General features: G+C 41.1%; 2 protein-coding genes across 2 annotated transcripts; both read left to right on the top strand.

The window, feature by feature from the left end:
- Positions 1-41082: 41082 nt before the first annotated feature.
- Positions 41083-54424, top strand: IDO1 (indoleamine 2,3-dioxygenase 1). Its single transcript, XM_055567022.1, has 10 exons — positions 41083-41277; positions 45835-45930; positions 46046-46165; positions 46632-46750; positions 47468-47482; positions 50038-50137; positions 50678-50795; positions 52025-52076; positions 52529-52677; positions 53681-54424. Exons 1-10 carry the CDS (start codon positions 41179-41181, stop codon positions 54031-54033), a joined length of 1221 nt encoding a protein of 406 aa, XP_055422997.1. The 5' UTR covers positions 41083-41178; the 3' UTR covers positions 54034-54424.
- A 2555-nt stretch (positions 54425-56979) lies between these two features.
- IDO2 (indoleamine 2,3-dioxygenase 2) lies at positions 56980-129362 on the top strand. The gene is given in 10 exon segments (XM_055570037.1): positions 56980-56996; positions 62066-62210; positions 86403-86498; positions 93281-93400; positions 96734-96867; positions 100025-100124; positions 101540-101657; positions 118169-118220; positions 125895-126043; positions 128655-129362. Coding segments are annotated over 10 exon segments (1287 nt in total). The 3' UTR covers positions 129011-129362.
- Positions 129363-144179: the final 14817 nt, after the last annotated feature.

Raw genomic sequence — 144179 nt, 5'->3', positions numbered from 1 at the left:
TGGATTCATGCTCTACTGATGCTGTCCTGAGGTTCTCAATACTTTTGAATGAGAGACCTCACATTTGCATTTTACCTTAGTGCCTGGCAAATTACTAGCCAAGTTTGGGGCTATGCTACTTATTTTGGGCAGAGTGATGTTGACTGGCTTGATGTCAACACAGGCTTAAAAAAGCTCTCCTGCTTTTCTACTTTCCATCTTGCTTACCTGTCATCCCCATGAGAATATGCTTGAGCTTAGCTTGCTGGAAGGTTAAAGACATATGGATCACAGCCACAGTGCATTATTTATCCCTACATCATCCAATATTCAGCTGAATCCTATACCACTGAACAAGCCTGGTCACAGTTAGCAGAGTTGTCATGGCTACTGGCACATAAAAGTGTGAGCAATAGATACTTAACTGTTTTATTGTATGTGGTTTCCATTTTGTGGTTGTTTGTCATCCCTTATGGCAGAAAGTGAAGAAGAACTAAAGAGCCTCTTGATGAAAATGAAAGGGGAGAGTGAAAAAGTTGGCTTAAAGCTCAACATTCAGAAAACTAAGATTGAACTGAACTGAACTGTCATGGAACATTTTGCCTAATTACACTTGTTGAGATTTATTCATATTGAGCTGTGCAAAAGAAGTTTGTTTTTTAAAATGCAAATGTAGTCATCAAATTTCTTTATCTCATAAATTATTTATCCTCCCTTATTTACAGCAAGAACAGCTCTCTTGTAGACATCCCTGGCAATGACTTCCCAGGTCCCAGTGAAACTGATGGATTATGATTATAAATAGGAAAATTCTCAACTGCTATATACTAGCAGTTTTTTTCTTCAAAACACTTATAACCAATTTTTACTCAAGATGATAATTTAAAACCATTTATGTTTTGTACATTCTCAACAAAATGAGTATCTTCACTCATTTTTGTTAATTAGTGGATAACAAATGCTATTTTATTGTTGTTTTAATGTGCACTTCTCTGGTTATTAATAACACATACTATCTTTCCCAGTGTTTGCTGACCATTCTCATTAACTAGCTTATGCTAAGCTTCTGGGGGTGAAATTGGTTTTCATTTATTTTCTATGTCTTTATATTTCTCTTTTTCTGTTTCTTGTTCCATGATCAATCTGTGGGAAATTTTGTTTTCTGTAGATATTAACACTTTATTGCTTCTATATGTTGCAAATATGCCACATAGACTATTGATTGTTTTCTTCCTTTGTTTTTGGGATTCATTGCTATACAACAAAATTTTCAGGTAATCATTTTGTTCATATTTTCTCTCATAGATTCTCACCTTCCTCTTTTGTGTCTCTCAGATCCTGAAGTGATAGCATAACATCCTATAATATTTTTTATAATTCTTTTTCCATTTAAGATGTAAATACACTGCTTTCAGTTTCTTCAACAACAGCATTGTGTAAGGTGAGTGCAGAGAAAAAGAGAGCGAACCAGACAGCCAGGCAAGAAAAGGGAAATTTATTAGAGGGAAAAGAGAGGGTGACTGGTTCTTAAGGAGAACCAGCGTCCTCCCTTTCTGACGGAGTCCTTCTTATACCCCACCAATGAAAAATTCTCTGAAGGGATGGTCATGCAGCCAGAGGTCTGGAATCTGGTGGTCTTGCATCTTTGAGATGATGGGCACCAATGAGATAACAGGATGCCATTTGGCCAATTTGGCCAGTGTCTCAGATCATGTGATTTTATTGTTTGCGAGGTTGACATAACGAGCCATCTTATCAATGAGACCCCCATGTGGGCCCTATCACATTGCATTTTCCAGCTTTTTTCAAAGCTTCTGTTTTACTTTTTTCTTTTTATTGCAGCTTTATGCTGACTCAGGTATTGTTTAGTTAGAATAGTTTCAGATTATTTTCTTCAGATGAGATATGCAAATGGCTGAATTGCCTATCTGCAGATGTCTTCTGTTCTCATAATCGAATAGCATTTTGTCAATGTGTTGAATTCGTGTCATATTTCTTTTATATAATTTTTTGAAATTTGATGCAGTCCGTATTAATTTTGTCCATGTGTGGGTGAGTGCAAGTTTGTGTGTGTGTATTACAATAATACCCCTTGATATAGCCCAAGTGCCTTAATTTTTTTCATTTTAATTTCAGCCCCTACACATTTTTTTCTTCTGTGGGGAATCTATGTTTTCATCCTGAGTCTTACTTCTCTGTGCTCCATATCATGATTTATTCTATCAATTTGATCAAATATTTATTTTTGATGTGCATTTTACCAGTAATTTCCCTCTTTATTGAGGTGTGTGTGTATGCTCACTTGTGTGACTCTTTGCGCCCCCAAGGACTATATAGCCCTCCAGGCAAGAATACTGGAGTAGGTTGCCATTTCCTTGTGTTGGAGATCTTCCCGAACCAGGGACTAAACCTGCATTTATTGCGTCTGTGCATTGGCTGGCGGATTCTTTACCCTCCCCTTTATTGACTAGACCTGTAATTCTTTTTCCAGTAAGCAGATTCTTTTAGATACACTTACTGGGTTATTGAGTATTAACTGTCATGTGTTTCAGTTTCAGGATATCTTTTTTTTTTTTCCCTTGGGATGATCTCCCTTGAAAACTTATTAATTTTTCTTCAAATTAAGATCTTTGTCCATTAGTGCTACTTCATTAGAAACTAAAATTTAAATTTTGCCTTCTTCTTTGTTGTTTATTTTTCTTTCATTGGATGTTGTCTTTCTTTCAGTGCTCATTTGTATTTTCCTTATGTCACTGATTAAGGCAGACTGGTGTGTTGTTTCATAAAGAAATGAAACGTATGTTTTTGAAAAAGAGCCCAGGATGAATAAACTTACAAACTAAGTTTTTATCCTTTTAATAATTCTTGTCAAATATCTGTTAAACATTTTGCCTCTAATTTCTTTCTTCTGGGAAGTACTTCAGATTCCCACTTCCACCACCTCCATTTGAACACAGTTATTAAAATTTAGCTGCACCCTTGTTCTGGAATTCATGTTCTAGATGCTTGCATCTAAACCAGGCCATTCAGAGTTTTTGTGTGGAATATAAACTGACAAATATCAATTTTTTTCTTGAGAAGCTCTCTAGTTTTGGTATTTGAATTAAAGAAAAGGAAAAGTTTTCAAGAAAGAAAATAAACAAGTTGTAGGATATTGGATATAGCTCCCTGTGCTATACAGTAGGTCCTTTGTGTTTATCTGTTTTATGATAGGAGATATCTGTTTATCCCAAACTCCTAATTTATCCTTCCCTCCTTTTCTGTGAGTTTGTTTCTGTTTTGTAAATGAGTTCGTTTCTATCACATTTTTAGATTCCACATAAAAGTAATATTATAGAATATTTGTCTTTTCTCTGTCCCACTTAATTTGCTTTTATATATTTGCTTATATATATTTCAGGTTCTTTTATTGGTATATGTGTGTGTATATATCTATATATCTATATATATACTGATATATAGGAGAAGTCAATGGCACCCCACTCCGGTACTCTTGCCTGGAAAATCCCAGGGACGGAGGAGCCTGGTAGGCTGCAGTCCATGGGGTTGCGAAGAGTCGAACACGACTGAGCGACTTCACTTTCACTTTTCACTTTCATGCATGGGAGAAGGAAATGGCAACCCACTCCAGTGTTCTTGCCTGGAGAACCCCAGGGATGGGGGAGCCTGGTGGGCTGCCGTCTATGGGGTCGCACAGAGTCGACAGCAGCAGCAGCAGCACTGATATATAAAGATATACACAGTATGTATCATTTCTGTATATATATGTGTGTGTGTGTGTGTGTGTGTGTGTGTGCCTGTGTGTGTGTGTGTATATATATATATGAATCATTTTTCCATGAAACTTACACAACATACAAATCAGCTATACATCACTGAACAATATTTTAGAAAACGAATGAGAGAAAGTAAAGGAGATATGAAAAGCAAAGTTTTGGTGAAAAAAGCACTCTATTAACACTCTAGTTTGTGTCTGTTCTGGCCTTCAGAGGCTTCTTGATGTTTGGAATTCTTGCGAAATCTATGGTTCTTGGACACTTTAGTCAGTAGAAATTGGTAAGTGGCCAGACAAGGAATTCAGGCAAGGCTTTGTTGAGACTGGCGCTGCAGCAGGAGGGAGTGAAAACAAGTAACAGGTTCCCTTGCTCACTCTCTGAGGAGGGCGGGCTGGTTCCTTAAGTGGGGTGAAAATAGGGGTGATTGGTGGGTCCAAGGCCACTCTGCTCACCACACAACAGGCCAATGAATCTGAGAAATGAGGGGTTGAGGCAAAGAAGAGACTTTATTCAGGGAGCCAGCTGATCGAGAAGATGGCACGCTGCTGCTGCTGCTCCTGCTAAAGAAGTGGTATGGACCTAACAGAAGCAGAAAAGATATTAAGAAGAGGTGGCAAGAATACACAGAAGAACTGTACAAAAAAATCTTCATGACCAAGATAATCACGATGGTGTGATCACTCACCTAGAGCCAGACATCCTGGAATGAGAAGTCATGTGGGCCTTAGAAAGCATCACTACAAACAAAGCTGGTGGAGGTGATGGAATTCCAGTTGAGCTATTTCAAATCCTGAAAGATGATGCTGTGAAAGTGCTGCACTCAATATGCCAGCACATTTGGAAAACTCAGCAGTGGCCACAGGATTGGAAAAGGTCAGTTTTCATTCCAATCCCAAAGAAAGGCAATGCCAAAGAATGCTCAAACTACTGCACAACTGTACTCCTCTCACACGCTAGTAAGGTAATGCTCAAAATTCTCCAAGCCAGGCTTCAGCAATACATGAACCATGAACTTCCTGATGTTCAAGCTGGTTTTAGAAAAGGCAGAGGAGCCAGAGATCAAATTGCCAACATCTGCTGAATCATCGAAAAAGCAAGAGAGTTCCAGAAAAACATCTATTTCTGCTTTATTGACTGTGCCAAAGCCTTTGACTGTGTGGATCACAATAAACTGTGGAAGGGATTAGTGGTGGGGAAAACTGGGTCTTGCTCTGGTGAGCAGGGCCATGCTCACTAAAACGGTAATCCAATTATCCACTGATGAGTGGAGTTTTTTGACCAGAGGTGACCCAACCCTTGGGTGTATGGGCTCTATGATCAGGTTAATAGTGACCTCCAAGAGGGCTTATGCCAAGGGCCCCTTCCAGGATTGCTGCTGCCAGGGCCTGTGTCTCCACAGTGAGTCACTTCTGACCCACACGTCCACTCTGTGTGTGTGTGTGTGTGTGTGTGTGTGTGTGTGTTGTGTGTGCTGGTGTTGGAGACATTCCAACTCTAGCAGGTAGGTCTGGTTCAGTCTTCTGTAGGGTCACTGAACTCCTTTCCCCTGGGTTTTGGTGCACACAGACATTTTTTGGGCCCTCCAAAAGTGAAGTCTCTGCCTCCCCCAGTCCTGTGAAAGCCCTATAATCAAATCCCACTGGCCTTCAAAGTCAGATTCCCTGTGGATTCCCAGTCTCTTTGCCAAATCCCCAGGCTGGGAAGCTTGACATGAGGCTAAGAACCTTCACAATAGTGGGAGAACATCTTTGGTATTATTATTCTCCAAATCATGGGTTGCCCACCTACCAGGTATGGGATTTGATTTTATCATGTTTGTGCTCCTCCTACCATCTTGTTGTGGTTTCTTCTTTGTCTTTAGATATAGATTATCTTTTTTGGTGGAATCTGGTGACCTCCTGTTGATAGTTGTTTAAGAGCTACTTGGATTTTGGTGCTCTTGCAGGAGGAGATGAGTGCATGTCTTTCTACTCCACCATCTTGAACAGGAAGGCCCTCTAAATTTATAATTTTAGTTTTCTTTGTTGTTGTTGTTCCCCTTTCTCTTGTTGTTTTAGGTGAAAGGTTGGGTTGCTTTTTTGAGATTTTTCTTCTTTCTTAAGGTAAGATTTTATTGTGATGAACTTCCTTCTTAGAACTGCTTTTGCTGAAGTTTTGGACCATTGTGCTTTTGTTTCCATTTGTCTCTAGGTATTTTCTAATTTCCACTTTGAGTTCTCCAGTGATCTATTGGTTGTTTAGCAGCATATTGTTTAGCCATTATGTGTTTGTGTTTTTTTTATAGTTTTTTTTCTTGTAGTTTATTTCTATTCTCATAGCCTTGTGATAAAAAAAAATGCTGGATGTGATTTTGATTTTCTTAAATATGCTGGACTCATCTTGTGGCCCAGCATATGGTCAATCCTGGAGAATATTTCATGTTCACTTGAGAAGAATGTGTATTCTTCTCTTTTTGGATGGAATGCTCTGTAACTATCCATTATGTCCAACTTCACCAGAACTTTTAAGTAAATTCATAACTTTAAATACTTGGCAGTGGTTTAGTCACTAAGTCGTGTCTGATTCTTTGCTACCACATGGGCTATAGCCCATCAGGCTCCTCTGTCCATGGGGTTTTCCAGGCAAGACTACTGAAGTGGGTTGCCATTTCCTTTTCTAGGGGATCTTCCTCACCCAGGGGATCTTCTCAACCCAGGGATCAAACCTGGGTCTCCTGCATTGCAGGAGGATTTTTTTTTTTTTTTTTTTTTTTTTTTACCAACTGAGCCACCAAGGAAGTCTTTTAAAATACTTATAAATACAATAATAATGGAAATTACAGTTACAAAACTACTATTTAAATTATCATATTTTGTTTTTCTACTTTAGAAACAGTTATTTGGTTTTCTTTGTCTCCCAGATAGCTGAAAGAGGACTTATATGTAGGAAAAGCACAGATCCATGTGATTTTGAAGGATATTGCAATGGAATTTCTGAGTCTTGTGTACCCGATGTGAAATCTGCTGATCTTGAATTTTGCGGTAATAAGACTACCTATTGCTTTGGTGGGAGATGCCGAGACACAGATATACAGTGTGCAGAGTTGTTTGGAAGATGTAATATTTGTACTTTTTTTCTATGGTTTATTTTTAAACTATATCTTTAGGTTAGTAACCTACCCTGTCACCATAATAATGATTATTGTTTAAATGTAAATTTGGAGATAAATTACAAATAAAATAAACTTTGACCTATATCAAGGTGTAAAATAGATCTAGTAAGTATGAAACAAAAGAATAGGATAATAGTAAAATTTCAGGTGATTGGTGGAAATGGAGTAGACTATTAGAATTACAGATAAGGGAGCAAATGAGTGCTTAACTTGTTAGTAATTTCTGTAGGGTAATAATAGTTTTCGATTCTCAAGGAGGTAGTTTTTAGTAACCGTTTCTCCTTCATACATAACCAGCGCAGTGCAGTGCAGTGCTCAGCCACTCAGTCATGTATGACTTTTTGCAGCCTTATAGACTGTAACCCACCCAGTTCCTCTGTCCATGAAATTTCCAAGGCAAGAATACTTGAGTGGATTGCCATTTCATCTCCAGGGGATCTTCCTGACCCAGGGATCAAACAAACATCACCTGTGTCTCCTGCACTGGGTGGATTCATTACCACTGTGCACCTGGGAATCCCATATAGCCAGCAGATGGCACCAAAAATTTATAGTAGATGATACTGCCTGGGCTTTTTTGACTAGATGTCTCCATATAAATTCACACTTTTAGTTTTTTTTTTTTAATTTTATTTTATTTTTAAACTTTACATAACTGTATTAGTTTTGCCAAATATCAAAATGAATCCACCACAGGTATACATGTGTTCCCCATCCTGAACCCTCCTCCCTCCTCCCTCCCCATTCCATCCCTCTGGGTCGTCCCAGTGCACCAGCCCCAAGCATCCAGTATCGTGCATCGAACCTGGACTGGCAACTCGTTTCATACATGCTATTTTACATGTTTCAATGCCATTCTCCCAAATCTTCCCACCCTCTCCCTCTCTCACAGAGTCCATAAGACTGTTCTATACATCAGTGTCTCTTTTGCTGTCTCGTACACAGGTTTATTGGTACCATCTTTCTAAATTCCATATATATATGAGTTAGTATACTGTATTGGTGTTTTTCTTTCTGGCTTACTTCACTCTGTATAATAGGCACACTTTTAGTTTTTAATGTTGTTCTTTTCAAGATGAATAACTGAAACTTATATTTTCAGTTGCAAAGGGGACTTCTTTTCCATGTTTCCAAGAAGTGAATAAGTATAAAGATCGGTTAAGAAACTGTAATGGAGGGTTTTGTAGTTTTAGGTATGTATTTAGAAAAAAATAATATATTTTCTAAATGTAATATGTGTGTATGTGTGTATACTGCAAGGAATCACTTAATACAACAGAGAAATGAATATGGTATATAAGTATAAATTTATATGTTACACTTTGTAAGTTGATGTATGTTTCTGAACATCCTTGGTGTTATGCTTTGACTAACATTGTGACTTATTCTCATATTTTGAATTGATATTTAAGTAATATATTGTGTCACTAAGTGACATATGGGTAATATTTTCTGTCCTATGTTACAGGAATATCAATTGTGGAAAGTTGGTTTGTCACTGGACACGTGCAGAAGTAGTGCCATTTAAATTTTTTGATACTCAGTATACTTACTTTCAAGGTCTTGCATGTGTATCTGCAAATTTAAGAAGCAAGCCAAGAGCATCGTTTGAATGAGATTATACATATGTAGTAACTGGCACTATGTGTGGTGAAAATAAGGTAAATAAAAAGTTTTCTTAATTCTGTATACATTATGTGAGTGTCCTAGTGTCTATGTGGGTGTTTGTGCGTGTGTGAGAGAGTGATAAAATGCACTTAAGATTTTTTTTTAATTTTATTTTATTTTTAAACTTTACATAACTGTATTAGTTTTGCCAAATATCAAAATGAATCCGCCACAGGTATACATGTGTTCCCCATCCTGAACCCTCCTCCCTCCTCCCTCCCCATTCCATCCCTCTGGGTCGTCCCAGTGCACCAGCCCCAAGCATCCAGTTCCGTGCATCGAACCTGGACTGGCAACTCATTTCATACATGATGTTTTACATGTTTCAATGCCATTCTCCCAAATCTTCCCACCCTCTCCCTCTCCCACAGAGTCCATAAGACTGTTCTATACATCAGTGTCTCTTTTGCTGTCTCGTACACAGGGTTATTGTTACCATCTTTCTAAATTCCATATATATGCGTTAGTATACTGTATTGGTGTTTTTCTTTCTGGCTTACTTCACTCTGTATAATAGGCTCCAGTTTCATCCACCTCATTAGAACTGCTTCAAATGTATTCTTTTTAATGGCTGAGTAGTACTCCATTGTGTATATGTACCACAGCTTTCTTATCCATTCATCTGCTGATGGACATCTAGGTTGCTTCCATGTCCTGGCTATTATAAACAGTGCTGCGATGAACATTGGGGTACTCGTGTCTCTTTCCCTTCTGGTTTCCTCAGTGTGTATGCCCAGCAGTGGGATTGCTGGATCATAAGGCAGGTCTATTTCCAGTTTTAAATTTATAATGGTTACCAATTTTGCTTACTGCATCATGATCTTAAGTCTTAAAGGTCAAAATTTCTATTGATCAAAGGAACACTTGCTTTACTTTTCATCATTTCTGTTATCAGTTTTACCATGAATAGTTAAAACTATTTCCTCAAACTTTAATATCTTCCTTAATGTGTTTGGTAGATGGGCGGGTCATGGTGGAGAGATCTGACAGAATGTGGTCCACTGGAGAAGGGAATGGCAAACCACTTCAGTATTCTTGCCTTGAGAACCCCATGAACAGTATGAAAAGGCAAAATGATAGTATACTGAAAGACAGAGGATGAGATGGCTGGATGGCATCACTGACTCGATGGATGTGAGTCTGAGTGAACTCTGGGAGTTGGTAATGGACAGGGAGGTCTGGCATGCTGCGATTCATGGGGTCGCAAAGAGTCAGACACGACTGAGCGACAGAACTGAACTGAGGCCAGGATCTTGTCTGCAGTAGTTTGTGTAAAAAAAGGAAGGAAAAGAATGAAATAATACACCACAAAATCAGGTTCACAAGAGATTGAGTGAGACTTGCCTGTGAGTGTTTTGGAGGCTCTGGTGGAAGCATGGGTCTACAGTGGCCTGCTGTGAGGTCATGGGCACTGGCAGCAGCAATCTTGGGAGGCTTGGCATACTAGTATGAGTCTTCTTAGAGGAGATTGCCATTCGCCCTACCATAGAGCCTATTGTATACCAGAGACTGAAGAATCTAGGACTGGTGTGTCTCAGGCCAAACTAAAGGGAAGAGGTACAGCCCCACACATCAGTAGAAAATTGGATTAAAAATTTACTGAGCATAGCCCTGCCCATCAAAGTAAGACCCAGTTTTATGCACAGCCAGTCCCTTTCATCACAAGCCTCTTATCCTTATCCATCAAACAACAGACAGAATGAAAATCACAATCACAGAAAACTAACCCAAATGAACAAATGGATCATAGCCTGGTGCAACTCAGTAAAACTATGAGCTATGCCCTGTAGGGCCACCCAAGATGGATGGGTGATGGTGGAGAGTTCTTACAAAACATGGTCCACTGGAGAAGGGAACAGCAAATCACTTTAGCATTCTTGCCTTGAGAACCCCCATGAACAGTATGAAAAGGTAAAAGATATAACATTGAAAGATGAACCCTGCAGGTCAGTAGGTGTCCAATATGATACTGGAGAAGAGTGGAGAAATAGCTCCAGAAAAGAATAAAGAAGCTGAGTCAAAGCAGAAATGATGCCCAGTTGTGGATGTGTCTTCTGGTGAAAGTAAAGTTCAGTGCTATAAAGAACAATATTGCATAGCAATATGGAATGTTAGAACCATGAATCAAGGTAAATTGAAAGTGGTCAAAGAGATGATGGTGAGTGAACATTGACATTTTAGAAATCAGTGAACTAAAATGGATGGGAATGGATGAATTTAATTCAGATGACCATTAGACCTACTACTGTGGGCAAGAATCCCTTAAAAGAAATAGAGTAGCTCTTATAGTCAACAAAACAGTCCAAAATGCAGTACTTGGATGCAGTCTCAAAAGCAACAGAATGATCTCAGTTCATTTCCAAGGCAAATCATTCAACATCACAGTAATCCAAGTCTATGCCCCAACCACTAATGCCAAAGAGACTGAAGTTGAACTTCATAGGTTCTGTGAAGACCTGTAAGACCTTCTAGAACTAAAACCAAAAAAAAAAAAGATGTCCTTTTCATCATACGGCAGTGGAATGCAAAAGTAGGAAGTCAAGAGATACCTGGAATAACTGGCAAATTTGGCCTTGGAGTACAAAATGTAGCAGGGCAAAGGCTAAGAGTGTTGTGAAGAGAACGCACTGGTCATAGCAAACATTCTCTTCCAGCAACACAAGAGACAACTCTACACATGGACATCACCAAATGGTCAATGGTCAATGGAAATCAGATTGATTGTGTTCTTTGCAGCCGAAGATGGATAAACTCTATACAGTCAGCAAGAAAAAAAAAAAAAAAAAAAAAAAAAGACCAGGAGGTCACTGTGGCTCAGATCATGAGCTCTTTATTCCAAATTCAGACTTAAATAGAAAATTGCTATGCTAGCATTCTCTGACCTCACGTAACACTAATATTCAGCAAGTGTCTGGTGGAAAAATGAGCCTTGGTTTCTTACACCAGCCCTCTTTGACCACTAAAAGCTTTACAGTTGATCTGTTTGTCCTGCATAATTCTTTGCATTGGAAAGTCTGGTCTATAACTCATGTCCAAGTGGACAATGTCCCCATGGAGGGAAAAGGAAAAAGAAAGGGGTAGTAGAGGGAAAGGAAGGGAAGGAGACACAAAGACTTTGACTTTTCCTGCTTGGTTTGAAGGTGCTTTAACCTGCTAGTGACTTTTGATCCCACATCATTTTTAATAAAAGTCCTAATTGGCAGTTCTTGCTCTATGTTACCGGAGTTTGTCACACGTTATTGAGAAGTAGATTCTTGTCTCATGTGCAGAAAGAATTCAGAGAGAGGAAAGGGAGGTAAGGAAAGGAAATGAGGGTTTATTTAAGTAATAATATGCTCTCAAGGCAAACCTAGACAGTGTATTAAAAAGCAGAGACATCCTTTGGCCAACATAGGTCCATATAGTCAAAGCTATGGTTTTTTCAGTAGTCATGTAAGGATGTGAGAATTGGGCCATAAAGAGGGTTAAGTGCCCAAGAATTGATGATTTTGAACTGTGGTGCTGGAGAAGACTCATGAGAGTCCCTTGGACTGCAAGGGGATCAAACCAGTCAACCCTAAAGGAAATCAACCATGAATATTTATTGGAAGGACTGACACTCAAGCTGAAGCTTCAGTACTTTGGCCACCTGATGCAAAGAGCCAACTTATTGGAAAAGACCTTGATGCTGGGAAAGATTGAGGGCAGGAGGAACAGAGAGAGACGGAGGACGAGTTGGTTGGAAAGCATCACTAACTAAATGGACTTGAGTTTGAGCAAACTCCAGGAGATGATGAATGACAGGGAGCCCTGGCATGCCTCCATAGGATTGCAGAGAGTCCATAGGATTGCAGAGAATTGGACAAAACTTAGTGACTGAACAAGAACAACAACAACAACACTCTCAAGGGGAGAGTGGGCAAACTATGATGACTAGCTGCCCTGAGTTTTTTAGCTAGCCAGTTATGTAGGGCTTAGAAATGAAGTAGTGGAATATTCACTGGGGAGAGAAGGGTTTAGAGTTGTATTCCCTGATTTTCATTGCATTTCCACCTTCCCTAGGAGAGGAAGAATTTGGGGGTTTATTTAACTTTGATTGGAAGTGTCCTGAAGCCTGTGCGTGATGATAATGTTTTATCTGTGAGCCTAATTTTATTGTCATGAGGGCTTAATGGCATCAGGTTGCATTTAGATGTCAGAGATTCCTGCTTTTCCCCATGTTCTTTGTCTGCTTCCAGGATATTATCGCCTTAAAGGTGTGATTTTTTGTCTGTCTAGAGGTGTCTGCTTTACTTTTGTTTGCCCAGGGATCCCTGTTGTTTTGGCCTGTGTCCTCCTTCTCTGTTCATATCTAGCTACCTGTGTGATCTAAAGATTTTAGTGGTCAAACATGACAATCTTTATTTTGGAGCTGACTTTTAGACCATAGTACTTCCAATAGTTGAATTGGATTATGCCTATTTTAGAGAACAGATCATTGGAGAGGCCCGAATTCTGTAGGCATCATTAATTCAATTACTTTATGAAAGAAAATACTCTTCTAAATTGTCTCCCTTGAGATAGAAGGGTTGTGTTGACTGTTCTGTAACTGAAAGAAAGGGAGTGGCTGCTGCTGCTGCTAAGTCACTTCAGTCGTGTCTGACTCTGTGAGACCCCATAGACAGCAGCCAACCAGGCTCCTCTGTCCCTGGGATTCTCCAGACAAGAGTACTGGAGTGGGTTGCCATTTCCTTCTCTAATGCATGAAAGTGAAAAGTGAAAATGAAGTCGCTCAGTTGTGTCCGACTCTTCGCGACCCCATGGACTGCAGTATACCAGGCTCCTTTGTCCATGGGATTTTCCAGGCAAGAGTACTGGAGTGGGTTGCCATTGCCTTCTCCAGAAAGGGAGTGGAGAGTACTGAATATGAGAGGTAACTACTTTCATGAAAAAGTTGGCTTTAAGCTCAACATTCAGAAAACGAAGATCATGGCATCTGGTCAATCACTTCATGGCAAATAGATAGGGAAACAGTGGAAACAGTGGCTGACTTTATTTTTCTGGGCTCCAAAATCACTGCAGATGGTGATTGCCACCATGCAATTATAAGACGCTTACTCCGTGGAAGGAAAGTTATGACCAACCTAGACAGCATATTAAAAAGCAGAGACATTACTTTGCCAACAAAGGTCCATCTAGTCAAGGCTATGGTTTTTCCAGTGGTCATGTATGGATGTGAGAGTTGGACTGTGAAGAAAGCTGAGCACTGAAGAATTGATGCTTTTGAACTGTGGTGTTGGAGAAGACTCTTGAGAGTCCCTTGGACTGCAAGGAGATCCAACCAGTCCATCCTAAATGAGATCAGTCCTGGGTGTTCATTGGAAGGACTGATGTTGAAGCTGAAACTCCAATATTTTGGCCACCTGATGTGAAGAGCTGACTTATTGGAAAAGACCCTGATGCTGGGAAAGATTGGGGGCAGGAAGAGAGGGGGACGACAGAGGATGAGATGGTTGGATGGCATCACCAGCTCAATGGACATGGGTTTGGGTGGACTCCGGGAGTTGATAATGGACAGGGAGCCTGGCATGCTGCAGCTCATGGGGTCTCAAAGAGTCAGACACGACTGAGCAACTGAACTGAACTGAACTAGTTTCTTAGTTTTGTGGAGAGACTTCCTTGGATAATTCCACATTTATCTGCACTTTCTAGTCTCACCCTTTCAGCTCTTCCTGTTTTTCCTTCATACTCTGAGGCTGCATCTCCTCTGGAGCATTGCGCATGGGTGCATGTTAAGTCACTTCAGTCGTGTCTGACTCTTTGTGTCTCCATAGACCGTAGCCCTCCAGGTTCCTCTGTCCATGGGATTTTCCAGGCAGGAATGCTGGAGTGGTGCTGGGGTCCAGCCCCGGTGGATCCAGGGAAAATCGAAGGAGAGACGGTGTTGGCGAATACACTGGCTTTAATTAAATATTAATTAGAGATATAAAGAGCAATAGAATAAGGATAGCTCAGTGGGAAAATTCAGTGGAGAAAAGAGGCTGAATAACTTGGTTTACGTGAAAAGCTAATAAAATTCCAAGGCAAGGAATTTACATCACCTACATAGGCCGCAGGCATCCTCCCGTTCTCCCGAAGGAGAGGAGACACTAAGGCCTCCCTGGTCAGATCTTAGAAGCCCAGGCATAATTAGTAGGCTTGACGAGCCTCCACGCCCCAGATGGGAATTCAGCCAGAAGATGAGAGAAAGAACGGCATGGGGAGACCAGTCTTTCTAGGAACTGATCCCATTTTTTATTTTTCCAGGGTCTGTTTTTATACACTGAGATGTTATACAAAAGTCACGCGGGGTCAGCAGTCCTGACTTTTATTAAAGTCAGGTGCTTCATACAAATGTATACAGAGGTCTTAGGGGCGTTACATCATCTTCTGGCCAGGGGGCCTGCTGACAATTTATGACCCTCTCCTTGTGACAGCGGTCAGTCAACCAGAACACTTATTTCTCCAGGGGTGATTATTCTTAAAACAGACGCCACCTTCCCAAGGTATCAGATAAAGTTACATTCCTATAGGGCGAGGGTGTAGTGGGTTTTAATTAAGGAAAGAATTTGCTTAGCCTAAGGTCTAGCGTGATTAATATCAAAGATTTATACTTATTTCTTCTATATATTCATTAATGTGTATAAGGACAGGGGATGTGGAGACTTAGCAGCAAACATTGGCTCAACAAATGAAAAACCCTTCACCAATACAATTTCTAATCAGCCCACTATACTATTCTAATAGTTTTCTAACTTCTCTAAAGAACCTGTTTTTAGAAGGTTTAAAGCATCTCGTGCCTCTCATGGTTGGGAGGCTGTGAACAATCACATGTGGCCGGACAAGCCTGTCAGGCAGGCTAGAGAACCTTCAGAGGAGTTTGTAGGTTGAAACACTCCTGTCATGCCCAGGAATTATTATTAACTGGAGCTCTAAGTTAACTCCTTCTCTGAAAGAGGTGGTGGGGGACAGCCCCCCGTAAAGTCAGAAGTGTAGGTGAGAGCACAAAGCAGTAAAGTAGGCAGTCTCTGGTTTTGGGGGTAGAGGCTCGAGAATTTCCAGGGGGACTCCTGAGGCTCGATCCCACCTTTGCGTATGTCAAGCCTCCTTCCTCATGACATTTGCCATGGGCGGAGTTCCTCACGCTGGCTCCCGGCAGAGTGGGTTGCCGTTTCTTCCTCCGCGGGATCTTCTTAACCCAGGGACCAAACCCACATGCCTATGTCTCCTGCACTGCAGGTGGATTCTTTACCACAAGTACCCCTTGGGAAGCTGATCAACTAGGCTCTCTCCTTTGCCACTCTGTTCCTGTGGTTGCTTCCTCACTTCATTTCATCCAACAATGACCTTCATTTTATTTCAGAATCCCAGGAAGTCTTTTAATCTCTTATCTTCTACTTGTTTTCTTTCTGACTTTACTCTTATTTATTGGAAAAGTGGAGGCTGTTTCGGGTGCCCGTCTGAGAGTTTGAGTTGGAATCACACTCTGTGTATTTTAAAAATTCATCAAGGATATACTTTTTTTTATTTGTTATTCCACAGTGTTCAATTGTTCACAGAAACGTTAAAAAATAAAGGCTTCTTTACCACATGCTCATGAAATGTGGGTCCTTTGTAAAAATCAATCAATCCTCCAATTAAAATAAATAAATTTAAATTTAAAAAAAAGAAAAGAATAAAAAGAGATTTTATTTCTTATCTATCAACAAGAAGAGTACGTCTTCCTTGTCAATTGTAATAAAAACTATAAATGTTATACTTCTAAATTTAACACTATATATATATTAATACTATACATCCTATATTGTTCACTATATACTAAGTGAACACTATATTACATGAATATAGGCATTATTCCAGCAATGCAAGTTGTGCAATATTGGTTGCGATAGAAGGCATCCTTGAATTCTTTATTTATAAGGCAGAACAGGAGTTTATCAAACTGACTGTAGTTCCTGTAAGTAGAACATCTTATTCATTTTCAACTGAAAAATAAAAAAATGTCTGAGGTGTGCAGTTGTCCAAAAATAGACAAGCTAAGCAATGACTAAATAAATAAAATTAGCTGTCTTTTCCTTATCCATTCTTAAACATGGAACTGTATGTAAATATGCTTACATAATCCAAGCTTTTCTTCTCAGGGAATATTTTTTTAGTTATACCAAGGATTTTTTTTTTTTTTAAACATGATGTAGTTTCTTCTGGGACACTATTAGTGTCTCTTTTTTTTTTTTTTAAGAGAAAAAGCGTATGTATTGGTTAATATTCAAAACACCATCCCAACCACTGACCAAAGCTAAGTATTTTCATAGTGTCCTTTGCTTTTCCTGTCCTTGCAAAAGAGCCAGCTACAAATTTATCTGTTTATTTGAAAGAAATTATATCAGGAACATGATTCTTAACATGTCTTGACTTGTTTTTTTCCTACAAATAATCCAGGGAAGTAGGACTGATTTATTATTTCCTCAGTACTAGAATGAAAATTGTATTGTGTACAGGTAATGCTGGTTTATCCAACATTTTATTATCCTTGCTGGCTTCTTCAGAGCACTTTCAGTTTATGAACAAGCTGATATTTGTTCTTTCTTTAATTAGCAATGGTGACAGAAAATGTTGATATTTCTATACTACTGATCAAATAGTGTTCTATCAGATACTTCAGAAAATCTATCAGATAGTCTTAGTTGATTCTCCCAAAGATGTTCAAATTAAATTGAAATTTAGATAAACATATATTAGCATAGAGTCTACAGAAAAATCAGGGTAAATCCATAAATAATTAAAATAATATCTTATATTTAGTGAGCACTTACTATGTACCAGACACCACATTTGTTCCTTTATGAGCAACAAGCAATTTCATCTTCATAACCTATGTATTCATTTGCTCAGTTGTGTCCAACTCTTTGCAGCCCCATGAATGGTAGCCCACCAGGTTCCTCTGCCCATAGAATTTTCCCATGGGAGGCAAGAATACTGGAGTGGGGTCCTATTTCCTACTCTAAAGGATCTTTCTGACCCAGGTATCAAATCCAACCCTCTTGTATCTCCTATATTTGCAGGCAGAGCCTTTACAACCAGCACAATTGCAAATTCAAAAATGGAAAAACTGAGGTATAGGGGGATTAAATAACTTTCTCAAGGTTACCTTTGCTAATGAAAAAGATAAGAGATATACTCATTAAAACTGGGAAAAAAATGTAACCGTGACAAGAACACTGGTTTTGAGCATGTATCATTGGGCTCTCTGAGTCAAGTAGTTCTTACACTGAATATTGGCTCTGTCAGTCACTGGAGGTATGACCTTAAAAGTGTACATTTAATTCTCATCAATTTTAAAATGAGGATAAAAATATCTCCTTCAAATGTATATATGTGTATATATTATAAAATATATCAGTGCATTTCAGTCGCTCAGTCAAAAATTGAGTCATGTCCTACTCTTTGTGACCCCATGGACTACAGCATGCTAGGCTTCCCTATCCATCACCAACTCCTGGAGCTTACTCAAACTCATGTCCATTGAGTCAGTGATGCCATCCAACCATCTCATACTCTGTCATCCCCTTCTCCTCCCACCTTCAATCTTTCTCAGCATCAGCATCTTTTCAAATGAGTCATGTCTTCACATCAGGTGGCCAAAGTATTGGAGCTTCAGCTTCAGCATCAGTCCTGCCAATGAATATTCAGGGCTGATTTCCTTTAGGATGGACTGGTCTGATCTCCATGCAGTCCAAGGGACTCTCATGAGTCTTCTCCAACATCACAGTTCAAAAGCGTCAATTTTTCAGCACTCAGCCTTCTTTATGCACCAACTCTGGCATCCTTACATGAATATTGGAAAACCACAGCTTTGACTACACAGACCTTTGTCAGCAAAGTGGTGTCTCTGCTTTCTAATATGCTATACAGGTTTTTCATGGCATTCCTTCCAAGGAGTAAGTGCATTTGAATTTCATGGCTGAAGTCACCATCCACAGTGATTTTGGAGCTCAAGAAAATAAAGTCTGTCACTGCTTCCACTTTTCCCCCTTCTTTTTGCCATGGAGTGATGGGAGCAGATGCTATATTCTTAGTTTTTTGAATTTGGGGTTTCAAGTCAGCTTTTTTACTCTCCTCTTTCACCCTCATCAAGAGATGTTTTTTTTAGTTCCTCTTACTTTATGCCATTAGAGTGGTATCATTGGCATATCTGAGGTCGTTGATATTTCTGCCCATGATGTTGATTCCAGCTTGTGATTCATCCCACCTGGCACATCCCCAAGGGAAAAAAAAAATGCAACAAGGCAAAATGACTGTTTGAAGAGGCCTTACAAATAACTGAGAAAAGAAGAGAAGCCAAAGGCAAAGGAGAAAGGGAAACATATACTGATCTGTATACAGAGTTACAAGAATATCAAGGAGAGATTTAAAAAAAAGCCCTCTTAAGTGAACAATGCAAAGAAGTAGAGGAAAACAACAGAATGGGAAAGACTAGAGATCTCTTCAAAGGGAATATTTCATGCAAAGATGGATACAAAAAGGACAGAAACAGTAAGGACCTAGCAGAAGCCAAAGAGATTAAGAAGAGGTGGCAAGAATACACAGAAGAACTGTACAAAAAAGATCTGAATGACCTGGATAACTACAGCGGTGTGGTCACTCAACTAGATCCAGACATCCTGGAGTGTGAAGTCAAGTAGGCCTTGGGAAGTGTAACTATGAACAAAGCTAGTGGAGGTGATGGAATTCCAGCTGAGCTATTTCAAATCCTGAAAGATGATGCTGTTAAATTGCTGCACTCAATATGCCAGAAAATTTGGAAAACTCAGCAGTGGCCACAGGACTGGAAAAGGTCAGTTTTCATTCCAATCCCAAAGAAAGGCAGTGCTAAAGAATGTTCAAACTACCTTACATTGTGATCATTTCACATGCTAGCAAGGTGCTCAAAATCCTCCAACTAGGCTTCAATAGTATGTGAACCAAGAACTTCCAGATGTTCAAGTTGGATTTTAAAAAGGCAGAGGAACCAGAGATCAAATTGTCAACTTCCTCTGGATTATAGAAAAAGCAAGGGAATTCCAGAAAAACATCTAATTCTGCTTTATTGACTATGCTAAAGCCTTTGATGGTGTAGATCACAAACTGGAAATTTGTTCAAGAAATGGGAACAACAGACCACCTTACCTGACTCCTTGAGAAACCTATATGTAGGTCAAGAAGCAACAGTTAGTACTGGACATGGAACAATAGACTGATTCAAAATTAGGAAAGAAGTACTTCAGGGCTGTATATTGTCACCCTGTTTATTCAATTTCTATGCAGAGTGATAGTGAAGTTGCTCAGTCGTGTCCGACTCTTTGCGACCCCATGGACAGTAGCCAACCAAGCTCCTCCATCCATGGGATTTTCCAGGTAAGAATACTGGAGTGGGTTGCCATTTCCTTCTCCAGGGGATCTTCCTGACCCAGGAATCGAACCCAGGTTTCCCACATTGTAGGCAGACGCTTTACCGTCTGGGCCACCAGGGAAGGCCAGAGTATCTCATGAAAAATGCTGGACTGGATGGAGCACAAGGTGGAATCAAGATTGACAGGAGAAATATCAATAATCTAAGATATGCAGATGACACTTCCCTAATGACAGAAATCAAGGAGGAACTAAAGAGCCTCTTGATGAAGGTGAAAGAGGAGAGTGAATAAGCTGACTTAAAATTCAACATTAAAAAAATAAATAAGATCATGGCATCTGGTCCCATCCCTTCATAGAAAATAGATGGGGAAAATAAATAGGGACAGAATAGGAACAGACTTTTTCCCCCTTGGGCTCCAAAATCACTGTGGACAGGGACGGCAGCCATGAAATTAAAGTAGCTTGCCCTTTGGAAGAAAAGCTATGACAAACCTAGACAGCATATTAAGAATCAGAGACATTACTTTGCCAACAAATGTCCGTATAGTCAAAGCTTTGGTTTTTCCAGTAGTCATGTATGGATGTGAGAGTTGGACCATAAAGAAAGCTGAGCGCAAAAGAATTGATGGTTTTGTATTGTGCTGTAGAAGACTCTTGAGAGTCCCTTGGACAGAAAGGAGGGCAAACCAGTCAACCTTAAAGGAAATCAACCCTGAATATACATCGGAAGGGCTGATGCTGAAGCTGAAGCTCCAATACTTTGGCCACCTGATGTGAAGAGCTGTCTCATTAGAAAAGACCCTGATGCTGGCAAAGATTGAGGGTAGGAGGAGAAGGGAGACAGAGGGTGAGATGGTTGGATGGCATCACCGACTGAATGGATATGAGTTTGAGCAAACTCTCGGAGTTGGTGATGGACAGGGAAGTTTGGCATGCTGCAGTCCTTAGGGTTGCAAGTCAGAGATGTTTGAGCAACTGTAGAACAATAATTCTGCATATAAGTTAGCTAAACAGGGTGACAATATACAGCTTTGTCTTACTCCTTTCCCAATTTGGAACCACTCAGTTGTTGCATGTCCTCTTCTAACTGTAACTTCTTGCTTGCATACAGGTTTCTCAGGGGACAGATAAGGTGGTCTGGTACTCTGATCTCCTTTAGAATTTTTTACAGTTTGTTGTGATCCACACAAAGACTTTATCATAGTAAATGAAGCCGAAGTAGATGTTTTTCTGGAACTCCCTTGCTTTCTCCATGATCCAGTTAATGGTTGCAATTATATCTCTGGTTCCTCTGCCTCTTCAAAACCCAGGTTGTACATCTGAAAGCTCTCTGTTCATGTGCTGCTGAAGCCTAGTTTTAAGGATTTTGAGCATAACTTTAATAGCATGTGGGCTTCCCAAGTGGCACAGTTGGTTAAGAATCTGCTTGCAGTGCTGGAGATGTAAAAGTTGAGGGTTCAATTTCTGGGTCATGAAGATTTCCTGGAGAAGGAAATGGCAACCCACTCTAGTATTCTTGCTTGGAAACTTTCTCGGACAGGGAAGCCTGGCAGGCTTCAGTCCACGTGGTCACAGAGAGTCGAACATGGCTGAGTACACATGCACGCAACTTATTAGCATTTGAAATGAGCACAGTTGTTTGGTAGTCTGAACATTCTTTGGCATTGCCTTTCTTTGGGATAGGAAAGAGAAGTGACCTTTTCCAGTCCTGTGGCCACTGCTGAGTTTTCCAATTTGGCTGATATATTGAGTGCAGCACTTTAGCAGCAGCATCTTTTAGGATTTGAAATAGTTCCCAGGTAGAATTTTATCACCTCCACTAGCTTTTTCATAGTAATGCTTCCTAAGTCCCACTTAACTTCACACTCTAGATTGTTCAGCTCTGGGTTAGTGACCACACCACAGTGGCTATCTGGGTCATTAAGACCTCTCTTTCATAGTTTTTTGTATATTCTTGTAACTTCTTAATCTCTTCTGCGTCTATTAGGTCCTTACAACTTCTGTCCTTTATCGTGCCCATGCTTCAGTGAAATGTTCCCTTGATATCTCCACTTTTCTTGAAGAGATCTCTAGTCCTTCTCATTCTAAGGCTTTCTTATCTCATGTGCTATTCTCTGCATTCTGTTGAGTATATCTTTGTTGTTTCCCTTGCCCTTCACTTCTCTTCTTTCCTCAGCTATTTGTAAAGCCTCCGTAGACAACCACTTTGCCTCCTGTGATGAAAAGGACTTTTTTTTTTTTTTTGGTATTAGTTCTAGAAGGTCTTCATGGACTGGTCTACTTCAGCTTCTTCAGCATCAGTGGCTGGGGCATAGACTTGAATTACTGTGATGTTGAATGGTTTGCTTTGGAAGTGAAATGAGATCTTTCTGTTGTTTTTGAGATTGCACCCAAGTACTGCATTTTGGTCTCTTTTGTTGACTATGAGGGCCACTCCATTTCTTCTAAGGGATTCTTGCCCACAGGGATAAATACCATGGCCATCTGAATTGAATTTGCCCATTCTTGTCCACTTTAGTTCACTGATTCGTAAGATGTTGATTTTTCACTCTTTCCATCTCATGCTTGATCATGTCCATGTCATGGAACTAACATTCCAGACTGTATGCAGTATTGTTCCTTACAGCATTGGACTTTACTTTCACCACCAGACACATTCAGTACTGAGTGTCATTTCTGCTTTGGCCCAGTCACTTCATTCTTTCTGAAGCTATTAGTAATTGCCTTCCACTCTTCTGCAGTAGCATATTGACAACTTCTGACCTGGGGGCTCACTTTCCAGTGTCATATCTTTTCACCTTTTTGTACTGTTCATGACGTCCTCTGGCAAGAATACTAGAGTGGGTTGCCGTTTCCTCTTCCAGTGGAGCACAATTTGTCAGAACTCTTCACTGTGACCCACCCATCTTGGGTGGCCCTGCACAGCATGGCTCATAGTTTCATTGAGTTATGGAAACCCTTTCACCACAACAAGGCTGTGATCCATGAAGGGATATTTAGGGATTACACATATATATCTATAAGCATTGCTTATAATGGAGTGGTTGTGTACTGATAAATATTTGGACACTCACATAACATATTTACATTACACATATTACTTTTAATCTAGTATTTTATGGGAGCAGAGCTTCCTGTTCATTCTGATCTGCATCTGTGAACAGCTTCAATGTGTTTCCCTGCTTGTCTCTTCCATACTGTATTTGAAAAGTTTTCTATTGATAGACTTTCAGATAATGTTAAATTTTTACTTACATGAACCAAGAAACTTCCAGATATTCAAGCTGGATTTAGAAAATGCAGAGAAACCAGATATCAAATTGCCAACATCCACTAGATCAGAGAATAAGACAGGAATTCCAGAAAAGCATCTACTTCTGCTTCATTGACAATGCTAAAGGCTTTGACAGTGTTCTTAAAGAGATGGGAATACCAGACCACCTTACCTGCCTCCTGAGAAACTTGTATGCAGGTCAACAAGAAACAGTTAGAACTGGACATGGAACATATATGTATATATATGTGTATATGTGTATGATATATACATATATATATGTATGTGTCTCATATGTGTGTATATGTATATATATATACATATATGTGTATATATATGTATGTCTCATTTACACATGTTTTACATGGGTCAAAGAAAGTCATGTACAAGGAAACAGAGAGGAAAAGAGCAATGCTTTTTGTGATGAAGGAAATAATTACTACTTTCTCTATTTCTATCTACAGAGGAAGAGAACTTCCAACAGTCCTCTGTGCATTTCTGATAGGGTCCTTCATACACATGTTCAAAACAAACTCCTTCTTCACCCCCTTCCACTTCAGCACTCCAAAACCAAACTGGTTGTCACCTGCTATACAGTATGTCAGTAGTAAAACGTATCAGTATCCATTGTGTCAGAATGCTTATGTCTTTCATTGCTGCTGTTCGGACACTAAGTCGTGTCCGACACTTTGCCACTTCATGGACTGCAGCATGCGAGGTTTCCCTGTCCTTCACTGTCTCCCAAAATGGTGCTCGCCTTTTTTATGGTCCAACTCTCACATCTGTACATGACTACCAAAGAAACCATAACGTTGACTATATGGACCTTTGTCGGCAAAGAGATGTTTTTGCTTTTTAATACACTGGGTAGGTTTTTCATACAGCATTGCCTTTTAATGTGGCTATCACCAAATGATTCAGGAAAAAAATTAAAACAAAAAAAACTTGGGTTTAGAAACTGTGGAGTACAGGCATAGACTGTGACATTATAAGCTATCTTATTATACTAGTTTATTAAAATACCTGTAGACATGACTGAGCGACTTCACTTTCACTTTCATGCATTGGAGAAGGAGATGGCAATCCATTCCAGTGTTCTTGCCTGGAGAATCCCAGGGACAGGGGAGGGTGGTGGGCTGCCGTCTCTGGGGTCGCACAGAGTTCGACACGACTGAAGCGACTTAGCAGCAGCAGCAGCAGTGTAGTAAAATTAAACAGCTTTTATTAACAATTAAAATATAGCATTTCAATTTTCCTGTGTTTCTTTTAGAACTGTGACTAAGCAATATTGTCAAAAGCCATACCGTGGAGAAAAGATATACCAAGAAACTCACCATTAACCGACCTGATTCAAGAAGGAAAAATCTGCTTTTCTCCCCTTTTGTGATGGATTAAAACTTCAGTCTCACAAAGCAAAAATAAATCCTGTGAGTGCAAGTATGTAGGCTTGTGTCTAATGATTCTGTTTTCAAACCCAATTTCATATGCCCGATGCACAATGAGACCAAGCAAACCAAAACGTCCGAAGAGTTTGGATCAGTGAAAGGTTTATTGCAGGCTAATGCAAGGAGGAGGGTGGCTCCTGACCCTGAAAACTCTGAACTACTCAAAAGCTTTCAGCAAAGCACTTTTAAAGGCAAGGTGAGAGAGGTTGATTGTTGAAAACTTTTTGGCGTTGGAATCTTTTATTTTTGCAGCTACCCACCTAGGTCAGGTGAGGATTTTCCTGTAAATCTCCACCAAGACAAATGTTGTTGTTTGTTCTGCAAATTTTTATCCATATATGAATGGACTCTTAAAGGTCGGAACCTTGAGAATTAACTGTCCTGTGTATTTCAGGCTACAGGCAACAGAACATGAAGTTTAAAGTAAAAGCAACAGGTCTAACCCGTAGTCAGATGTGTTCTTCCCTATTACAATTTTACATACAAATTCTAGAATGAATTAGAAAATTAAAAAGATAACTGGGCACTGAAAAATGGATTAGTATGTGTAATAATGGTGAAAAAGCTGAAATGTGTTGAGCAAGGTGATGCTCCCAAGTCTCCATTACTTACTAGCTCTGTACCAAAATAAACCTAAATTCTTTAGTTTCCTTAATTGTAAAATAGAACTATATCTAGTTCATAAGTATATTATGAGACTTTGAGGTAATTTAAAGAGCATTTAGCCATAATGCAAAGAACATGTTTTTCACATTTTATTTTTAGCAGTACCAATAAGGTACAGGTATATTTTGTAGTTGAAAAAGATTTCTGCCTCAAATAATGGCACACGGTGCTACCATCACATGATGTGCAGGATGTGGAAGGCAAAGTACACTTTAAAAATATTATGTATTTTAATTGGAGGATAATTACAATATTGTGATGGTTTTTGCCATACATCAACATGAATCAGCCATAGGTATACATGTGCCCCCCACCTCATCCTGCACCTTCTTTCTACCTTCCTCCCCACCCTATCCCTCTGGGACGTCCCAGAGCACCAGCTTTGGGCACCCTGATTCATGCATCGAACTTGCCCTGGTCATCTATTTTACATATGATAATGTACATGTTTCAGTGCTATTCTCTCACATCATCCCACTCTCGCCTTCTCCCAATGAGTACAAAAATCTGTTCTATATGTCTGTGTCTCTTTTGCTGCCCTTCATGTAGGATCATTGGTACCATCTTTCTAAATTCCATATATTTGCATTAATGTATAGTATCTGTCTTTCTCTTTCTTACTTCATTCTGTATAACAGACTCCAGATTCATCCATCCACCTCATTAGAAACTATCCATTTTTGTTTGCAAACAATAGGATAAATGAAAGGATGGATGCTAAAAGAAATGCGTTATTGGTTTGTTTCCTGTAGAGTTCGTAGCAAATATAGTTATAAAGTCTATCATGGAGTTTAACATACAAAAGCAATCAGGATAGTACAACACATTAATGGAATGAAGGAAAAGAATCACATGATCATCTCGATGCAAAAAAGGCATTTGACAAAATGTGACACACTTCCATGACACAATTATACTGCCTTATTTCCAAAAATACAATTTCCTTGGTTAAAAGGATTAATTGTTGTTGTCATGCTGTTGCAACTATCATGTAGCTACTAATAAAAGAGAAATAGATTCTTGAAAATATGTACCAATCACTAAATCACACCAATAACCTGAGGTCCATCTGTTATCTTCATTTCCAGTTCAGAGGAGTGTTCTATGTGCAGATATGAGGCAACTTGTACACTCAATTGTTGGTTATTTTTTATTAAGGTGAAATTCATGTAGAATAGGATTAATCATTTCTAAGTAACAAATTCTGTGGCACCTAGGACATTCACATTGTTGTACAACTGCTACTTCTATGAAGTTCCAAAACATTTCCATCATTCCAAAACAAAATGCCAAACCTATTAAACAATCTCATCCCATTCTGTCCTCCTACTATTAACCGCCCCTGGCAAACACTAATCTGCCTTCTGTTTCTATGAATAAAGTTATTATAGATAAATAATAAAAATAATTAAAAATATATTTTGTGTCTGGTTTCTTTCACTTAGCATAATGTTTTAGAGGTTTGCCTACTTCAGAGCATGTATCAGAATTTTCATTTCTTTTTATGACTGATTAATGCTCCCCTTATACCACATATATATGCCATAATTAGTTTTTTGGTTTGTACTCTGGTAGGCATTCGAATGGTTTCCATCGTCTAGCTATTGTGAACAGTGCTGCTGTGAATATGGGTTCATATGTATATGTTTGAGTGCGCCCTAGTTTGCCGTGCTCAGTCGCTGAGTCGTGTCCAACTCTCTGTGACTCCATGGGCTGTAGCCTACCAGGATTCTCTGTCCTTGGGATTTTCCAGGCAAGAATACTAGAGTGAGTTGCCATTTCATCCTCCAGGACATCTTCCTGACCCAGGGATCAAACCCACGTGTGAAGCCATATGTCTGAGTGCCTGTTTTTGATTCTTTTGAGGTTATACTTGGAATTGTTGGGTTGCATGGTAATTCCATATTTAACTTTTTGAGAAACACCCAAACACTTTTCCACTTTTCCACTATGGCTGAACCATTTTATATCCCCAATGGTACTGTGTGAGGGTCTCAAGCTAGCCAACACATGCTTCTTTTTTTCTTTTATTATAGCTATTCTGGTGGATGTGGATTGGTACCTCATATGGTTCTGATTGGGCTTCCCTGCAAGAATTCGTCTGCAATGCAAGAGACCCCAGTTCGATTCCTGGGTTGGGAAGATCCCCTGGAGAAGGCATAGACTACCCATTCCAGTATTCTTGGGCTTCCCTGGTGATTTAGATGGTAAAGAATCTGACTGCAATGCGGGAGACTTGAGTTTGATGCCTTGGAGGAGGACAAGGCTACCCACTCCAGTATTCTTGCTGGGAGAATCTCCATGGACAGAGGTACCTGGCCAGCTACAGTCCATGGGATTGCAAAGAGTCGGACATAACTGAGCAACTAAGCACAGAATATAGTTCTGATTAGCATTTCCCTAATGAGTAAATGCTGAGCACATATTCATGTGCATAGTTAGGCATTTTTATATCTTCTCTAGAAAATTATCTATTCATTCCTTTCAGCATTTTTAGTAGGGTTGTTTCATTGTTACAGGTTTTTTAAATACCCTGTATACTATATAAATATTGTATATATATATATATTTTCTACCATTCTATGGATATCTTTTCATATTCTTGATGACAAAGATGTTTATATAAAAGCAAGAACCTCATGGACCAAAAAAAAAAAAAAAAAAAATGAAGACAAAGGACCAAAATTTGAAAGCTTGAAAATTGATAGATGATTTGGTAAATACAAAAATTTGGATCAGGAGCCTGTAGAAGCAGTCAGAAAACTTGGAGAACCATGAAATGTTCAAGGATTTGCCACATTGATTACATTGGTAATAGAAGTAAATGTGGATCTAATAGAAGTTTGTTTAAAACCCTGTTTCTTCCCCTGGTACTTATCAAACTGAGAATACCCCTTCTTTGTTCTAAACGAACACTTGGAGAACCATTCTCTGGAAAGGGAAAATGAAAATTCTCAGGACTCAGGACTTAGGGACCCATGCAGTATCATATCTGAAACACAGAAATTAAGTTTTAAAATGTCTTATTCCCCAGTACTACATCCAATTCTACTTTTCAAGCCAGGTACAAGAATGCTCTTCTGAAAACCTTAGAGCCCAAGAGAAAATATGTTGAGATGGTGACATCTGAGGTCATCTAATGAAAGAATACAGAAAAATAACTCCACAGTGAAGCACTAAATTAGGAAGCTTCAACCATGTGCACTTAAAATGAACGTTTGTAATGCCTCATTTTAAGTGATTGAAATGATTTTATTTCTATACAGTACCAATGAACAACCTGAAAATGAAGTTAAGAAAACAATTCCAATCTAAAAATGAAATTAAGGAAACATTTCCAATTATAAAATACTTTAGGATGAGTTTAACAAAATATATACACCGAATAATATATACACTGAAATATACAAAATACATACATTGAAAACTAGATAATATTTCTTTTTAACATAAAAATGTATACATTCTATTGAGGAAAACACAACTAAAGGTTACCAAAAAAAATGACAAATTGGAGGAACTAACAGCTCTTACAAACTCAAGAACAGGCAAGAACAGTAATGGGGATTGGTCAAAGAAATAATATAAATAATGTAATGACTCATTTTTAATCACAAGCAGATAATTAGGAATGATAAGACATCTGAGCAAAGCACTGACTATGACAAGAAGAGATGAAGATAAAAAAATAAACTTAAGTGAAAGACAAATCTGCAGAGCTGAAGAAAGAAAGGAGGGAACAAAATTACCCATCGGTCTTCAAAGAAACAAAGTATTGCACCTGGTGATATGATCAGGCTCCCCTTTTTTTTAAGTTCTGTAAATACACTTTAGATTTTTGCTCTGTGGTTACCTTGAGGCTTACATAAAGTACCTCATAGAAGAGGCAGTCCATTTTATGCTGAGAGCAACATATCTTTGTTCACTCATAAAAACGCCACCATTGTACTCCTTTCCTTTTATATTTTCAATGTCACTATTTACTTCTTTTTATGCTGTAAGTTTATAAACTCTAGTAGCTATATCTATTTTAAATACTTTTTTCTTTAACCCTTATGCTACAGTTAAGTGGCTGACACACCATTTTAATAAAGAATAACAATTTTTAATTCTGTTTTTTTTACCTTTACCAGAGTGTTGTCTATTTGGCATATTTTTGTTGTTGTTTTTCCTGAGTAGCATCTTTTTGTTTAAGCTTGAAGAACTTCTTTTAGCATTTCTTACAAGATCAGCCTAATGGTGATGAACTTTGTCAGGTTTTTTTTGTCTGGAAAAACCTTTATTTATTCATATCTGAGGGATAAATCTGCTGAATACATTAGCTGGCAAATTTCATGTTTCAACCCTTTGAATAAGTCATTCCACTCTCTCCTGGTCTATAGTTTCTACTGAGACATCTGCTTATAGCCTGATTGGGGTTTCATTTTAAGTTACTTAATTTTTTTCTGCATTTCAGATTATTTATTTTTGACGGTTTCATACAATGAATCTTACAGAAGGTCTTTTTGCGTTGATCTGCCCTGTTGTCTGTACTTTCTATTGCCTTCTTCATCTTATTTCTTGAATTTTTCAGCTTGATTGTTTCTGTTTTGTCCTTTTTAATAATTTTAATTTTTGGTAAATAACTCTTTCTGTTCAATAATTTTATTCCTAAATTCAATGAACTGTCTTTCTGGATTTTCTTGCAACTTATTGAATTTCTTCATGACAGCTATTTTTGATTCTTTAGCAGTTAGCTCAGCAATCCCCAATCTTTTGAGCATCAGGGACCAGTTTTCTGGAAGAAAACCACTCACCTCCTGCTGTGAGGCTGAGTTCCTAACAGGCCAGGAACAGTACTGGTCCATCCATGGCCAGGGATTTGGTCCCCCTGAGTTATATCACAATATTCCATGTCTTTGAATTCAGTTTCTGGAGAATTATTATTTTGTATTAGTGATACCATATTTCTTTGACTTTTCCTGTTGTTTGATGATTTGAGCTTGTGTTTTCTCACTTGATGTAGCCTGACACCCTCCTTAATTAAAAATTTCTGTTCACTTTTGCTATCAGATGGCTCAGTGGGAAAGAAATGCCAGGAGACACAGGTTCTATCCCTGGATCAGGAAGATCCCCTGGAGAAGAAAATAGCAACTGCATTCCAGTATTCTTTCTGGGATGATCCCATGGACAGATGAGCCTGGTGGGCTACAGTCCATGGGGTCGCAAAGAGTTGAATACACATGAACACATTGTTTCTTACAGTTCAACAGAATGACATTTAGAACTCTTTTCTTATTCCAGGAGGTGGCACTAAAACTCAAGTTTTTAGCTTCTCCTGCAGGAGCTGGCTTTTGGGGATGTGTTGGAGTGTACATGAGGAGCTGGTATCAGAGTGGGAGGTTTGGGCTAGAACCTCAGATTCTGGAGATGCTCATGGCTTAGTGGAAAGAACTTCACCTGGAGATACTTTGTGGGTGTGCTCCCTGCTGAAATCCCATAGCAGATGGCAGGAAAGCTATTTCTTCAATGCCCACTGATATTCCTGTCTGCCCTCTCCTCTTCCTTCTCTCCCACCAGTCACAGAGGTCCCCAATCACAAATCTGGATGCTGCTAGAGAGAAACAGGTCCCTCCAGCTGCAGTTCACATTACTGAGAAGCAGAGTGCTACTGCTACTGCTAAGTCACTTCAGTCGTGTCCAACTCTGTGTGACCCCATAGACGGCAGCCCACCAGGCTCCCCCGTCCCTGGGATTCTCCAGGCAAGAACACTGGAGTGGGTTGCCATTTCCTTCTCCAATGCAGGAAAGTGAAAAGTGAAAGTGAAGTCGCTCAGTCGTGTCGGACTCTTAGCGACCCCACAAACTACAGCCTACCAGGCTCCTCTGTCCATGGGATTTTCCAGGCAAGAGTACTGGAGTGGGTGCAGAGTGGTCCCTCACTATTTTCATCTTACACCTCCTCTGCCAAAAGAGGCACCTCTGATGCTCCCCAAAACCCACACTTTGGGCATCAGTCTGGAGCAGAGACACACTAGAAGAGCTCCTCCAGTTTATTGGCCTTAATACTCATTTCTGTCCCACTCTGATAGTGTTCCATACCCCACTGTCCAGTCAAGGTAGACAAAAAAATAGAAATCCAGATAAAGAGATATTGCACTCCCATGCAGCATTATTCACAATAACTTAGAGGTGGAAATAAACTAAATGTCCATCAGTGGATGAATTGATATGGAAAATGTACAATAAGCACACAATTTCATTCTTTTGCTTGCAGATATCCAGTTTTCAAAACACCATTTGTTGAAGAGGCTTTACTTTCTTCATTGTGTGTCTTGACACCCTTGTCAAAATCAGTCGATATGTGTGGATTCATTTCTAGACTGTGTATTCCATTCTATTGATCTACAAGTCTGTCTTTATGTTAGGATCATACTGTTTTAATTATTACAGCTTTGTAATATGTTTTAAAATCAGGACCTCTGAGGCTTCCAGCATTGTTTTTCTTTCTCAAGACCATTTCTGGATATTCCTTTGTGGTTCCATAAAATTGTTAGCATTGTTTTTTTCTCTAAAAACTGCTATTGAAAATCTTATAGTAATTGCTAAGGACCTGTAGATTGATTTGGGTATTATAGAAATTTTAGCAACACTTAAGTCTTCTAATCCATGAAAGCAAGACAGCATTCCATTTGTGTCTTCTAAAAATCTTTTCAGTAATATTTATAGTTTTTAATATATAAGACTTTCACTTTCCTAGTTAAGTTCATTTCTATGTATTTTATTCTTAAATTTCATATTTAGATTGTTCTCTATCAATATATAGAAGTTAAACTGATCTTTGTATATTGATTTTGTATTCTGAAACTTTGGTCAATTCATTTATTGTGACAGATTTTTGTGAAACCTGTAGGGTTTTCTATGCATCAGATCATGTCATCAGTGAACAAAAATAATTTTGCTTTCTTATATTCTATTTGGATGCCTTTTTAAAAAATTAATTTATTTATTTTAATTGGAGGCTAATTACTTTACAATATTGTAGTGGTTTTTGCCATAAACTGACATGAATCAGCCATGGGTGTACATGTAACCCCCCTCCTGAACCCCCCTCCCACCTCCCTCCCCATCCCATCCCTCAGGGTCATCCCAGTGCACCAGCCCTGAGCACCCTGTCTCATGCATTGAACCTGGACTGGCAATCTATTTCACATATGGTAATATACATGTTTCAATGCTATTCTCTCAAATCATCCCACTTTCGCCTTCTCCCACAGAGTCCAAAAGTCTGTTCTTTATCTCTGTGTCTCTTTTGCTGTCTCACATATAGGGTCATCATTACCATCTTTCTAAATTCCATTTATATGCATTAATACACTGTATTGGTGTTTTTCTTTCTGACTTACTTCACTCTGTATAATCAGCATCAGTTTCATCCACCTCACTAGAACTGATTCAAATGCATTCTTTTTAATGGCTGAGTAATATTCCATTGTGTATATGTACTACAGCTTTCTTATCCGTTTGTCTTCTGATGGACTTCTAGGTTGCTTCCATGTCCTGGCTATTGTAAACAGTGCTGCGATGACCATTGGGGTACACGTGTCTCTTTCAATTCTGATTTCCTTGGTGTGTATGCCCAGCAGTGGGATTGCTGGGCTATATGGCAGTTCTATTTCCAGTTTTTTAGGGAACCTCCACATTGTTCTCCATAGTGGCTGTACTAGTTTGAATTCCCATCAACAGTGTAAGAGGGTACCCTTTTCTCCACACACTTTCCAGCATTTATTGTTTGTAGACTTTTTTGCTGGCAGCCATTCTGACTGGCATGAGATGGTACCTCATTGTTGTTTTGATTTGTATTTCTCTGATAATGAGTGATGTTGATCATCTTTTCATGTGTTTGTTAGCCATCTGTATGTCTTCTTTGGAGAAATGTCTGTTTAGTTCTTTGGCCCATTTTTTTGATTGGGTCATTTATTTTTCTGAAATTGAGCTGCAGGAGATGCTTATATATTTTTGAGATTAATTCTTCATTAGTTGCTTTGTTTGCTATTATTTTCTCCCATTCTGAAGGCTGTCTTTTCACCTTGCTTATAGTTTTCTTCATTATACAAAAGCTTTTAAGTTTAATTAGGTCCCATTTGTTTATTTTGGCTTTTATTTCCATTACTTTGGGAGGTAGGTCATAGAGGATCCTGCTGTGATTAATGTCAGAGCACTTTGCCTATGTTTTCCTCTAGGAGTTTTATAGTTTCTGGTCTTACATTTAGATCTCTAACCCATTTTGAGTTTATTTTTGTGTATGGTGCTAGAAATTGTTCTAGTTTCATTGTTTTGCAAGTGGTCGAGAAGTTTTCCCAGCACCACTTGTTAAAAGATAGCCTTTTCTCCATTGTATACTCTTGCCTCCTTTGTTAAAGATAAGGTGTCCGTAGGTGTGTGGATTTATCTCTGGGCTTTCTGTTTTATTCCATTGATCTATATTCCTGTCTTTGTCCCAGTACCATACTGGCTTGTTGACTGTAGCTTTGTAGTATAGTCTGAAGTCAGGAAGGCTGATTCCTCCAGTTCCATTCTTCTTTCTCAAGATTGCTTTGGCTAGTCAAGGTTTTTTTGTATTTCCATACAAATTTTGAAATTATTTGTTCTAGTTCTCTGAAACATACCATTGGTAACTTGATAAGGATTGCATTGAATCTATAGATTGCTTTGGGTAGTATATTCATTTTCACTATATTGATTATTTTGATTCACAAACTTGGTATATTTCTCCATCTATTTGTGTCATCTTTGATTTCTTTCATCACTGTTTTATATATATATATATATATGTGTGTGTGTATATATATATATATATATATATGTATCTTTTGTTTCTTTAGGTTGATTTGTGTCTAGGTATTTTATTCTTTTCATTGCAAAGGTGAATGGAATTGTTTCCTTAATTTCTCTTTCTGTTTTCTCATTGTTAGTGTATAGGAATGTAAGGGATTTCTGTGTGTTAAATTTATGTCCTGCAACTTTACTATATTCGTTGATTATCCTTAGTAATTTTATGAAAATGCAAAATGATAGGACACTGAAGGATGAACTCCCCAGGTGGGAAGGTGCCCAATATGCTACAGGAGTTCAGTGGAGAAATAACTCCAGAAAGAATGAAGGGATGGAGAAAAAACAAACAAACAAAAAAAACACCCCATTGTGATTGTGATTGGTGATAGAAGAAAGGTCTGATGCTGTAAAGAGCAATACTGCATAGGAACCTGGATGTTAGGTCCATGAATCAAGGCAAATTGGAAGTGGTCAAAGGGGAGATAGCAAGAGGGAACATTAACATTCTAGGAATCAGCAAACTAAAATGGACAGGAATGCTTGAATTTAACTCAGATGACCATTATATCTACTACTGTGGGCAAGAATCCCTTAGAGGAAATGGAGTAGCCATCATAGTCAACAAAAGATTCCAAAATGCAGTACTTGGATGCACTCTCAAAAATGAAAGAATGGTCTCTGTTCATTTCCAAGGCAAACCATTTGATATCACAGTAATCTAACTCTGTGCCCTGATCAGTAACGCTGAAGAAGCTGAAGTTGGATGGTTCTCTGAAGACCTACAAGACCTTTCAGAACTAACATCCAAAAAAGATGTCCTTTTCATTATAGGGGACTGGAATGCAAATGTAGGAAGTCAAGAAACACCTGGAGTAAAAGGCAGATTTGGCCTTGGAGTAGAGAATGAAGCAGGGCAAAGGCCAAAGAGTTTTGCCAAAGAATGCACTGGTCATAGCAAACATCTCTTCCAACAACACAAGAGAAGACTCTACACATGGACATCACCAGATGGCCAACACCAAAAAGAGAATGATTATATTCTTTACAAACAAAGAAGGAGAAGATCTATACAGTCAACAAAAACAAGACTGGGAGCTGACTGTGGCTCAGATCATGAACTTTTTATTGCCAAATTCAGATTGAAATTGAAGAAAGTATGGGAAACCACAAGACCATTCAGGTATGACCTAAATCAAATCCCTTACAATTATACAGTGGAAGTGACAGATAGATTTAAAGGACTAGATCTGATAGAAAGAGTTCTTGATGAACTATGGACGGAGGTTTGTGACATTGTATATGAGACATGGATCCAGACCATCCACAAGAAAAAGAAATGCATAAAAGCAAAATGGCTGTCTGAGGAGGCCTTACAAATAGCTGTGAAAAGAAGAGAAGCGAAAAGCAAAGAAGGAAAGGAAAGATACCCATTTGAATGCACAGTTCCAAAGAATAGCAAGGAGAGATAAAAAAAAAAAAGCCTTCCTCAGTGATCAGTACAAAGGCACAGAGGAAAACAATATAATGGAAAAGACTAGAGATCTCTTCAACAAAATTAGAGATACCAAGGGAACATTTCTTGCAAAAATGGGCTCAATAAAGGACAGAAATTGTATGGACCTAACAGAAGCAGCAGATATTAAGAAGAGGTGGCAATAATACACAGAAGAACTGTACAAAAAGATGATCATGACCCAGATAATCAAGATGGTGTGATCACTCATCTAGAGCCAGACATCCTGGAATGTGAAGTCAAGTTGGCCTTAGGAAACCTCCCTACAAACAAAGTTAGTGAAGGTGATGGAATTCTAGTTGAGCTATTTCAAATCCTAAAAGATGATGCTATTAAAGTGCTGCACTCAATATGCCAGTAAATTTGGAAAACTCAGCAGTGGCCACAGGACTGGAAAAGGTCCGTTTTCATTTTATTCCAGTCCCAAAGAAAGGCAATGCCAAAGAATGCTCAAACTACCACACAATTGCACTCATCTCACATGCTAGCAAAGTAATGCTCAAAATTCTCCAAGCCAGACTTCAGCAATACGTGAACCGGGAACTTCTAGATGTTCAAGCTGGTTTTAGAAAAGGCAGAGGAACCAAAGATCAAATTGCCAACATCTGCTCGATCATTGAAAAAGCAAGAGAGTTCCATAAAAACATCTACTTCTGCTTTATCGACTATGCCAAAGCCTTTGACTGTGTGGATCACAATAAACTGTGGAAAATTCTGAAAGAGATGGGAATACCAGACCACCTGAGCTGCCTCTTGAGAAACCTATATGCTGGTCAGGATGCAACAGTTAGAACTGGTCACGGAACAACAGACTGGTTCCAAATAGGAAAAGGAGTACATCAAGGCTGTATATTGTCACCCTGCTTATTTAACTTCTATGCAGTGTACACCATGAGAAACACTGGGCTGGAAGAAGCACAAGCTGGAATCAAGATTGCTGGGGAAAATATCAATAACCTCAGATATGCAGATGACACCACCCTTATGGCAGAAAGTGAAGAGGAACTCAAAAGCCTCTTGATGAAAGTGAAAGTGGAGAGTGAAAAAGTTGGCTTAAAGCTCAACATTCAGAAAACGAAGATCATGGCATCCGGTCCCACCACTTCATGGGAAATAGATGGGGAAACAGTGGAAGCAGTGTCAGACTTTATTTTTCTGGGCTCCAAAATCACTACAGATGGTGACTGCAGCCATGAAATTAAAAGACACTTACTCCTTGGATGGAAAGTTATGACCAACCTAGATAGCATATTCAAAAGCAGAGACATTACTTTGCCAACAAAGGTTCGTCTAGTCAAGGCTATGGTTTTTCCTGTGGTCATGTATGGATGTGAGAGTTGGACTGTGAAGAAGGCTGAGCACTGCAGAATTGATGCTTTTGAACTGTGGTGTTGGAGAAGACTCTTGAGAGTCCCTTGGACTGCAAGGAGATCCAACCAGTCCATTCTGAAGGAGATCAGCCCTGGGATTTCTTTGGAAGGAATGATGCTAAAGCTGAAACTCCAGTACTTTGGCCACCTCATGCGAAGAGTTGACTCATTGGAAAAGACTCTGATGCTGGGAGGGATTGGGGGCAGGAGGAGAAGGGGACGACAGAGGATGAGATGGCTGGATGGCATCACTGACTCGATGGACGTGAATCTGAGTTAACTCTGGGAGTTGGTGATGGACAGGGAGGCCTGGCGTGCTGCGATTCATGGGGTCGCAAAGAGTCAGACACAACTGAGCAACTGATCTGATCTTGCATGAAATGTTCCCCTGGTTTCTCTAATTTTCTTGACAACATCTCTAGTCTTTCCCATTCTATTGCTTTCCTCTGTTTCTTTGCATTGATCACTGAGGAAGGCTTTCTTACCTCTCCTTGCTACATCACTTCATGGCAAATAGATGGGGAAACAGTAGGAAACAGTGACTGACTTTATTTTTGGGGGGCTCCAAAATCACTTCAAATGGTGACTGCAGCCATGAAATTAAAAGATGCATACTCCTTGGAAGGTAAGTTATGACCAACCTAGACAGCATTTTTAAAAATAGAGACATTACTATGCTAACAAAGGTCCGTCTAGTCAAAGCTATGGTTTTTCCAGTAGTCATGTATCAATATGAGAGTTGGACTGTAAAGAAAGCTAAGTGCCAATGAACTGATACTTTTGAACTGTGGTTTTGGGGAAGAATCTTGAGAGCTTCCCTGGTGGCTCAGATGGTGAAGCGTCTGCCTGCAATGCAAGAGACCCAGGTTCGATCCCTGGGTCAGTCAGATCCCCTGGAGAAGGAAATGGCAACCCACTCCAGTACTCTTGCCTGGAAAATTCCATGGACGGAGGAGCCTGGTAGGCTATAGTCCATGGGGTCGCAGAGTCAGATACAACTGAGCGACCTCACTTCACTTCACTTCACTTGAGACTCCCTTAAGGATTCTCTGCAAGGAGATCCAATCAGTCCATCCTAAAGGAGATCAGTCCTGAGTGTCCATTGGAAGGACTAATGCTAAAGCTGAAACTCTAATACTTTGGCCACCTCATGCGAAGAGTTGATTCATTGGAAAAAAAACTCTGATGATGGGAGGGATTGGGGGCAGGAGGAGAAGGGGACGACAGAGGATGAGATGCAAGGATGGCATCACCGACTCAATGGACATGAGTTTGAGTGAATTCCTGAAGTTAGTGATGGACAGGGAGGCCTGGCGTGCTGCGATTTTGGGGGTCACAAAGAGTGGGACACAACTGAGCGACTGAACTGAACTGGGAGAAATATCAACAATCTTAGATATGCAAATAATACCACTTTAATGGCAGAAAGTGAAGAGCTAAAGAGCCTCCTGATGAGAGTGGAAGGAGAGAGTGAAAAAGCTGGCCTAACTCAACATTCAAAAAACTAAGATCATGGTGTCTGGTACCATCACTCCATGGCAAACAGATGGGGAAATAATGACAAACTTTGTTTTCTTGGGCTCCAAAATCACTGTGGATGGTCACTGCAGCCATGAAATTAAAAGACAGTTGCTCTTTCAACGAAAAGCTATGACAAACCTAGACAGCATATTCAAAAGCAGAAACATCATTTTTCAACAAAGGTCCATATAATCAAAGCTATGGTTTTTCCAGTAGTCATGTACGGATGTAAGAGTTGGGCCATGAAGAAGGCTGAGAGCCAAAGAATTGAAAAAAGTCAACTTGTGGTGAATCCATGAATATGATAGGCTAGCATCATATTTTTTTGTTTGTAATCGTTTTCCCTTGGATCTGATTTCAGCAGTCTTAGTCTCATGAACCGTTCATTTTTATTTTTATTTTCTACTGAAGTATAGTTGGCTTACAATGTTGTGTTAATTTCTGTTGTACAGCAGCATTCTTGTTTAAAAAAATATTCTTTTCTGTTGTGGTTTATCAAAGGAAATTGATTGTAGTTCCCTGTGCTTTACAGTAAAACGCTGTCCCTTAACCATTATCCCTATTAAAGCTTACATGTGCTAACCCTAATCTCCACTCCATCCCTCCCCCAACTACCTCCCCCCTCTACTTTGGCAATCATAAGTCTGTTCTCTATGTCTGTGAGTCTGTTTCTGTTTCATAGATAGGTTCATTTGTGTCATATTTTAGATTACACATATAAGTGATATCATATTTGTCATTATCTTTCTAAATTCACTTAGTGTGATCATCTCTAGATGCATGTATGTTGCTGCAAATGGCATTATTTTGCTCTTTATTTTGACTGAGTGGTATTCCATTGTACCATGTCTTCTTTATCCATTCATCTGTCAATGAACAGTTACGTTGCTGTTTCCATGTCTTGGCTATTGTGAACAGCACTGCCATGAACATAAGGGTACACGTATCTTTTTGAATTAGAGTTTTGTCTGGAAATATGCCCAGAAGTGGGATTGCTGGATTATATGGCAACTCTATTTTTAGTTTTCTGAGTAACCTGCATACTCTTTTGCATATTAACTGTCCCAATTTACATTCCTACCAGCAGTGTAGGAGGACGAATTTTAAAGAAGCATAGCCATTTGTGTTCTCTTGGCTGTGTAATTTTAGTTTCAATTTCCTTTACCTTTACAATAAAGGAAACCTATTCTTGCAAAACTACATCTTTATCAAAAGCCATCATGTAATTAGGAAGAATGGTGTTTATCAAAAGCCATCACGTGATTAGGAAGAATACTGTGAGAACCATTCTAGAATGGAGTCATTCCAATGCAATGTATTGTTAAAATCTGTTGTAAGTACTGAAATCTGGATGACAACATTGCATTGTCTGTTAATGTACTGAACACTCACTTCTTTTTTCTCCTTTTGACCATCATAATGAACAGGATGGCTTCTTCTCTTGCTTCAGCTTTGTGTATAAGATCAAACGATCTTATACGTAAGTGACCACAGACCTCCAGACACCCTGAAAACTTTTACCAAATGCAACCTTAATTTGTGTTTTGAAAGAACTATTTTCAAGATAGATTTTTATAATTTATTTCAACTTTAAGCATATTCTAGAGTCTCCAAATGTGGACTATTGCCTTACTAGTCCCTTAGAGATCGTATACAGTAGAGATGCAAGAAAATCTTCCACAGTTGGGGAGGGAGAGGGTGGAAAAAAATTGAGATAGTAGCATTGAAATATTAACATATACACTACCAGGGTAAAATAGATAGCTAGTGGGAAGTAGATGTATAGCACAGGGAGCTCAAGCCAGTGTTCTGTGATGATCTAGAGGGATGGGATGGGGGGTGGGTTGGGAAGGAGGCTCAAGAGGGAGGGGTTATATGTATACATATAGCTGATTCACATTGTTGTATGGCAGAAACCAGCACCACGCTGTAAAGCAACTATCTTCCAATTAAAAATTTTTTTAAAAAGAACAGTAGTGAGAACACTTATAGAATCTGGGTAAGAAAAATGGGACTAGAGGGGTGAAGAGATGCTATGCTTCTAAACTCTTCATGTGCTTGCATTTTTCCTTTTTTCTTTTTTCTATTTCAGAGGCACTAACTCTGGGTACCAAAAATTTTTTTCATGGCTGCTGAAACAAGACACTAATATTTTCAAAGAACCCTGGGAGTTTAAAAGAAAGCCATTGACTACAATCACTAAAAGATGGCTTAGGTCATTAGGCTTGGTTAAATTCATTATTTTAAATCAAAGTTTCAATAGTCCCCATAAAATAAAAATGTTCTTTCTGGCCACCTATTTTCATGTTTTTTTGTTATTTCACTCAGGCCCTTTCCAATTCCCCTTAGGCAGTAAGCAAATGATGTTCCCAGAAATGTTTGATATGAAATATACACTTTCAGTTTCTTCATGTAATAAACAGTCATGCTTCTGTAGTTTTACTTTTTATCAAACTACAAATAAATAAAATGGAAAATGAAACTATTCCAAAAGTGGAAGTCATTTCTTACCGCCTGTGTGGTGAGTTGTGGTTGTTGGCTATGGCAACCTCTCTAATAAATAGATGCTCTGAAGCTACTCTAGCCAGAGGAGGAACAGAGTAGACTGCAAGAATGGCAGCTGACATGTCATCTCCTGTGGAAAATCCATGGACCATCTTTAAGGAATACCACATTGATGAAGACGTGGGCTTTGCTCTGCCACATCCACTGGTAAGGGAGGACACTGGAAATTGGGCAAAATTATTTTCTTGTCTTGACTTACCTGGACAGGTTAGCTTCTACTGAATAAATGTGGTTCAGTAATTTCTACTGAACAAATAGATATAGAGGTACCAAAATTGGAGGCAGAGTTTAAATAAAGGGATCTCAGTTAACTTTCTTAAAATTTTCTTCCTAGAAACTTAGCCTTAGAGGCACTTCTTACTCATCTTACACAGGTACAGAGAGTGATGAGATAAGGTAACTATAGAGGTATTTTAGTTTAAGACAATCACATTTCAGGGGGTATTTTGAAGAAAATTTTTAAAAAGTAATAAATGACCCATGAGTCAAAGGGACCCCCTTTCTCAGCTGATAAACCTCAGATTGCACAAAGCATGTGTTCCTGCTTTGATGTTTTTGAGGTGAGGAATCAAGCAACTTTGTGTTGTATTAATATTGTTTGGTATTTACTAAGCCTGAGTTTCAGGCTTAGAGAGAGTTAGACCTGCTAGACCTGCATGCTTTTTTCACAGGTTTTGCTATAAAGGGCAAGGCATTAGAATAAAAGTGTGTCTTAAGACTACAGTTTCCTAAGTTATCTTCCCAAGAATGCTATGAAAAGCATCTTATCTTTAATATCTTAATCATCACACACTTTTATCTCATTTTTAGCAATTTACAAATATTAACTTACTCCATCTTTACAACCATCCTGAAAGGTATGTATGTTATTAATCTTATTTTCCTGATGAGAAAGTAAGCCATGCAGAATTTAAGTAATCAGCCAAACTCACACAGCTAGTAATAACAGGGATAGGAAGTGAGTCTAATCAGTCTGGTTCCAGAATCCATGGTCTGAAAACCATTATCTATTATGCTACAGTGCCTAACTCAAGAGAAGGGGAGAACACAAGACATTATTTTTGTTTTTGGTTATTGTTTGTTTTCCTACTCTTGCTTTTAATGAAATTCATGAGATTCCAGGAGAGGATTTCTAGGAGCCAGTAACACGTTGTGACGATGCTGTATACCAGGAGGTATCTGTTTACTTGTGACTGGAACAGAATCCAGACTCTAGAGACAACCTTTAAGTGTGACAAGTACATATTTTAGTCAGAATCTAACTATACTTAGAAATCACATCTAGTAAATACCTTGGTTAATATAGGAAAATCTAAAGCAAATTCTTTGTCGCAATCTAATTTTCCTCTTCACATGATTAAGTTAAGTGAAGAAAATGAAGCAGATGTTTTAATTTTATTGCTAAAAGCAACTGGCTTACTTTATATTTTCAAATCAATAATATTCAGACTTACTCTCTCTTCACAAAAGTGCACAAGTGCCAAGACTGGATGTTTTGAGGAAATATTTATCAATGGTACAAAAAAAAAAATCTTTTTCAGAAACTACAAAGTGTCATATCAAATTTATTCTCTATTTCCCTATAAAGTTGGTTCTCTTATAAAAGAAAATAATCACAATAATTATGTGAATGAGTAAGTGAAAATTGTTCAGTTGTGTCTGACTCTTTTCTACCCCATGGACTGCAGCCCGCCAGGCTCCTCTGTCCATGGAATTCTACAGGCAAGAATACTGGAGTGGGTTGCCATTCCCTTCTCCAGGGAATCTTCCCTACCCAGGCATTGAACCTGGGTCTCCTACATTGCAGGCAGATTCTTTATCATCTGAGCCACCAAGGAAGCCACAAGTAATTATGTAGACCTCTAAAACAGATTTCAAGGGGTAAACCCCAAAACTAAAGCAAAATAAAACTCTTCCTGAGCTATTTAAAAAACAATGTTGCTACTTGAGATGCCTATGAAATTAGATTTAGTATCCTGAAACAGGATGAAAACAAAATTAGAGGAGATCTTTCCTGGAAATTAGAGGTTCAAAAATGTCCATTTCATCTCATAATCTATCACCTTCCAATTGTAAAGCAAAATAATTTGTCTTCTGATTTCATGTAGATGCAAAATGCATTCTCTCATCTAGCAGGAGTTGAATGGCCCTCTGTGTTACCCTTTATTAATTTATAATATATCATTTAGACATCCTTTGAACCAGAAGGAATATTATTGATTAAATTTTACATTTATTGAAAGTTCTGTCCAATAAGACACTAATCTGGACACATAATAAAGTACTTCTGTTATTTGGGGAAAGTAGCCCCAATAAAAATTTCGGACATGCTACACATGACACACATGAAACACAGAATAAAGAAAATATGTATGTATTACTAAAATCATCAGAGCACAGTAGTTTTGTGATTAGGGAGAAAAAATTCAGAGCAAATACAAGAAAAGTGATTATCTAGTGAATATACTGCCTGGATCTTTCATTCCTAAAAATTTTCCCTGACTAAGTAAGTCTAGCCAATTCCCTGCAGCCCCTGAACAGGTTTGAAGTTTTTGTTACATTTGTCTTCATATTTTATAGCTTCCTTATAATATTAACTTGGTTTTGAAACTTAAAGCCTCACTCACCTTGGTTTCAGGTAAACTCAATTTATGCTCTCTCCCCTTAATTCAGTATCGATGCCCCCAAGAGCACATCTGGAAGGAGCTTAATGAAGAAGGCCTGGGGAGTTTTCAGGACTCTGAATCTCATTTCAGGCTGTGACCTAGTATTTTTGTTTCTATATTTTCCCTTAAGACACGATTAGAAACAACACCCAGGGAGGCACTTATTAAAAACAAAACCCAATTGAGTAAAATTTAAAACGTCATTGGCTTCCTTCAGTGATTCATGAAATGGGCATCATGCCAACTAGCAGGAAGAAAAGTACTCTGAGGAGCTGTACAAAAATGAAAGACTTTTATAGGCAGAAGAGAGCAGAAACAAGGAAGTCATTATCTCCGCAGAGAGTGAATTGGTTGTATCGAGGTCACATTCTTTAGAGAAAAGCAGGGTTCTATGAGCAGATCAGTTCATTACTGCTGGCCAGGGGATTCCAGATTGACTGGTTTAGGATTCCACTCTGGGAGAGGCAGAAATTGTAATTAAGTATGTCTCCATTTAGTGACATGGGACTTAAGTTACTCCATTCCGGGTTATTGGGTCTTTTCTTTTTAAACTTTTTATTTTGTACTGGAGTATAGCCAATTAACATTCTTATAATAGTTTCAGTCGGTCAGCTCAGTTGCTCAGTCTTTGTGATTCCATGGATGGCAGCACGCCAGGCTTCCCTGTCCATCACCAGCTCCCGGAGCTTGCTCAAACTCATGTCCATCATGTCTGTGATACCATCTAACCATCTCATCCTCTGTCGTCCGCTTCTCCAGCATTCAATTTTTCCCAGCATCGGGGTCATTCTTCAGCATCAGATGGCCAAATTATTGGAGTTTCACCTTCAGCATAGTCCTTCCAATGAATATTCAGGACTGATTTCCTTTAGTTTCAGGCAGACAGCAAAGGGATTTAGCCATACCTACACATTTATCCATTCTCCCCCAAACTCCCCTCCCATCCAGGCTGCCACATAACACTGAGCAGTCTTATTTATAACACTCTTTTATTTGGATTTCATTTTTATGTACTTGACCAAAAATTTGCCTGTTGTACCAAAGGAAACAATCAACATGTATACATATATATATATCATATATACATATATACATGCACATATATACAACATATATACAGCATCTCTTGCATATCTAGTACTGTGGTAAGAAATACAGAATTAAAAATATGATAAAATCCTTGCCTTCAGATAGTGAGATGTAAAAAGAGAAAACATCTTTTAGAAGTTGGAAATCCTTATGTTTGAATTATAATGAACTATGTGCACAAAACAAGCCATAAATCTTCCTGAGCCTTGCTTGTCTTATTTATGACATGGAGATAACTTTGGGGGCCATTATAATAATTAAACAAGAAATAATTAAATGAAAAATTGAAGCAAAACTGCCTCATTACTGACATTTAATAAATCTCATTTTCCTTCTATTCAAAAACAAAAACAAAAAAAATTTAACATCTAGCTGAGAAGGTAAAAATATAGCAGACAGCAATAAATTACTTAGGGCTTCCCTGGGGGCTCAGCAATAAAGAATCTGCCTGCCAATGCAGAAGACTTAGGTTTGATCCCTGGGTTGGGAAGATCCCCTGGAGAAGGAAATGGCAACCCACTCCAGTATTCCTGCCAGGGAAATCCCGTGGACAGGGAAACCTGGCAGACTAAGTCCATGGGGTCTTAAAGAGTTGGACACATCTAAGTGACTACACAACAATAACAAATCAGTTAATGTGAAAGGGTATAATTCATAAGATTCCTCATCGGAGGCATACCTATAGAATGGAATAGTCAGGAAGATTTCAGTGAAATGTGTCAAGGGATCTTTGCAAAGGAGGCAGATGAGAGGAAGAAGAGGAGCACAGAGAAGGTCCTGCACTCTTCGTGTGCAGGTGACAATGCGTGGCCTGGTGGCCCTAGACAGGTTGAGTGTGTGTTGGCATTGCATGGCATCGGTACAGAGGCAACATGGACCATCAGTGGAGGCACCACTGTTGGATAAGACCTTCCACTGGTGAATCAAAGCCCTGTTTCTTCTTTTTAAGGAGGACCTACCTCATCCTTATGATGCCTGGATCTCTATTGCTAGAAATCTGCCTGAACTTATCAAGAACAACCAACTACGTGTGGAAGTTGAGAAGGTTTGGAAAAAAATATTACATGTTTTCTATTTCAGCTTCTTAAAAGCATTAACTTGGTTTTGTGGCACTCACATCACACATTCTGAGTTGAGTCCATCTCTCCATTTATTCTCAGTTAGCAATGCTCAACATTGATGGCCTCCGAGGCCACAGGGCACAGCGCCTGGCACACTTGGTTCTGGGATACATCACGATGGCGTATGTGTGGGGTCGAGGCGATGGAGACATCCGAAAGGTCTGGAGATTTTCATATATTCTTTTATGCTAACACAACAGACTGACATCCAGTTGACATTTAATGTAAACGAACTCTAAGGGTATTGTCGAGGCATTTGTGAAGCTTGAGGATCTTGTGCTGAGGAGTTGCCTAACAAATATTTGGGGGAATGGATGGATGCTTGAGCGAATGGTTGCAAATGATTCACAGGCCATTAGAAAGTCAAGAATACAGCCCTGATTTCCTCTGGCCCTTTAGGTGGGCTTTGTTCTCTCTATGCCCAGATTACGTCCACATCATCACAAATCTCAAATGTAAGGGTTTAATAAGTACTGGGCTTAAGTTATGAAATGAGGAAGAGGCAATGACATTGGTTTGGTTTCACAGGGCCCTTATGTAGAACAGTTAATCTTTTGACACCCAGAAAGCAGAAGCGAAGGTGAGACATTTCAAAGGTTAATACTAAAAGTCGTGTTTTCATTAGGTCTTGCCAAGTAATATCGCTGTTCCTTACTGCACACTGTCTGAGAAGCTGGGACTGCCTCCTATTCTACTTTATGCAGATTGTGTCTTGGCAAACTGGAAGAAAAAGGATCCCAATGGGTATGTAAACAGTGATTATAACAGGAATTAAAGGTGTTCACAGTATTTTAATCAAAAGGGAAATGGTCATTTGTTTAATCTTTGGCAGCATGGCTTTCTTCTCTGTTGTTAAGATGTAAAAGATACGTGCATGTGAGAGAGAGAGGTGTGTTGTCAACATACAATGAAATGTACGTATCTTAAGTGTTCAGTTTGATCAGTTTGACTGGCTTCTTTCGAGATTCGACGTTTCAATTTTAACTATTGAGTGGAATCAAAACATCTTTGGCAGTAGAGGTGGCAACGTCTGGGCTTTCAAAAGAGTCTGCTTAGAATCCTGGCCTTTCCTAAGCACTGAGTAACGGATCTGCTACAATGAAGGGTCGGAGGCTCTAGGTGTGTATCCGAAGAGGCGTGTTCTAGATGTGGGAGTACCGCCAAATGACATGATTTGATCTTGAAAATTTCTTATTAGTAACAAGGTTTCCAACTGGTTTTGACAATCCACGTGTGTTCCTTGCATATTTAATTGTTTCTTTCACTTATAAAGTCCTAAATTAAATGTTTGTTACACCTACTTGACAAATATTGAAAAAACACACTTTTACATTTTTATGTATTTTTTTACCTTTGCTAGATCAGTAGTATTAAAGGAAATAACTCAAAACCATTTAATTTTTACATTGGTTTCCTTTCCATCTTCCAATTGATCCACGGCTTCACGGCTGCTCTCCTAAGGCCTATGACTTATGAGTAAGTACTCCATCTTTTTCATTTGAAGAATTACTGTTACTCAAAGTAAATAAGGATGTATCACTACCCTCCAAGTGTATTCTTTTAAAAGACCAATTGATTTTAGGCAAAAAATACAAAAATCTTACTTGTATATACAGATGATACCTGACTTAAGGATGGTTCAACTTAGGATTTTTTGACCTGAGGATGGTGCAAAAGTGATATACGTTCACTAGAAACTCAGTTTGAATTTTGAATTTTGGTCTTTCCCTAAGTAGATGTACAGTACATACTCTCCTGCGATCCTGGGCAGGGCAGTGCAGCTCCCAGGGAGCCCCACTGTCAAGAGGGTAAACCACTGATACACTTACAACCATCATGTACCCAAACAACCATTCTGTTTTTCACTTTCAGTATTCAATAAATCACAAGAGATATTCCACACTTCACTATAAACTAGACTTTGTGTTAGATGATTTTGCCCAAATCTAGGCTAATGCAAATGTTCTAAGCACATTTACGGTAGGCTATGCTAAACTCTGGGGCACCCAGGCGGGCCAGTGGTAAAGAATCCAATCTGCCTGCCAATGCAGGGGACACAGGAGAAGTGGGCTCGAGTCCTGAGTCGGGAAGATCCTCTGGAGGAGGAAATGGCAATCCACTCCAGTATTCTTGTCTGGAAAACCCCATGGGCAGAGGAGCCTGGTGGGCTACAGTCCTTGGGATCACAATGACTGTGACCCCAAGGTCACAGTGAGTGAGACAGACACAACTTGAGTCAGACACAACTCAGCAGGACCACAAGGCTAATATTTGATAGGCTAATATCTGATATTTGGTAGGTTAGGTATATTGAATGAATTTTCAACTTATCTTCAACTGAAGATGGATTTATTGAGATATAACACCATTGTAAGTTTAAGAAGATCTGTAGATAAATATAATTAACATACATACATATATACAAAATGCACATACATCTGTGTATCCATGACCCTATGATCTCAGTGGCCAGAAGTAATAAAACTATTCTTTTTGACCCAATTCTTACTATTTTTGGCCTAGGTACTTAACAGAGGCTAAGAGCTAGGGAAGCTAAAGTAAATACAGGAATAAGCTTACCCTCATGAAACTGGGTTAATTTGGAGGAAAGAAGATTTATGTAAATTGCTATATGATCAAGAGAAGAATTAAGGAATTAAAGGACAATGAGTTCAAGTGAAACAAAAGGCACAAGGAAAGAATCCTACAGCAAAGAATTTAAGCTGGATTTGGAAGAGTGACTAGGCATAGGTTAGAAGAAGGAAAACCTGGGACTTCCCTGGTGGTCCAGTGGTTAAGATTCTGTACTTCCAGTGCATGGCATGTTCCCTATCCCTGGTTGGGGAACTAAGATCCCATGTGTCATGTGGCCAGAAAAAGTAAAGGAAGAAGAAGGAAAAGCTGAGCATGTTCACAGTGGAGGAAACAGCAAGAATGAGGGCTTTGAAATGACAAAAATCTTGGTGCATTTTCAGAATTGAAGGAAGGCTAGTGTCACTGTTACATCATAAATAAGGAAGGTAACAGTATAGGAAGGGGATGAAGAAATAAACTATAGAAATATTACATAGGACTTTGGGCTCCGATAAGGGGTTAAAACAGTGTCTTTAAAGGGGAAGCTATGGAAGGTTTTTATTTTTATTTTATTTTTTTTGTTTTTTTTTATTTAATTTTATTTTTAAACTTTACAATATTGTATTGGTTTTGCCAAATATGGCATTGAAATACGTATAATATCATATATGGAACGAGTCGCCAGTCCAGGTTTGATGCACGGTACTGGATGCTTGGGGCTGGTGCACTGGGATGACCCAGGGGGAACACATGTATGGAAGGTTTTTAAATGGGAGAATGATATCGCCAGCCCCATTGAGGCTGAAACCGATGAAATATCTTATTCAATGAGCCCCAGGAAATTAGGTGCGAAAATGGTTTGAGACCATACATTTAACTGCCATGAAACTCAGAGGTGTACTGATGCTGAGACCATATTTGCATCAACACAAAATTTCAGTGCAAAAGAAAATAAGGTGTAATAAATTATTTGAATTTCCCAATCAATTCCTTTGTAAGGCAGGATATATCACTGAGAAATTGAGTCAGGCTCACAGATAAAGTTATGGATATTATGTTTCTTTTATTCAAAAATCTACTTTTGTAAATCATATCTCACAGATATCTCTATAAACCTTGAGTTTATAAATCTATGAAAAATTGATGGGATAATAGAAAAAGAAATGCTCTTGAAGTTTCTAGTTTCAAGTTCTAGAATGGAATTTCAAGTTCCAGCTAACATTAATATTAATATTAATTTTCCTAACATTAATATTCCTAACTACATAATGGATATAGTAAACCTGCCATACTTATCTCACAAGATTATTTTGAAAATGGAGGGTAAATAAAAGTCTTGAAAATGAATAAGAATCCAACAAATAGATCAATATTGTTACTAAATTTTTTTTCTTCTTTTTAGCTTTTCTTTCTTTTATTTTTACTAAATTCTTGACTTTCTGGATTAATTTTCTTAGGAACATGGACATTCTGTTCTCATTTCCTGGTGGGGACTGCGGCAAAGGCTTCTTTCTGGTTTCTCTGTTGGTGGAAATAGCAGCTGCCTCTGCACTCAAAGTATGTCAGTCCAGAAAAATGTGAATTTTGATTCACTTAAGCAGAACAAGTACTTAACAGCAGAATGCTATTATGCATAAACTAACTTGATCCGGACTGAATAGAGGATTTTATGACTGAATTGGAGATAAGGGATCACCTGGTACAAATAAATACTTTATTTTTTTTGTCTCTTCTAAAATATAAAATGTAAGAGCCATATAAGTAGAATCAAATTTGAAGCCCTAAAATAAGAGAGAAATACTTTCAACACAACTTGCCATTGGAAATTTGTCTCACAGTGACAAAAAGCTAATGATTTTTTGCCTTAGAGATAGAAATACACAAAACTATATAAACTTATCTCTAAGTGATAAATTAATAAAGACAAACCCAAGTTTAATTAAACATATAGAAATTAGTCAAACAATCCAAGGGTATCCAATCTAAGAAAGAAATGGAAATACCAAATTTAATTTGGGCATTAAGATTTAGAAGAACTTTATTCTATGCCAATATTTATTTATGAAATCTGAAGTGTTTGTCTTCATTTTTTTAAAGGTGATCCCCAGTATATTTGATGCAGTACAACGTAAAGACTCAGATACTTTGCAGAAAGCACTGCTTGAAATATCTTCCAGCCTGCAAGAAGCCCTGGAAGCGTTTTCCCAAATTCATAGCAAGTATCGTGTGCCTTGCAAATGCTAGACCATGCTCAGATGTTTCTGGTTATCTAGATGTAGACTTGCAGAGAAATGGAAGCAAAACCAACTCTCATATAGTGGGTGTGTTTGTGCTTTCTTTTATCTCAAGGAATTATTATATGTACTTTCCATATAATGGTGGGTTTTATTATGTTCAGAGAATCTAAATTTTGAGAGAGAAGATAAATGACCCAAGATGATATAAGTAGTAAATAGGGAAGACAGAATTCCACTAAAATTAATGGAAAAACTTGCCAAAGGTGCAGGATATGTTAAGTTCTGAAAAACTTAGCTTCTGCTTGATAAGAACTCTCTATGAATTCTGCTTTTACGGAAGTTAACTAGAAAGCCATCTAAAACAGCCATGGGGCTCGAAAGTTATCATAAAATTAACAGCTAAAAACAATAACAAAAAGAGTACATAAACAAGAATTTGCAAAAGGAAATGTCCCTTACTGGATGTGCCTAACAAATATGTGACTGTGTATCACTGGGCTTTGGCAAGAAGATTGGCCTTCAAACCAAAGACATTAGCAGGCTTTAGGGAGGGACACCCAGAGATGTGGTCCCTAGGGCTCCTGGAGGTTTTATTTTTATTTTTTGTGTTTAGATTTGGGGTTTCTTTATGTAAGTAATTTATCAGTTATGCCCCAGGAGAAACATGTTGCTGTTGTTTAGTCTCTAAATCGTGTCCGACTCTTTTACGATCCCTTGGACTATAGCCCACCAGGCTTCTCTGTCCATGGGATTCTCCAGGCAAGAACACCAGGGTGAGTTGCCATTCCCTTTTCCAGGGAATCTTCTTGACCCAGGGATCCAACCCGCATCTCCTTCACTGGCAGGTGGATTCTTTTCCGCTGAGCCACAAGGGAAGCCCAGTAAACATATGAAGCATCCTTAAGTAAATGTTGGCAGTTTAATTGGTCTCCTGAGGATAAGCGGTAAATGGGCCCGGGCTCTTTGTCACAAAATGTGTGTTGCTCCCATAGTAGATCCCATTCAGTGTACACAGGTGATGATAGAGGACAGGTGAGTGAAGCTTGACCTCAGGAAATTTTTCTGCACAGACTGACATGGCACCTTTCTTGTGTCCTATACTGAAATCCAGGATCAGTTGTTTATAACACCTTGATTTTTCCCAATATATCTGATGCTACTTAATTAGCTGTATCTCATCTTTTTTGTTTTGTTTTTCTTTTTTTAGAATATGTGGACCCAAACCTATTTTTCAATGTTCTTCGAATATACTTGTCTGGGTATGTAGCCTTATGCTTGGTTCTGTTTTCACTTAGACAATTAACAAAAAGAAGACAACAAATTTCCACGGATGGTCCCCACTATCAATCCAGTTTAAGAAACAATTTATATCCTAAACTACATGTTGCAAGAAACAGTAGGCTATTCTCTTGGTTACTACTTAGGCAGGCACACACTGGAGTATGGACAAGAAAGCTAGTCATTTTAAAGAGAGTGAAATAACCTTTGGTAGTGAAAGATAAGATTAGACTTATAGAATCCTTATGCTGAATTTGCTCAGAACCATATTAATTATTACTCTCTTGCTTGAACATGAGTAGAAGTGGGAGTATGGGAGAAGTATCATGAAGCCTAGCTCATTTCACCTTCCACTCATCCTCTGTTGCAAGATTTTACATACAAAAAATTGGCAATTGATAAAATACTGATTATTCTTCCCTTCCTGATTTAGTTGGAAAGGCAACCGCTTGCTGCCAGAGGGTCTGCTGTATGAAGGCGTCTGGGACACCCCAAAGAAGTTTGCCGGAGGCAGCGCAGCCCAAAGCAGCATCTTTCAGTGCTTTGATGTTCTCCTGGGCATTCAGCACACTGTTGGTGGAGGTGAGCGACAAATGGCAAATGACCAGCATCGCTTAGACTAATGGTATAGTTTCTAAAAAGTACCTTCCCATCAGCATCTTAACTGAGCTTATCAGACACTTTTATAAGAATCAGTAGAGACTTTACTACAATCATCTTATTACACCATGAAGAAGCAGAAACTGAAAGAGGCTCATAAACAGACTCCCTGGTAATCAACTAAAAAGCAGGGAAACCAGAACTCAGACCAAGTTCAACACCATCTTGATCTTGATATTTGAACATGTTTATGAGGTCTGATTGAGTGGTGAAGCCAATATCGCATGTCCTGAACATGTAAGGTCAGATTTAGGAGAATCTGCGAATTCTGAGAATCTGAGAATCTGCGAAAGAGAAAGTCTGCGAATGAGATGAGACCACAAGCAGAAGCTGGAGAGTGGAGAGGCTTGGCACTGTTCTAGTTCCCCGACCTACCACCCAGGGAGCCCAGGGCCAACACGTGCACCAAAGTTTAAAGATGAGCCACGTTCATTATATTCCTTCTAGGGGATTAAGGGAGCAGAGGAAGAGGCTCCAGGAAGAACTTCTTTCTGCTTTTCTTTCTTTCCTAAACTTCTATTTTCCTAAATTTCTAAGGGTAAAGCTTTGGGTTGCATGACAGTAAGTTTTTTTTTTTTTTTTTTTTTTTCTGAGCTCATTCTCTTATTTTAAAATGATCCCTTTAATTCTCTTGGACTCAGCATCATGGTCTATCAAGTATAGTACATCTACCTGTCCTTAGAAGGATCAAATACACTAGGAACATGAGAAAGGAAGCAAAACAAAAATATAATGAATGAGTTTAGCTCATATGGTTTTTAGAATTAAGTGTATTTTGCAGTAATTACCATTACTAGTAGCAAGATTAGTAGGATGCTGACTTGATGATTATAAATTCATGGCCACCCACTCTGGCCCCACTTGGCCCTCCCTCCCTGGACAGGAGACTGCTTCAGATTCCTTACTAACTCATCTTTGTCTTCAGTCCCTTCAGACTCTGCTGCTGAATTTCTCCAGGAGATGAGAACATACATGCCACCAGCTCACCAGAGCTTTCTCCTCTCATTAAAGTCAAAGCCCTCGGTCCGTGAGTTTGTTCTTTCAGAAGGCAATGCTACCCTGCAGGAAATTTACAATAAGTGCGTGCAAGCTATGGTCTTCTTGAGAAACTACCATTTGCAAATAGTAGCTAAATACATCGTGATTCCTGCAAGCCAGCAACCCCAGGTGGAAGGAAACTCGGAAGAAGAAAATAGAGGAACTGGAGGCACCAATATCATGGAGTTTCTGAAGACTGTAAGAAGTAAAACTCAGAACTGCCTGCTGAAGGAAGAATAATTGTAATCCAAGAAAGTAAATTTTTGGTGTATTTTGTTTATTTTGACATGTTAATTATCACTGTCCATTATATCAGAAATAGCATTGACATTCATCATTTGAGGAGAGGAAAATGAAACTTATGTCCATACAAAAGGCTGTACAGGGATGTTTATTGCAGCTTTATCATAATCACCCAAACTTGGAAACGGAAGATGTCCTTCCATGGCTGAATGGATGAACAAATCGAAGTACATCCTGACAATAGAATATTATTCAAGGCTGAAAAGAAATGAGTGCTGTGTGACAACCTAGAGGGGTGGGATGGGGTGGGAGGAGGATTTGAGAGGCAGGGACATATGTATACCTATGGCTGAATCATGATGATTTATTGCAGAAACTTACACAATTTTTTAAAGCAATCATCCTCCAATTAAAAATAAAATTTAAAAATTTTATAAAAAAGAAATGAGTGTGGTGTATTTCTTCCCAGTTCAGTAAAAAGTGTTGAAAATGAACTTATTTACAAAATACCAACAGACATAGACTTTGAAAGCAAATTCTGGTTACCAAAGTGGAAAGGTGGTGTGTGGGGGGCGGGGGTGGTGGTGGTGGTAAATTAAGAGTTTGGGATTAACATATACACACTACTGCTGCTGCTGCTGCTGCTAAGTCGCTTCAGTCGTGTCCGACTCTGTGCGACCCCATAGACAGCAGCCCACCAGGCTCCCCCGTCCCTGGGATTCTCCAGGCAAGAACACTGGAGTGGGTTGCCATTTCCTTCTCCAATGCATGAAAGTGAAAAGTGAAAGTGAAGTCGCTCAGTCGTGCCCAACTCTTAGCGACCCCATGGACTGCAGCCTACCAGGCTCCTCCATCCATGGGATTTTCCAGGCAAGAGTACTGGAGTGGGGTGCCATTGCCTTCTCCGTGAAGTCGCTCAGTCGTGTCCAAATCTTAGCAACCCCATGAACTGCAGCCTACCAGGCTCCTCTGTCCATGGGATTTTCCAGGCAAGAGTACTGAAGTGCGTTGCCATTGCCTTCTCCCATCATATACACACTACTATATATAAAATAGAAAATCAACCTCAAACTATTGTAGAGCACAGGAAAATCAACTCAATATTCTGTAATAACCTATTGGGGGAAAGAATATGAAAAAGAATAGGTATTACGTATAAGTGAATCATTTTGCTCTACTCCTGAAACTAACTATGGTTGATTGTAAATCAACCATACACCAATATAAAATTAAAAATATTTTTAAAAAGAAAAAAAAATAAATGAGTGATCAAGCGATGAAACGACATGGAGAAACACAACATGCATATGACTAAGTAAAAGAGGTCACTCTGAAAAGGCTACAGACTGTGAGATTCCTGCTATAAGACATTCTGGAGAAAGGTAAAAACCATGGAGGCAGGAAAAGGATCAGGGATGGCCAGAGGTTAGGACAGAGGGAGTGATGACCAGGAGGAACACAGAGGATGTTTAGTTCAGTGAAACTACTAGAAAAATGCAGGAAGAGAAAGAAGAGTGTTTAAGAATAGCAGCATAGCAAGGTCTACTTAGAAAGCCCACACAGCTCAATATGACTGAAGCATAAAAGAAGAAAAATGGTGATGGGTTGATTAAGCTAAATTATGACTGGCTTCCAGGGCCATGCAACAAAAGAATTTCAGTTTATTGTGAAAACAAAATGAATACTTTTAAGCAGAGAAATGACTATTATATTTTTATATTTGAATTCTATTTAAGTGAAGCATTGCCCACTATAAAGGAAAGTGAAAGTCACTCAGCCGTGTCCAACTTATTGCAACCCCATGGACTATATAGGCCATGGAATTCTCCAGGCCAGAATACTGGAGTGGATATCCTTTCCCTTCCCCAGGATATCTTCCCAACTCAGGGATCAAATCCAGGTTTCCTGAATTGCAGGCAGATTCTTTACCATCTGAGCCACAAGGGAAGCCCATTGTAAAGAAATAAGTATTTAAAAGACTCTGGTAGTAGTTGGGGAAAAAATTGTAGGGGTAGGATAAAATGGGGAGTGATCATAAAGGCATGGTGATGAGTTTGGAGCTTGTAAAATTCATCCAAGCCTGCAATGATGGTAAAGTATTCTGGGGTTAGATTTGGGGCAAAGTTTAAAGATTAGAATATATAATATTTCAGTAGTAAATGGCTATTGAAAATGATGGCAGTGGAATTGGAGATAAGGGAAACATAAGAAATATTACGGCAGTAGGAGGAGCAAGACCAGAGTTCTATTGGATAAGATGGAGAGACAACTTTCAGGTCTCCAACTGGTGAGCTAGAGCCATCTTCATGGACCTTCAGCCCATGTTGTCAGATAGGGTCTTGTCTGCAGAAGGGTCCACTCTTGGCTTCATGCTCAACTGTTTCTCTTTTGAAATTCTGAATAATTTTGAACAAGAGTCCTTATGTTTTTATTCTTCTCTGGGCCCCACAAATAATACCACCAGTTCTGAAAGATACCATTCACCAAGACATGGAATAGGAGGGAAAGATGAGCCTAGTTCTTATCATCAGAGAATAAGTAATAAGTAAGCCTTGAATTGGAGAAGGCAATGGCACCCCACTCCAGTACTCTTGCCTGGAAAATCCCATGGACGGAGGAGCCTGGAGGGCTGCAGTCCATGGGGTCGCTAGGAGTTGGACACGACCAAGTGACTTCACTTTCTCTTTTCCCTTTCATGCATTGGAGAAGGAAATGGCAACCCACTCCAGTGTTCTTGCTTGGAGAATCCCAGGGATGGGGGAGCCTGGTGGGCTGCCATCTATGGGGTCGCACAGAATCGGACACGACTGGAGCGACTTAGCAGCAGCAGCAGCAGCGAGCCTTGAATTTATCTCTTGGCAGTAGGTTCTCTGCTCAAGCCCTTGAACCTTGATGCAGGTTTTCTAAGTGTTTTCCCGGGTCTTCATGAAAAGTATACGGCACATGTTGGATGCATTAAGGTATTTCTTAGGAAGCTTCTACAGCAGTCCAGTAAAGATGTCTAGTAGGTGACAGGAGAGATACAACTAGAAATGAAATGTTGGTAGTCCTCAGCTGGAGATGATGGTTGAAGTCTGAAGAGAGATGACCACCCAAGGAGAGGGAAATCAGGACCTGAGCTAGGGAGATCACCAGTGGTAAACTAACTAGAACAACAAGAGAGAAAAACCCAAAAAGGGAAGCCATGCCTTCATGGTTAAAGGCAACGATTTTGGCTCCAGATGGCTCCAACCCTGACACAAACACTTACAAAGAAGTATGACCTTTAGGCTCTTACTTAACTTTCCCATGCTGCGGTTTCCTCAACTGAATGATGGGAATATTAGTGACTGACTTACAGGGCTGTTTGGGAAGGTTAAATCAGATACTCTATGGACGATGCTTACCTTAGGACTTGGAACAGACAAAAACAATCGCTGAGTGTTAACTGTCAGTTTTTTTCTTTTTAGTTTTAAATACAGTCCAACCAGAAGGGATATTTTTCATTCAGTTCAGTTCAGTCGCTCAGTCGTGTCCAACTCTTTGCGATCCCATGGACTACAGCATGCAAGTCTACCCTGTCCATCACCAAGTTCTGGAGCCTACTCAAACTCATGTCCATTGCATCAGTGAGGCCATCCAACCATCTCATTCTGTGTCATCTCCTTCTCCTCCTGCTTTCAATCTTTCTCAGCATCAAGGTCTTTTCCAATGAATCAGTACTTTGCATCAGGTGGCCAAAGTATTGGAGTTTCAGCATCAGTCTTTCCAGTGAATATTCAGGACTGATTTCCTTTAGGATAGACTGGTTTGATCTCCTTGCAGACCAAGGGACTCTTAAGAGTATTCTCTAACACCACAGTTCAAAAGCATCAATTCTTCAGTGCTCAGCTTTCTTTATAGTCCAACTCTCACATCCATACATGACTACTGGAAAAACCATAACTTTGACTAGATGGACCTTTGTTGGTAAAGTAATGCTTCTGCTTTTTAATATGCTATCTAGGTTGGTCATAGCTTTTTTCCCAAGGAGCAAGCATTTCATAAGAAAGTTCAAAAGGAGAAGAGAGCTTTAAAAAAATTAGTAAAGCAAAATGCCATATGCTTGAATATGTTATTGTTAATTGTTAATCAGAAAGGACTAGGAAGTTCCATTGAATTTATGAACAAAGAAGTAATTAATGAGCTGTACAGAATAACCTCAGTGTACTGTTGTTTGGGCTGATGGAGTTTGATAACTCAGGTTTTAGACTTAATCAACTTGAAACTAAAACTAAGTATAACTGAAATTGTACCAGAAAACAAGTAAATGATATCCTAAATACTTCCATTGTGAATGCTCTTCTTCTTTTTCTGAACATTTCTTGGTGCATTTCCAAAAGACCCTAATACCCAGTTTAAGAAAAGGGGTAACTTTGTTGTATACTGAAATTATAATAATTCACCCAAAAGCTGATTCTAGAACCCAGGACTCTGAAATGGCAAGCCTTACTATTGGGAAAGGAAGTTCTTAAACACAGTTTCCTCTTGGTAAATAAGAAACATATCAAACAAATCTTCATGAGGTCACTGTGTTCCCTGTTTCAGAGTACACCTCTGGTCTGGGACTTCAGTGGAGTTACAGAACAGCACAAACTTCTACTTGGCATCAAGACACCAAATCCAAAAATGAGATGCCAGGAGAGATAATTCATTTCATAAACATTTATTGAACTCTAGACACCGGGCTTGCTGCTAAAGGAAAATACAAAGTTGGGTTAAATATGGCTTGGTCAAGGAACTTACAATCTGATAGAAAAGATTAGATAAATACAGTGTTTGGATGTTAGTAGCTGTCAAACCAGGTTTGCCATGATGCTTGAAACATGATGTAAAACAGGTTCAAGGTGATAGTAGAATTTTGCACAGCTAGAGGGTATTTAGAGGTCAGGTGAAGGACATCCTTGAACGCCAGGCCAAGGGCATTTGAACTTTGACTTACAATGAGGAGTTCTTAATGATTTTGCGGCAGAACCTGAGATGTTCAGTGACCCACAGGTTCCATGGGCCTAGACCTTGGAAGTAAGAAAGGTCAAGATTGACCATGCAGACTGGAGTACATGCACATAGAACTGATGGTTAAGATCAGGTGGAAATTCGTAAGAATACTGAGGTGGGGAAGTACTTACAGTAATACTGCAAATATCTATACACTTTGGTCTGAAGTGGGAAAAGAAGTCAGCAACTAAAAAAGAAAAGATCCAGTCAGGAAGAGAGGGGAAAAAGCTACAAAAAATATCATATGAAAAATGGATTTCTAGAAAGGGGGGAGAACATGAAGAAAATAGCATTTACTGTTACCCATCTGATAAGTGCTTCAGTTAATGTTCCTCATTTACCCACTGAGATTAACACTACTATTTCCTGCAGATGTAGAAACAGAAGCTTAGAATTCTAAGCCACTTGTTAGAATAGCCACACAAGCTAATAAGAGATGAGATAGAAATTCCCACTCAGGGAGTCCTGGCGATTGGGCAGAGTGAAAAATTCTGGGCTGAGAGGCAGCAAGTCCAAATTCTAGACCAATTCTGATGGCAGCCCCATCAGAATGACATATGCTAAGTCACTTCCCTCCCACCAACCTCAGGATTTCTTATGTTTCCTGAGAGTTTGAATTAGATTATGTAGTCTATAATGTTCTTTTCACTTTGGGCATTTTGATGCCAAGCTTTAATAACGTTACAATAAATTCTTATGAGAATACAGAGAGAATGGATGAAAAATAGCTAGACCAGCATAAAAAACAAACAAAAACCTGTTCCTTCTTTTTAATCTGAGATTGAACGAAAGAACAAGAAGATGATTCAACATATACAATTTGATAAATTGCATTTAGGAGGCATAAGAAACTGATCTTCAAAACTGGATGGATATTGGTCTAAGAGGAAGTAAGTGAGTGAGTGAAGTCGCTCAGTCGTGTCCTTCTCTTTGTGACCCCATGGACTGTAGCCTACCAGGCTCCTCTGTCCATGGGATTTTCCAGGCAATAGTCCTGGAGTGGATTGCTATTTCCTTCTCCAGGGGATCTTCCCAACCCAGGGATCGAACCCAGGTCTCCCTCATTGTAGACAGACACTTTACTGTCTGAGCCACCAGGGAAGTAGATAGTTTTAAAGGAAAGGAAAGTGAAGTCGCTCAGTGGTGTCCAACTGTTGGCGACTCTGTAGCCTACCAGGCTCCTCCATCCGTGGGATTTTCCAGGCAAGAGTACTGGAGTGGGTTGCCATTCCCTTCTCCAGAGTTTCTTCCTGACCCAGGGATAGAACCTGGGTCTTCCACATTGTGGGCAGATGCTTTTACCATCTGAGCCACCAGGGAAGTCAAATAGTTTCTAAAAATTACTTAATTTATTTATTCATCTAATTTTTTTTTTTTTTTTTTTAGCTGTGCTGGGTCTTCGTTTCTGCTTGCGGGCTTTCTCTAATTGCTGCCAGCAGGAGCTACTTTTTGCTGTGGTGCGCAGGCTTCTCATTGCAGACACTTCTCTTATTGCAGAGCTGTAAGGTATGCGGCGGAGAAGCAATGGTACCCCACTCCAGTATTCTTGCCTGGAAAATCCCATGGACGGAGGAGCCTGGTGGGCTGCAGTACATGAGGTCGCTAGGAGTCGGACACGACTGAGCGACTTCACTTTGACTTTTCACTTTAATGCATTGGAGAAGGAAATGACAACCCACTCCAGCGTTCTTGCCTGGAGAATCCCAGGGACGGGGGAGCCTGGTGGGCTGCTGTCTATGGGGTCTCACAGAGTGGGACACGACTGAAGCGACTTAGCAGCAGCAGCAAGGTATGCAGGCTTCAGTAATTGCAGCACTCAGGCTCAGTAGTTGTGGTTCATGGGCTTAACAGCTCTGAGGCACATGGGATCTTCTGGGAATTGTTACATGAATTATCAGAGCACTTCCTACTCTCAGCTTTTGGACTTATCATAGAGAAACGGAGGGAGGAGAAGATGTGTAAGGACAAGTCAGCCTCCAAATAAGTTTGTTGATAACCTGGCCACCTAAGTTCAGGGTCCAACTGGACCAAAATGTAGAATCTTTGGAATTTTCACAGTGCAAATCTATCATCTGGAACTTATTACTGGGCTCCTTGTTTCAGTGAATTCAAACCATCATGGCACCTTTTACAGACAGCCTTGCAGCCTGATCAAGTGAACAGAGAAATAGCTTGGAGATAAAGATAGCTCAGCTTTAGTCCATAATTAGTGGAGAGGCAATGGACAGGGTTATTTACATGTGTGTACTTCAGTTTACTAATCTGTAAAGTAGATCTGGTAGTACCTGGTTCATAGGTAAAGTCACCCATTTTAGAGGTGGATTTTCAAAATATGTTTAATAAACATAGAGGGTTAAACAGATGATACATTAGGTTTTTCTTGAATTTGTTAATATCTGCTACCTTGTTTATCAAACTTCATGAAATATATATTCTCTGAGTGTCATTGAAGTTTTTAAAAAAATTAAACAGTATTTCTTAATGTCACTCAAAGTAATTATAATCTTGGAATATGCTGTTCAAACTACACACAGAACCCTTCAGAGGTTCTGATATGCCCACAGAGTCCTTGTCCCCCTCTACTCATGGCAATCACTGACATGTCTGTCTGAAAGTAACTAACTTCTGGTTTTAATAGTTTATGCCCAAGACCCAGTTGTTAAAGATCATCATGGACCAGGTTCTGTCAGAGTGTTTGGGATCAATAAAAACTCTTGTTTATTTCCCTTTTTTCTAAAGAAGAGCAGATTTGTCTCTGGGTTTAAAATCAATCTTCTTGTATTCACATGTATGAAAAGAATTTGTGTGTGTGTGATGTGATTTTGTTTGCCTTGTTTGTTTTAACCAGCAGTCTTTAACTGTTTACTCAGCTTTGTGTCAGAGAAAGTCCATGGTAGTGTGGAATTTAACCTCAGAACAAGGTTCTCCCCTGTTCCTGAGACAACCGGACAACTAACTGCGAGGAAGAGATGCTATTCTGAAGCTCCCTTTGTCTTTGACATATTTGGAGCAGTTGTCTCTTCAGCAGCAGTCTCGGCACAGATACTTCAAACAACATTATGGAGCCTCAAAGTCAGGATTTGAAGACAGCACCATTCTTGACTTTAGGAAGATTTCACGTTTCTGAAGATTATGGCTTTCTTCTCCCAAGTCCTCTGGTAAGGCTAGGGTCTTAGAGCAAATCAGTGTAGTTTTCTTGAGATGCTGATTTGTGTGTTTGTTTGTTTAATGATGTAGTCATTAAGAGAAATGCAACATAAATGCCAAGTCTGTGATGTGGGATGGATAATACAAATAAGTGCAGGTTGCTCAGTCATGTCCAACTCTGTACAGTCCATGGAATTCTCTAAGCCAGAATACTGGAATGGGTAGCCTCTCCCTTCTCTAGGGGATCTTCCCAACCCAGGGATCAAACCCAGGTCTCCCGCACTGCAGGTGGATTCTTTACCAGCTGAGCTACCAGGGAAGCCCAACAATAGTGGAGTGGGTAGCCTATCCCTTCTCAGTGGGTCTTCCTGACTCAGGGATTGAACCAGGGTCTCCTGCATTGCAGGCAGATTCTTTACCAACAGTACAAATAAGGCACAGGGTGATTACCAGCAAAGGCAAGTGAGACCTACAGCAGCGAGAGAGCAAGTGAAATGTTTTAATGTCATGTTTTTGTTTGTTTGCTTGTTTTTCAAATAGATTTCCAGTCATTCCAGTGATTTGAGAGCAACTGTGCAGTTATCAAAAAGAGAGAGAGAATTAGATAAAGATCAATTATATGATCCCTGGGTCTGGAAGATCCCCTGGAGAAGGGAATGGCTATCCCTCCAGTATCCTTGCCTGGAGAGTCCCGTGGACAGAGGAGCCTCATGGGCTACCCCAGTTAATGGGGTCACACAGAGTCAGACATGACCGAGTGACTAAGCACTAAGGCAAGAAATTCAGTTTACCTTGCCTGGCTGCTTCTGCTGCTGCTAAGTCACTTCAGTCGTGTCCGACTCTGTGCGACCCCATAGACTGCAGCCCACCAGGCTCCCCCGTCCCTGGGATTCTCCAGGCAAGAACACTGGAGTGGGTTGCCATTTCCTTCTCCAATGCATGAAAGTGAAAAGTGAAAGTGAAGTTGCTCAGTCGTGTCCTACTCTTAGTGACCCCATGGACTGCAGCCTACCAGGCTCCTCCGCCCACGGGATTTTCCAGGCAAGTGTACTAGAGTAGGGTGCCATTGCCTTCTCTGATCTTGCCTGGCTAGTGGTAGAGAAAAGAGAACACAGTGGACCTCAGGTGTCCTTGAGGATAGCAGGAGGGATTAGATATTCACAGATATTGCTGTGAAGAGGAAAAAACCTTTGAGAACAAACTGAAACTATTTCTTATTTGTTCTTAATGCAGTTCCTTTTCAACACTGTTTAAATCTTTGAATGTGGTTGAGATCGAAAACGTTAAAACTGCAAGAGTTCTTAGAAACTGAAGACCAGAAGTGGTTTGCCCAAAGTCGTATTACTGGAAAAAGCAGAAGTACTCAGGACTCTTGATTTCTTTTTTTCTACTATGTTATAAATAGGGCCAAGACTACTCAGCTAAAAATCTAGAGATCCAATGTTACAATCACTGCAATCATTTATTAGATCCAGTTTTTCCTTCTACGGACCTAATTGGTGATTTAATCATGATTAATGATTGACCTAGAATTTAATGAACTTTTATGGAATTCCTACTTCTGAGTGTGATAGAGGAATACAGATGAAGATAGGATCTATTTGCTGATCCCCAGTGCTACTCTGTAGAGCTGTTAGTTTTGAAATCAAGCCACAGATCTGCAAGAAACTTGAGCAGTAACAGTAATGACGCCAGGGTGTTAGATGACAGTTGCGGCCCCGAACACTGGACTGTGTTCCCGACCCTGCCACTAGGCTGACCAAGAATGTCCATTTGCTAGAGGCCAAAGGGGATTCCAAGAAGCAGGATTTTCTATGCTAAGCCAGGAAAGTCCTGAACAAACCAGATACTTGAGTCATCCAAAGTTTTACTTACTAACTCTTGTGACCTACAATGAATCATCAGCATTGCCTGACCCTCAGTTTTCACAGGCACTGGAAGAGATCTAGCCCCACTCCCACTGGACTGCTATGGAGCATGGAAGCACGTTCATAAATCCAATGGACTGCTAGAAGCCAATTTGCCTGACCCTCAGTCCAGAGCTTATTCAAAATTTCTTTATGTGTATATAACTTGATTCAGGCACATTCAGATCATCTCTAGTTCACAAGAAAGAGCCAATCTACAGGCCAACACTCTCTTATTGGGATTAAATATATACACTGAACTGAGAAAAATAATATTAAAATTATTGTGTTGGCTGAAAAGCTTTTTCGGGTTTTTTGATAACATTTTATGTGGGAACATTGGGTGGGGCCACCATGATGTGTTCCCATTCTTTGCAGTTTCCTTTCTTATAAATAAGAAAACCAGATGAGAAAAAATAACAACATCAAGTGGTTGTGACTTTCTGAGAAAATACAAGACCCCATCTGCCCTGTGGTCTGGTTGAAGCATACTCCTTTGAAGAAATTTCCATTCTGGAACTCAGATAGAAATTTCCTGGCAAACTGGACCTGTTCTCAAAGTCATTTGTCCGAGTTTTAAAGATTGCAAGTCTTTGTTTCAGTTTTAGTTCTCTCTCCTAAACACCTCCCTTTCTGGGAAGAGGTATGGGAAGAGTGTTGACACCAGAATCTGTCTCACATTATTCAGCTGATCAGAAGAGAATCCCTCACTCATCCCTCACTCACCACCAAATAAATAGCCGTGGTGTCACAACAGATCACAAATCGAGAAATATCAGCCTGGTTTTGCTAAGGGCTTTGTTTGCTTTTAGGAAAGTGATCGGGTGGCTATTCCATTATGTAAATCAGACCAAATATGCCCTTCCGGCAAGCTTGGTTGTTTACCATAAATACTTAGAGCATGTGAGTATAATTATGTACCACAGGTAGTAAAGATCATTATGTTCCAATGATTGTAATAGCATTTTTAGGTAAAGCTAATAAATACAGGAAATGGTTCTGATTTTTATCAATAACAAAGAAGAAAAGAAAGCACAGTCAAACTAATGAATAAGCAATCATTCTGGCTCTGCGGGAAAGGGCTGACTTGGTTTAACATACTCTACCCTACTGTTTGTATAAACTCTCAAACATCTGTAGGGTCTAACATTTCAGTAAGGAAAATGTGTCTCTTTTAGTCCCATAGGAAAGCCACAAAAATTGCTTGCCAGTCATGTAATCTGTGCGTGCATGTGTTTGGGTGGGTGGGTGGGGAGAAATTTTTCTTTAAAGAATTTGAGCAAATCAGCTGGGCAGGAAAGGAGGGACCAAGATAGATGATAGTAGATTAGATTGGGGCAAGACCAAGGGAACTCAAATGTTAGGCTCAGGAATTTGGATTTCACACATCTGGTAAATGTCTTCTGCAATGGCGTATGAATGTACTCCTAGCAGAAGGTTAAGTGCAGGCAATATTCTGACAGTGATTCCTGGATTGTGTACTAAAATTAGCTGGGGAGCCTAAATAAATACTGATGCCAGAACCCTAACCAGTAGTTAAATCGGAACCTCTAGGCTAACTAGCTCAGTACTTGTAAGTAACAGAATCTATAAAAGACAGTGGAGGTTCATATGAGCAATGAGAGTTTTTGAAGGTTGTTTTTGGAAAGAAATGTGTTCCTAACTATGAGAAACGGTGAGAAGGGCTTGCGTGCATACTAAGTCACTTCAGTCGTGTCTGAGTCTTTGCGACCCCATGGACTGTAGCCCACCAGGCTCCTCTGTCCATGGGATTCTCCAGGCAAGAGTACTGGAGTGGGTTGTCATGCCCTTCTCCAGGGGATCTTCTGGACCCAGGGACCAAACCTAGGTCTTTTAAGAAAAATAAGTATACCTATACTCTCCTGTAAAATTTCAAAGCACTTGTGAGAAGCAGTGGACTCCAGCTGTTTAGAAGGAAGAGTAGAAAAATTATTAACACAGAAGACTATAGTTTTCAAATGAAAAGTAGAGGTAGGAAGAAATCTAATATTTCCTTGAGAAAAAACTACCATTATTTACTAGTATCTGAGCTATATGCCTCACCATGTCAAATGAGATTTGAGGCAACGATGGCTATATTTAGTTTAGTTTAATCGCTCAGTCATGTCCAACTCTTTGCAACACTATGGACTGCAGCATGCCAGGCTTTCCTGTCCATCACCAACTCCCAAAGCTTGCTCAAACACATATCCATGCTTTATTTTATTTATTAAATATTATATTACATATATATACATGGTTTATTACTTACTACATAGCCATATAAATGGTTATATTACCAATAGATATATTATTATTATTATCTACTATATTGCAGAGATACACACAAAGAGATCAGATTTCAGAACCCTGAGTGTAGATTAATACAGAAAGGTGAGTTTGGGGGTGGGGAGGGTTGGACAGGATGTGGATTTCCGTGCCAAAGTTAAGAAACCAAGAGAAATGTGAGGCAAGCCAATGGGGAAGTGGTTGGACAATGGGGATAAAAATGGAGAAAAAGAGGCCAAGATGGTCCTAGAAACTGGAATCCGAAACAATGAATCCACTCAGAGTTTTTCACCCTCAGGGTATCGAAGCTGTAGAAAAGCTTAAGACAACACGGGGAGAGCTGAGCTGAGAAAGGATGAAAAAATCATGCACCATGGAAATTACATATCTGCTATTCTCAGTCAAAATGAGGCTCTGGAAGTGAATTAATTTCCTAGGGCTGATGTCAAAACTACCAAAAATATGTTGGTGGCTTAAAGCAAGAGAAATGTACTTTCTTAGACTTCTGGAGGGAAGAAGTCTGAAATTAGGGTGTTGGCAGCACACTCCTGCCCCAGCAAAGTCTCTCGGGGAGAATCCTTCTTGGCCTCTTCCATCTTCTTGTGGTTCCTAGTGTCCTTGCTCCCAGCAGAAGGACTCCACTCTCTGCTCCATCTTCACATGGCCTTCTTCTCTGCTCTGCAATCTTCCTCCCTCTCTCTCTGTCTTCTCTTATAAAGACACATGTCATCACATCCAGGCTTCCCAGGTAGCGTTAGTGGTAAAGAACCTGCCTGCCAATGCAGGAGACATAAGAGACGTGGGTTTGATCCCCTGGGTTGGGAAGATCCCCTGGAGAAGGGCATGGCAGTCTGCCCACTCCAGTATTCTCACCTGGAGAATCTCATGGATAGAGGAGCCTGCCGGGCTACCATCCACATTGTCGCAAAAGACTCAGACACGACTGAAGCGACTTAGCACACATCATCACATCCATGCTAATCCAAGGTGTTCTTATCTTGTGGTGACTAACTAAATGATATCAGCAGAAACCCATGTCCAATTAAGGTCACATTCACAGTTTCCAAGCAGACATGTCTTTTGGGGAGAAAAGGGTTGGCACAAGCCATTAGGCTCACTATAGGAAGTGAGGCAGAAAGATGAACAGTTAGAGAAATGGAGATCCTGGGAGATGGAAACCAAAGCCTTGTTAATTTTTTTTTTAATAATTATTGATCAATTGATTTTTGGGGGGCTGCAGTGGGTCTTCACTGCTGTGAGAGCTTTTCTTTAGCTGTGGCAAGTGGGTTTCTCCTTGCGGTGGCCTCGCTACCTGAACACAGGCTCTAGGGTGCTCAGGCTTCATACTTGCAGTCCACAGCATCTGGAGCACAGGCTCAACAGTTGTGCACAGGCTTAGCTGTGTCACAGCATATGGGATCTTCCCAGACCAAGGATTGAACCCATGTCTCCTGCATTGGCAGGTGGATTCTTTACCACTGAGCCACCAGGGAAGCCCCAAACATTTGTTTTGCCCTGAGACCGCCAGAGCTGACCAGACAGGAGGGTAAAGGGCAATAAAACGTGACGGTGCAAAGCACAAAATGATCAAGGAAGTACAAGGGGACTGTTAAATATTGACTGGTTTTGTCAGCATATTATTAACTTGTGTTCACCACTCTATGATCTCAATGTTCTGAAAAAACTGAAGAGTATTCACATGCTCTGCTGAAAATTGTAGCTTTAAGATCAGAGAAAAGCTGGAATATGAGAAAACACCTCATGAGCAAAGGGTAGACAGCTAAGCTAGCCCACATGAGCTCAAAGTCCAGCCTTGTTTTTCAAATGTGAGCACAGTAATTACATGACCACAGTTATATGGGAAAGCAGTCTCCATGTCAGCAAATTTGGAAAACTCACCAGTGGGTACAGAACTGGAAAAGGTCAGTTTTCATTCCAATCCCAAAGAAAGGCAATGTCAAAGAATGCTCAGACTACCGCACAATTGCTTTCATCTCACACGCTAGTAAATGCTCAAAATTCTTCAAGCCAGGCCTTAGCAATACGTGAACCGTGAACTTACAGATGTTCAAGCTGGTTTTAGAAAAGGCAGAGGAACCAAAAATCAAATTGCCAACATCTGCTGGATCATCGAAAAAGCAAGAGAGTTCCAGAAAAACATCTATTTCTGCTTTATTGACTACGCCAAAGCCTTTGATGTGTGGATCACAATAAACTGTGGAAAATTCTGAAAGAGATGGGAATACCAGACCACCTGACCTGCCTCTTGAGAAACGTGTATGCAGGTCAGGAAGCAACAGACTGGTTGGAACAACAGACTGGACATGGAACAACAGACTGGTTCCAAATAGGGAACAGAGTACGTCAAGGTTGTATATTGTCACCCTGCTCATTTAACTTATATGCAGAGTATATCATGAGAAATGTCAAGCTGGATGAAGCACAAGCTGAAATCAAGATTTCCGGGAGAAATATCAATAACCTCAGATATGCAGATGACACCAGTCTTATGGCAGAAAGTGAAGAAGAACTAAAGAGTCTCTTGATGAAAGTGAAAGAGGAGAGTGAAAAAGTTGGCTTAAAACTCAACATTCATAAAACTAAGGTCATGGCATCCAGCCCCATCACTTCAGGGCAAATAGATGGGGAAACCTTGGAAACAGTGGTTGACTTTATTTTGGGGGAGCTCCAAAATCATTGCAGATGGTGATTGCAGCCATGAAATTAAAAGACGCTTACTCCTTGGCAGGAAAGTTATGGCCAACCTAGATAGCATATTAAAAAGCAGAGACATTACTTTGTCAACAAAGGTCTGTCTAGTCAAGGCTATGGTTTTTACAGTAGTCATGTATGTATGTGAGAGTTGGACTATAAAGAAAGCTGAGCACTAAAGAATTGATGCTTTTGAACTGTGGTGTTGGAAAAGACTCTTGAGATTCCCTTGGAGTGCAGGGAGATCCAACAAATCCATTCTAAAGGAAATAAGTCCTGGGTGTTCATTGGATGGACTGATATTGAAGCTGAAACTCCAATACTTTGGCCACCTGATGAGAAGACCTGATTCATTTGACAAGACCCTGATGTTGGGAAAGATTGAAGGCAGGAGGAGAAGGGGACAACAGAGGATGAAATGGTTGGATGGCGTCACCAACTCAGTGAACATGAGTTTGGGTAAACTCTGGGAGTTGGTGATGGACAGGGAGGCCTGGCGTGCTGCAGTTCATGGGGTCGCAAAGAGTCAGACATGACTGAGCAACTGAAATGAACTGAACTGTCCTGTATAAATATTGTATTGGAATATAATTGCATTGCAATGTTGTGTTAGTTTCTGCAGTACAAAAATGCAAATTATACATATATATATGTGTGTGTATATATATATGTGTGTGTGTGTGTGTATACATATATGTCCATTCTTTTAGAGCTTCCCTCACATGCCCCCATCTCAGCCCTCTAGGTCATCATAGAACACCGGGTTGGGCACCCTGTGCTATACAGCAGCTTCCACTAGCTATCTATTTTATGCATAGCAGTATATATATGTCAGTCTTACTTTCTCAATTTGTCCCATCCTCTCATTCCCCTGCTGTGTCCATAAGTCCATTCTCTGCATCTGTATCTCTATTCCTTCCCTGCAAATAAGTTCATCAGTACGATTTTTCTAGATTCCATCAGATCAGATCAGATCAGTCGCTCAGTTGTGTCCAACTCTTTGCGACCCCATGAATCACAGCATGCCAGGCCTCCCTGTCCATCACCAACTCCTGGAGTTCACTGAGACTCACGTCCATCAAGTCAGTGATGCCATCCAGCCATCTCATCCTCTGTCGTCCCCTTCTCCTCCTGCCCCCAATCCCTCCCAGCATCAGAATCTTTTCCAATGAGTCAACTCTTCACATGAGGTGGCCAAAGTACTGGAGTTTCAGATTTAGCATCATTCCTTCCAAAGAAATCCCAGGGCTGATCTCCTTCAGAATGGACTGGTTGGATCTCCTTGCAGTCCAAGGGACTCTCAAGAGTCTTCTCCAACACCACAGTTCAAAAGCATCAATTCTTTGGCGCTCAGCCTCCTTCACAGTCCAACTCTCACATCCATACATGACCACAGGAAAAACTATAGCCTTGACTAGACAGAACTTTGTTGGCAAAGTAATGTCTCTGCTTTTGAATATGCTATCTAGGTTGGTCATAACTTTCCTTCCAAGGAGTAAGCGGCTTTTAGTTTCATGCCTGCAGTCACCATCTGGAGTGATTTTGGAGCCCCCAAAAATAAAGTCTGACACTGTTTCCACTCTTTCCCCATCTATTTCCCATGAAGTGATGGGACGGGATGCCATGATCTTCGTTTTCTGAATCTTGAGCTTTAAGCCAACTTTTTCACTCTCCTCTTTCACTTTCATCAAGAGGCTTTTGAGTTCCTCTTCACTTTCTGCCATAAGGGTGGTGTCATCTGCACATCTGAGGTTATTGATATTTCTCCTGGCAATCTTGATTCTAGCTTGTGTTTCTTCCAGTCCAGCGTTTCTCATGATGTACTCTGCATATAAGTTAAATATGCAGGGTGACAATATACAGCCTTGACGAACTCCTTTTCCTATTTGGAACCAGTCTGTTGTTCCATGTCCAGTTCTAACTGTTGATTCCTGACCTGCATACAAATTTCTCAAGAGGCAGATCAGGTGGTCTGGTATTCCCATCTCTTTCAGAATTTTCCACAGTTTATTGTAATCCACACAGTCAAAGGCTTTGGCATAGTCAATAAAGCAGAAATAGATGTTTTTCTGGAACTCTCTTGCTTTTTCAATGATCCAGCGGATGTTGGCAATTTGATCTCTGGTTCCTCTGCCTTTTCTAAGGCAGGAAGTTCACGGTTCACATATTGCTGAAGCCTGGCTTGGAGAATTTTGAGCATTACTTTACTAGCGTGTGAGATGAGTGCAATTGTTTGGTAGTTTGAGCATTCTTTGGCATTGTCTTTCTTTGAGATTGGAATGAAAACTGACCTTTTCAGTCCTGTGGCCACTGCTGAGTTTTCCAAATTTGCTGGCATATTGAGTACAGCACTTTCACAGCATCATCTTTCAGGAGTTGGAATAGCTCCACTGGAATTCCATCACCTCCACTAGCTTTGTTTGTAGTGATGCTTTCTAAGGCCCACTTGACTTCACATTCCAGGATGTCTGGCTCTAGGTCAGTGATCACACCATCGTGATTATCTAGGTCGTGAAGATCTTTTTTGTACAGTTCTTCTGTGTATTCTTGCCATCTCTTCTTAATTCTTCTAGATTCCATACATACGTATTAATATACTATATTTGTTTTCCTGACTTACTTAACTTTGTATAATAGATTCTATATTCTTGCATGTCTGTTCATCTGACTCATATTTGTTTCTTTTTATGGCTTAGTAATATTCCATTGTATATATGTACCACAACTTCTTTATCCATCATCTGTCAATGGATATCTAGGCTGGTTCCATGTCCTGGCTATTGTAAATACTGCTGCAATGAACATTGGGATACATATGTCTTTTTGAATTATGATTTTCTCAGGGTATATGTTGAGTAATGGGATTGCTAGATCATACAGTTGTTTTATTCCTAGTTTTTTAAGGAACCTCCATATTGTTCTGCATTTTGGCAGTATCAATTTACATTCCCACTAACAGTGCAAGAGGGCTCCCTTTTCTTCACATGCTCTCCAGCATTTATCGTTTGCAGATTTTTTGATGATGGCCATTCTGAACAGTGTGAGGTGATACATCATTGTAGTTGTTCGCATTTCTCATAATAAGCAATGTATATCTTTTCATGTTTTTGTTGGCCAACTGTATGTCTTCTTTGGAAAAATGTATGTTTAGGTCTTCCACTCATTTTTTAATTGAATTTTTTTTTGTTTTTCCAATATTGACCTGTATAAATCTAAAAGGATAATCTAGAATTATGTTTCTGAAACTGTGGGTTGTGGAGTGGGGAGATGGAAGAGGAGTAAAGATATGCTCCTATGGATGCATAAATGCTGAGATGTTTAATATTATGTTTTTAATCTTTGACTAGATATAGAAAGAAATGTTTTATATCATGGAGATAATGTGCAATGAAAAAACATTTTCCATAAAAAAGATTTTAGTTTCCTTCTTTTTTCCAACTCAGGTTTCTGAATCTTCGGGAAATTATTCTCTGGGATTCATGAAAATTATTCCTTAAAGGCAATTTTATATATTCCTTTAGTTGAGAAACAGTACATGATTAATATTACAAATTCTGGTTCACAGCACTGACAAAACTATAATAGCCACATTGATTTGAAGTTGAAGTCTAGATAAATCTCTTACTAGTTTTAAAACTAGCAAGTCATATTTGCTCTCTTTTTACCTACTTTACTTGTGTGAGGATAACATGTCATGTATGAGGAGGATCAAATTAAGAAAACCCCTCATTATGCTGACACTCTGTGATTTCAGTCTGAAACTAAAGACTAAGCCAGGCCCAGGTCCAGGTCCTATTAACAACAGAATAATTTATAACTATATAATATAGATTTTCTAAATCATGACCAATTTGAGAAGGAATATGTTATGACATTTCATACCATAATTATGTCAATATTTATCAAATTATGTCCTAATTTGATTTTATAGTATATAATTACCATAATTGTCTCCCAACTGCTTTTAATCACAACTTCCTGCTGCTGCTAAGTCGCTTCAGTCGTGTCCGACTCTGTGCGACCCCATAGACGGCAGCCCACCAGGCTCCTCTGTCCCTGGGATTCTCCAGGCAAGAACACTGGAGTGGGTTGCCATTTCCTTCTTCAATGCATGACAGTGAAAAGTGAAAGTGAAGTCGCTCAGTCATGTCCGACTCTTCATGACCCCATGGACTGCAGCCTACCAGGCTCTTCCATCCATGGGATTTTCCAGGCAAGAGTACTGGAGTGGGGTGCCATTGCCTTCTCTGTAATCACAACTTAAGACCCCATTATTGATTTAAAAAATTTTTTCAATTATATATAATATCAGGTTAATGTGTACTATAAATTGACCATCCTCTGCTTGAAATCTTACTTCAAACTCCTTTTATTGAATATTTATTTTATTATTAATCTTTAGAAATTAGGAGACTACTAATATTCAGTGGCACATCATTAGTGACAAAATTTTTTATGAAAAAAATCTAAATGTGACTATTTTGTTACCAGCTTAATAAATTCATATCAAGTTCACATTGGAAGATTCTTAAAAGTAGGAAATTGATTATTCATAACTCTACCATAAAATCAATATACCTTAGGTATCTGGGGATAATTTATCTAAGGGTGTGTATGTTTGGCTATGTATTTGTCTGTGTATATATGTGTGTCTATGTGTTTGCAAAGCTGCAAAGTTGTAATTCTATTGCATATCCAAACCTACATTGTGTGTTTTTAACTCAATGCTATAAAATAAAACTGCCTGAAATTAATCAGTCTTAACAATATAATTTTAATGGTTTCATTAAATCCTATTTGCACGATAAAACATTCCAATTTAATGGCATTAGACATTTTGGTTAATTTTCCCTCTATAAATACAACCAATATATGAAACTTCTGATGGTTTAATTCAAACCAACCAAGTCAGTCCCACAAAAATTGCTTATCTTGTTCCTAAAATTAACTTGTAATCGCGAGCTAATTTTGAGGATGTTTGCTTAGGATGCTTCCCCATTCTTCATTCTAACCTCTGGGCATTCACTCTCTCTAGTGTCAGATTAATGTACCTCCCCTGATTCGCTATTTCTTCAATTTTTTTGCTGGAATTTTTTTTATCGTTTCAGTCCACTGCATATTTTTGCACTACTTTTAATGTTTCAGAACACTTAGTTTACAGATGTGAATTAATGTGAACTCTCTGCTCCCAGCCTATAAAACAATTTTGATAGAGGATGAGACCAGAACAAAAGATGTAGTTCCCCTAGGTGGATGAATCAATTTGTCACCAATGAAAATTTTTAATGCTTGTCCAATCTTCATCATAGAAACTCCTGCACTCTTATTCTAAATGGAGACAGGTGGGCAGAGATGGTGAACTCCTCTCTGTAGCAGCTGCTTCCCAAAGCTACAGAACCTTAGTCCAAACTCTGTTTACATCCTCCAGAAAAAAAGACAAAAAGAAACAGTTAAAAAAAAAAGAAAAAGAAAATTTATTATTGCCAAGTTCCACCTTGGAGGGCATTTTAACATCCATTTACTGTTACTTTGGGGGCATCCCTGGTAGTTCAGATGGTAAAGAATCCACCTGCAGCGTGCGAGACCTAGATTTAATCCCTGGATTGGGAAGATCCCCTGGAGAAGGGAATGGCAACCCACTCCAGTATTCTTGCCTAGAGAATCCCCATGGACAGAAGAGCCTTGGTGGGCTACAGTCCATGGGGTCGCAAAGAGTCGGACACGACTGAGCGACTAAGCACAGCACCTTGTTACTTTGGCATGCTCTCAAACAACTTATCAAAATATTCTTTCTAAACCTTTTCTATACTTTTTCTTGGCTTTTCTGATTTTATGTATCGTAACAACTTTCCAGGGGCCTCCCTGGCAGCTCAGTGATAAAGAATCCACCTGCAATGCAAGAGACGTGGGTTCGGTCCCTGGGTGGGGAAGATCCCGTGGAAGAGGAAACGATAACTCACTCTAGTCTTCTTGCCTGGGAAATCTCACAGACAAAGGAACTTGACAGGCTCCAGTTCATGGGGTTGCAAAAGAGTTGGATACGTCTTAGCAACTAAAAGACAAAAACAACTTTCCAATGTCAAAATATGCTCAAAGTAATGCCAAACATGGGTTGGTCTTTTATACTAATGAATTCAGTTTGATAACATTTTATTTAAGAATTACCTTTTTGTATTCATACACCACGGTAGTGTTACAGTTTCAGGGGTTAGTTCTGAGGGTCTGTTATCTTCACAAATTGCATTAAGTGCTTTCTCATCTTCATCTGTGCTCTGGAACAGATAATATATCATCATTCTTAAGAAAGGACAGATTTTAGGTGATACATTTTTAATTATATTTTTCATTTCCTCTATGCTTATTGGCCTAGAAGCTTATTTCACCTAGAAGATTTCACACTTCTAGGTGAAAAAAGAACAAACAAAAAACGACCTTTTACAGTTTTTCAATTGGGGTTTCAATTCAGATTTTCAAAGTATAAGCAAAATTAATTGATATCATTCTTCTATATTTCATTAAGAATGGAATTTTTTAGTTCCTATAATAACCCCTTTATAATATATAGTTATTAACTATTAGTCAGTGTTCACTTTGTACTAGACCTGTGTTAACCTTAACTACATATTTTGTAGTTGAGTCTTGCAGTAATCTTTATTATTCTCTAATGACTCCTATGAATGAATTCATCCCCGTCTCTGAAATCTATCTCTTGGCTGCCCACCTTTCTCTTTTCCACCCTAGTGCAATCCACCACCATTTCTTCCTGGACTGTTGCTTTGTAACCTGTCTTTATTTCCCCTCTTGCCCAACTATAATACACTCCCTGCATGGCAATCGGAGTGACCCTTAAAAAAAAAAAAAAAATCAAACCACGTAACTCCTCTCTTTAGAACAAAATCCTATACTTTGGTGTATCCTTAGGGACTGCTCATGCTGCCTACCCATCTCTTCAAAGTCATCTAATATTTCTGTCTCCTCTTTATTGGCAGCTATGTCACACCAGCCTCTTTCCATTTTTCCAGTCTTTTATTTCCCTAAAAATCATCTCTTTCAAATTCTACTCAGTCCAATAGATCACATTCTAATTTTTATGATACTAACATTATCATCCAACTTTTCCTTATTGACATTTGACTGGTTTAATTTCACTTAAACTTTTGATTTTTTCTTTTTTTAGCTTTCTGTACTATTTTCTTAACCAGAAGCTGATTTCATGAACCAGTATAATACAGTTTAGTGTTTCTATAAAATACATGACTTCTATAAAATCTGTTCTTTTTTAGATTATAAATGTATTGAGAAGAACTATCCAAAGCAGAGCAAAAGGAGGGCTGAGTTTTAGTCAATATCGCCTGGAGCCCTGTCTAACTAGCAGTTTCACTTTAGGATTACTTAATTACCTTCCTTAAGAACTATGCTCCTTTTTTGACATGCTACTTACTATTGAGTAGGACTGAATCTCTGAAACTATGTGTTAACTTGCAAATTTTTGTTCAAAAGAGCTGCAAGTGATTTCTGTTGAGTAGAAAATATAACCCTAAAGTTTGTGATGTTTGTGCCACATAAGACATTAACCCATTACCATGTCTTTTAATATAGCAATTAATTTTTTAGCGTTCGTTTTTTAAAAATTCTAAACACTTCAGTCTATCGAGTGCTTTTGAAGGAACTTGTGTGTTTACTCTCAGGAGGTGCTGGAAAGTACACTGAACTTTGAGTCAGAAGTGGTTTGGCCTGACTACCAACGAGATGTGTAACCTTGAGAAAGTTTCTTAATTTCTCTGGCTTGAACTTCCTCTATTTTGAAAGAGCACTGATGAGATAATCTATCCTAACTCACAACACAAGTGTAGATAGATTAGAGAAGTAAGCATCAACAGTTAAACTAGAAATATTCTAAAAAGAAGTAATATTGGGACAAGAAATCTTTCTAAGTATAACCAAAAACCCAATGCATAAATGAAAATGCTGGCTCATTTGACTACCCTGATACGAATGGCAGTTTCACACCTGCACCCAAAATGCAATGACAAAGCATAAGACAAGATATTCAAACTTATCAAAAATCACAGAAATGTAAACAATACAATGATAACGTACAAAATTTCTGGAAAACCACACAAACTTCTGAGGGTCATTTCTGCTAGATGAGAGGATGAGAACAAGAGTAATTTTACTTTCCACCTTCCAAATTCTGTGCTTTTTGACTGTCTTGCCATCAACATTGACTACATTATTTTAATCATCATTTTTGAGAAAGGAATATTTTTGGATGTTTATTTTATTATTGAATATTAAAATAACTATAGAATTTTAGTGCAAAGAATCCAATGTATGTATCTTTAAAAATAACAACAAAAAAGTTTGGTAATGCTCAACCTTGTTAGAATCATAAATAAACTGGCACTCCCATTATATGTTACATATTATATAAATGCAACTATCAATTCATGTAACTTTTCTGTAAGAAAACCAAGAAGTAGCTCTCAACCATTCCACAAGCAAAAATCTTTCACTCAATAAATCCATATTTATAAATTTATCCTGTTAATGAGATAATACCTAAAAATGCATGTATAAGAATGACTATTTCAGATTTGTTAATGATAGCCAAAAATTGTAAGCAATTACCAATATTCATTCATAGCACATTAGGATTGTCTGCAGGTGTTGAAACAGATGTGATAGAGAAGTATTAGCTAACACCGAAAGGGATGCTGTGTAGAGAAATACTCATCAGCTCGTCCTGCCCCGACACTGTAACTTAAAAAAGAATCTGGCAGTCAGAAAGCAATGAACATAATTCAATATTTTATTCAGCTCCTAGAGGAAAAGCCCACAGGAAGGGTGGGTACTTAAAAAAAAAGAGTTATTTGTTTATTTAAGTTTTATTTTTGGTTGCTCTGGGTCTTCATTGCTGTGCGTGGGCTTCCTCTAGTTGCGGGGAGTGGGGAACTATCCTTCCTCGCAGGGTGCTGACTTCCTATCATGGTGGCTTCTATTGTTGCGGAACACAGACTCTAGGCACCCAGGCTTCAGCAGTCACAGGGCACCAGCTCAGATGCTCCTCAGCATGTGGAATATTCCCGGATCAGCAATCAAACCCGTGCCCCCTGTATTAACAGGTGGATTCTCAACCACTAGACCACCAAGGAAACCCTGGTGGGTACATTTTTAATGGATTGTGAACTAGCTTTAACATCCTTTCTCCCTTTGCTTTTGAGGTCCCCATGTCAGTGTTTTTCAAACTATTGGTTACATTAGTTTCACCTACAGGGCTTGCTAAAACACAGAAGCTGGGCCCCAGCCCTGAGTTTTGGGTTCAACATGTCTGGGGAGAAGCCCTCCAAATTTGCATATCTAACAAGTTTTCACATCATCCCAATGCTGCCGGATGGGGACTGCACTTGGAGAACCCAGAGGTTCTCAAAGCTCACTGTTTTCTTATATTTGCGGTGTGATACCTGAGTCCAAACACTTGAACTGTTTAAAGAATGGAGTGGATGAAAAAGAGGAAGAAGGGTAAGAAGCATCTAGGAGTCTAAGGGGAAAGGAGATATTAAAGAATAGAGGGTGGCTTAGATTGAGGAACACTGGAGTATTTAAAGATTTCCATGCAAGCCCAGAAACAAAAATCCTTTGGCTGTGTCACATGGTTTGTGGGATTGTAGTTCCCATATCGGAGAAGGCAATGGCACCCTACTCCAGTACTCTTGCCTGGAAAATCCCATGGATGGAGGAGCCTGGTAGGCTGCAGTCCATGGAGTCGCTAAGAGTCGGACACGACTGAGCGACTTCACTTTCACTTTCATGCATTGGAGAAGGAAATGGCAACCCACTCCAGTATTCTTGCCTGGAGAATCCCAGGGACAGGGGGAGCCTGGTGGGCTGCCATCTATGGGTAGCTCAGAGTCGTACACGACTGAAGCGACTTAGCAGCAGCAGTTCCCATATCAGGCATTGAACTCAGGCCACCAATGTGAAAGTACCAAGTCCTAACCACAGGAAATTCCCCAGGGTGCTTTAATTCTCAGAATATGATCCCTTTTCTAGGTACCAAAGAAAGAAAGCCAGAGATGATGACTTACTTACAGCTTTTTCTCAAACCCATTTTAAAAAGACCTCCTGAATATTATGAGTCTCCTTCTGTGATTTCCTTTGAAAATATTATATTCCCTTGTCTCTGTTGCTGCATTCAATTGCTGTTTGTAAAACAGCAGAAAAACGAGTTGCCAGTTCAGAGTCAGTTAACTGTAAATCTCTCTGCCCCTGTGAGTGTGAGCATGCTTGACCCCGCCACCACTCTGTAAATCCCCAAACTTGGGTCAGTTATCAGCTTTCTTCAACTCTGCATCACTGCTAGGGGAAATGACTATTATGCTTATAAATGACTTTTACTCTGGGAGACTAGGGGAGTGTAGTGGACTCTACCTTGAGAAATTGAGGGACTGAGTGAAGAATACATGAGGAGAAAATGGTACAATTTCTTCTTTGTGAATACCCATATTGTTGGGGCCCTAGGAAAGTCACCCCTGAATATGCCTCAATCATATTGATTATTTTGTCTTCTGTTCTTTACATTCTTTTTTTTTTTTTTTTGATGTGGACTACTTTTAAAGTCTTTCTTTACTTTTGTTATCATATTGCTTCTGTTTTACGTTTTGACTCTTTGACTACAAAGCATGTAGAATCTTCATTTCCCAACAAGGGATTGAACCCACACCACCTGCATTGGAAGGCAAAATCCCAACCACTGGACCAGCAGGGAAGTCCTTCATATTGATTATATTGAACTAAAGTTACTAAAGAAACAGTCAGGGTGGGAAGTGGGAGGGAGGTTCAAGAGGGAAGGGATATATATATATATATATACCTATGGCTGATTCATGTTGACATATGGTAGAAACCAACACAATATTATAAAGCAATTATCCTCCAATTAAAAATAAATAAATTTTAAAAAATAAAATAAAAAGGCCATTTAAAAACAAAGAAACAGTAAATTCAAACGGAACTTTGACCCTCTTTTCTGTCTCCCTAGAAGCAGGAAATAAATCTCTCCTATGAAAAATGCCCTGCTTGCATGTGGAGACAGGAAGACACCCGTATCACCATAGGTAGGGAATGTGAGCCTAGGAGCCTAAGTAAATAAAACCCTGTTAGTTCTTTAATTGATGTCCCCAGGACAAGACTGTATAGATTCTTCACTAAATTCCTGAAGCCCAAGGTTCATTGTCTTGTCCATTCATCACAGATTTATTGTTTCTTTGTCTAAAAAGAATAAAAGTTGCCTGCTATGGTCACTTCTCAGGTCCCATTTCTTAGGTCCCATTTCTAATAGTCTGTATGCTGCCAAGTCGCTTCAGTCGTTTCCGACTCTATGCAACCCCATGGACTGCAGCCCACCAGGCTTCTCCGTCCATGGGATTCTCCAGGCAAGAACACTGGAGTGGGTTGCCATTTCCTTCTCCAAGTCTGTATGCACAAGCTATTAATAACATTCCTTTCTTTTTCTATTAATCTGTTTTGTGTCAATTTATTATGAGTCCAGACTCAAGAACTTAGGAAAGGTAGAGGGGAAAATTTCTCCCCCTGGACAATATCTATATTAAAATTTTTAAATTATGAAATTATGATAATCTGGTATAATTTAAGAAAGCTCCAAAAGGGTGCCCCAATTTGTCCTGAACTGATAGAAGATAGAAAGCAGAGGATTAAATAAAGTCTATAACTTTCACAGGTTGTGCATTGGATGTTGGATTCACCCAGTTTTATTTTACTTTCTGAGAAATAAGTGGCTTATTGGTAACTTATAGACCTACAGCTCTCCAAACTAACTGTTTTCAAACTTCCCTGGGTTTTCTAAGTCATGATAATGCATTATAATATACCTACTATGCATTGTGATATATCTGTATTTTGTGTTTAATTTCCTGTCCCTTCTCCTATAATGAATTTAACACGCACCTCTCTCCTCAGATCATACAACCTGACTCTTCACTACTGTTTGCTGAGAAATTAAGTTCATAAGAAATTAATTCCTTCATACTTCAGACTTTCTTGTTCTCTTTATTAAAAAACAATTATTTATTGATTTTTATTTTTGGCTGTGCTGGGTCTTCATTGCTGCTCGGGATTTTCCCAGTTACAGTGAGCGGGGCCTACTGTCTCCTTTGCACAGGCTTCTCATTGCGGTGGCTTCTCTTGCTGTGGCTCAGTAGTCGTGGCTCCCCAGCTCTGGAGCACAGACTCAACAGTTGTGGCACGTGGACTTAGCTGCTGTAGGGCATGTGGGAGCTTCCCAGACCAGGGATGGAACTCTGTCTCCTGCATTGGCAGGCAGATTCTTTACCACTGAGCCACCAGGGCAGCCCTCCTATTTCTTTAAATATGTTCCATCAGGGCTCTTTCTCTCCTCCTCCCCTTCCTCATGATTCTTTTCTTTCTTATTTCCTCTCTCCTTTTTCTTCAGTCTGTGCCTCTTGAGTAGCAGGCTGTAAACCACTCAGATCTTTTATTCTTCAGTGGAAACAGCTCTCAAGCACAAACTTCCCCCTTGTTAATGCCGTATGTTGTTGTTTCTTCGCTAAGTCATGTCTGACTCTTGCAACCCCATGGACTGGGGCCCACCTGGCTCCTCTACTCATGGGATATTCCAGGCAAGAATACTGGAGTGGGTTGCCATTTCCTTCTCAAGGGGATCTTTCTGACCCAGGGATCGAACCTGGGTCTCCTGCATTGGCTGCTGCTAAGTTGGTTCAGTCAGGTCCGACTCCATAGATGTGTGCGACCCCATAGACGGCAGCCCACCAGGCTTCCCCGTCCCTGGGATTCTCCAGGCAAGAACACTGGAGTGGGTTGCCATTTCCTTCTCCAACGCATCAAAGTGAAAAGTGAAAGTGAAGTCGCTCAGTCGTGTCGGACTCCTAGCGACCCCATAAACTGCAGCCTACCAGGCTTCTCTGTCCATGGGATTTTCCAGACAAGAGCGGATTCTTTACCACTGAGCCACCTGGGAAGCCCTAATGTCTTATGGTGCTCCAAAAAAAGTAATTCACATATACAATCTCTATGCTCTTACCTCTTCAGCACACTATATTCAAACCCTGTTTCCATGACCCCGATATGAATTGGTGTATATGTGTTAGTGATGTTTCAATTTTTATTTTAAATAGGTAACCTTACTTAAAATGATGCATTTGGCCACCTGATAGATAAATCTCTGTTGTTGTTCACTCACTCAGTCATGTCCGACTCTTTGAGACTCCATGGACTGCAGCAAGTCAGACTTCCTTGTTCTTAACTATCTCCCAGAGTTTGCTCAAACTCATGTCCATCGAGTCAATGATACCATCCAATCACCTCATCCTCTGTTGCCCCCCTTACCCCCTACCTTCAGTCATTCCCAGCATCAGGGTCTTTTCCAATGAGTCAGCTGTTCACATCAGGTGGCCCAAGTATTGGAGCTTCAGCTTTAGCATGAGGCCTTCCAATGACTATTTTGGGTTGATTTCTTTTAGGATTGACTGATTTGATCTCCTTGCAATCCAAGGGACTCTCAAGAGTCTTCTCTAGCAACCAGTTCAAAAGCATCAATTCTTTGGCTCTCAGCTTTCTTTATGGTCCAACTCGCACATCCAGAAAAGCCTGACTACTGGAAAAGCCATAGCTTTGACTATACAGACCTTTGTTGGCAAATCGATGCCCCTGCCTTTAATATGCTGTCTAGGTTGATCATAGCTTTTCTTCCAAGGAGCAAGTGTCTTTTAATTTCATGGTTGCAGTCACCATCTGCCGTAGTTTTGGAGGTCAAGAAAATAAAGTCTGTCACTGTTTCCATTGTTTCCCCATCTATTTGCCATGAAGTGATGGAACCGGATGCCATGATCTTAGTTTTTGAATGTTGAGTTTTAAGCCAGCTTTTTCACTCTCTTTCACCTTCATCAAGAGGCTCTTTAGTTCCTCTTTGCTTTCTGCTGTTAGCGTGGTATCTGCATATTTGATGTTACTGATATTTCTCCCAGCAATCTTGATTCCAGTTAGTGTTCCATCCAGCCTGGCATTTCACATGATGTGCAATGCATAGAAGTTAAACAAGTAGGGTGACAATATTTAACCTTGATATACTCCTTTCCCAATAGAACTGGTCTATTGCTCCATGTCCGGTTCTAATTGCTGCTTCTTGACCTGCATGCAAATTTCTCAGAAAGCTGGTAAGGTGGTCTGGTATTCCCATCTCTTTAAGAATTTTCCAGAGTTTGTTGTCATCTACAGAGTCAAAGGCTGTAGCATAGTCAATGAAGTAGAAGTAGGTTCTTTTTTAAAATTCGCTTGCTGCTTCTATGAGCCAACAGATGTTGACAATTTGACCTCTGGTTCCTCTGCCTTTTCTGGATCTAGCTTGTACATCTGAAAGTTCTCAGTTGGTGTACTGTTGAAGCCTAGCTTGAAGGATTTTGATCATTACCTTGTTAGCATGTGAAATGAGCACAGTTGTAAGGTAGTTTGAATATTCTTTGGGATTGGAATGAAAATTGACATTTTCCAGTCTATGGCTACTGCTAAGGTTTCTAAATTTGCTGGCATGTTGAGTGCAGCATTTTAACAGCATCATCGTTTAGGATTTCAAATAGCTCAGTGGGAATTCCATCATCTCCACTAGCTTTGTTCATAGTGATGCTTCCTAAGGCCCACCCACTTGACTTCACACTCCAGGATGTCTGGCTCTAGGTGAGTGATCATGCCATCATGGCTATCTGGGTCATAAAGATCTTTTTTGTATAGTTCTGTATATTCTTGCCACCTCTTCTTAATATCCCATTTCTGTTATATCCATACTGTTTCTGTCCTTTATTGTGCCCACCTTTGCATGAAATGTTCCCTTGCTGCTGCTGCTGCTGCTAAGTCGCTTCAGTCATGTCCAACTCTGTGCAACCCCAGAGATGGCAGCCCACCAGGATCCCCCATCCCTGGGATTCTCCAGGCAAGAACACTGGAGTGGGTTGCCATTTCCTTCTCCAATGAACGAAAGTGAAAAGCGAAAGTGAAGTCGCTTAGTTGTGTCCGACTCCTAGCGACCCCATGGACTGCAGCCTACCAGGCTCCTCCGTCCATGGGTTTTCCAGGCAAGAGTACTGGAGTGGGGTGCCATTGCCTTCTCCAAATGTTACCTTGGTATCTCTAATTTTCTTGATGAGATCTCTAGTCTTTCCCATTCTATTGTTTTCCTATATTTCTTTGCATTGTTCTCTTAAGAAGTCTTAAAAGATGTCTGGCTCTCCAAGAAACCCTCTAATGTCTTGACTTCCATAGGGTGGTTCCTTTCTGGCTCATTGAACCTCTGTGCATGTCTTCATAATCTGAATTGCTGGATTTATTTCCTCTAGCCACCTTGTAAGATCCCCCAGTACATTGATCTAAGCCTTCTCTTTTCACTTTGCAACTTCTCCTGAACTATCTTTGTATACGCTAGCCATTTTAACCACAAAGTGGAATTTGCACTACTGTGATACTCCCAAGTGCACATTTCTAACGTTAATTTTCTCCTGAACTCCCAATTATATATCCAGCTGCCCAGTATACAGCCATATCTTGACATTCCATGGATATTTTAGGTGACATTCCATGGATTTTTTAGACAGATCTAAAAATAAATTCAGTATTATATGCCCTGTCTGTGACTCCACCTGTATTTCTGTTTCAATTCATGGTGTTCTCACCAGTTCATCCAGTCACCTGATCCATAAACATGGAAATCATCCTCTCTGACTCTACTTTTTTTCCCCCCCAATTTCTTTTAAATCGGAGGATAATTGCTTCACAATATTGTGTTGGTTTCAGCTGTATAACAATGTGAATCAGCCATAAGCATACATATATCCCCTCTCTTTTGAACCTCCCTCCCATCTCCCCCCCTGCCGCCCCCGCCCCATCCCACCCCCTAGGTCATCACAGAGTGCCGGGCTGGGCTCCTTGTGTTATAGAGAAGCTTCCTACTAGCTTTCTATTTTATGCAGAGTAATGTATACTCTTGCCTGGAAAATCCCATGGACGGAGGAGCCTGGTGGGCTGCAGTCCATGGGGTCGCTAGGAGTTGGACACGACTGAGCGACTTCACTTTGACTTTTCACTTTCATGAATTGGAGGAGGAAATGGCAACCCACTCCAGTGTTCTTGCCTGGAGAATCCCATGGACAGAGGAGCCTGGTGGACTGCTGTCTATGGGGTCACACAGAGTCGGACACGACTAAAGCGACTTAGCAGCAGCAGTAGCAGCAGCAATGTATAAATATCAATGTTACTCTCTCAATTCGTCCCACCCACTCCTTCCCCTGCTGTGTCTACAGGTCCATTCTCTGTGGTTTTATTTCTGTCCTGCAAATGGGTTCATCAGTACCACCTTTTTAGATTTCTTATATATGAGTTAATATATGATAGCTCTTTTTCTCTTCTGACTTACTTCATTCTGTATAACAGGCTCTGGGTTCATCCACCTCACTAATGAATGAGTGACTCACATTTGTTAGAGTCATTTGTCATTAATTTGTCATTTCTCTTAAACTTTAGATTTGAGTAATACTGAATGATCTATAATCCCAAGAACAGATGATTTATCCATCATCTGCTCTGTTTGAAAACATGCCTTCTCATCTTCAAATTGCCAACTAGAAATGTCACTTTCAGACCCTATTACTGGCCCCAACAGTCATGTTTCTATGACCATTTCCCTTTAATCCTCTAGAATAACAGGCAGAATTAACCACTCCTTCCTCTCCTAGTTATTAAGCTTACTGTGCCATGCTAAGTCACTTTAGTAGTGTCCAACTCTTTGTGACCACATGGACTGCAACCCTCCAGGCTCCTCTGTCCATGGGAATTCTCCAGACAAGAATACTGGAGTGGGTTGCCATGCCTTTCTCCAAGGGATCTGCCCAACCCAGGGATCAAACCCACGTCTCCTGCGGCTCCTGCATTGTAGGCAGATTCTTTACCACTGAGCCCCCGGGGGAGCCCTTTCTTAAGCTTACACACATCCATAATCAAACATATTATACTGCATGGTTACGTCTGATGACACTTGACTTATCCCTTAGGAGTCACGTGCTCCTAACTGCAAGCACCGCATTTTAGTCACCTGTGTATCTGTACTGCCTCACATTGGATTCAGTGAATTCTCAGTATTTGTTGAATAGAATTGATCTGAATTCTGCCTTAAGACTGAAATCTGAAAGTAGCAATGAGGCTGCTTCACAAAAAGGTGTAAAATACTGAGACATTTGAATTTTCTGAATGCAGAGAGAACTCCCTGGTCACTATAGTCCTTGGATGGAAATTGCCAACAGACTTCCCCAGTTGATTGAGAGCCGCCAGCTTCGAGCTCAAGTAAATGAGGTACAACATCTTGTGTTCTTCTCCTTGACCCTTTCTCACTACCCTATTTTCATCCTCTCACCACTTTCCTTTCTCAACATTGTAGACATGGGTCAGCTGACCACTCACTATGGTGACTTTATCCACAGAGCTAAAACAATCTCACCCTTGGTGATGAGTGGAATAACACTTGCTTCTGGTATGATGTGTGTTTCCCTAAAATTTCCAGAGCCTACACAGAAAAATTCCTGGACTATATTATATTAAGCACTCAACAAATATTTGTTCTTTAAATAAAGAAGGCAATCTGGTTGAGAATTGTCAGGAAATTGATGGATAAGATGTAGCTGGGTCAGAATAGGCATGGAATTCTCAGTGTCCTCATGCCAAGCCCCATGGTCAGGGTTCCTCTCCCTCTGCATGAAGTCACACTGATTTATTGTTGGAGTCCTATAAAAGAGTTGAGCCAAGAGACTTTCTCAGTTATATAGCCAGTGTTAGCAGATTCTTCAGAAATCATTGATAAGCCTTAATCAGGAAGGAATAACAACGAAACTAGGGGACTTACTGGAGAAGGCAATGGCAACCCACTCCAGTACTCTTGCCTGGAAAATCGCATGGATGGAGGAGCCTGGTAGGCTGCAGTCCATGAGGTCGCTAAGAGTTGGACACGACTGGGTGACTTCACTTTCACTTTTCACTTTCATGCATTGGAGGAGGAAATGGCAACCCACTCCAGTGTTCTTGCCTGGAGAATCCCAGGGACGATGGGGCCTGGTGGGCTGCCATCTATGGGGTCGCACAGAGTCAGACATGACTAAAGCGACTTAGCAGCAGTTAGCAGCAGGGGACTTACAGAGGAATATAGGACTATTTATCTATGATAATAAGTACTAAAAGGTAATTTAACACCTATTTGAACAGCTAACATTTTTTAAAAATCTGGAGATAGCAAACACTGGTGATGATATATGCAAAGAGACTCTCATTCACATTGCTGATGGGAATGCAAAATATCACAGCTACCCTGGAAGAAGGCCTGCAAAATATCACAACTACCCTGGCAGGTTCTTTAAAAAAAAAAAAAGAAACTTATAATTTTGTGTTAGGGTATGGCTCTCATGGCTCAGAAAGACCTTTGCCTGCAATGGGGGAGACCGAGGCTTTATCCCTGGGTTGGGAAGAGCCCCTGGAGAAAGGAATAGCTACCCACTCCCAGTATTCTTGCCTAGAGAATTATATGGACAGAGGAGCCTGGCAGGCTACAGTCCAAGGAGTCTCAAAGAGTCAGACACAACTGAGCGACTAACACTTTCACTTTCACTCATAGCCAATTAACAATGTTATGATAGTTTGCAGTAAACAGGGAAGAGACTTAACCATACACATACATGTGTCCATTCCCAAACTCCCCTTCCATCCAGGTTGCAGATTCAAATCAAGAATTACCATATGACCCAGCAATCACATTACTAAATATTTACCCAAGTAAACCAAAATTTTGTGTTCATGCAAAAGCTGATGTGTAAGTGATTATCTAAACCAGAAACCACCAAGATGTCCCTCAACAGGAGAATTTTAAACTGAGTACAAAGGCCTGAACATTTGTGTGGTTCCCAAATTCATACATTGAAATCCTAATCCCCAATGTGATGGTGTTAGGAGGCAGAGCCTGTGGAGGTGATTAGTCAGAGATCTCCTGAGAAAGACTCTTTTTTTTTTTTTCTATCTGTGTAGAAAGAGACTTATTAGGAGGGATTGACTCACATGATTACCTAGGCTGAGAAGTCCCACAATCTGCCACCTGCTAGTTGGAGGAGGCCCAGGAAAGCTGAGAACCCAGGGAGCCGGTGGTGCAAGTTCCGGTCTGAGTCTGAAGATCTAAGAACTAGGAGTGCTAATGCTGGGGGTCAGGGGAAGTAGCTGTCCCAGCTTAAACAGAGCAATGTCACCCTTTCTCCACTATTTTGTTCTATTCAGGCCCTAAACGGAGCAGTGATTCCACCTGAGCTGGTGGAATCCACCTGAGCTGAGGTTCCTTACTCAGTCTCCACATCTCTTCCAGAACCTCTTCCAGAATCTCTCAGAGACACACCCCAAAATGTTTACCAGCCATCTGGGCTTCTCTTAGCCTAGTCAAACTAATGCATCAAATCAACCATCACCCAAGGTAATCAGATCATGAGAGAAGAAGGGGATAGTTATAAATAGGATGAGTGCCCTTATCAAAGTGATCCCAGGGCTCTATGACACTCTGTTGCTGTCATGGGAAGATACAGCAAGAAGACAGCAAGATGGTTCTCAATAGAACCCAATCATGCTGGCACCCTGATCTTGGACTGCCAGCTTCCAAAATCAAAGTAATTAAATTTCCATTGTTCATAAGCCATCTAGCCTGTGGTACTTTGTTACAGCAGTCTGGAAGACATTGAGTTGTCTTCATATGATGGAATGCTATTCAGCGACGAAAATGAATAAGCTATTGGTTTATTCAACAATATGGATAAACTTTATGTACATTTTGCTAAATGAAACATGTCACAACCAAAAGGTTACACATCCCAATTCCATTCATGTGACATTGCAGAGAAGGTGAACACTATAAGGACAGAACACAGGTCAATGGTGATGAGGGACTGAGGAGGAATGATTACTAAAGGAGGATTTTAGGATAACATAACCGTTATCTATGGTGTTCTGGTGGTTGATATGTGATTCTATGCATTTGTGAAACCCATAGAATTGTATATCACATAGTGAAGTGTCTGCAAATTTTAAAATATTAACCAGAATGTTGGGAGATGCTGGAATGGAATGCAGACAATAACACCTAGGTGAATCTAGCTGTCCTACAGATGCGTGACATCATTTTAGGGAAGAGGGTAGGGAAAAGGAGGTGACCTAGGTTACTCAGGAAAGTGATGCTGTGACTGGTGCTGGATTAAAAAAGAACCATTTGTAATCACTGCGCTCAAGTTGGTGAATTTGTTTTGCAAAGCAGTACAGTTGAACAATTCTGAAACTGCTGTGTGTGTGTGTGTGTACACACACACTAGGCTGAGCAAATAAACAAATGAATTGTGGATGATATTTCACTGTCAGAGATGCAAGTTATACATTAGCAAGGGAGGAAAATAAGATCAACCTGTGACACCAGGTTAGAGTTGGAGACATCTGGTATGTTTAGCATTTTAGCATCATTTATGTGGGTTCTTTGGAGAAGGAAATGGCAACCCACTCCCGTATTGTTGCCTGGAGAATCCCACTGACAGAGGAACCTGGCAGGCTACAGTCCATGGGGTCGCACGCATCGGACATGACTCAGCGACTAAACCACCATCACCATGTGGGTTCTTTACCACTAGTGCCGCCTGGGACGCCCTTATATATACACACATGCACACTGATACATAGATGGACAAATAAATTTATGTGGATAAACAGTGTATATAATAGGTGTACGGGCTTGCCAGGTAGCTCAGTGGTAAAGAATCTTCCTGTCAAGCAGGAGATGCGAGTTCTATCCCTAGGTAAGGAAATACCCTGGAGAACGAAATGGCAGCCCACTTCAGTATTCTTGCCTGGGAAATCCCATCGACAAAGGATCTTGCAGGGCTATAGTCCATGGGATTGCAAAAGAGTTGGACACGGTTTAGGGACTAAACAACAGCGGCAGCATAACAGGTGTACACACACACAACTTGCTGCTTATTCATCCAGTCGTGTCAGACTCTTTGCAACCACGTGGACTGTAGCCCGCAAGGTTCCTCTGTCCATTGGATTCTCTAGGCAAGAATCCTGGAGTGGATTCCTATGCCCTCCTCCAAGGGATCTTCCCCACCCAGGGATGGAACCCAGGTCTCCTGCATTGCAGGCAGATTCTTTACTCCTGAGCCACCAGGGGACACCCCCACCCCCATACACATGCACTATTCCCTAACTTTGCCCACTGTGAGGATCTAGAAACTGTGGCATTCCAGTAGCAAAGAGCAAACCCAGTGCCCATTTATTTGAACTCTTTTCCAATCAACGGAAGTAGGGCTCCTTGGAGAAAGAGTTGATTATAAATCCTGAGCTAGGAAAAACAGAAGGTGACCCCAGAACACCTTGGGACTTTATTCCTTTACCTTGAGGCTGCAGGATAGGTAGCCAGTAGCCACTCATGGCCACTGAGCCTTTGAAATATGACTGGGACAAATTAACATGTCAGATATCCATTGGATTTTGAAGACTTACTATAAAAGGAGAGTGTAAAATATCTCAATATTTTTAATATTGATCGTGTGTTAACATTTTGCATATATTAACCTTGATAAAATGTTATTAAAACTAATTCCACTTTAGTGGTTTTTTTTTTGTTTTTTCTTTCCTATTTTTAAAATGTGGCTGATAGAAAATGTAAAATGACACATATGGCTTTCAGATTTCCATCTGGCACAGGGCGGTGGCCAGCAGAACTGAACTGGAACCCTGGCTCAGTCCCTCCTGGCTCTGTAACCTTGGGCGAATATCTTACCCTCGCTGATCCTCAGTTCTGGCCTATGGGTCTTGGGAGAAAATGGGATACCAACCTGAGTGAGAAGCCTTTAGCATCAAGGCTTGGACAGTTTAGTAACTGCCTTAGCATTAAGTACTGAATAAATAACTGTGGTTGTAATTTTCAGGCTGGTTCTTGTTAAAATGCAATATCTCAGTGGTCCCCCCAACCCCGCCTTTCCCCTTTTCCCTCCCTACCCCGCCCACACCCCCCTAATGCACAGAACTTTCAAGATTGTATCTCAGCCAATTTTTAGGGTGAAATGTGGAATCTGGTACAAAGCAGAAGACAGGGAAAGGCTGCCCCTAGCAGACCGTGGAGAACAGAGTCCCATCCTGGGGGCAGAAGCTTCTGCGAGGCGGTGGGCGATAGGACCCCTGGTCCCATCCCACTCCTCTCTCAAAGAATACATGCCACGTCCACCGCCACCCTTCTGGCGCTTGGGATCCCAGAGGGGGCACCTGGAAGGATATAGATCTGACTGTATCTAGAACTAGGGGCAGGATTGGGGGGACCGAGGAAACCCAGCAGGGATGTGCAGGGAAATTAGAGCTCAGAGGCTGTTGGTGTCCACCGAAAAAGGCAGGACTGGCCAGAACTAAACCGAGAAACTGGTACTGTTTGCACAGGCAGGGCTGTCAGTGATAACATATTTGTGTACAGGGTGTTGATTTCAACAGCAACATGGCCTTCACACTTCCCTATGACTCATCTTGAAGAGGAAGCTGGTGGAGAAGTGGAAAGACCCACCCAGGGTCACCTGGAGGGTTAGGACAAGGACCGAACAGCCTTTGGGCTCCCGCAACCACCTCCTGGGAGGGAATTTGTTGGGTGGATTCCTAATTCCGTTGGGCTCCATTTACCTTTTCATCTAGGAATTACACCGAGAGAGTCACGCCCACAGCAGCTGGGCTGTTAACGGTACAATGGTACCCATTAAGCAGAAGGTGTTTGATAAGGCAGGATTGTAAAAGTTGCCCTGGGAGACTCCACATTTGATACATGATGTCAGTCTTGGGACTACTTTATTCTGTTTATAGAACACGCCAATCAAGCTGCCACTTCAGTAATGGTGACCAGTGTCCAGGCATTACCATGGGGACAATTTGGGGGCTTGCATGGGATGTAGGTATTGGTATTTCATGAACAATATAATGTGAAAGACCTCTCTTACTGCAGTATCCTAAGATCAGGGCAGAAATGAGTGTGTGAGGATCACCTTAACTAAAAGATAACCTACCAGTTACACCCAAAGGACCCTTCAAGCCACAAAACTCCCACGGCCATTCAGTTCAGTTCAGTTCAGTTCAGTCGCTCAGTCGATTCCGATTCTTTGCGACCCCATGAATCACAGCACGCCAGGCCTCCCTGTCCATCACCAACTCCCAGAGTTCACCCAGACTCACGTCCATCAAGTCAGTGATGCCATCCAGCCATCTCATCCTCTGTCATCCCCTTCTCCTCCTGCCCCCAATCCCTCCCAGCATCAGAATCTTTTCCAATGAGTCAACTCTTCATATTAGGTGGCCAAAGTACTGGAGTTTCGGCTTCAGCATCATTCCTTCCAAAGAAATCCCAGGGCTGGTCTCCTTCAGAATGGACTGGTTGGATCTCCTTGCAGTCCAAGGGACTCTCAAGAGTCTTCTCCAACACCACAGTTCAAAAGCATCAATTTTTTGGCACTCAGCTTTCTTCACAGTCCAACTCTTACATCCATACATGACCACAGGAAAAACCATAGCCTTGACTAGACAGACCTTTGTTGGCAAAGTAATGTCTCTGCTTTTGAATATGCTATCTAGGTTGGTCATAACTTTCCTTCCAAGGAGTAAGCGGCTTTTAATTTCATGGCTGCAGTCACCAACTGCAGTGATTTTGGAGCCCCCAAAAATAAAGTCTGACACTGTTTCCACTCTTTCCCCATCTATTTCCCATGAAGTGATGGGACCGGATGTCATGATCTTCATTTTCTGAATGTTGAGCTTTAAGCCAACTTTTTCACTCTCCACTTTCACTTTCATCAAGAGGCTTTTGAGTTCCTCTTCACTTTCTGCCATAAGGGTGGTGTCATCTGCATATCTGACGTTGTTGATATTTCTCCCGGCAATCTTGATTCCAGCTTGTGCTTCTTCCAGTCCAGCATTTCTTATGATGTACTCTGCATAGAAGTTAAATAAGCAGGGTGACAATATACAGCCTTGATGTACTCCTTTTCCTATTTGGAACCAGTTGCAACTGGTAACCTCTGGACATTTCTCCTGAACAGATGCCGCTCTTGAACTGCCAGTTCCTCACAGGTTACCGAGAGTGGCGCCTGGCACGCCTAGTCCTGAGCTTTATCACCATGGGGTATGTCTGGCAGGATGGAGAGACACAGCCCAAAGAGGTAGGGACAAAGGGACTCCTGTCTTGTCATATGGCAGGTTCCCTGTACCTGGAGAACACTCTACACTGTTTTCCTGGTAAATGGGTCCTTTCATGTTCTTCCCTTTGGGTCTGAGATGAAGGAAGCACAAAGGCTTCCCAGGTGGGTCAGTGGTAAATAATCTGCCTGCAATACAGGAGAGATGAGTTCAATCCCTGGGTCGGGAGGATCTCCTGGAGAAGGAAATGGCAACCCACTCCAGTATTTTTGCCTGAGAAAGCCCAGGAAAGAGGAGACTTGGGGCCTACAGTCCATGGGGGTCTCAAAGAGTCAGATATGACTTAGCTATTACCCAAGAGCAGCAGTAAAATGAAGTGCAAAAGGCCCATTTAAATGAAAGACCATTTCTCCCCACCTGGCCAGGCAGTTAATTTTCTTTCGAACTGGGAGCCCTTTCATTTGTTTTTGAATTTTCTTTTTATTTTTCTTTCTGACACTCACCTTCTTCTAGGAATTTTAAACTGTTGCATCTGAAGGCAAGTCATAAGATATTAGGAAACACTGAATGACTTCCATTTTACAGCATTTTGTGCTCTTACACACATCAGTAACCACAGTGTTCACAATCTCATACACTAAGTATAGCAATGCTGTACCCATTTTACAGACAGCCAGGGACTACAGAAGTTAAGTTTCTGGCCCAAGGCTAGGTAGCAAGTTTGTGGAAAATCCAGGGTCACAACCCAGACCTTCTGATTTCCCTAATGCAGCCTTCATTCCCCAGAGACACACATTACCATTTATAACACTATGCTTATTTTTTTGATGTTGCTTGTTATCTACCAAATGCTGGTCTGTCTCTTAAAATTTCATGCAAATCTCTTCTGACTCCTTGCATAACTTTTTACAGTTTTTATCTGAATCTCAGAACATGAAGTCTTTGAGTTTCACTTACCTCAGTATAAATTACTATTGGTTTCACTTTTTTATAAATGGACCTTTTACAGAAATCAGGATGTTACCCTTGTTTTGCTTCTCGAAGCTTGAGTGAGCCACCTGTTCTTACTTTGTTTGCCTAGGTTTATTCTACCATTTGTATCTCAAGTAAATAGAGGAGACTCCCAGTGATGAAAGCAAAGCAAAGCAAAGTGAGCTAGGAGACAGGAAGTAAGCAGAGAGGGGCTGCAGGCTGTTTTAATGTCAGGATGTCTAACTTCAAAGAGTCATGTGTCTGATGTTGGAAAGTTTGAAGTCTAGGCACACATGATGGAACACCCCAATGGATTTTTCCTCCTCTTTCTGTTCTCCAGACCAGCATCCTCAACTGTGGAAGGGATGAAGTAGGTGACAAGGGAGGAAGACACCAGCTTCTGGTGTGTCTATGACCTACGCCCATTCCCACATGCAACCTCAAACCATCTCTACTTTCCCTGTATTTCCTCCTTTAACTTTTTAAACTTTTCTTACTATAGAGACACCTCATTTCTGCACTGTCTGTCCCTCCCTTCTCCTGCCCTCCACCTTTCCCAGCATCAGGGTCTTTTCCAGTGAGTCAGTTCTTCACATCAGGTGGCCAAAGGACTGCTTCAGCTTTAGCATCAGTCCTTCCAATGAATATTCAGGACTGATTTCCTTTAGGATGGACTGGTTGGATCTCCTTGCAGTCCAAGGGACTCTCAAGAGTATTCTCCAGCACCACAGTTCGAAAGCATCTTCAGTGCTCAGCCTTCTTTATGGTCCAACTTTCACACCCATATATGACTACTGAAAAATCATAACTTTGACTATATGGACCTTTGTCTCAGGTTTTTAATATGCTGTCTACCCCTGTCATAGCTTTCGTTCCAAGGAGCAAATGTCTTTTTAATTTGTGGCTGCAGCCACTGCAGTGATTTTGGAGCCCAAGAAAATAAAATCTGTCACTGCTTCCACTTTTTCCCCATCTATTTGCCATGAAGTGATGGGACCAGATGTCATGAGCCTAGTTTTATGAATGCTGAGTTTTAAGCCAGCTCTCTTTCATCCTCATCAAGAGGCTCTTTGGCTCCTCTCTACTTTCTGTGAATATATATTTTTACGTTAAGGGGGAGGGAAGTTGGAAGTGGGAAAGAGGAGGCATAAGAATTCTTTTGGATCTATTTAGCCTTGTTGATGGTTAGAGCCCCCCACTCCCATCCCCATGGGTCCTGGTAATTTTTCTGGATATTTGGACAAATAGAGTTCTTTAGAGTGGCCCTCAGATTACTCAGGGATTGAATGGGGACTGTCCTAAGGTGATTTAGTTGAAGTTGCTATTGGGTATGATAAAATGTTCTAGTCTTCCCATCCATCTCTCTGAGAAAAGGACACACGCACACACATATATATACAAACATATACACATATTTGTTCCTAAAACTAAGACTGTACACAAAACACTTGTATGCAGATATCTACATTATGTATCTGGATATATATAAATACATATATATACAGAGAGAGAGGGGGATATTTTCCCACTGCTCATGAACTCAATCCCCACTTACGCCTCAACATTTGTTCATGCTCTGCATTGTACAATTTTCAGAGATGATTTTATACTATATACATACATGCATGTTCCAATTTTGTACTTTTCACATATATTTCAGACCATACTCATAAATAATACATCCACTAGGTTGTTAAAGAATAAATATGAGAGTGAATTGTGTGTTATATTTGTATTAATTATACGGATATATGTTAATTAATTATATACATTAATTACATGGATTAATTATATGGATCACTCATATAATTTCCATTTTTATTCTCAGGTTGTTTCTTTACCACACGATTTTTAGGAATTAAAAACAGATTGACATAGCTGCTCAGTCATGTCCAACTCTTTGAGACTCCATGAACTGGGGCTTTGTCAGGCTCCTCTGTCCCGGGGATGCTCTGGGCAAGGATACTGGAGTGAGTTGCCATGCCCTCCTCCAGGGGATCTTCCTGACCCAGGGATGGAACCCACATCTCTTATGCCTCCTGCATTGGCAGGCAGGCTCTTTACTGCTAGTGCCACCTGGGAAGCTCATACACTATTGATACCATGTATAAAATAGATAACAAATGAGAACCTATTATATAGCACAGGGAACTCTACTCAGTGCTCTGTGGTGACCTAAAAAAAATCCAAAAAAGAGGGGATGCATGTATACATGTATATGTAGCTGATTCACTTTCCTGTACTAACTACACAGGAGCTAATTATACAGAAACTAACACAGCATTGTAAAACAACTATATGCCAATAAAAAGAAAAGAGACAGACTGCTTCCTCCATTGCATTCTTTCTATAATGTGCTAACTGTCTGCATTTATTTCTGCAAGATTCTGCCAAGAAACCTTGCCCTGCCCTTTGTTGAGGTCTCCAGGAACCTGGGACTCCCTCCTATCCTCGTTCACTCGGACTTGGTGCTGGCCAACTGGACTACTAGGAACCCAGGAGGGTAAGACAGGAGAGGGTGCTTGGGATCTGAACAAATGAAAACCGGCTAAGGGAGAGGTTTGTGATTTCTCTTGCTGCAGGAAAAGTCCAAACTTTGTCAGCTCTTTTGGATGAGGGATGCTCATATTTATTACCTGGGGCCTTCCCTCATGGCTCAGATATTAAAGAATCTGCCTGCAATGTGGGAGACCCAGGTTTGATCCCTGGGTCCAGAAGATCCCCTGGAGAAGGAAATGGCCACCCACTCCAGTATTCTAGCCTAGGAAATTCCATAAACAGAGGAGCCTGGCAGGCTACAATCCATGTGGTCGCAAGGAGTCAGACACGACTGAGCGACTAACACATTTGTGGTGCCAAAGAAGGGGTGAACTTAAACACAAGTTCAAAATTCACAGTTTGCAGGAGTTTCCTCTCCACCCACTCTGAACACACTGGGACAGGTTGTTACAAAGATATAAAAGGAACAAGATAAATTTTCTGGATGGCCACAGGCTCAGTGTTTTGAGTCTGATATATATATTGAGATTTGGCTCACTCTGTTACACCAAGACCTGTAGGGAAGAAAACTTTGCCCTTCTTCACATCTAGGCTCCTTGGCTAGTCTATTCATCAAACTGACACAAGACAGATGAACAGAGGGGGCTTCCCAGATGGTGCTGGCGGTAAAGAACCTGCCTGCCCGTGCAGGAGACATAAGAGATGCGAATTCAGTCCCATGGGTCAGGAAGGTCCCCTGGAGGAGGGCATGGCCACCCACTCCAGTATTCTTGCCTGGAGAATCCCATGGGCAGAGGAGCCTGGTCGGCTATGGTCCATAGGGTTACAAACAGAGAGACATGCCTGAAGCCCTGAATCATTGTCTCTGTTGATAAGACTATCTCTCTACGTCCTGGTACAGGGAGGACGCCCTTCACCTGGAAGATTTACTCCCTCCTTTCAGGGGCACAAAGAGGTCAGCATGTCCTTTTGGCATCTGCTGTTTCTCAAGTACCTTTAATTCAAAATAATCCACCAAAGTGGTATATTTGGGATGGTGTATTCTGCTGCCCTCAGGTCCATAGTCTAGTCACAGCCCCTGACATCCAAACTGTGTAGTGTGTGTGTGTGTCTGCGGTTCATTTGCTCACAAAGGCACATGACTTGTGTACACATGACCCTGGAAGGCATATCAAGTTTGCAAACTGATTTGTTCCTGTCTTTTCTTTTTCTTTTATCAATCACTGAAATTGGACTAGACCCCTGGAAATCAGGTAAGCTATCAGAAATCCTTCACTCACTTTAGTTCAGTTCAGTCACTCTGTTGTATCTGACTCTTTGAGACTCCATACTCACTTTAGATTTTCACTAACTGTAAAAACTTACAATAAAATAAACACACAAAAAAGAAAGCATCCCATATTGCATGCATAATATATAAATTATAGAAATGCACACACACAAAAAAGACTAGAGGAACATATGCCTCAAATCAACAGCCCAAAAGTTAACAATAGTTGTCTCTGCTATGTGTAAATTAAGGAATTAATTTTCTTTGGTACATTTTCCAGTTTGTACATTTAAAAAAAAAAGTAAAAGGCAATGCAAGAAGAGCAAACAAACAAACCACTCCTCACCACCCCCTAAACACCAAAGCTTCACCAGTTCTCTAATTCTCTGTGATTTTTTTCAAGTCTAATGATCTGGTGGTAAAGAACCCGCCTCCAATGCAGTAATGCAGAAGTAAGAGACATGGGTTTGATCCCTGGGCCAGGAAGATGCCCTGGAGGAGCGCATGGCAACCCACTCCATTACTCTTGCCTGGAGAATCCCACAGACAGAGGAGACTGGCAGGCTACAGTCCATGGGGTTGCAGAGTCGGACACAACTGAACTGACTTAGCACACATGCACGCAAAATCTGAAAAAGATCTCTGGTCTCACCATAACTTCTATGAAAGGACAAAGGGCAGGTTGTGGCTGCTACAGCTACAGAATCCCTTTGAAATATTACAGAGACTGGAGCTTGCAGGACAAGTCTGGTTGAGACATTTTTAAACTCCTCTTTCACTAGAGAGCACAGTTAAGCTCTAAGTTGACACTGCCTTTCTAATCAACAAACCTCAGCTCAATAAGGGGTTCAGCATAAAAGCTTTAGCTCGGAAGATGGAGAGATGAAGGGTGAAGACCCCATTTTGCACAGAAATGTGACTCTGCTGAAACTATGGGGGTCCCTGACTTAGTTTTCTTTTGTGTTTTTCATTTTTCTTGTTTTTAAAATGTTAGAGGCAGAGGTGATTTATTGAATGAAGTTTGCATGCTTCATAGACTGGATCCAGCTCTGGGGTATTTGAATCCATGTGATAATAGGTCATTTAAGAATGATCCTCTATTAGTCTTCAGCTTTCACTACTATAATACAGAATTTGGTGGGGGATGCGGGGGGTGGGGGGTGGTGGGGGTGGATACTGATTAGAGAGAGTCCCAGCCTGAGTTATGAAACAGCTCTCAGTTTCATAACAGGTCCAATGACTAAGCAACTGGATGAATTTGGGCAAGTGAGTTTGCTTCTTTGGGCCATATTTTTCTGTCTGTAGAAAAGGGGTGTGGAGTTAGCCATGGCCTGGGCCTTCCAGGTGGCCCAGATGGTAAAGAATCTGCCTGCAGTGTGGCAGACTCAGGTTCAGTTCAGTCCCTGGGTTGGGAAGATCCCCTGGAGAAGGGCACGGCAACCCAATCCAGTATTCTTGCCTGGGAAATCCCATGGACAGTGGAGTCTGGTAGGCCATAGTTCATGGAGTCCCAAAGATTCGGACATGACAGAGCAACTATCATTTTATGTTCCCTGGAGCTCTATGACTCTGTGTTCCTAACAGGAAGGGTGTGTGAAGAATCAGCCCTACTCATCCACTCGTGCTTTAGTGGTTTCCTGAGGTGGAAGTGATGGTCTGGGACCATCAAGGCTGTGCCAGACTTTGGGAGCTCAGCTCAGGTGAACTTGGGCTGGAGCAGATGTTTCCCTTTCCTTCCTGAATGTTGCTGAAGAGATGCTTGTCCTCAGTCATCTTGCAGAGCTGAGAAGGTTGGCTGCTGGTTCCACCTTGGACTAGCAGTTACCTGACTCGAGGCCACCTCTGGGCCCCGCATACTCACCGTGCCCAAACCTCTCTAACCACGTGGTCATCTCTCCTTCCCAAGGAACTTGGACACCATCGTCTCATTCCCTGGGGGAGAAAGCCTGCGTGGTTTTGTACTGGTGACTGTTCTGGTGGAGAAAGCAGCTGTGCCTGGGATTAAGGTATCTTTCCACCCAAAGCACTTTTTTTTTTCCTAAATGAGAGATCTGTCTGAGCTTTCCTTCCCACCCAGACCCTTTCCCTGCAGTGACTGAATCAACATAGACTCCTGTTTTGGTTAGTTAAGCAAAGAGATAGACGTTCTAGCTCCCTTTCCTGAACTACCATAAAGCTTAGAATTGACCACTTGTCCATTAACAAATAAGCATTGTTCTAGGCAATGGGAGATCTGGGGGAATAAGAAAGACATTGCTCTGGCCTCCAACTGAGGCTCAGGATCCAGTGGGGGAAGGTGGGCTGATATAGGGTGTAATGAGAAAAAGAATGCTGAGTTTCATGGAAAGACATCTAAAATCTAATTCAGACTCGACAGGTTGGGCAAAACTCCCCACAGGAAATGACAGATCTGAAAGTTAATCCCTGAGTAATGTAGACACAGAGACAGAGACAGAAAGACAGAGGCTGATCTCTGGCAGAAGGAGACGCCATACAAAGGCTCTGAGTTCAAATGAACCATCCTTGAGAACCAACCAAGACCTACTGTATAGCACAGGGAACTAGATACATGTGTATGTATGGTTGAATCCCTTCGCTGTCCACCTGAAACTATCACAACATTGTTAATTAGCTATACCGTCAATATAAAATGAAAAGTTAAAAAAATTAAAAAAAAAAACTAGCTAAACTAAAAATGTATCATCCTTGAGGTCACTTAGCCCTTTGGGGTTGTAAGCTTGAATCCCTTTAAGGCTCAGGCAGGTCCCAAGAAGGTCAGATGTCCACAAAGCATCCATGTCTTGCCTAGAGATGTTGGAGTTAGGTTTCTGTTTTCACCACCTTCCCTGATAAGCATATTTTGGGTGCCTTCTGTGTCTAGAGTGGGGTGACCAGATTGGGCTACCATTATTACTGCTCCCTCCTTCACTGTAAAACTGTGTGGTCACTTTACTCCTCATCCATGTGTTTATTCTGTGTGTTTATTATGGAAACAAAATAAAATACTGGTAAGGGGTTCAGACAAAGCAGAGGCTGCTAATGAAGGGGGCTCTGGAGCTGAAGCTCCACAGATTCTGATTTTCTGTAAGACAGAGTTGAGGAGTGAAGGTGTCCCAATTCAAGGCATAGAAGTAGGAAGGATGCTCATGTGTGATAACTCCAGAAGAAGGAAGGAGGGAAATGAGGGAGGGAGGCCCTTGAGAGGGACAAGAAGGAGCAGCCAGTGGAAAGATCCAGAAAGACCTAACCAGGTCCATCCAGCTGATGACCAGAGAGACTGTCCTGTCAGGAGGATCTCACGGCCAATCCGGTGAGGAGCGCTCCCCAGGGGAGCAGGCAGAGGGCTGCCCTTCCTGGACTCCCCACCTCAGTGGACCGTAAGTGAATGCTCGTGCACTGAGGGACTGAATCTTGTCTCCAGGCCCTGGTTCAGGCTGTGAATGCCATCTTGCAGCCCAGCCCAGACTCCTTGCTTCAAGCCCTGCAGCAACTGAGGGTCTCCATCCAGGACATCACTGGAGCCTTGGGACAAATGCACGGTACATGCTTCTGATGCCTGAGGGCTGTCCTGGTGGGGAAAAGGGCCTGCAGGCTGGGCAGCATCCGGGGGATGGTGCTGCTGTGTTAGCCTGGTTTTAAGGTAACTGCTGTTCAGACTATTGGAAAATGAGCTCTCGGTTGGCAGGGATATTTTCATGCTTTTGCCCTCCTTTCCATTTACTTGCAATTAGGGTGATTTCCTATTTTCGGCCGTCACGTTTCTGTGTGTTGAGGTCTCATGTGAAGCTTGGGAAGAGGGGAGGGACACACATATGGCTTATACCTGCTTTATCCAGCAATGACCCTGGTCCCAGAGAACATGACTGATCTTGGCTTCTTCAGTTCTTTTCTGTGGCCAGCGAAGGGATAGGTTGTCCTAGGAATGGCCACTTAAAGGTCACACCCTTCGCTAACTGCTTAAGTATTATTCTGGTGATCACATCACTTGGCAATTTCTGGGCAGCTACTCAACTTCCTCTCTCAGGAAAAACTCCAAAACTGAAATGGAAAAGGGCCTGATCTTTTTAATAAAGGAAAAGCAGATGAATATCTGTTACTTCTGCAAAACAAAATAGATTCTAGTAAAAGAGAGTGTTTATAAGAAATGGAGCAGGAGGGAGGGAGCTGGAAACTGGATGGAGCTCAGTTTTATCCTTTCATTAAAAGGATAGATTGTCCTTGCAGACTCTGCGAAATTCATCTGATTACATACTCTTTCATTCAAAGGCCTCTTTTTACATGTCAGAGTCACATCTCCCCATTTCCCTGAATTTTAATTTAATTTTTTTAAGTTGGAAAAAGAAATTTTATTTTTTTATTTTCATTTTTTTTAACTTTACAATACTGTATTGGTTTTGCCATTTTAATTTTAAAGCCCTCCCAATCACATGACTAGGTCTTTTGCCAAACCAGCTCTCCCAGCTTAGTGAGATGGATTTTAGTTTTGCCAAGGTGCCCAGAGTGTGTTACTCAGGATGTCAGGACCACTAGAGAGACGTTGCAGGTGTCCAGATCATATGAATGAGCAGAAGTGAGTGGTTCAGAAGGTCATGGGAGGCCCTCCACCCTGTCACAGGTATGTCCCGGCAAGGTGGCCTTAGCTCTGTCTGGCTCTCACACATTTCCCTAGTTCTCATTCTCCAAGTCACTTCTACAGCCTGGGCCAACCTTTAGCTTTCTTCCTCGTACTCTGCAGGAGGTCTGATGGCCTGGGAAGGTGATGGGATGATTTCTCTTGTGTCACCCCAAGGCAAATTTGCCCACACAGACATCCTATACAGGTGTCTACTATAAAAAGTGACTACTAGTCACTGCAGTAAGAGACATGACCGTCTCCGCCTGCAACTTTCAAAAGCAGCCCCAACAGCATCTTCCACCCTCTATGCTCCTTAACCATGTGGCCTGAATTCTCCTCTCATCAAAGGGTTAAGCCTGTATGTGGGCTTGTGGCATGCCTGTGACCAGTAGAACTCAGCAGAAGTAACACAGCATGACTTCCCAGGCAGGGTGAGAAAATCTGATGCAGTTGCCACAGTGTGCTCTGAGTCACAACGAGAAAAGTCAACTGGGGTCAAGGGCATCAAAGAGGATGTCAGACCACACAGAGAGGCCAAGTATAGGGGCCCCATTGGGCACTTGGCACAGTGGTGAATAAGCCCCTGGGAGAGTCTTAAGTTCCCACTGCCCAGGCACCTTCAGTTCCATCTCCTCAGCTGAGGATCCAAGCACTGTGAAGCAGACAGCCATCTCTGCTGAGTCTGGCCCTGATTCCTGCCCTGCAGGGCCATGCTCACAATACAATGATTATTCTATGCCACTGAGTCTGAGTGGTTTGTTACTTAACCATGGTAACCAGAAAAGTGACGTTATAAAAATGATAGATAATAGGAAGTTCAAGGTATAAGGAATCACATGAATGTTTTAGTCATTGGTTGAATTTCTTTGGGAGTTGAATTTCGTCTGCCTGATAATAGAGCTCAGCTTCACTGCTTTCCTCCCCCAAATGGAGCTTTCCAAGATTCCTTCTTTCTGAGCTCAGCTTTAGCACGAATTGTTTCTTCCTTTTCCCCACAAAGTCCTCCTTTCCAGGAATTTTCTGGTCTGGAGTCATGCCTGAAGGAGTGCCCAAGGCAGAGGAGGTGGCAGGGCCAAGGCAGAGCCTCTTTGCTCTAGGGCTGCAGTTGACATAAGAGAACCACCCTGCGCTGAACTTTGTCACGTAGTCTCAGTCCAGCTCACACAGGATTTCCACTTCACAGTTTTACCCAGTTCTCACTGCTGACTGGAAATCAAACCCAGACAATTCTATTCTCATAGCCTGACTCCCCCCAAAACAGAAGTCCATCACCACATCACACATGTGGATCTTCACACTGCACACCCGCACGACCCGAGTTCATCTCTCCTGTTTTGGTGGTAAACAAGCAAATCAACCAGGTCAGAGCTTTGGGCTCTGTTGGAAGGCTAAACTGTGCTGGGATTTCCAGGCATCCAAAATATGAGTAAGTCTGGATTTCAAGCCTGTGTGATTATTAAGGGCCCTTGTTCTCTGAGTTTATTTTCTCAGAAAAGCTGAGGGATAATTATTCTCTCTGAAAAGCTGTAGAAACTGTTGCCTTGTATTTCCTTCTGACTCAACACCATTTCTGGCTTACCCTTTGTCAATTACAAATTGGCAGTTACCAAGAGCATTGCCAAAGAGTGAACAAAAAAGGCATTTGACATCTGCCTCTATGGAGATTGAACCCCATGCTGCTACAGCTATTGACCTTCAACAACCCCAAAGGGAGTTCAGGGTGGAGTGAGGCACTCTGTGCCCCAGGGAATCTAGTGAGACAGGTCTTTAGATAGTTGGATGTTTTTAGGAACAGATTTTATGATCTAAATCCTTGTATCTCCTCAAAGCTAGTTCAGTTCAGTTCAGTTCAGTCACTCAGTCGTGTCCGACTCTTTGCCACCCCATGAATCGCAGCACGCCAGGCCTCCCTATCCATCACCAACTCCCGGAGTTCACTCAGACTCACGTCCATTGAGTCAGTGATGCCATCCAGCCATCTCATCCTCTGTCGTCCCCTTCTCCTCCTGCCCCCAATCCCTCACAGCATCAGAGTCTTTTCCAATGAGTCAACTCTTTGCATGAGGTGGCCAAAGTACTGGAGTTTCAGCTTTAGCATCATTCTTTCCAAAGAAATCCCAGGGCTGATCTCCTTCAGAATGGACTGGTTGGATCTCCTTGCAGTCCAAGGGACTCTCAAGAGTCTTCTCCAACACTGCAGTTCAAAAGCATCAATTCTTCAGCGCTCAGCCTTCTTCACAGTCCAACTCTCACATCCATACAAGACCACAGGAAAAACCATAGCCTTGACTAGACGGACTTTTGTTGACAAAGTAATGTCTCTGCTTTTCAATATGCTATCTAGGTTGGTCATCGCATATTCTCTCTCATATCTAGAGAAGCACTAAATCCCTTCATGATGACATCAGATCCTCATGACTAACAAAAAACCTTTTGTAAAATGGGTGCTTCATGGCATTGAACTCCCCCTTCACCGAAACCTTATATATTGACTTTCCCCTACTGCCGCTTTGGAGCAGTCTCTCAGGTATCTGAGGTACTGCCTCCCTGGCTGCAGTCCTCATTTTGCCCCAAATAAAACTTAACTCACAACTCTCTAGTTGTACATTTTTTTTTAGTCGACACCTTAGTAGCTGTAGGGATTGTTCTTTTATTAGAGATGAGGGGTCAAAATGTTTGCTTCTGACAGTTTGGTAAGTGTGAAAGCCCTTCACATTACTGATTACTTCTGATTACTTCACTTAGTTTTGTCTAAGATATTTTCCTTCTTAACTTCTGAACTTATTTTTTTAATTTTTATACTTTAAAAATTTACTTAATTTTTAAATTAGAGGATAATTGCCTTAGAGTGTGTTATGTTGGTTTCTGCTGTACAACACCACCAATCATTCATAATTATTTATATATAGATATGGGCTTCCCCGGTGGCTTAACCATAGAGAATCCACCTGCAATGCAGGAGATGTGGGTTCAAACCCTGGGTCAGAAAGATTCCCTGGAGGAGGAAATGGTAAGCTACTCCAGTATTCTTGCCTGGAAAATCCCACAGCTACAGTCCATAGGGTTGCAAAAGAGTCAGGCATGACTTAGCAACTAAACAACAACAGTGTGCGTGCATGCTAAGTTGCTTCAGTTGTATCTGACTCTGCAACCCTATAGACTGTAGCCCACCAGGTTCCACTGTCCATGGGATTCTCCAGGCAAAATACTGGAGTAGGTTGCCGTGCCCTTCCCCAGGGGGTCTTCCCAACCCAGGGATTGAACCAGTGTCTCTTATGTCTCCTGCATTAGCAGGTGGGTCCTTTACCACTTGGGCTTCCCTGATAGCTCAGTTGGTAAAGAATCCATCTGCAATGCAGGAGACCTGGGTTCGATCCTTGGGTTGGGAAGATCCCCTGGAGAAGGGAATGGCTACCCACTCCAGTATTCTGGCCTGGAGAATTCCATGGACTGTATAGTGCATGGGGTCGCAAAGAGTCGGACACTGAGCGACTTTCACCATCACTGATATCACATGTTCCTTCACTTTTTATTTACCACTAGTGCCACCTGAGAGGAGAAGGCAATGGCACCCCACTCCAGTACTCTTGCCTGGAAAATCCCATGGACAGAGGAGCCTGGTAGGCTGCAGTCCATGGGGTCGCTAAGAGTTGGACATGACTGAGCGACTTCACTTTGACTTTTCACTTTCATGAATTGGAGGAGGAAATGGCAACCCACTCCAGTGTTCTTGCCTGGAGAATCCCAGGGACTGGAGAGCCTGGTGGGCTGCTATCTATGGGGTTGCACAGAGTCAGACAGGACTGAAGCGACTTAGCAGCAGCGCCACCTGGGAAGCCCCAACAACAGCAATGTATATATATCCTCTCTCTCTTGAGCCTCCCTCTACCCACCTATCCTAGTCCTCTAGGTCGTCAACTTGTGAACTTACTTTGTCTAAATCCAGTTGGAAGAGAATGAACACTGGCAATCTTCTCTTCAAATAGCATGCAATTATATGACCAAGGGACCAAGTTCACATTTCTAAAGTTGTTTTCACTCATGGACTAGTGACACACAGTAATCTGAATAAACCCAAATTATCTGAGCCATCATCTCTTCCCTTAAATCTAATTTCATCCTGTGAGTGCAGCACATCTGAAGGCAAGCGTACACATATATCACAGGGTATTAAACAGTTTTACAAATCTTCACAGAAGATTTCTTAGGGCTGTAAGCAGAAACATTCATTGCACATCATACATCGAAGATACCTAAAAATCTACAGTTATCATTACTGTTTTATATGGTGAAAGCTCACTCAGACTTGCATATATATATATATATTTTTTTTTTTTTTTAATTTTTTTTGGTTGCACTGTATGTGGAATCTGTTTCCCAACCAGGGACTGAACCCGAGGCCTCTGCACTAGAAGTGTGGAGCCTTAAACACTGGACTGTATATTTATAACCCTTGCTCTTCACTCCTATGTATACATTTATTTTTTTGCCTGTAGGATTTCCTCTAGTGAGAGTCTCTGTTGCTGGGAAACTCATCTAAAAAATGCCTTATTTTTCCTTTTATTTATTTATATTTTATTATTTTTATGTTTATTTATATCTTTGATTTTTGCTAGTGACTATATTCTTAGGTGTTGAATAGATCAGTACTAGTTTCCATTGTTGCTTCTGAGAAGTCTGTCTCCTGTCTTCTTCCCTGTCTTGTCATTTAGTCACTCAGTCATGTCCAACTCTTTTTGTGACCCTGTAGACTGCAGCCTGCCAGGCTCCTCTGTCCATGGAATTCTCCAGGCAAGAGTACTGGAGAGGGTTGCCATTTCCTCCTCACAGGATATTCCTGACCCAGGGATTGAACCCGTGTCTTCTGCTTGGCAGGCAGATTCTTTTCTACTGAGCCACCTGGGAAGGCTTCTCCCTGTCTACTTGTCTTCTTTTGTCTGCCTATTTTCTGTGTTGTTCAGTTTATTACCCCTTGACAATATTATGCTTCTTTACTTGTTATGATTCATTACCCTAGAAAATCCTCAGCCATGAAACCCTCACCAACTGCCTACCTCACTCCCTTTCTGCCTCCTACTGGAACTCTTTTCCTTTCTTTAAATATATCTAAAGAATTTTTACAATGTTGTGTTGTTTCTGCCCTGCTGCTGCTGCTGCTAAGTCGCTTCAGTCGTGTCCGACTCTGTGCAACCCATAGACGGCAGCCCACCAGGCTCCCCCATCCCTGGGATTCTCCAGGCAAGAATACTGGAGTGGGTTGCCATTTCCTTCTCCAACGCATGAAAGTGAAAAGTGAAAGTGAAGTCGCTTAGTCCTGTCCGAATCTTAGTGACCCCATGGACTGCAGCCTACCAGGCTCCTCCATCCATGGGATTTTCCAAGAAAGAGTACTGGAGTGGGGTGCCATTGCCTTCTCCGTGTTTCTGCCCTACAACAATGCAAATCAGCTACAATTATATTAATGCATACATACCCTCCCTCCCTCACTAACCTCCCCCACCACCCATCGCATCTCTTCAGGTCATAACAGAGCACCAGTCTGGACTTCCTGTGCTACACAGTAACTTCCTGTCAGCCCTCTTACACCTAACAGTGTATCGCTGTTGATGCTACTTCCTCAATTATCCCACTCCCTCCCTCCCTCCCTGTGTCCACAAGTCTACTCTCTACATGTACTTCCTACCGGAACTTTAATTCCGGATTTTAGGCCATTCCTCTTTGCCTTTCATTTTCCTAAAATCTTGCTGCTGTTTTCCATCTCTTTCTTTGGGCTGCATTTTGGATTACTTCTTCCGATCTAATTAAATCCTTTACTCTTCAAACTGCTTCTTACATACTATTAAAGACACACCCTGAGTAGGTTGCTTGGTTTTTCACTTTCAGAAGCTGTTATTCTTTTCAACTCTGTTTTATTTTTGTACCTTTCTGTTTCCTATAAATGTTTCCAAGCTGAAATGTGCATAAGTGTGGTTTTTTATAATCGGTAGGTGTGATGATAAGTGTGACATATAATCGGTAGGTGTGGTAAGTGTCAGTTTTAATATTTGGCACCTCTGTTTCCTTTCTCTTTTTTCACAGTGGTTGTCGTGTCTCTTTTTTTCTATGTTTGACCTGTTTTGTTTTGTTTTTCCACTTTGTAATGTTCACTGTTCTTGCAGTATCATTTGTAGGCAGGCTTTTGGGACTAGAATACAGAAATATTTGTATATGATTCTTTCTGGCTCTTGGGAGCACTAAAATTCTGGATCATCATCTTAGATCAACTTGAGCAAGTAAAGACCCATGTGTCGATCTGACAGTTGAACCTGGGCTAAAAATGTACAAAAACAATGATCCCAACTTCTCAGGAACAGATTTTTCTTTTATTTTTTTAAGTCCTGTTTTTCTTGGTGCCAAAGTTAGCTCTGATGCCTTCTCCTGTGGCAAGCAGGGGTGAATTGAGGGCCTGACTCATACAGAAGTTGAGGGTATAGCATCTGGGGCTCCCTGGATAAGATGAGGAGAGTGTGGAGTAAAATTCCTCACCAAGGCTGGAACCAGGGCTCCTACCATAGCCGCTAAATCAGAGCCCGGAGGAATCTGAATTGACAAATGCTTTCAGGGAAAAGTGTCTCTCCAGTTCGGTTTTCTGCATCCCTGAGTTTCTGCTTTCTTTGCATTTTGGCTTAGTGGCTCCTTGCTGTCTTTTTGGCTCTTCAATTTTCTTTTGGTTACTTTCATATTTATCCAGCTTTTCCTGTTTGTTTGTTTTCAGTGGAAGGATAGGTCCAAGTAAAACAGCATTCTGTTACCACAAAGGGAAGTCTTTTTCAAGAGGACTGTTTGCATCTCTTCCTTCCCTTGTGTTTCTGCCATCACTTTCTCTGCACCTGGCTGTCATCATCTCTTGCCAGGACTCCTGCAGTAGCCTTCTACATCTTGTCTCTCAACTGCCTTTTTCCTAGTCTAATCCACACTCTATACAGAAGCCTGAATCGATGTTTAAGAGTGCAAATCAGATTGTGTCACTTTAGTTCTAAAAACTCTTCAGTTTCTCTCCAAGCACAGTCCAATATGGCAACCTGTAGCCACCCATGGCCACTGAGCACTTGCTACATGGCTGGTGCAACCAAGGAGTTAAATTTTTAGCTGCATTTAATTTTAATTAATTGAAATTGAAATTCAAAAAAACTGAATCAGTATAAAATACTTTTCTATTAGACACAGCTTTAATGTTAGAAAGATTGACTTTCACTTAATTGTTGAAAATTCAGCATCCAAATTAAAATACACTCTAAGTATAAAATAAATTTTAAGTCTATAAGAATGTACACAGAATCTCAAATAATTATTTTTAGAAACCTCATTAATAATTTTGTGTTGGACACATTTGAAATGATAATATTAACTAAAACATGGTATTGGTATTATTTTTTCTTTTTTTTTTTTAACCTTTCAAAGTATCTCTAGTAGAAAATTTAAAACTACAAGTGACCATCAGGCTTCCCAGGTGGTTCAGCGATAAAGATTCCACCCGGTAATGCAGGCGACGTGAGTTCGATCCCTGTGGGAATTGCACACGCAAAAAGATACAGTTCAGATGGATAGTTCAGTTATGCATCTACAGTGCTTTGTTTTAGATGTGGGTAACAGGTGCTTTCTTTTCTAAGTTGTTTCAGTCGTGTCTGACTCTCTGCAACCCTATGGACTGTAGCCCACCAGGCTCCTCTGTCCATGGGATTCTCCAGGCAAGAATACTGGAGTGAATTACTATGTCCTCCTCCAGGGGATCTTCCTGACCCAGGGATTGAACCAAAGTCTCTCAGGTCTACGTCTCTGGGGTCTACATATCTTGCATTGGCAAGCGAGTTCTTTACCACTAGTGCCACCTGGGAAGCCCCTTACTGACCTGTGTGGGACCATCATGAGCATTAATAATGTCGTGTGAAAATGCTGCAGTGATTCTGGGTCTGTGGTTTTGGTACTGACCCAAAGCAGGGATTTGCTGAATTTTGTTTTGTTTAAAGGCCCCTTCTCAGTATAAAACCTAAATCCTCTGCCTCTGAAACATTGAAATAGCAAGTTCCCTTTGGTTTTCCAAGCAAAACAAAAATATGATAAAATTTTCACGAAATGAGCACGAACTAATCAAGCACAGACATTGTATTTCTCTTCAGATTCACTTAAATGCAAAAGAACAATATACTCAACCAAAATGGTTTGTGAGCTTTGAAAAACATCACCCCCATTCACTAAACACACCTGAGCTTGGCCAACAGGCAGAAGCTGCAGTCCACGGGTCATATCTCTACTCTTCTAGGAAGACACAGGGAAGGACACGGGGGAGGCTTAACTCAGCTGTGTCCTTGGATCTTCTGTGCTCCCTGTAGGATAATGTCACTGGCTTTCAGGAACTACCCTTCTTCGTGTAAGTGTACGCACATATGGTCCAGAAGTAAGACTATTTACATGGCTTTCATCCCTCACCAGTCCCGTGTTAACAGATGGTCTCCATCTGGTGTAGAGAGAAATACCGTCCATCAGCCTTGGTAGGGATTCTGAGGCTTTTCCACATTGGCTATGGATACACCTACTCCAGTCTTCTTGCTCCCTCTTGTGGCAGAATTCCTTTAGCATTGTGCCTGCCTTCTTTTGATCTCCCAAAGCCAGGCCTGGAGCTGATATTCTTTAGGTTCTGTGTGTGTGTGTGTGCCCCTTCAGTTGCTCAGTTGTGTCTGACATTCTGAAGTCCCATGGACTGTAGCCCGCCAGGCTCTTCTGTCCATGGGATTCTCCAGCCAAGGATGCTGGAGTGGGTTGCCATTTCCTCCTCCAGGGGATTTTCCCATCCCAGGGATGGAACCCTCATCTCCTGTATTGACAGGTGGATTTTTTATCCCTAGCACCACCTGGGAAGCCCCTTAGCTAAATGGTGGAGTGTGTTTGCTTTCTCCCAGCACCACAGAGTCCCACTCCACCTGCTCACTACCTGGGCCCACTCTTGCCACCCTCAGGAGTGTTGCCAAGAAGGTCTCTCTTGGTCCTGAGCTGAGCTACCCTTGGGAAGGGATGTTGTGGATAAAGTGAAATCTTCTTCTTATCCTCTTCGATGCATCCAATCTTAGAATTTTTGCTCCTATGGTGCTCTAGAACCTCCAAGGACTCCTAGACTTGTGCAAAGGCTGTCTTGTCCACGGTACCGTGTGTGCTCAGTCGCTTCTGTCATGTCTGACTTTTTTGACCCTGTGGACTGTAGCCCACCAGGCTTCTCTGTCCATGGGATTCTCCAGGCAAGAATACTGGAGTGGGTTGCCATTTCCTTCTCCAGGGAATCTTCCTCACCCAGGGATCAAACCTGGGTCTCCTGCATTGCAGTGGGATCCTTTACCCACCGAGCCACCTGGGAAGCCCATCTTATCCATGGGTGACTGTGTAAATCAACATTCTTTGTGGGGAAGAGAGAAGAAAACTCTTATTCAGCCATGAGAATGGCATCACTCTTGCATTTCCCTGATTTGTAATGAGTTAACTCTCTGTGTATCTGGGGCGGAGGGGTGGAGGGGCCCGTGCTTTTGTGTGTTCACCGCGCATGTCCCTGTTTTGTGAAATGCATGGCTTTCCTTAATTTTGGAAATGTCTTTTTATCTTTTACTCATTGCTTTTAGTCAGCTTTTGGGTGCACTCTGGAGGGTCATTTTTGTTAGTTATGTGTTGCAAATGTTTTGGATTGTCTTATTCTGCCTTTTGAAAGCAGAAGTTCTTAATTTAAATAAGCCAGAATATTTGCCCTTTCTTTTACAGCAGTCTATTTTTAGGAAGTCTTATGTAAGATATAATTTAATAATCAGAGGTCATAAATCTATTTTTGTATGTTTTCTTCTGAAATTGTTTATCTTTCACCCTTCAGCCCTTAATACACGTTTAATGATTATCTCTATAGAGTATAACATAGGAAATACTTTCAATTTCCCTTCTGTGACTCATCACTAATCTGCAATATTAGCATCATTGTACACCAGATTTTCTTAAATGAATGGATCTCTTTCCAGGCTCCCTATTCTGTTTCATTGTTTCTTTGTCTTTCCCCATACCAAAACCACCTGTCATAAGAGAATTGTAGCTTCACAATATTTCTCATTTTCAGGTAAAGAACTACTCCCTTCCCCCACCCCACCCCCCACACCTTTGCTCTTCTTCTCCAGGGATGCTTGTCTTATCTTTGACACTTTGCCTTTCATATAAATATAGAATCAGCTTGTCAGACCCCAATTTTTAAAAAACCTGTTAAGGACTTTGATCAAATTGCATTAAACCTATATTCTATAATTTGGAGAAAAATTACATGATTTTGATGTCCTCTCTGGTCTTTCTGATCAGGGTAGGTGGAGAGATGGAGACTGAACACATGATGTCAACAGTCCCAACAATTTTGGCATCAGGAACTGGTTCATGGAAGACAATTTTTACACAGGCCAGGGAGATGCTAGCAATGAGGAGTGGCCATAAATACAGGTGAAGCTTCACTGGATCATCTGCCACTTACCTCCTACTATGGAGCCCGGTTCCTAAGAGGCCACTGACCTGCTCCTGTGGCCCAGGGGTTGGGGACCCCTGCATTAATGTGCTCCCCATTCATATCTTTATATCCCTGTGTATTCCTCTATTGTCACAGGGCCTAAAATTTACTCAGAGAACTCTTCTTTAGATACATTTCTTCTTCTAGATGTTGATACAGGTTTTCTTTCCCATCAACAAAGACATTTCTTAAACTTCTTTGAATTCTTTCAAGATATAAGACATTTAGATATCTTCTACCTTATTCATAATTACTCTATGTTTTTGTTGCTAATGAATATTATCTTTGAATTTGATATAATATAGTCCATTATATCTACTACTGTGGGCAGGAATTCCTTAGAAGAAATGGAGTGGCCATCATAGTCAACAAAAGAGTCTGAAATGCAGTACTTCGATACATCTCAAAAATGACAGAATGATCTCTATTTTTTTCAAGGCCAACCATTCATTTCAAGGCAAATCCAGTAATCCAAGTCTATGCCCCAACCAGTAATGCTGAAGATGCTGAAGTTAAATAGAACTAACACCCAAAAAAGATGTCCTTTTCATTATAGGGGACTGGAATGCAAAAGTAGGAAGTCAAGAAACACCTGGAGTAACAGGAAAATTTGGCTTTGGAGTAGAGAATGAAGTAGGACAAAGGCTAATAGAGTTTTGCTAAGAGAACCCACTGCTCATAGCAAAGAACATGGACATCACCAGATGGCCAACTCCAAAATCAGATTGATTGTATTCTTTGCAGCCAAAGATGGAGAGGCTCTATACAGTCAGCAAAAACAAGACAGGGAGCTGACTGTGGCTCAGATCATGAACTTCTTATTGCCAAATTCAGACTTAAATTGAAGAAAGTGGAGAAAACCACTAGACCATTCAGGCGTGACCTAAATCAAATCCCTTATGACCATACAGTGGAAGTGCGAAATAGATTTAAGGGACTAGATCTGATAGACAGAGTACCTGATGATCTATGGACAGAGGTTCGTGACATTGTACAGGAGACAGGGATCAAGACCATCCCCAAGAAAAAGAAATGCAAAAAAGCAAAATGGCTGTCTGAGGAGGCCGTACAAATAGCTGTGAAAAGAAGAGAAGTGAAAAGCAAAGGAGAAAAGGAAAGATATAAGCATCTGAATGCAGAGTTCCAAAGAATAGCAAGGAGAGATAAGAAAGCCTTCCTCAATGATCAATGCAAAGAAATAAAGGAAAACAATAGAATGGGAAAGACTAGAGATCTCTTCTAGAAAATTAGAGATACCAAGGGAATATTTCATGCAAAGATGGGCTCAATAAAGGATGGAAATGGTATGGACATAACAGAAACAGAAGATATTAAGAAGAGATGGCAAGAATACACAGAAGAACTGTACAAAAAAATCTTCACGACCAAGATAATCACGATGGTGTGATCATTCACACTCACCTAGAACCAGACATCCTGGAATGTGAAGTCAAGTGGGCCTTAGGAAGCATCACTATGAGCAAAGCTAGTGGAGGTGATGGAATTCCAGTTGAGCTATTTCAAATCCTAAAAGATGATGCTGTGAAAGTGCTGCACTCAATATGCCAGCAAATTTGGAAAACTCAGCAGTGGCCACAGGACTGGAAAAGGCCAGTTTTCATTCCAATCCCAAAGAAAGGCAATGCCAAAGAATGCCAAACTACCACACAATTGCACTCATTTCACACACTAGTAAAGTAAATGCTCAAACTTCTCCAAGCCAGGCTTCAGCAAAATGTGAACTATGAACTTCCAGATATTCAAGCTGGTTTTAGAAAAGGCAGAGGAACCAGAGATCAAATTGCCAACATCCGCTGGATCATGGAAAAAGCAAGATAGTTCCAGAAAAACATCTATTTCTGCCTTCTTGACTATGCCAAAGCCTTTGTGTGGATCATAGTAAACTGTGGAAAATTCTGAAAGAGATGGGAATACCAGACCACCTGACCTGCCTCTTGAGAAACCTGTATGCAGGTCAGGAAGCAACAGTTAGAACTGGACATGGAACAACAGACTGGTTCCAAATAGGAAAAGGAGTATGTCAAGGCTGTATATTGTCACCCTGCTTATTTAACTTATATGCAGAATGCATAATGAAAAACACTGGGCTGGAAGAAGCACAAGCTGGAATCAAGATTTGGTAGAAATATCAATAACCTCAGATATGCAGATGACACCACTCTTATGGAAGAAAGTGAAGAGGAACTAAAAAGCCTCTTGATGAAAGTGAAGGAGGAGAGTGAAAAAGTTGGCTTAAAGCTCAACATTCAGAAAACGAACATCATGGCATCTGGTCCCATCACTTCATGGGAAATAGATGGGGAAACAGTTGCTGACTTTATTTTGGGGGGCTCCAAAATCACTGCAGATGGGGATTGCAGCCATGAAATTAAAAGACACGTAATCCTTGCAAGGAAAGTGATGACCAACCTGGACAGCATAATAAAAAGCAGAGACATCACTTTGTCAACAAAGGTCCATCTAGTCAATGCTATGGTTTTTCCAGTGGTCATGTATGGATGTGAGAGTTGGACTATAAAGAAAGCTGAGCACTAAAGAATTGATGCTTTTGAACTGTGGTGTTGGAGAAGACTCTTGAGAGTCCCTTGGACTGCAAGGAGATCCAGCCAGTCCATCATAAAGGAGATCAGCCTGAGTGTTCTTTGGAAGGACTGATGTTGAAGCTGAAACTCCAATATTTTGGCCACCTGATGCGAAGAGTTGACTCATTTGAAAAGACCCTGATGCTGGGAAAGATTGAGGGCAGGAGGAGCAGGGGGCGACAGAGGATGAGATGGTTGGATGGCATCACTGACTCAGTGGACATGGGCTTGGGTGACTCCAGGGGTTGGTGATGGACAGAGAGGCCTGGCGTGCTGCAGTCCATGGGGTCGCAAAGAGTCGGACATGACTGAGCAACTGAACTGAACTGAACTGATAGTATCTTTGGATCTCTCTTTGTTCCTGGTTTAGGATGAAATTGGTATTTAATATGAAGCTTGAATCTAGCACTTTGATAACCACTCATTAATTCTAATAATGATTTGTTGACTATCTGGGTTTTCTGCATAGACATCATATTATTTGAGAATAACGTTGTTTTGTTTTTTCATTTACCATCCTTATAACATTTCTTTCTTTTAATTTTTATTCTTATTCTTCAGGCGAGGTGGTGCCTAACATAGTGTTGAATGGAAGTGCCGATACGTGGTTTTGTTTCACATTTTAAAAGACATTTTTAATATCTCACTATTAAGTATAATATGTCCCGAAGGCTTTCTGTGGATTCCTTTTATCAGTTTAAGGAGGATTTTCCTGCCTATTCCAAATTAGCTAATTTTTGTGTTTGTTTTAATCATGAATGGATTATTTATATCTTGACAATTTTTATATTAAAATTATCTCACATTTGGGAATTGCCTAATGTTCCAGCGGCTAGGATTCTGTGCTTTCACTGCAGAGGATGTAGGTTCAATCTCTGGTCTGGGAACTAAGATTTTACAAGCTGTGGGGCATAGTGAGAAACAGAAAAACAAATTATGTCATATAGTTGAAATACTCATTTGACTTTCCCTCCTTAAATATGATGAGATGGGTAACACATTAAACTACCTCCAGTCATTATTGCTTAAGCAAAAAGTTTTGCATAGTACTTAGCGTATCTGTGGGAACAGAGCACCGAATGGAGAAGACCCAGAAATAGGCCCAGAGAAAAGTCCAGCACATGGCACCTTGTTGCAGATGAGCAGGGAGGCTGTGGTAGCCCTCAGAAGCCCTGGGGAGCCCTGAGGCTGATCCAAGACATGAGTTACCTAGGCCCAGGGGTCTTCAGAGAAAGCGGAGATAGAGGACCAGAGACCAGGTGTGACCGTGGAAAAGGTAAATTGATGATATACAGATGTCATTGATATACAGATGACCCAAACTGATGTCATTATTTGGGTCTCATCAAAAAAAAAAAGTTTCCCTTTTTTTTTTTTGCTCAGAAACAAAGAAACATAGACAGGAATCTGGATGACAGAACCAGAGAAAGAAACATGTCAGATCCCAGAGGGTCACAAGCATGAAGAAGAGAGAATCAAGGTCGAAAGAGGATGGACAAAAGGGACTTCCCTGGAGGTCTAGTGGTTAAGACTTTGCCTCCCAGTGCAGCGGGTGTGGGTGCCCTGGTTGGGGAGCTAAGATCTCACATGTCTCTCTCGGCCAAAAAAAAAAAAAAAACCAAAGCATAAACCAGAAGCAATATTGCAACCAATCCGCACAGACTTTAAAAATGGTCCGCATAAAAATAAAGTGGATAGAAAAGAAACCCGAAAGAGCTCAGTGCAAATGTGAGGACGTGCTTCCTGCATACCAGTTAATGAACTAATGAAATCAGTGAGCACCACTCCCTGACTTCGCTTCAGAGCAAACTGCACAGACTAGTGAATATAGGCCGGCGAGCCTGTGTCCGGCCAGGTGCGGCAGAGCCTGGGGGGAAGCTCTCCACGCTCTGCCCTGACACCGAGGGGTCAGAGAGCAGATCCTCTCTGCTTTTCTCCTTTCTGCTTCCCACGTTCTCTCAAATATCATGTCTCTTTAAAAAGATGACACTAGATGTTTTAATGATGGGCTTGATCTCCCTTTTTGGTTGTTGTTCAGATCAGGGAAGAACCACAGATGGAAAAGGCCAGTTGTGCAGCTGTTTAACACTCCTGGAAGCACCAGCCAGGGGGGCGACAGAAGGGGACATTCCTCCTGCTCCTGCTGAGGGGCTCCTTCCAGATTTCTCTGCAGATCAGATAGGGGAGGTGCCCGGGAGGGCTTCGGAGCCTGAGCACATGGAACCTATTTTGCTTTCGTTGCCTGTAGTAAAGTTCACATTTTGATTGCTCCTCTAGATTACGTAGATCCAGACATATTTTATGCAGTCATCCGGATCTTCCTCTCTGGGTAAGTACAGTTCAGCTCTTCTCTGGCTTGAGATGTCTGTAGCCTTTCCCAGGTTTATGAGGGGAGAAACAGGCAGAAACTTCCCAGAGAAAGAAAGACACCAAATAACTCTCCCTAACAAAGGAATCACCCAGGGATGCACTCTTGGATAAAAGCAATGGGGAATGGGGTGCCATCTGCATGGCAAATGACACTGAAGTGTGACTATTTAGAGTAATTGTCCTGAGGCCATCCCTTTAGATTCAATTTGTATTCACCTTTCTTAGAAAACCACCTGGAGGGAGGAGGGAGAAAAAGCTCAGCGTGCCACCCCAAAGCTCGACTATTTATATCCCTTTTCCCTCCCCCCTCCCCATTATCCAGGCTGGTGAAGGCAAAGGCCTTAGCTGAAAAGCTTCCTTCTAACATTCCCAAAATAGCTACCCCGTGACAGTTTTTCATATTCTTGGTATTCTTCACAATTAGATACATTTCTTATTTATAATATATTAGCCATAATTTGACATATTTTAATGAGATGGCTTCCTATTCACATCAACTGAGAGAAAGGAAGATTTTAAGGATGAAGAGTGAAAGGTGGGAGCAGTGGATGAAAGAGGTAAATGTAAAATAGTCATCACCTAGAGACCATCTTGATAACTAGAAGGTGCCTGAAGCACTGTTGGTAGAATGTTAAGCTGTGTCTGGGTGTAGCAAGAGTCATACCTAATACCAACATCAATAGATGTACTGATTCATCAATAGCTTTAGTGCATGGAGTCACCATGTGTATTAAGTATTTTCTCTAGATTGCGTGAGTGTGTGCTGTGAGACAGTTTCGGGGAAGGCCAGCCTGGGTGTGGACCCCTCACTGTAGGGACAGAGAGTGGAAGCAAGTTTTCTAGAGAATAATTTGAGAGTAACAGGTACCTGGATTATGGGGAAAAGAGAAGGACAGGGGAAGAGCAAAGGAATGGAATTGAGAGTGTATCTCAGAATTTAGACTTTCCCTGTGTACCCTTCACTCCTGAAACCCCCACAAAGGGATTATCCATCCTGGGAAAGTGAAAGTGTTAGCGGCTCAGTTTCCTGAGAATCTGGGGAAGATTCACTTCCAAACTCATTCAGGTGTTCAGCAGAATCAGCTTATTGTGGTTTGGGAACTGAGGTCTCTTTCTCTCCTGGCAGAGTCTGCTCTCAGCTTCTAGAAGCCTCCAGAGTCCTTTGTCACACAGTGTGTTTTTGTGTCTGCTCAGTCACTCAGTTGTGTCCCACTCTTTGCAACTCCACGGACTGTACCCAGGCTCCTTTGTCCATGGAATTCTCCAGGCCAGGATACTGGAGTGGGTTGCCATTTCCTTCTCCAGGGGATCATCCCAACCCAGGGATCAAACCCAGGTGTCCCATATTGCAGGCAGATTCTTTACCATCTGAGCCACTGCAAACCCTTAAACTATGTCCTTAAAGAGGTCACAGGGACAGTCATCCCTGGGTGGACTCGAACCACCAATCTTTTGGTTAACAGCTGAAGACTTTTCTTGCTTTCCACCTTTAGCATGTAGCATCACCAGGGAGGCTTCCCAGGTGGCACTTGTGGTTAAGAAGTCACCTGCCAATGTAGGAAGAGACTCAGGTTTGACCTCTGGATCAGGAAGATCCCCTGGAGAAGGAAATGGCAACCCACTCCAGTATTCTGGCCCAGAAAATCCTATAAGCAGAGTAGCCTGGTAGGTTAATTCTGCTGCTAAGTCGCTTCAGTAGTTTTCGACTCTGTGCGACCCCATAGACAGCAGCCCACCAGGCTCCTCCGTCCCTGGGATTCTCCAGGCAAGAACACTGGAGTGGGTTGCCATTTCCTTCTCCAATGCATGAAAGTGAAAAGTGAAAGTGAAGTCGTTCAGCCGTGTCCGACTCTTAGGGACCCCATGGACTGCGCCCTACCAGGCTCCTCCGTCCATGGGATTTTCCAGGCAAGAATACTGGAGTGGGGTGCCATTGCCTTCTCCGAAGGTTAATTCTATGAAGTTGCAAAGAGTTGGACATGACTGAGCTATTGAGCACACACACACAAAGGTTAAGACAAAGATCTGATTGTAGAATAGATTCCAGCAATAAATATTAAGCAAAACATGTGGAGAAGCTTTGGTAGGATTAGAAGGGAGAAGAAAGGGCCATTAAAAAAAAAAAATGTTTGAAATAGCCTGGGATTTAGGAAGACCTAATTCTGGAAAATCTCTTTGTGCTTCACGTTTCCCTTTGAGTCTGTGTTGGTCTCCACCATTCCCTAACAAATTAACACAGTTTAGCAAGGCACCTTCCTATGGGTCACAAGGCCAGGTAGGCTCAGCTTGCTTCTCTGCTTGGAACCTCAAAAGGCTGAAGTCAGAGGGTCTGCTGGGCTTGAGCCCTGATCCTGAGAATCTGAGGAAGATTCACTTCCAAACTCATTCAAGTGTTCAGCAGAATCAGCTTATTGTGGTTTGGGAACTGAGGTCTCTTTCTTTCCTGGCAGAGTCTGCTCTCAGCTTCTAGAAGCCTCCAGAGGAGTCCCTTGTCACACATGTGTGTTTTTGTGCTTGCTCAGTCACTCAATTGTGTCCGACTCTTTGCAACCCTATGGACTGTAGCCTGCTGGGCTCTTCTGTCCACTGAATTTTCCAGGCAAGAATACTGGAGTGGATTGCCATTTCCTTCTTCAGGGGATCTTCCTGACCCAGGGATTGAACCTCATCTCCTACATCTCCTGTATCGACAGGTAGATCCTTTACCACTGCACCTCCTGGGAAGTAGCAAAAGGCCCCTGCTATTTAGTAATGGCACTCCTGACTCATCTCATAATTCAGACCTCTCAGAGGTCTCCTTCTGCCACCAGCCAGAGAAAACGCCCTGCTTTTAAGGTCTTGTGTGATTAATCTCCTCTAGGTAATCCAGGATAACTGCCTATATTAAGGTCACTAGTTAGTGGCCTTAATTACACCTTTAGGGTTCCTTTTGCTTGCCATATATCATATCCACAGGCATGCTGTCTTACAACATTAACAGTTCTTGGAGTTAGAATGGGAATCTTGGGGCAATGTTTTTAGAATTCCATCTCCAGTAAGTCCCCTACATATGAACGAGTCCATTCTGAGAATCCAGTCCTAAATCCAATAAAGTTTTCCTGCTGCTGCTAAGTCACTTCAGTCGTGTCCAACTCTGTGCGACCCCATGGACTGCAGCCTACCAGGCTCCTCCATCCATGGGATTTTCCAGGCAAGAGTACTGGAGTGGGGTGCTATTGCCTTCTCTAGATACCCAATTAACACCATCCAGTATATGGTACCGTACTGAATAGGTTTATAATACTTTTCACACAGATAATACATAACAAACACACACACTAAATTAAAAAACAATTAATCTTTCAGTATAGTAGCTTGAAAAGTACAGTAGTACAGCACAGCAGCTGGCTTCCAGGGGCTGGCATCCAGTGAACAGGTAATAAGAGTTACTGACTGGGGGAAAGAGAGGAAGTAGGGGATGGTAGAACTGAAGGGTCATCAGCAAATAGGAAACAGAGGGAAAGCTGCAGCGTCTTTGAAAGTTTGTAACTGCAGGGTTCCTATGTAGAGGACTTCCTATGTCATGATTAAATGGACATCAGAGGGTAACTTCATTCTCATTAAAATAAGTTTCTGGGTCAGTGGTGCCCTTTGTCTCTGATCTACATAAATGCCTGCTTTCTGTTTCTGAGCCTCAAAATTATTCCCCACATAGTCAAATAAACCAAGTGGCCAGGAGCCATTCCTAAACATGCTGGTGGCCAAGAACATCTCGATTGTTGAACGTTCCTAGTAGACTTGTCTTGAAAAATCTAAATCTGTCCCTGTGTTCTTGATTTGTCCTATGCTTGATTTATTATTTCTGTTGACTTAAAAAAAAATTACTTAAAAGTTTTGAGAGAGTCCATCTGTAAATGAAACAGTTTCCTTTATTTCTCATTCATGTTAAATTTCTCAGGGAAGGTATCAGTCCCTTTGGAAAAAAATGTCATTGCATTTCTTTCTTTTTTTCTGTTTAAACATCCCCTTCTCTGAGGTTTACTAGAAATATGCTACAAAAAGGGCTAAAAATAAACTTGCCTATAGAGACTTGAAAATAATTCCTTTTCTTCACCAAGAACAATTTGGGCCTAAGAATGCATGGGAGCAATTCTTGGGCTATTGAGAGGAACCCAGTTTTTCTTCCTCAGATTAATCTCATCATAGATGGGGAATATGGGTTTTGAAAATAGATGCCTTCTTTTTATTTATTTTTAAATTTCATGCTGTTTTTCTTTTATCTATTATCTTCTGTTAAGCTGGCCAGGTCCTTTCAAGAAGTACACTTGGATTTACATATTCTGGGGCTTCTCTGATGGTTCATATGATAAAGAATCTGCCTGCGATGCAGGAGACCCAGGTTTGATACCTGTGTCGGGAAGATCCCCTGGAGAAGGAAATGGCAACCCACTCCAGTATTCTTGCCTAGAGAATTCCATGGACAGAGGAGCCTGGTGGGCTGGGCTGTATAGTCCATGGGATCACAAAGAGTCAAACACGACTGAGTGACTAACATTTTACATATTCTAGATATTTAATGCTTAATTATATAATGCTATTTTTTTCATCCTTTCATTGATCAAATACTTAGTGAGGGCTATGTCAATGCCAGGCATGGTTCTATTAATAGGTGCTGGGAATGAAGCAGTAGAACAAACAACCAGTTCATTCCTGAGGAGCTTACATGTTAATCATAGCACATGTTTATTAATATGTGAATAATTAATGAATAAATAGAATAATTATAATTTATTATAATTATAAATAAATTTACATTTGATGAATAAAATAAACATTTTATTAATATGAATTAATGAATGAATAAATAAATATAAGGAAGGCAAGTATCATACTCTATGTGTTAAAGCAATAAAAGCTATAGAAAACTTTAAAGTAGAATAAGAGCATTACGGAATGTTAGGAGTGGTGGCCAAAGTTCTTATTTATTTATTGTGGTCTGTGAATGCCATGTTCCTAAAGGATGTTTTAGAAGATGCATGAAAGAAGTGAGGAGTAAGCTACTCAAGTACCTGCTCCGTGCAAAAGGAGCAACGTCACAGTGACCCAGGCGTGGGAGGACTTTTGAAGGAAGAGCTGCTCTGAGCCCAGAAGTGCTCTCACAGAGGAAAGGTGGGGAGAATGAAGAATACAAGTGATGGGGGTCCAGACCGTGTAGAGGTTCCTTGGTTTCCTTTCTGAGTGTGATGAACAGCACGGGCAAGTTCTGAGAAAAGTGACATGAGCTGTCTGAAGTTTCAGGTCATCACTCTTATCTTCTGAGTGGGGGAATAAAAAGGGGCTCAGGAATGCACTTAGGAAGCTCTGACCACAAGATAGGGTGGTGGCCTGGGCTTGGATGGGGGCAGTAGAGACACTGAGAAACGGTCAGTTCTGAATGTATATGGATTGAAGGGAAGGTTGACAGGATCTGCTCTTGGATTGCACATAGAATGGAAGAGAAAGAGGTCCATTAGAAAGGACTCTAGGTTTATGGCTGGACCCGTGGAAAGGATGGAGCTGCCATTGGCTTTTCTCCGAGGGTAGAGACATGGGAGGCGCCGACCTGGCAAAAGGAAGGGGGAGTGGAGAGGTCAGTTTGGGGTGAAGCCGTTCCTATGGAGATGTCTAGTAGGCAGCTGAATACATGTATCTGGAATATAAGGAAGAGGCTGAGGTCCAGGTGCACATTTGTCAATAGTCCCAGTATAGCTGGCTTTGAAATCCACGAGGTGAGATGAGATGATGTGGGAATAAGAGTAGTGAGAGGTGCATGGACTAAGTCCTGAGAGTGTCCAGTACTTAGGAGCAGTCATGAAGGGAAGGGGCTAGGGAAGGAGCCCAGAGACCAAATGAGACCATCAACAGGATTACAGAGAACAATCCAAACCAATACTGCCAATGTTTGGTCCACTTATCACACAATAGCAGTCCGGGCTTCAACATTTCTGCCCCATAAAATGTTGTTTAGAAGTTTTATTGGACCAGTGTCCCAAACATCAGAACTTTCTGGAATGCACTTGATGCTTTCAGCCGCTCTAGGTACTAGGTACAAGTCAGGAGGGACTTCACAGGTGGCTTAGTGGTAAAGAACCCACCTGCCAAGGCAGGAGACAGAGGAGATGTGGGTTCCATCCCTGGGTCAGGAAGATCCACTGGAGGAGGAAATGGCAACCCACTCCAGTATTCTTGGCTGGAAAATCCCATGGACTGAGGAGCTGAGTAGGCTACGGTCCATGGGGTTGCAGAGTCTGACACTGAGTGACTGAGCTCATATACACAGGTCAGGAGAACTGAGACTAAGAAGGGCTTGTATGAAGTTACCAAAAAATGAAAGGAGGGAGCTGAGGTTACAATTCAGTGTGAATAGTATGATAAAATGGCTAATATTTATTGAACACAATATTTTTCAGACACTGAGCAGCTATTATTTTAATTAGTTCTCCCAACAACCCAATAAGATTGATACTACTATTATTCCGATGAAGAAACTGAGGCTTGGGAAGTGAATTAACTCAGCCAAGGCTCAGAGTTACTAAGTATCAAAGCTGAGACTCAATTCCACATCTGCCTAAGACAGAGTCCTCTCTCCTAAGAGCCACAGCAGGTTTTGATCTTAGACTCAGACCCTCCCTGGGCTCCTCCCATTCACGCCCGGCTCTTCTGTGTGGCATCTCCTTGTGTGGTGATATTTCTCCAAATGCAAAGGCCACTATGATATTCATCCAGCAAAACTGCAGAACAGCAGATGCAAAACAGCCCCCAAAGAAAATAAGAGCGTTTCCTATTCAGGGAGGTATTTGAAAAAGGTCATGGATGCCAGCTGAGCTGAGTGTCTGAGGCTTCTGTATGTGCATGATGTGTGTGTTTCCCTTCTCTTGAGCAAAATGATTTTTAGAATTACAGGAAGGACGGCAGACATCAACGTAAGTCTGCCATCTGCTATTTAAAGCCTTAACAACAGGGTTCCCGGCAATAAGAGAATATTTTGTTCTCAGCAAAAGAAATTAACACGTGGGTGGGTGGGGCCTTGGGAAATGAAACTAGAGAATTACAAATTTAGGGGTCAAGTTCTAGTTGCTGGACTAAGAATGGTGGTCCTGGAGACAGCGCCTTGAGACTGCTTCTCTATTAAATGGGTTTTAAAACACCTGGATCTACTCCAGGAAGAATAAGTGAGAAAATGGAGGTGAACTTGATATGTAAACTATATTCTCGCCTGGAGAATTCCGTGGAAAAAGGAGCCCGGCAGGCTACAGGCCATGGGGTCGCAGAGTTGGACATGACTGAGCGACTAACACACACACACACACACACACACACACACGGCGTATTCTTGGGGTTGCTGATTCTGTCTCATTCTGGAGATACCCACATACACGCCGAGAGTGTTCAAGACCCTCTAAAATATCAGACAGTGAAATAAGTAAAATGGTTGGGGGACTCAGAAAGAGGGAGACTCAGACAAGAAGATGAGGACATGGAATCAGGGTGACAGAAGAGGAGAGAAAAGAAGATAGGAAAGGGTGTTCTCTTTCTTGCTTGATCTGTATCCTGATCAGAATAGACACTCTCAAATCCTAGTATGCACTTCCATCTGACTTTTGTTCTTACCTAGATGGAAGGATAACCCAGCACTGCCTGTGGGCTTGGTATACGAAGGTGTCTCCAAAGAGCCCCTGAGTTACTCTGGAGGAAGCGCTGCTCAGAGCACAATACTGCATGCCTTTGATGAGTTCTTGGGCGTCCGTCACAGCAAGGAGAGTGGTAAATCAGCCATTTTTCTTTTTTCTTGTTTTTTTCCTTATCAGAGAGGAAGAGCAGAGCTGCTTTTACCAATTGGTAAGTCCAACTATAAGTCAGAAAGTCTACACTCCTCCCGATTATCTAGGAGACTGTGTGCCTGCCATCTGTGATTGTATCCAGCCAATTCGTATCAGAGCTCAGCTGAATGTTGGGTTTTACTTCCAAACTTGAAAACACTGTTGAATTTCCAGCAGTCCCCTGTAACTTTATTTGGATCCTTAGATTTGGAGAAGGCAATGGCACCCCACTCCAGTACTCTTGCCTGGAAAATCCCATGGGCAGAGGAGCCTGGTAGGCTGCAGTCCATGGGGTCATGAAGAGTCGGACACGACTGAGCGACTTCACTTTCACTTTTCACTGTCATGCATTGAAGAAGGAAATGGCAACCCACTCCAGTGTTCTTGCCTGGAGAATCCCAGGGACGGGGGAGCCTGGAGGGCTGCCGTCTATGGGGTCGCACAGAGTCGGACACAAGTGAAGCGACTTAGCAGCAGCAGCAGCAGGCAATAGATTGCTTTTTCTAGAGTGGGGGAGTGGTCTAGAGACTGAGGCCCAGACACTGTGTTGACAAGTCAGGATGTAGCTGCTGATAGATGTGGGTTCCTCCACTGAAGCCTGTCCCCATAAAAATAGTGCAGCCTCAACCCACACCCCTCTAGACCCGAACAGGGTTCTACCATCTTGCAAGCTTGAAAGGGTGCCTTTCCTTACCTGCCATCATCAAGCCAAATGCTCAACAGCAGCAAAAAGACATTTCCTAGTGCAAAGTTTCCAAGCTGGAATAAGAAAAAAGAAAAAGAAAAAAACCGACTAGAATTTGGTCATAGAATCTAGAAAGAAAGAAAGTGAAGTCGTTCAGTCGTGTCTGACTCTTTGCAACCCCATGGACTGTAGCCTACCAGGTTCCACTATCCGTGGGATTTTCCAGGCAAGAATACTGGAGTGGGCTGCCATTTCCTTCTCCAGAAAATCTTCCAGGCCCAGGGATTGAACCCAGGTCTCCCACATGGTAGGCATTGTAGGCAGACGGTTTACCGTCTGAGCCACCAGGGAAGAATCTAGTCTCATCCACAAAAGGCAATTCTCTAGAACTATGATCAATTTTCATGGGCTTTCAATGGCACCCCACTCCAGTACTCTTGCCTGGAAAAATCTCAAGGACGGAAGAGCCTGGTAGGCTGTAGTCCATGGGGTCACTAAGAGTCAGACACGACTGAGCGACTTCATGTTTACTTTTCACTTTCATGCATTGGAGAAGGAAATGGCAACCCACTCCAGTGTTCTTGCCTGGAGAATCCCAGGGACAGAGGAGCCTGATGGGCTGCCATCCTTGGGATTCACACAGAGTCGGACACAACTGAAGCGACTTAGCAGCAGCAGCAGCAGCAGGGGGAAGTATAATTTCTTTACAATGCTGTGTTAGTTTCTGCTGTACAATGAAGTGAATCTGCCATATACACACATATATCCACTTCCTCTTGGACTTCCCTCCCATTCGATGCCCCATCCCACCTCTAGGTCATCACAGAGCACCGAGCTGAGCTTCCTGTGCTCTACAGCAGGTTCCTACTAGCTATCTATTTTGTACACAGTAATCTACATACTTCAGTCCTTCTCTCCCAATTTGTCCACATGTCTGTGTCTCTACTCCTGCCCTGAAAACAGGCTCATCTGTACCATTTTTCTATATTCCATATATATGTGTTAATATATGATATTGTTTTTCTCATTCTGACTTATTTCACTCTGTGTGACAGACTCAGAGCCCATCCACATCTCTGCAAATGATCTAATATTGTTCTTTTTCATGACTGAGTAATATTCCATGGGCTTCTGATTTGATGATGTACCATGATTAATATTAATCCCATAATGAATTTCCTATAAATGATCTCTCTTCTATCTATATTTCCCATACTTATCTATTGACCCGATTTTTAAACTTCGAGGCTATTACTAAAACAGTTATTCATTCTTTATCTTCTTGTCCTCAGAAACTTATATCACTTTCCTCTTCCTTAGAACTCCCTCTAAAATGAAAGACTTTAGAGTCAAAATTCAGCAGAATATTTAGCTCCTCTGTTTAAGGGTCCGTGCCTTACCTTTGTGGATCCACGTCGTGTGACTAGCGAGATATTTTGCCCACATTTCAGAGATGATAACTATTTATACAGTGGCTGGTAGAGCTGGTTCCAGGTTAGTTATCTGAAATGGGGCTTGCTTCTTTTCCCTTCCTTATTTCCAATCAACATTTGGAGGCTTTGGGAATTCCCTGGTAATTAAGACCCTGTGCTTCCAATACAGTGGGTAGAGCTTCAGTCTCTGGTCAGGGAACTAAGTTCCCACATGCTGAGTGAGGGAGCCAAAATATCAAAAATAAATAAATAAAAAATTAAAAAAGAGAAAAGGCTTTAGAGGATGTGATGTCTGTAAGCACAAGAGCCAGCCAAGTTGACTGGATACTGTTAGGATGAGTAGTGAGGATCAGGGCGGCATAATGTCTTGACAGGCAGACTGGTTTGCTTATCTTTCCACAGGGAGTTATAGCCTTGTCCTGCCATCTTTCTTTCAGCTGATTTTCTGTACAGGATGAGGGATTACATGCCTCCTTCCCACAGGGCCTTCGTAGAAGAAATTCGCCTGGCTCCTTCCCTGAGGACCCACGTCCTGTCCTCTGGGAACCACCAGCTTCTGACGGCCTATAACCAGTGTGTGGAGAGCCTGGCAGCCCTGCGCACCTACCACCTGGCCCTGGTGACCAAGTACCTCATCACAGCTGCATCCAAAGCAAAGGCCCAGAGGACGAGCCACCTCCCAAGGCCCCCTCAGGCCCTAGAGGAGAGGGGCACTGGGGGAACAGCCGTCATGAGCTTCCTGAAGAGTGTCAGGGACAAGACGCTGGAGGCACTGCTCCACCCAAGCGGCTAAGAGACCGCCCTCTCATCGGCAACGCAAACCCAGCAATTGCAGGAGGTCTGTCCTTGTCCTCTTCTCGCTGGACAGTGGGCAGACCTGGAGAATGGGACTATTCTGTCTGGAATAATCTGAAAGGGACCTCAGTGCCATTCACGTCCTTGCTCCCCAGAACACCACCTTCTCTTTTACTGAGAGCTATTCACAGAAGAGAGTTTTCATGGCCTGAAACTTATTATTCCCTCTCTAGTTACTGTTTTATAGCAAACAGCTCTGGATTATCCCTTTAGAACCACCCCTGCCCCCGGGAGCAATATAGAAACCCAATATAGAAACCCAATCTACATTTCACTAATCAAATAAAATTGCTTATGCATGGATCACCTTGCTGATTTCTCAAAAAACAAAAACAAAACTTTCCTGCGTCCATTCATTTACTCACCAATTTATTAAGTTCCTACTGAGTCTTGGCTTAGGGGTTGTGCTGTGCTGTGCTTAGTTACTTAGTCATGTCCGACTCTTTGCAAGACTATGGACTGTAGCCCCCCAGGATTCTCTGTCCATAGGGATTTTCCAGGCAAGAATACTGGAGTGGGTTGCCATGCCCTACTCCAGGGGATCTTCCCAACCCAGGGATCGAACCCAGGTCTCTCACATTATGAGCAGATTCTTTACCATCTGAGCCATCAGGGAAGCCCATTAATACTTCAGTGGGTAGCCATCCCCTTCTCCAGGGGATCTTCCCAACCCAGGAATCAAACCGGGGTCTCCTGAATTGCAGGCAGATTCTTTACCAGCTGAGCTACCAGGGAAGTCTGGCTTAGCAGTTACAGAAGGGCATTTTCAGGCCCCAGGCTGTCACTCTGTCCCTGCATGTGCAGAATTTGGGGGCAGAAAATTGGAAACGCTCCAGGGGATATGAGGAGGGAAGAGGAAGTAGAAGACAAGACTGAAATCACCAGCATGGAAACAGGTAGTTAATGTTACAGGAACAGATGAGGCGTAGCCACACGCTTCAGAATTTTGTACTTTCTAGTTTGGTTTCCTTCTTTATTTTTAAAAGAATGATTCTTTCTTCTTATGCTGAAAGTTTGTATTTGTAAAGTGAATGAATTGATCCTTATGGACTCTCCTCAATGCCCAAGACCCTTAATAAGAAACCAGTACAATCTTTGGGGTGCCAGGAAGTCCCTACATCATCCAAGGACTTGGTCTTGCCAAAAAAGGAAGGTGTGGATGATGAAGCCAAGAGCCTGTGGTCTGAGTGGACCAAGAAAAACTCTGATGGTGTCCTCTCTGTCTACAGTTTAGGTCAGAGTCTCAGCTCAGAAGGCAGAGGCTCTCATCACTCATAAAGCCTTTTCTCTCCATATACCATCCTTGTGTTTGACAAGTCGATTGTAAAACTTATGAAATTGTACTTGGATATATTTATTTCTCTTTGATCTGCTCTCCTAACTGCTCTAACTTGGTATCAATAAACCCAGACTGCTTGTACACCGGGTCCAAGGAGGCGGATCAAGTAGAAACACCATAGCTGGTGATTCAAAACATCGCCCATTGTTGCTGTCATTCTTGTTCAAAAGGAAAGTAACATTTAAAATATGTCTGAATTCTGTCTTTGAATTCTGACTTCTCCATTTTTAAAATTTAGTGTGCTTAATTGTTGTAGAGTTGATTTACAATGTTGTGTTAGTCTCAGGTGTACAGCAATGTGATTCTGTTATACATATATCTATGGGTCAATATAGATACATTGACCAAATTTAGAATATCCTTCATTCTCAGCTTCCTGTTTTTTTTTTTAATGCACTTTCTTTCCTTAAAAAATTTATTTGTTTATTTTAATTGGAGGATAACTGCTTTCCAATATTGTGATGGCTTTTGCCATACATCAGCATGAATCAGCCATAGGCAGACATGTGTCCCCCCATCCTGAAGCCCCCTCCACCCCCCTCCCCACCCCATCCCTCCAGGTTGTCACAGAGCACTGGCCTTGGGTTCCCTGCATCACACATCAAACTCCCACTGGCTATCTACTTTACATATGGCAATTATACCTTTCAGTGCTTTTCTCTCAAATCATCCCACCCTCTCCTTCTCCCACTGAGTCCAAAAGTCTGTTCTTTAAGTCTGTGTCTCCTTTGCTGCCCTGCATATAGAATCATTGGTACCATCTTTCTAGATTTCATATATATGCATTAATATATGATATTTGTCTTTCTTTCTCACTTACTTCCTTCTGTATAATAGTCTTTAGTTTCATCCACCTCATTAGAACTGACTCAAAGGCATTTCTTTTTATAGCTGAGTAATAGTCTGCTGTGTATAAGCACCACAACTTCCTTATCCATTCATCTGCTGAGGGACATCTAAGTTGCTTCCGTATCCTAGCTGTTGTAAATAGTTTCAATTCCTGTTTCTTACACAGTCAAGATGATCTTTCATAATCAAGATTGGTCTCAGGGTAGTTATAAGTCACAGACGTTATAGTTCTTGTCATGGAGGAAACATTAATGAAAGTTTGCGTGGTTGTGGGGTGAGGCTCAGAGCATCGTACAGACACCAGTACAAGAGAGAACACTGTATTCCTCCAGCTTCTTGGATTCAGAGTCTGCTTGGCAATGAAAATGACCATTTATCATTTAGGGATCCTAGGAAGTAGAAAGTGACCAAAGTGTGGACTTAAAGAGAGGAAAAAACCTGGGTCCATATTCCAGTTTTGTTACATTTCATGACAGGCAAATAAATTATTTAATCTTTCAGAGCCATAGTTCACTCACTTGAGGGGAGCTAAACTAGAGAGTGAGTGAAAAACTGTTGGTTATGGTATTTTATTATGTGACCTTGAACTAGGGGGAGCCATGTCTAGTTCTCAGGAAGCTATGGCTTCCTAGAAGGAAAGTTGGACCTGTCTCTATCCTGCACTTGGTAAAGGAAACAGATAACATGGCCTCAAAACAGGCAAGGAAAGTGAGACAGAACCTGGAATTTTCTTGAAATAAGTAGGCCTGAGTGGGGAGTAATGAAGGGCTTTGAGAACTTAAAAAAGAATACCAGTTCAGCCTAGGTTTTAAATCTAGGCTTTTATCAATGAAAAAATGTTTTTCCCCTGAGAGTGACCAGATTCACAAAGACTCGTCTTCCCTGGAATCCTTTCCACAGATCCAAGCCCACACAAAGAGACCACAGGGCTTGATTCTGAGCAGGTGTTCAATAAATGTTGAATAACTAGAAAACCAGGTAGATTGAAGGAAGCTGGAAGGGAAGTGAACAAAGTGTGACCCTCAAAGCTTTCAGAATGTTTTGTTTGTTTTCATTATACAAGGATGAAATCAGTGCAAACCAAAGAGTTTCTTTGCCAAGGAACCAACTCCTAATTCATGTTCAAGGTTTGATGTCTATGGCCAAGTGAGTTCCATTTTCAGCTTTATGGCAGAGTAGGGAAAACAAAGCTTCCATAACAAAAAAGAACACATATCCCCCCAAGAATTCTAGAGATAAAGGGTGTCCACATTAGTGGGGGAAAATGACTTATTGTATGATTGAAATGATGTGATGACGATGGTATGAGGATGTTAGCACAAGCTTGAAGGAAAAGTAAAAGTATAGGCTTGACATGTAGGCTCAGAAACTCTCTCTGTATCTGTATGTGTCTATACTTATGTCTATACCTACATCTACATCCATACCTATCCCAAGAGGAAGACCCAGGGAGAGCCAATACTGTGGTTCAAGTCTGAAAGCTGTCTGCTGGAGAATTCTTTCCTTCTCAGGGGAGGATGAGCCTTTTGGTTCTATTCAGGCCTTCACCTAATTAAATGAGACCCACCCACCTAAGGTGGGGCTTCCCAGGTGGCACCAGTGGCAAAGAACCTGCCTGCCAATGCAGGAGATGTAAAAGACACAGCTTCAGTTCCTGAGTCGGGAAGATCCCCTGGAGGAGGGCATGGCAACTCACTCCAGTATTCTTGCCTGGAGAATCCCATGGACAGAGGAGCCTGGTGCGTTACAGTGCATGGGGTCACAAAGAGGCAACTTAGCACACACCCACCTCACCTGGGGTGGGGCAATCAGTTTTACTCCAAGTCCACAGACTTAAATGTTAATTTCATCCCCAACACCCTCACAGAAACATCCATAAAATAGTGTTTGACCAAATATCTGGGCATCTGGCCAAAGGGATCAATTAAATTAGTCATCCCAAACTTCTTTGAGAAGTTAGAGTCTAACACACACTCTCCCCATGCTCTGCACTAGCAGAAGAATCTTCCTTTGTAACGATGGAAAGGAGGTAAAAAAATGGCACAAAGTTGAGCCATCCTCTAAGAGAGGCGGGAAGGGGTGAAGTAGTGAAGGAGCAGATGCCACCAGGAAAATCAAGGAGGCCCACCAAAAAAGCTGACCTCGTTCACATCTGAAAGCTCATTATGTTGGGGATCCATGTGCAAAGGAACCACTATGTCTCTTAATAGCAATAAAATCCCACTGCTCTGAGGCTGAGAATGTAGAACAAGTCTTCCTTCTTATATTGGTTTCTTTACCAAGGAAGAAGTTCTTCCTTGTTCCTACCTGAGAAGGAGGAACAAGGTGTTAAGTTCCGAAACCCTGTAGATTCACCTTCTCCTTGGGGGCCCCCACCACCCACCACTGTTGGTGACAAGGAAGCATGGAGTCCTTTCTATCCTCTGCTCTTGTCCAGCTAGGATGAGTTTAGTAATTTTTCCAAGAATTTAAAGATTCAGGCTTTCAGACTATAGGAAGTTTTGTCTCCGGGGGGTGGGGCGGGGGAGCTGGTTATTTATTTTTGTCATGACAGTTTTATTTTTTATTTTTGAAAAATGAGTTTATTCAGACAAGGCCTTAGGGCTTCCCTGCTGGCCCAGACAGTTAAGAAACAGCCTGCAATGCGGGAGACCTGGGTTTGATCCCTGAGTTGGGAAGATCCCCTGGTAAAGGGAAAAGCTACCCACTCTGGTATTCTTGCCTAGAGAATCCCCATGGACAGAGAAGCCTGGCAGGCTAAACGGTCCATGGGGTGGCGAAGAGTTGGCCAGGACTGAGCAACTAAGCACAATTGGGGCATGAGGGATTAGTCACTGTTTTACTCAAAATGATGCATTTCTCCGGGGCAAGACTGAGTTTTCTTCACCTTCTACAGAAGAAAGAGCTGCAACAGTGCCCTAAAAGTTGGGGAGGACTTGAAAACTTGGATGATTTTAAAAGAATACAAACAAAAAGTACAAAGGAAAAACCTGGAGATGGCAGAGCTAACGTGTCATGCTCTCTCTGTAGGCTTGCAAGCCTCACACCATCCTGATTCCCAAGCTGCCTTCAAATCAAACCTGAACACAAAGACCTCTCCGTTTATAGGACATCAAGCACAACAGAGCTCAGAGACGGGGTTCCCCTTTCTCACTATTAGTTTCTAATTCACTTTCTGTAGTTTCCAAACCAGGGTTAAAGTCAAAATGAAAACCACCACAACAAAAGCATGCTTAAAACCTGGGAGATCTTATCCAGTTTAAGATTTGGGACAGAGAACTTTCTGCACCTACAAACCAGTTATTCCTTCCACAACACTGGATTGCACCCACCAAATTGTGTGTTTCATTTTCTTGTGCACAGATGTTCTATTTGCTTTGCTAATGGAAGAAATGGTTTTCTCTTTCTTTGTTCACTTAACAGAAAACTTAATTAAGAAGCTGGGTATCATCGCTTTCTGAAATGCCATTGCTAGTTAATTTTTGCAGTTTAGCATCCGTTTGCCAGCAACATTAAAAAACTGAGTTCTTGAATACGAGCATTGCCAAAAAGAAATGATTTTTTTTTTTTGCAAAGTCATTTCCTTTGTAAACTCACAAATCTGTTGGTTCACATGGTTCTATAGCTGTATATAGATTCCAAACCAAACTCGATTATGTATTTTCCTTTCATTGTCTATAACTAGGTTTTTTTTTTTTTTCTTCTTCTTCTTCTCCTTCCTAAAGGTATCAGTAGGAGAATGGGCTGCGTCTTTTGGGGAAGCATTTTCAGTATAACGTGAGACTTCCTTTCACAGGCCACCTCCCACCTCACAAGGAAAGGAGAACTGGAACAAGCATGGTTGGCCTTCAGGGTAACCAAATATCTAGAGAACCAAATGGGCAACCCATTTGGGTCACCCTAGTTGTATCCCAAGAACCCACAACCATTTACCCTACAGCCACCTTCTAGATCATGCTCTGGGTACTTGGAGCCCAGAATTCTTGCATAAACGGCCCCAAGATGGCCTCTGAAACCTGCACAGCCCTCTCTCCATGAACTAGAGAGAGGAGGATATGTTTTTCTGCCTGGCTGTCTGTTATGTCCTGTTTCCCATGGGGTCAAATTCAAACTAACTTCCAGCCATTGGTAGTCATTCAGAAAGCTAGATTCCATTCCCTGCCGTAATTTATGGTGTTTGATTTATGGTGTTTCATCAGACAAATAACAACAGTGATAAAACTAATAATGAAAACAAATAATAATTATCCACATAGTGTTATTAATTTATCATTGAAATATTAAAACATAAATCTCTACTTGACATTATATTTTTATATTCGGCTTTACTTTTCTGTTACACAAATGCTATTATTTAAATAAAACAATTGACTAGTTAACCCTGGCATCAGTAGTGGTTAAGAATAGGACTAAGTAAACCAACACCATGTTCTTGTCTTCAATTTAATCATCTGAACTTTTCAAAAGGGGTCGGACATGATCGCAATAGTCACAAAGCGAAAAATCAAACTTGCACTGTCTCCATACAAAGAAAGCACCATAGTCAACCCACAGGTAAAGTTGGAGAGATTGTGAACTTGGGAGCAAAAGGCAGTCTTTGGGGTGAGCATCAGTGGGGGACCACAAACCACGGTTGCCAACATCGGGGACCAGTGGCCATGACTATGGAAGAGAGGTAATCTACATTAGATCTATTTTTTTTAAAAAAGGGTGGCCACACCCCGAGGTATATGTAATCTTAGTACCGCAGTCAGGGATCCAACCCACGCCCATTTACACTGGAAGGCAGAGTCTTAACAAGCGGACCAGTCAGGAAATCCTGTATCACATCCATTTGACACTGAAAACACTATTACTTTCAGCTCCTGTTTGGGGGTCTGTCATGAGGATTTTGCATTTTTCCAGTAATCTATGAACACAAGATTGAAAAGTGAGATCTTTTATGTCCTAACGAAGGGTTTCCCAAGACATGGAACTTCCCCTTTGCTGAGAGCAGGACAGAATGCAGCAGCCCAGTCGGACCACCCTAACTAACCCCGCAAGAGCTCACACCACCTCCACCATCACCACCTTCTAGATCTTGCTCTGGGTACTCGGGGCCCAGAATCCTTGCACAAATAGTCCCAAGCTGGCTTCTGAAACCTGCACAGCCCTCTCTCCTGGAGTTGCTCTCCTGGAGCCTGTGCTATTCATTCCCTGGGCCCACAGCAAGTGTGTGGGGAGCGGGGGCTCCTTGTTGCAGAGCCGGGACGTGGCTGGTGCTCTGCCAGGAGACTGGGGTGTTGTGGGCAGGAGGGCATGGTCCCCGGAGGTGTGCAACAGAGCAGACCTGGGAATTGAGAGCTATGCCTGAATCCCACTGTCTCCAGGCCTCTAGCTTTCATATAGGATTCTCAGGGGTCTGGGAAGTTTAACCTGATGATGGGCTTCCAGGTTATTACAAAAGTTTTTTTTTTTCCTAGGTGTGATGATGGAACACCTTTATATTTAATAATTTGCTCTCTTGATTTATTGCTTTTAAACATGTGTAGACATGGCAAGAGTCGGACACAACTGAGCGACTTCACTTTCCCTTTTCACTTTCATGCATTGGAGAAGGAAATGGCAACCCACTCCGGTGTTCTTGCCTGGAGAATCCCAGGGATGGGAAGCCTGGTGGGCTGCCGTCTATGGGTTCCACAGAGTCGGACAAGACTGAAGCGACTTAACAGCAGCAGCAGCAGCAGCAGACATGGCAAGTGGATGTTCATTTACAAGGAAAGGCCCTGGCAGAATCAGGGGTAGGGATTTCTTTAGACCTGAAGTTGGTGTGTGTGTGTGTGTGTTTTGCTGGCTTTTTTTTTTCTGTTTTCTTTATTTCTTCACATGTAATTTTTTTTTTCATTATCCCAATCAAGAATATCATGAGACTATAACTTAAGAGTTCATGATTGAGTGACTGGGCATCAGTGAATCTCCTAAAATTATTTTCAGAATTTGCATAAGAAGACATATCTTTTTTCTTGAGATTAGGGGTCATAATTTGAGCAGATTCATGAGTTTTCATGATACACAAAACATTAAATAGCACATTATAAAAAGAAAAGTTGTATTGCGGAACACTTTGGCATTTTACCTTTGCTTGCAAGTCTGCTTTGCCACCACTAGAGGGCAACAGTGACCTGCAGGTTAGCACCCGCCTAAGCAAGATGTAGCTTCCCAATCATCTCCCAGGTCAAATGTTCTTTCTGTTTTCCAGAATTATCTCTCTAGTGGTGTGATTCCTGCTCATTTTCTAAAATTTTAATTTAGTTTTATTTGGCTGCATCACTTGGCTTGCAGGATCTTAGTTCCTTTACCAGGGATTGAACATGGGGGCCTCAGCAGTGAAAGTGCAGAGCCCTAACCACTGGACTGCTGGGGAATTACTGATTGCTTCCTTGGGAGAAATGTCGAACTTTTCTACATAAATGACAGAGTATTAATAAAAGTATTCTGATGAATAAAAGAAATAGAATTATCTCTTTCTTTGTGGTAGGACTGAGGAATGTTGGGAGGTTATCACCCAGGAAGAGGTTATCACTCTTCTTCCAGACAGAATCACAGTAATCCATCCTGATAGATCTGTCTGTGTCTAAAAGCAAATCCTATCTTATTTGTAAATGTTAACAAGGATATTTTGGATGGTAGAGCTGTGGATAACTTGTATTCCTCTTTTTTAGAGCTTTCCTTATTAAAAAGAAAAACACTGATCCCTGTTGTTTTAAAAGTTGGAGAGGAAATCTTCCTCCTGCCTCAGTGACCAGTGTTATCTGGGAATCTTTACTGTCAGGGAAACTTAAATGCTGGCAAATTGTGAAAGGAAGATTGGTAACAGAACTTAAGATGGAAAAGAAAGAGCACATAAATACTACAAACAGGAAAGGCCAAGCACTGCCTTGGGCTTAGAAAGACATTAGTTGGGGCTTCACCTAAAAGAAAAGACAGATGTCATCACTGATAAATAGTTCTGTCCTCATTCCCTCGGGCACCTCCATTCAGAGCCGCTGCATCCTCACCCGTAAGTGACTCCTGTGGAATTCCTGCCATGGGAAGAGGTTAGTGGTGGAGTCCATACTTGCAAACAGATGGTCCGCATAAAGATGTCCTACCAGGGCAACCACTGAAGTCGTATTCATAGTTGGAAGGGGAGCGTTCTGGTGAACGGAGGCATGAGAAAGAACAGGCAATGTAACAGCTCACCCATCTGCTCATCATCACCACTTTCAACCTTCTTCTAAAATACAAAACAAGCCTAAAAAGAAAACAAACGCAAAGCATCCTTATTTATCATCTCCCTAGTCCATTAATTTCCGATACAGAAATTAAAACAGAGAATTTAAAAAACCTGATATGAAATGAATGAAAACAATAAATGTAGACTCTACATTGCAAAAATGCCCTGTAGCCACTATTACACAAATTAGGGATTAGCACTCTCAACACAGAGCATGAAGCCCCCAGAAATCTACTCACAGAATCCTCCTTTCTATGTCACTGGTCTGGGTACAAATCCCAGCTCTTCTAGTCAATACACTTGTGACATTTTTGTGGGTCATTTTCAGACTGATAATGATACTTACCTTACAGGGTATGATGATTATGTGAGCTAATATTAATGTATATATATACATCATTTAGACCAGTAACTACAAAGATCAAACACTATGAAACTATTTACTGCTGTGATTGTTACTATCAGTAATTTCCAGAGACTGGTAGACACACAATTGAACAGTGTAGACGGAAACTCCTTTTTAAAAAAAATTTTATTGGAGTATAGTTGCTTTACAATGTTGTGTTAGGTTCTGCTGTACAGCAAAGTGAATATGTGTGTGTGTGTGTGTATACACACACACACACACACATATATATATATATATATGCTCTCTCTTTGGGATTTCCTTCCCATTTCAGTCACCACAGAGCACTGAGTAGAGTCCCCTGTGCTATAGAGTAGATTCTCATTAGTTATCTGTTTTACACATACTAGTGTATAGAATTTCAATCATGCATTCCTAAACCTAAGGCATAAAGTCAAGAAGAGTCTGGCTCATTTCTGTCCTCTCAGGCTTCACCTAGAAGGGAATTTATACTCTAAGAACCCCAGAGGAAGGCCATGGGGAAAACTGAGAAATTTCTATAATATTACATGGTCATCTTCTTAGAGAAATATTTTTCTGACATTGCTTGATTACTGTCTTGTTCACTATAAAAGACCGTCTCCAATTCTAGATTCTAAACACTATAAAATGACCAGTTCTAAAATATGTAACTAAAATCATGTCATTGTTGTTGTGAAACCTTACAACACTCTTTGAGGGAAATGGAGATACTATAGATATCAGAAAAAAAAAAAACAACTGGAACCAAAGACTCACTAAGGACTCATAAGTGTGTCAGGAAGCGGGATAACTATCTGGAAGAAAGAATGTATTATTCTGCTGCTTCACAGGATTGGTTAAGCTGTAAAGTAGGGAAGTTCAGCTTCCACACTTCTAATATCCCCTTTCTGTGCTGTCCACCCCCATCTTGGTGCCATCTCTTCTATCAGGAGAATGCTGCATTTTATATAATAAAAAAAGAAAATGCCAAGGAAAGATGCTTGTTTCTCTCTCATGTTTTAAAATATCTGGGAATAGAAAGGTGGTTCCCATCAGTCACTAATGACTCAAGTTGTTCTCTCTCTGCCCTGGCATCTCAGTAAGTTTCTTCTACCTCATGACTTAATATGGCTGCTGGAGTGCCGGCCTTTATATCTGCCTTCCAGTGATGGGAAGATAAGGGGAAATACAGACAATTTTGTTTTTATTTTAGAAGGCTTCCAAAAAATTTTCTGCATATCTTTTACTTTCTACTGACTATATCTTAATCACATAGCTTTCTTAGCTACAATGGAGGCAGAATAGCCATGAAAGTGAAAGTGAAAGTAAAGTCTCTCAGCAGTGTCTGACCCTTTGCAACCGTCCATGGGATTTTCCTGGCAAGGGTACTGGAGTGGGTTGCCATTTCCTTCTCCAGGGGATCTTCCCAACCCAGGAATTAAACTCGGGTCTCCCACATTGCAGGCAGATGCTTTACCCTCTGAGCCACCAGGGAAGCCCCTAGCAAAAAATAGAGTTCTGTTAAAAAAAAAAAAAAAAAAAAAAAGAAGAAGAAGGCCATGTATGCATTTTGAGGTAGGCAACAAAACAAATTTTTATTGTACCTTCCTTAAATAGTCTAATTTTCTCCGTGCCTTTCATGGTTCTCAAAACTTTTCCTCCAGAAGGAATCTAAAACTCAGTCCATTGTATAAGAGACTGATAAAGGATGAAAGTATTAACCTGCCTACGGAATTTGAGGTATAATAGGATTAAGTCCTTCAGTATAGTTATTAAGCATTATTAGTGAAATTTCAAGAAGGGGAGAGGCAAATGCGGGGAGCAGAGGCTGATGGGAGCAGAGTATAAGATCACATCACACGGGCAACTTACTCCTCACCTTGTGCAGGGCAGCCTGCTCTAAACACTGTTATCTTCAACTTGCAGCCACAGTGATATGGGAACGGTCCTGCCTCGGTCAAAATAGCGGCTCTCAGGCTGGAAGAAATTCGACCTGTTCTCATAGTCAGTAGTAAATTCTTAAATGGGTTGCATTCTTTAAGTTTCCAGCAACCTATATCTCATACTTTAGGTTTATATCAGAATTATCTGGATTTTGATAAAACACAGGTTGGAGAACTCCCAGAATTTCTGACTTGTAGCTTTCAGGGTCGACCTGAACATTTGCTTTTCTAACAAGTTCCCAGGTGATGGCATTACAAGCTAAAGTTTGAGATCCACTGGTTCATGGCATTTTCTTCTTTCTCATGTTAGCAAGGATACCATGAGACATAACCTATAATTCACTTCACATTCAATGAAAAAGAGCTTTGCTTTCTGGAGGAGAAAACTTAAGCTCTTTATTATCATCTGAATATGAAGCAAAAAAAGTCTAAGGCTGTTTTGAAGGCCTGCCTACCCATCCCTCTCCAAAAACTTGCATAAAATTGTTTGTCTTTATTACAAAAGGAGATACTTCTTTTTGATCATTCTCTTGGATCAGTAAGTTTCAACTGAAATAGAACACAAATTCAGGTTTCAGGAGAAAAAACAGCAACATTATTACTGTTAAACGAAGGACATACTAAAAAATTCAGGATGGTTTGGGCCAAAAGACACAGGAAAGGAGACAGATGGCAAAATTCCAAACAGGCTGCTGACTAACCAGGATTTTATCTGAGGGGAGACTGTTTCTGGGACTTGAAACTAGTTTGGTGTGTTTCTTTTTAATTTTTATTGAAATATAGTTGATTTGCTACGTTGTATGGTTTTGCATGTTTCTAAGTGATGCACACCAAAAAGAGTCAGACACAACTGAGGGACTTTGACTTTCACATGTCTAATTGAATCACTTTGCTGTACAATTGAAAAAAGGTGAAAGTCACGTTCGACTCTTTGTGGCCCCATGGACTACACCGTCCATGGAATTCTCCAGGCCAGGACACCGGAGTGGGTAGCCAGTTCCCTTCTCTAGGGGATCCTTCCAACCCAGGGATCGAACCCAGGTCTCCTGCATTTCAGGTGGATTTTTTATCAACTGAGCCTCCAGGAAGTACACTTGAAACAAATTCACCATTGTAAATTTATTGTACTCCAACATCAAATAAAATTTTTTAAAAAGTTCGTGAGAAAAGAGAGCACTGGAAAAATGTTTCATACAAATCTGGATTCTTCTGCAAACAAATATAAAACGGAACAGTGGTATGGTTGTGTTCCTTTCCTCTGCCTGCCCATTGTAGACCGTTCACACCTCCTCACTGAAACTCAGAATCTTCAGTCTTGAAGAGAGTGAGCTGGGCTGGAGGCTCTGCGAGGTTTCTTTCTTTTCTAACATTCAGTGATCCTCTGATGAGTGTGCGGTTGATGAGTCGGTGCTGAGTACATGTGGAATTAACTCTCTCTCTGCGATCAATCGACACGTATTCGAAGCTGTTGCCATTTGGGCTAGCCCCTGTTTGTTTGCAATAAACACAGGCAATATTTATCAAAAATAGCGTGTGAAATAATAGACCAATTAATCCTATTTGAACAGCAAAAGGTGCCCGAGAAACCCATTTTTTTTTTTCTTACCCAAAATTGCCCACCCCCATGACCACCAGCTGCATGGAATAAGCCCTCCCTGGACCATGGCTGTCTGCTCTTTCCAAACAATATCAGAGCACATCAGCATGGTTATTGCTATTTTAAATCACGTTATCTGAACGCCTCATAATTTAGGATAGTTAACCAAGTCATTCCACCCCACATAGTGGGAGAGCCTGGCACTCCCTGGATACCTCCCCTCCTGTCTCTTCCTGATAAGGTCCTACAAACCCCAGAGACTTAATCAGCTACCAGCTCTTGTTTCTCCGCCTCCTTGCTCCACCAGCCTATGTGTTGCTTAACACCTTGGGTTTGCCCTCATGCTGGATTTGCTTGTAATTTTCTGTTCTACAGCTGCTTCTGAGGCAGGAGGTCGATTCCTCCCCCCTCCCCACCCGCCCCTCCATGGTAAAGTGACTGGAGGTTCATTCCCCGTGACTGAAACTCCAAGAAGAGAATAGCAGGACAATTGGGGGAGGAGGCTGGGCCCTGCACAAACCACCACGTATTTCACATTCTCGATGTCAGGAGACCTCCCCGACCACACATGCACAGAAAGGTTCCACAGCGGTCAAAGGCGAGTGATGTTAACTAATGCCAGGCTACCCATAGGCCTTTGTGGTAGAACCCATCTTGTCTAAGAGAGGCATGCGCGCACACACACATACATGGAAGGTCCTGAGAGATGCTAAATACAGATTATGAACCAGGCAAATCAAAGTGATTTGCCAAAGGAAACCTGGAAGATGTACCCCATGTAAGTGATTTAAACCGCCATGGGGGTGTGACTCAGGGACTCTCTCTGAGTCTGCCATGTGCCTATCCACAGGTACTGTACTCTTTCTCCTCCTAATAAATGCTTTACTTGCTTCACTACCTTCCATCTCTGTGGAAATTCTTTTCTGCAAAGCCCAAGGGCTGGGGCTCGTCACTGACCACTGGTCTCGTGGCCAGGATTTGGTGTTCTCACCAAATTGACTGGGTTCTCAATATCTGGCCGAGAACCCAAGCCCTGCTTCAAGCCAAGGCCACCTGAGACCATATCCTCCACTCCACTATGAGCCCCATGAATTCACCTCTGTGTCCCTCATGCCCATATTCTTGGAATGAATGAAGGAATGAATGAAGAAGCTCAGAGAGACTGTAGAGAGAGCCCACTCGAGGCAGCCAGTGATGCAAACACAGTCTGAACATCTGGTCTAAGGGGGAAAATGCCCTTCCCAGAAATAGGAGTCTACTTATCATTCTAGAATCTGTATCTTGGGGCAAATTACTTTGTGAGTCTTTCTCTCAATACATGTTCAAACCCATCAAATCGTACTTGAATTTGTACCAACACTGTGAGGGCTTAGGTTAGAAGTGTTCAGGGTGTACAACAATGATGATAACCGGATGTGATTCCTGAGATGCCCTCACAAACATTCTTTCACTGAGATTTGACCACAGACTGGTAAGGTGGATGCTACTGTTTTCCCAGTTTGGGCTAGTAAGGAAAAGGCCACTCAAAGGAGTTAATCAAGCTACCTTGATGGCTCACAACAAAGAACCCACCTGCAATGCAGGAGACCCAGGCAGTCCCTGGGTTGGGAAGATCCGCTGGAGAAGGAAATGTCAGTCTACTCCAGTATTCTTACCTGGAGAATCACATGGACAGAGGAGCCTGGCAGGCTACAATTGATGGGGTTTCAAAGAGTCGGACATAACTGAGCAACTAACAGTTTCACTTTTCAAGCTCT

The sequence above is a fragment of the Bubalus kerabau genome, chromosome 2, assembly GCF_029407905.1.
Source record: "Bubalus kerabau isolate K-KA32 ecotype Philippines breed swamp buffalo chromosome 2, PCC_UOA_SB_1v2, whole genome shotgun sequence".
NCBI lineage: Eukaryota > Metazoa > Chordata > Mammalia > Artiodactyla > Bovidae > Bubalus > Bubalus kerabau.
The sequence above is the reverse complement of the archived record's forward strand: the minus strand, read 5'-3'. Positions and strand labels throughout refer to the sequence as shown.

Bases quoted from the DNA above. Each gene is read 5' to 3' on its own strand.
- IDO1 (XM_055567022.1), top strand. From the start codon at position 41,179: ATGGCAGCTGACATGTCATCTCCTGTGGAAAATCCATGGACCATCTTT. The intron at 50,796-52,024 runs GCAAGTATCGTG...TTCTTTTTTTAG, and splicing joins AGCGTTTTCCCAAATTCATA to AATATGTGGACCCAAACCTA. The intron at 52,678-53,680 runs GTGAGCGACAAA...CTTTGTCTTCAG, and splicing joins TCAGCACACTGTTGGTGGAG to TCCCTTCAGACTCTGCTGCT.